Consider the following 144,179-nt stretch of genomic DNA (forward strand, 5'->3'; position numbering starts at 1 on the left):
TTTTCTCAACATCTTGTCCAAGGCTTCTGTGCTACCCTCATATTTGCTCCTCATTTTTAGTTCATCCTTACTCTTTTCAAGCTCCTTTATGAGCTTCACTATTTCTTCTTCCAGGTCTTGATGCTCCTTTTCCTTTTTCATCAAATCAGAGGATGTAACTTCACATAACCTCTTGGCTTCTTCCAACTGGAGTTTCAAGTCAGAAATCACTTGATTGGACTCATCCAAAGATTGCTTTAGGTGATCTTGTTCTTTTGCTACAACAAGATTGACTTTCTTGAGTTCTCTTCTTGTCTTACTTAACTCCTCTAAAGCACTTACGGACTCGCCCTTTAGATCCACTCTAGCTTCAATGCCTTCATCTTCCTCATCTTCCACAACCGGTTCATCTAGTTCCATAAAGAGATTAACTTCTCTTTCATCTTCATGGCAGTCATCTTCTGATGCACTCTCTTCATCTGTGGCATCATCCTCAATGGTGTATAGGCTACTCTGCTTTCGGTAGCTTCTTCTTTCTTTCTAGTAAACTTTCTTTTCTTTGTTTTTACTCGAAGATCTGCCAAAACTTCTTTGTTCATCTCCACTGGTTTCATTATAGGGATATTTTGTAGCAAAGTGTCCAACTTTACCATAGTTGAAGCATTTGAGTGGTAGCTTTGCTTTATACTTACCAGATCATCTCTTGAGCTTTTTGACAAAGTTTTCTACCTCTGCATCCGAGTCTTCACTGGATCCTTTATGAGCAACCTCTTCCTTGCCCTTTTTGATGGAGTTGAAGGCTGCCTCTTTTCTTGAAGATGCTTCATTAGTTGTCCTCATTTCATAGGCAGTTAAGGAGCCAAATAACTCATCCATTGTGAAGGTTTTCATATCTTTGGCTTCCTCTATGGTAGAAACCTCAATATCATACTTAGATGTGAGAGATCTAAGTACCTTTTTACAATAACTTCATCAACATTTTCTTCTCCAAGTCCTCTGATGGTGTTTACAGTTTCATCTACTTTGTGAAGGCAGTCTGCAATCTTTTCTTCATCTTTCATCTTCAAGCCTTCAAGCTGACCTCTTAGTGACTGCAACTTGGCCTCTTTGACTTTGGCATCTCCTTCAAATAATCTTTGCAATTTATCCCAAGTCTCCTTGGCAGATGCATAGTGCATGACCTTGATGAACTCATTATCTGTCAGGACACTTAGAATAACATTTTTAGCCTTTGCATTGTTCTCATAACCCTTAGCATCCAGATCAGTGGGAGGAACACTAGGGATAGTATACCCATTCTTGACAGACATCCACACATCAAAACCAAGAGAGGAAAGATAGGTCTCCATTCTTCTTCTCTAGAAGGCATAGTTAGATCCATCAAACATGGGGGCTTTTGAGGAGGAAGACTCATTTCTTGCCATTGTGTTCTTTGACCAGAATCTATCCAAGCTAGAGAAAGATTTGATCAACCGGGAACCTAGGCTCTGATACCAATTGTTGAACACAATGTACCACTGAGAGGGGGGTGAATTAGTGGTTCTTAAAATCTTTTCTCTTTAAACTAAGCTTTGTGTACCAGTTAACAACCTAAACACTAAGCAATCAAACCAGTAAGATATGAGAGGATATCAAAAGAGGCAAACACACAAATGCATAACCCACAACACTATATGTATGAGGAAAACCCTATATGGGAAAAACCTCAGTGAGAAATACTGTTGGAGTCTATTGCTCCAATCCAACCTCACAATGAAACAAGTTACAATGATTTAGGGCACCAACCCAAGGAGCACCAACCCCCATTGATTTTAGGGCACCAACCCAAGGAGCACCAACCCAAGGAGAACCAACCCCTGCACCAAGCACCAACTTGGTGTAATACAATGAAATATAATTTTAATGCAATGATAGCACCTAGTTGCAAATGAGTTCTACAACACCCGATCAACTGATGTCTGCCGGTTATCACCTTCCTCTGTTTCACCAGTCCTACTACCAGTTATCAGATTGCTCTCTGATATCTTACCGGTTACTGTTTGTTTCTCTTCTCTTTCTCAGAACCCCACCCTACACAGTATCACACTTGGATGCCTTCCTACCCATTCAATCTATACTGGTATGCTTGACTGTTAAGATTATAGCAATTACCGGTTACTCTGTCTCTGTCGGTTAGAACCTCTCATCGGTTCAGCCTGCTGACTCCACACTCTAACTCTCTGTCAAAGGAACTCTCAGACAGATAGTCTCTCTTCTTTCTCAAGCTCTCTTTTCTCTCACAATTCTCATTCAACATCACCATATTCAGTCTCGAGTTCACATATTTACATTTGAGGGTTCCAACCAAAAGAAACATTCAAACGGTGGCATGCTAGGGTTTTCCTCTACCAACTCAATTCGTATAAAATCTAATCGGATCTACTTTTCTGAAATGATCATCTGCATCATATCAATCAACACCACCATATCCTTACCTTCCAATGCATATTTTCTATTTTTAGGTGTCTGCAACATGCTTTTCGGCCTTTCTCTGTACATCACCGCCTTTTTCTGTACATCATCATTAATGCTTCAGGTGTTTCCTTTGACCAACGACCTCAAGGATCAGATTGTCCTACAGAATCAGATCAATCATCTTGCCTCTCTGTCTTCCTCGAGTTGCAACATCCTGCCATCGTTCCATGATTTGCGGGTTCTTCATTAATTCTGACCTGCTCGTCAAACTACCATGTCGATGAACACTTCACCAACCTCTGCGTGCTCGCCACCTTGTGTCTACTTGCCATCCTTGTCGACATCCACCTATGCTCAGACAACAAAGTCGGTTTGACATCCTTCATTAACCAAGACTTACTACCGGTTCAACTCACCTTACCGGTATAACCTAACTTCACCGATGGACCTTCATACCTACTAACATTTCCTTTGTCGGTGGATCAACTTGGCCTTCCATCAAACATGCTGGTCTATCCACTAAGTCCATTTACCGATTGCATTATACTTCTCTTTGTCTACCGGTGATCACATCCCTCTGTTCTTCTTTACTTCTTGCTTGCTTGCCGATGGTCCTGCTTTATTGGTAGATGTTGTTGTTGGTGTAAATAATTATTCATCTTGGATATTATTACACTTACTTAAGTTTACTTAGGAAATGCATTTCATAGTAGTTTGGGTATGAGACACTTGGGTGTTTGTGCCACATTGGGATAGTGTGTGTAGGAGAATTTCCACCTTTTATGGTGTTGATCTTGTTGTTACACTCCACATTCAGTGGATGATCCACCTCATGTGGACTATTATATTGTTTCTCCTACCTACCCACACCTATTTCCTACCTACCCTTGTTTCTTATTGAGCCACATGTCATGTTTGTGTGCTCACATATCCATATAGCCTTGCCTATATAAGCAGGCTCATATTCATTGTATGTAATGCTTAATGATCCAGTTGATCATATTTTTCATCTTGATAGAATACAGTTTATTTCTATCATCTATTTTGTTCTCTCTTATTTGTGCTTTCCACTACCTCTTGATCTTGGCAAAATCTCACAGTTGTCTTTCATGTGTACCGGTAACATACCTTTTCTGTCTACTTACACATTCCATCCTTCATACCGGTTGATATCATTACTTACTTCACCCATACCGGTCACCACTACTTACTCACTGGTGACCATTCCATACTGGTTGACATCAATGACAACATAATGCCAAAAAATTGATCTAGTTCATTTCTTCACATAGTTGCATACTTTTCTAAGCTTGTTTATGGGTTTGCCATATATTAGTGAAGTAGTTGAGGTAGACTATACCCTACTATGTATATAGGTTACCTAGGATTTTTTTTCATGTTTATTTTATTTTTTGATATATTTTGTCATTTGTTCCATTTTATTGTGTCAAAGTCTCTTCATATTTCCTATGTGGTGTGTTAAAATTCTAACTCTATAGCCCAAAGAATAAGGCACTTTCTTTTGCCAAAAATTATAGGTTCTTCTCGTGTCTTTTCGTAGAGCTAAATACATCCTTATTTTTTACCTCAAAATTTTTTAAACTTTTAACATTCATCAAAGGACATGTATCATTGAGTTGAATTCTTTGATGTCATGTTTTATTGGTACCCAAGTTGCATGTGAATTCTCTTTGTCACCTTTGCTTGATCAAGTTGAAAATATTAATTTCTATGTTGTCAAGTTTTGGTCATAAATATTCCCAGTCATTTCAAAGTGGTGTATTACTTATCAAGTCAAAGTCATCAATCATTGGTTAAATTTGTAAAAGAGGTTTGTAGTTAAGTCTAACATTCTCAAGTTGTTAGAACTTCCTCATCAACCTAATTTGTGAAGACAATTAAGCATTTCATTAAACTTCCGTGGTAGAAATACCCATGGTTTTAATATAGTTTGATAGATGTATTATCTTGGGGTACTTTTTGACATCTTTATTTCTCTCACAACATACAATTTTATAAAGTCACATAATGGATGAGAAAGTTAATAGTATGAATTTAAAGGGCTCTTCAATGCTCAAGCATGTTGGTTTCTAGATTATTTAAGTCTCATCACAATCACAATTAATCGAAAAGTTGAAAATTATAGTTTTTACACCGAGACATGAATTATAGCATGTTGTATAAGATTCCTCAAAAGTTTGACAATTGGTTTGTAGTGATATTTTATCTCTTTCTTGCCAATTTTGTATAAATGGAGTTACAAGATTTAAGTGAAATTTGTAGTTTATCTCTCATAACTTTTGTTTCTCACTTTTGAATTTATGCATGATCACAAGTTGATTCCAAAATGCGACTTCATCAAAATCAACAAAGATTAACTACATGATTGGCCAGTTGTCTATTAAGGATGGATATAAAGTCATGAGTGTTCATAATGAAATTTTAAAGTGCTCACATGAAGTTTTCAACTTAAGATCACAAGTTTATATGCACATTTTCAAGTTACAAAGGTGACAATATGTAAATTCATAGATTTACAAATAAAGACAATAAAGTAGAAACTTGAGGAAGTTTTAGAAAAATATAAAACTTTTGGCTCCTTGTTTCTGTGCTCCTAACTTCCACAAGACTTATGTGAAACGAACTCAAAAAAACCAAAGATACAATGAGTATACTTTTTCCCTATGTGTGGACATGTACAAAAACTCCCAACTTCCCTATAATCTCTACATTCTCACAAAGAACACAAAGCACTTCAGAATAAATATAATCCCTTAGAATGCCATGGCTACAAGGTGTTGAAACAAAATGATGGTCTCATGGATATCATTGTTGTAGGGATCATACAAAGTAGGTTTTGTTGATAGAGACTTCAAAAACCTTCAAGCAAACATAGTTGGCAAGGCATAGACACTCATTGAAGCATACTGGAAAGTGTTATGCTAGTTTGCAAACACAAACAAAATGGATATGTTCAAAAGACATTAAATCTTTCACGCAAATATAATTAGTAGGTGTAAAACTACATTCCAAAATTTACCAGCAACCTGTTGAAATGTGGCGACTGATCAGCAAAGTACTGTACACTCAGCACGTATCCTTGAATTTTTTTTTTTGCCGTTTTTGTTGATGAAAACTGACATTGTAATAAAACCCTAAAAAAGGCCGACTTTGTTTGTTGCCCTAAAAACGCATGTTATAAGTGGCTGGGATGCTCAAGGCATTGTAAGGTTGATGTATTGTTTTTGCTGGATAATAAGAAAGATTGGATGGTTGTGTATGGTGGACGTAACCCATTCTGGGTGAACCACGTTAAATCTCTATGTTATCTGTGTCCTGTTTTATTTTCTTTATCTTTTGTATTTAAATCTGCATATAATTGTTAGTTCATATTTGCTTCAGATCTGCTTGAAATCCTAACAATTGGTATCAGAGCGAGGTTTTCTGTAAATTGGCAGGACTTTCAGATTTGAGTGGGAGCAATGGAGGATTCCAAATTCAAGGTCGAAAAGTTTAACAGCTAGAATTATCAGTTATGGAAAATGCAGATGGAGGATTACCTGTATCAAAAGGATTTGTGGCGGCCATTGGAAGGAAAGGCAAAGAAACCGACCACAATATCAGATGAAGAGTGGGACATTTTAGATAGAAAGGCACTGGGATCCATTCGATTGTGCCTTGCGGCGTCTGTAGCATTCAATATAACAGAAGCAAAAACGACTGTAGATTTGATGGCAACATTGGCTAAGCTGTATGAGAAACCCTCGGCTTCGAATAAGGTATTTCTTATGAAGCGTTTGTTTAATTTGAAAATGAGTGAGGGAGGATCTGTAGCGGAGCACTTAAATGAATTTAATACAATTACCAGTCAATTGTCTTCGATAAAAATTACCTTTGCAGAAGAGGTTAGGGCTCTCTTGATTTTATGTTCTTTGCCAGAAAGCTGGAATAGCTTGGTTATGGCTGTAAGTAACTCTGTCTCTGGTAAAAATACTTTGGTATTTGATGATATTGTTGGTGTTATCCTAAGCGAGGAAATGCGAAGGAAAAGCACAGGTGAGACTCCAACATCATCGGGTAGTGTTTTGAATGTGGAGAACAGAGGAAGATCAAAGGAAAGAGGAAAAGGCCCTGGGAATGAGAAGTCACGAGGGAAGTCAAAGAAAGGACGCTCTCAATCTAGAGGAAAGAAAGATTGCTGGTACTGCGGAAAGCCTGGTCATCTAAAGAAAGATTGTTGGTCTCGGAAAAACAAAGAAGGAGACAAAAATGAAAATGACAGTAAGGAAGCTAATATTGCAAGTAATACTTTACAAGATGCTTTAATCTTATGTTTGGATAATGTTAATGATTCCTGGGTAATAGATTCTGGGGCTTCATTTCATGCTACACCCCATAGAAAATATTTTCTAGATTATGTTCAAGGTGATTTTGGACAGGTATATTTGGGTGATGATGAGCCCTGTCAAATTGTTGGAAAAGGAAAGATAAAGATCAAGTTGCAGAATGGTAATGACTGGTTTCTGCAGGAGGTAAGACATGTTCCTAATTTAAGAAGAAATTTAATTTCTGTAGGGCAACTAGGTAGTGAAGGTTGCATAGTTACCTTCTCAGACAGTATGTGGAAGGTCACTAAAGGATCATTAGTAGTAGCTAAAGGTGCGAAGGTAGGCACATTATATCTGTGTACTGGTAACACTTACTCTACCTTAGCTGCTACAGATAAAGTTACTGCAGGGACAACAACAATAAATGTTGCAAGAACAGATTCGATAATGTGGCACCATAGGCTTGGGCACATGAGTGAGAAAGGGATGAAAATACTTCACTCCAAAAATCTATTGCCAGGACTAAAGAAGATTGATTTAGAGTTCTGTGAGAACTCTGTTTATGGTAAACAGAAAAGAGTCAGATTTCTCAAGGTTGGGAAAGAGAAGAAGAGTGAGAAGTTAGAGCTTGTACATTCAGATGTATGGGGACCGGCTCAGGTATCATCTCTTGGTGGCTCTTGTTATTATGTTATTTTTATTGATGACTCAACCAGAAAAACATGGGTATATTTCCTAAAACAAAAATTAGATGTTTTTGAAACTTTTAAGAAATGGAAAGCTTTGGTTGAGAATGAGACAGGAAAAAAGTTGAAGTGTCTCAGATCGGATAATGGAGGTGAGTATTGCAGCAAAACATTTGAAGATTACTGTTCCTCAAATGGGATTCGAAAGCAGAAGACAGTTCCAGGAACTCCACAGGAAAATGGTGTGTTAGAGAGAATGAATAGGACCATCATGGAACGTGCGAGGAGCATGAGATTGCATGCTGGATTGCCCTTACTTTTTTGGGCAGATGCTGTACACACTGCTGTCTATTTGATAAATATAGGACCTTCAACCCCTTTGGATGGTGGTATTCCAGAGGAGGCATGGACTGGTAAAAAGGTAAATTATTCTTTTCTAAAAACTTTTGGTTGCGAAGCTTTTGTCCATGTTGATAAAGAAAACAAAACCAAGCTTGATGCTAAATCTCAGAAATGTACCTTCATTGGATATGGGATAGATGAATATGGCTATCGGTTATGGGATTTTGAAAATAAGAAAATAATTAGAAGTAGAGATGTTATATTCAATGAGAAGGTTATGTATAAAGAACAGATGCAGGAAAAGAAGCATGAACAGGACAAGCAAGAATATGTGGTGTTGGATGAGATTCCTCGAAAATGAAATGCCACAGGTACCTGATGCTCAGCAACAACAGATTGTCCCACAAACTCCTGCAAGTGTTAGACGTTCTACGAGGACAAGTAGACCCCCTGAAATATTTTCTCCTTCTTTGTATTCTATTTTGTTAACAGATTCTGGTGAACCAGAAGAATATGAAGAAGCAATGCAGGTGGATGCCAAACAACAGTGGCAGCTAGGCATGAAAGAGGGGATGGACTCCCTGATGAAAAATAAGACTTGGGACTTAGTTCCTTTACCTGCAGAAAAAGAGCCTTGCCTAACAAATGGGTTTATCGACTGAAGGAGGAGGAAGGAGGTCAGAAAAGATATAAGGCCAGACTTGTGGTAAAAGGTTTTGCACAGAAAAAGGGTATAGATTATGATGAAATATTTTCTCTAGTTGTAAAAATGACTTCAATTAGAACTGTACTTAGTCTTGTGGTTGCAGATGATTTACATCTTGAACAATTAGATGTCAAAACAACTTTTCTCCATGGAGGTTTGGAAAAGGAAATTTACATGTTGCAACCACAGGGATATGAGGTCAAAGGTAAGGAGAACTTGGTGTGCAGGTTGAAGAAAAGTTTGTATGGCCTAAAGCAAGCACCCCGACAATGGTATTTAAAATTTGATAGTTTCATGGCTGAACACGGTTATCATAGATGTCATTCTGATCATTGTGTATATTTTAAGAGATTTGATAATGGCAGTTATATTATCCTGTTGCTTTATGTTGATGACATGCTTGTTGCTGGGTCTAACATGCAACATATAAATGATCTTAAACAAAAATTAGCCAGGTCATTTGCTATGAAGGATTTGGGTGCAGCTAAGCAAATTCTTGGTATGAGGATTACACGGGACAGGAAAAATAGAACCTTGAATTTGTCCCAAAGTGAGTATATAAAGAAGGTGTTGAAAAGATTTAACATGCAAGATGCAAAAGCAGTTAGTACACCTTTGGCTAGTCATTTCAAATTGACTAAGGAGATGTACCCAAAGGCACAGGAAGAGGTTAATAAAATGTCTAACATCTCGTATTCATCAGCTGTTGGTAGTCTGATGTATGCAATGGTATGCACAAGGCCAGATATTGCAAATGCAGTGGGAGTTGTGAGCAGGTTTATGAGTAATCCGGGTATGGAACATTGGAACGCTGTGAAATGGATTCTTCGGTATTTGAAAGGAACTACTACGAAGGCATTATGTTTCAAAGGATCTAATGCTGCTCTAAGTGGATTTGTTGACTCTGATTTGGCGGGTGATATTGATTCACGGAGAAGTACTACAGGGTATGTTTTTACTATAGGGGGAACTGCAGTCAGTTGGATTTCTAGGCTGCAAAAGGTTGTTGCACTTTCAACCACTGAAGCTGAGTATGTTGCTGCTACAGAAGCCAGCAAGGAGATGATTTGGTTGCAATGTTTTCTGAAGGAATTGGGTCAGACACAAGAGGATAGCCCATTGTATACTGATAGCCAGAGTGCCATTCATCTTGCGAAGAACTCTGTTTTTCATTCAAGGACAAAGCACATTCAGCTCAGGTACCACTTCATCCGGACTATTTTGGAGGAGGGTCAGTTACGGCTTGAGAAGATTCACACAAGTGAGAATCCTGCCGATATGTTCACAAAGGTAGTTCCACAGGAGAAGCTGATTTCTTCATCAGTTTCTGTTGGTCTTCTTGATTGATAATTGTGGAATTTATACCAGTCAAGTCCTAGTGTTTTATCCAGCGGATGTTGCATGTACAGTGGTGTCGTGTAGTATTAGTCTCCAAGTGGGAGATTGTTGAAATGTGGCGACTGATCAGCAAAGTACTGTACACTCAGCACGTATCCTCAAAATTTTTTTTTTGCCGTTTTTGTTGATGAAAACCGACATTGTAATAAAACCCTAAAAAAGGCCGACTTTGTTTGTTGCCCTAAAAACGCATGTTATAAGCGGCTGGGATGCTCAAGGCATTGTAAGGTTGATGTATTGTTTTTGCTGGATAATAAGAAAGATTGGACGACTGTGTATGGTGGACGTAACCCATTCTGGGTGAACCACGTTAAATCTTTGTGTTATCTGTGTCCTGTTTTATTTTCTTTATCTTTTGTATTTAAATCTGCATATAATTGTTAGTTCATATTTGCTTCAGATTTGCTTGAAACCCTAACACAACCTCCCTAGCTACACCAAAATAGAACAAAGCATTTTATTACACCTGTGTAGGTATTTCCTTAAGACCCTGCTAGAATGAGTCTAGGATAGAAAATAAACAAAATGGATTCATTGAAGAGGCCTCCAATAAATTCTATTTGCAATGTCATATATGCCTATGCATATATTACAAGATACATTTAAAATAGTTTACACACACACATTTATGTATATATGTCTTATATATATACACATATACATACATACATACATACATATATATATATATATATATGTATGTATGTATGTATGTATGTATGTATATATACATATATATATATATATATATATATATATATATATATATATATATATATATATATATATATATATATATATATATATATATATATGTATGTATGTATGTATGTATATATATATATGTGTGTATATATATGTATGCATATATGTATATATATACATATACATATCTTAGGCATCAGGGTCCCTCAACTATCCCGAGAAGGTAATTGGATGCTCTCCCTCAACAAATCCATAATAATTGCTCTGTGATCGCTCATCAACGTAATATAGTTACACCTAGAGACCCTATAGAAGAGCCTCTCTTTCCTGGAGAAGAGAGTAAGAAAGAACCTAGGCTGTCGGCACCCTATCCATCTCCCGTGCTTTGAGCTTTGGCTTCGGGCATTTCATCAGGGTGAATGTGGAGCTCGGTCACTTCACCAGTCATATTCGCCATACTTTTGATCGAACCCCCCTTCAAATTATTGTAGGGTTAGGAAGGGGCCCCTCCATGCAGTCTAGCCCTACAATTTGGCTGGGCCCTACAATTCGGCTGGGGGGTCAACTTCACAGTCATATTCGCCAGACGAATGATCAACGTTAGGTAGGGTTAGGAAGGGAATTGCGTTGGGTCAGAATGATCTACAATATTATTTGGGGTATATATATATGTATGTGTATGTATATATGTATGTGTATGTATGTATGTGTGTATATATATATGTGTGAGATAGTTGAGCGATCCTATATATATATATGTATGTGTATGTATGTATGTATATATCTGTGTGTGTGTAATTATACATTGGAGTTTGAAATGCTCAATGCTTGAATGATGCTCAGGAACAAGGTGCAAATCCATACTCCACAACCTTCACTAACATCCTACGATCCATATTAAAATTGGAAAGTTTAAAACAAGGGTTCATATGTATGTAAAATTTGGAGGTACATATAGGGTTTTGAGTTTTTTGATAGGATGCCTCCAGTTGAGTTTTTTCATGAAATACACTGATTGATTGATATGCGATGAATATGGACTTGTTGACAAGGCTTTAGAAAGTTTAAGCAATGGTTATTTGCAGATGGAAACCATATTCCACAGTCTACACTAGAAACCTAGGACCTTTGCTTACACTCTCCAAGATTGATAACATGTAAATAGGGTATGCCATTCATCAAAACATACTAGAAAAGGGATTTTACAATAGATATGTGCAATGCAGATGTAGAGAAAGGGTACATGAACTATTTGACAAAATGTCTCATAAAAATTAGTAGAGAAAATTCTGCTAAATGTTCTAAAATGGGGACAAGAAGGGAACTGACAAATTTATTAGTGTTTGCGATCTCATAGGTAACAAGATGGATTGGTAGAAACTTTGATACTTCAAGAGCATTGCAAGTTCTTTCAAATCTTTCCACTCTTTCATTCCTAAATCACAAAACATAGTCTCGAAAATGATTTGTTGAAAAAGACTTGAAATTCCATCTAAAGGCAATCTTTTGTCTAATGACTTTGAGCCTTGCAATGTTCCAACTAAAATCATTCTTGATCTATACAATGAGGAAGCTCCAATGAAAATAAAAGATTTGGAAACTTAAAAACCTAAAAGTTGGTTAGATAATGAACTTGAGAAAATTGATGAAGAGGATTGAGATGATGAAGAACCGAAAATAAATATAATAGATCTAGAGGTTTGGACTCTCTAAAATGAAAATTATGGAATAGAAAAATGATTTATGTGAATTGTTTACAGTTTGAGTTTGTAGAAGAGGTAGACAATTCCTTGCTTGCAAAATTGTTTGTCAAAATGCTTTGGAGAGTAGCACACCAAGTACCATCACATATCAAATGTTTGACAAAATGCTATGACAACCATATCCCCCTCAAATTTACACAAAGTTAACATTTTATTATACATACTTTTCAAATATTTGTAAACTACAAGAAGGTAAATGTTTCCCTATAAAATAGGAATTTTATTTATAGATAACTAGTTATGCAATTGATATTTTTGGCCATTTTTCTAGCTACTTATGGGGATTGTTAAAGGGACTTTAAGAAGGGTGTTTTTAGATTTATTATCGATTCATCTTTTTCTTCCCAAATTGTAGGTTATTCTTACATCTAATATGTAACCTATATTCTTTGTTTTTCCTTGTATGGTGTGGCTACAAATCATCAAATTTCCCCTCTTTTGTTAATATTGCAAGTAGAAATTGAATTTTATTATATGTTCATTTTGCGCACTCTCTCCCCTTTTTGCATTCTTCATTAGTGTTGAGAAATATCTAATAGTTGTCTATATCTAATCTATTTGGGGTTTCTCTATTCTTTCCATTTATTATTCTTTTGTTCATTTTCCTTTTTGTGCTTTGTAGTTAAAACAATGAAAAATCTAAAACCCCCCATCTTATGAGGGAGCTACCCTTTTGAAACAAAAATTTCAGCACATAAAATTCATTTCCTTATAACAAACAAAAATAAAATAGGAAAATCTTTACCGACCCTAATCTCCTTACTGTGTCCTTATGTAGCATTCTAACATTGACTAGCAACATGGTAGACTTGAAATTTGTCCCCCAATGTGTTTGTAGCAATTGAACAAGAAACAAAAGATGAAACTCCAATGTACCTCTACCAAATATTTCACAAATTTTAAAACAACTACGATCAAATTTTATTTTTATCTGAAAAACAATTAAATATGACTTCTCTAACTAACGACCTTTCCTTTTTGTGCCAAGGGCTGCAATAAAAATTTGCCACTACTTCTATCTTTCTATGCCAATTACACTTGTGTCCTTATTCTCTCACAACTAACAACTAGCCAACCACACATCTTTATGCTTCTTTTCACATTCAACCAACACTACGTGTTATGCCGACATTTTTTGTAAAATTCTCCTCCCTGGTGCTTTGACACCAAATGAAGGTAACATATAATTACACAAAATTTTAATGATGATGTAGATGTCAATAACACACAAAAATGCAAAGATAATTTTGAGAGAACTAATCAACCAACTAATCTCTACAACTACCTTCTAACAAACAACTAACAAACTAACCATGTTCATTAAAATCAATTCCTTTCAAAGAGGCACCAAAATTGATGACATTGGACAACATTGGAGGTCCATTTGGAAGACAATAAAATAACTACGCCATCTCTACTTTTGTTTGTCATGGGATAGAAAAAGGCACAAGAAAAAGGCAAAAGGAATTTAATGTACAATAAAAAGCAAACCCAACAACTTGTTGCAGCATCAAACAATCCAATCTCTTAACTAAAATTGTGAAACATTCTAACCACAACCCATTTATCAAAAGCCTCTAATCCTCTAACATTCCAACCAAAACGATTCACACTTATTTAAAGCATGGTGGGAAGAGCTTAAGTACCTTGCACAATCTCTCAAAACAATTGGGAAGTTCCTCCTCATTCCTCTTCTTTATTGATCTTATAAATGAAGTGACAAAGTCACTAGACTTCCTTTTTCTGAACTCCTCAAGTTCAATTCTAGCAATAGTTGAGGAGTTCAAATTTGGGCATAACCCATCAAAAACCATAGGATACTCTCCCTTACAATCCTCTAGAGGCTTCCTCAATAGGTCTTGCTTTCAATATTTTAGAGCCACACCTTGAACTTGGTAGATCTTTAGATAAGAAACTAATAAGGCCTCCACATCTTTGGGAGGAGAGAACTTGGGAACCAAAAGGTTAAAGAGAAACTGAATTTCTATTACCTCCAATATAGGTCAAATCCAAACTAGAGGCAAACACACTAGCATCACCAAACACTACCTTCCCTTAGATATATCAGATTTCCACAGTGCATGATACTAATTGCAATCGACTTCTAGATTCAACTGTGTAAGAACTTTTGCATCAACATTTCAGGTCGCACTCCGTGAACCATCATTGGGATTTAACTGTTCTCTTTCATCCTAATGATGGTTCACAAAGTGTGACTCGAAAGAATGATGCAAAAGTTCTTATCCAGTTGAATCCAAAAGCTGATTGCAATCACTACTTTCCCTTGTTAGGAAGTAAGAGAGGATTAGTGGAAGATGGCCTTATTTTTCATGGACGAGGTCAAATCTTTCTTCACAAAAAGGAACTCACTATTTTACCTACTAGTAGGAATATTATCCACTTCCATCAAGCATTCTTCAAATTGTTGGAGTTGATAGTGGACCCACAACTCTCAGGAATCACCTGCAACATGTACCACATCTAGAGAGAAAAAGCCATTGATTGTGCTATGCAATGTTGAGAAGAGAATTGATCCAAAAACAAAATGATTGATCTATTGCATTGAATGAATTTGAATGATCGCAATGTGCAATAATGAATGCTTATAAAAGAAAAATAGAAAACCTTAGATGAGGATTAAGTAGTTGTGCCTGGAAGAGGTTGAATGTCTTGTTGCATTGAATCAATAGGGGTCATAGATGTGACAATACTAATCTAATCACAAAAAACAAAAAACAGAGATTGGGTCTTGATATGAGAAGGAACACAGGGACAATTCTCTAATCCATTGAAACATGCAAGACTTTTGATATACTCAAACTCCTCTAAAGTATCATCATTAAAGGATATACAATCTACATTATCAAAGGGAATGAGACAATTTGTAGCAAGATCCCATAAGAATGGAGAGATATCAGGGTCTCCATGGATCTCCCAAAGTTTAATCAAAGTGTGCAAGAACAAACAATGTCTGATATAACACATAGTTTCATGATCAACACTAGAAAAAACTAGTTCTACAACATACAAAAAGTTTTGAACCAAAAAACAGAAGTTAATGATCTAACTTTAACAAGCAAGAAATTTGATGAGACTTACGCAATTGAAAAGTATGTAGAACCAACTTTTCAATGATATCTCATCTTCCCAATTTCAACATTATGTCTAAGTTATGTCCAAAAAAAACAAAAACAAAACAAATAAAAACAAAAACTCACTCTTCTAGGGCACGATTGGAATGGTAGGTGCTTGCTAAGGGTACTATGCTGACGTTAACCGATAGGAAGCTAGCTCAATAATTCTCTTTGTTGAAATATTATGAGAAAAAATAAGAATATTGACGTCATCATTAATTGCCAAAATATTCTTGATCCATAGAATATTCCATGTGAATATTCACATATGGAATATTCTGCTTGTTGTTGATGGTAAAAGATTCATCGTCAGGCAGTTTGAATGCCACCGATATGCGAACTACTAGCAGGAAGTTTAACCCTATTGTGTGGCCGCTTGATGAGAGTGAACAGGGTACATCCTATACCCAAGTGCGTTATTTTTTGTTTGAAAAATTTAAATCTAAAAAAGTAATTAATTTTATTTTCTTTTGAAAAATCTCCATGCTAGATGACACAAGGATGTAGTTTAATGACGATAGGAGTACGACGCAGTATGGACATATTGATCCATACAGTTGTACAGATTTTGACATCTCAAATTTTGTCTCCTAAAAAAATTGTATTCTTTTTAATTGCTCCTGTTTCAATGTTCGGACATGCAATCTTAGGGTTCATTACTATTAAGATTCAATAGTGATACTCATTTAGTCCTAGGAAGAATCAATTTTTCCTCAAGGCTAGATATCTAAAATAGACAAGAGGTCATAGATCTAGAGTTCTAATACCATGTTGGAGTTGATGGTGAACCTCATAGTTCCTAATAATCATTTGCAACCAATACTTCTATCATAGAAAAAAAACCATTGATTGTATGTTATGCAACCTTTACAAGAGAATTAATCCAAATACAAGAAAAAAAGAAAACCCTAGAAGAGGATTAAATTAGATCACAAGTGTCCATCCTATGTTATAAGATAACATGACCTAAATATAGGAAAAACACCTCGGAGTATAGCTTAAGTGAATAAAGTAATAGGGGACCTAATTAATGATTGATTAATTAATTAGGTGATTACCTACTTACTCCAACATAAACTTTCTCCCTAGGGGGTAACAATGTCCACGATAGAAATTTCTTTGTTATTTTTTAGAATTGAGCAATCCTTCCTCAAATGGTTTTTGTGTTTATAGTGGAAGTGTGAGTTTAATCCTCCAAAACCCTTGAGTTTGCAATAAAAATTTTATCCTCAAAATAAAAATGGATAACATCAAGAATTTCAAACTCCAATTTAACAAAAATCAAAGCGTTCATATTCATATGATGGAGTACAATTCCTCCAATCAATTTAAAGGCATGAAGAAGAAAGCATAACAATGGATGAACATTCTACACCTTAATTCATGTAGGAGTAGAATTTACATCCATTTTTAAGACATAGGTCAAGAGACCAAGTAAAAATCCTAAAAATAGATTCATCCATGTTCTACAAAGGTCTAGCTAGTGCCATTCTTTACATATAATGGTTTTTGAAAACAACTAAAAAGAATTCTATGAATCATTTTACAAGAAGAAATACACATTCACTATTTCTACAAGGAAGCTAAGGTTGGAGAAACACTAAACTTTGAGAGGAGAATATGCAAATCTTTCAATTCTGATTTTAACTTTGCTAGAAAAATAATAAAATACATGTAAAACTGAAATAAGCTATATACCACAACATAATGATTTGCATAGAGTAAAACCTTTAAAAAAAAAACTCCCCCCTCAAAGTAGCTCAATATAATAATATAAAAAACTTCAATGGCTACAATTTACTTGCAAAACAAACCTTAATAGGAGTATTCACTAACATACAATACAGGAGAAATCTAACATCCCAATAGAGCTTTAGTATTTGCAAATTCAACTTTGAAACTACTATCCAATAGCCTCAATTTATAAGGCAAATACAATATAAAATAACACAAGGTATTGTAAATAAAATGCTAATGCTAATACTAATGACCAAAACTAGGTGTCAAAAATAGCTCATAAAAAGTGAAGCACAAATTCTCATGCCCCTCAAACATGTGGAACCTTTAGGAATAATATGTGAATTCTATTATACAAGGAATCTATTATAATTTACCATAGATGCTGATTATCACGTCCATAATAATCTCCCCTGTTTTTAATTCTTATGGTTATCATAAAATTTATCACAACATCCTTAAAAATAGCCCTCCCATATTGCACTACTAAAAGGGCATTTTTTTGACAATTAATAATTTATTTTTCAAGGTATTGAAATGCCAAATGATTATAGGGAATTGCCAAGATTGAGACACCTTCATTCCCAAAAATTTCATCCCCCAGCAAAGGTTATCCAATAGTAAAAAGAATCAAGATGGTAAGACAGCTTTATTCAAACAAGTAGGATTGCAACATGTCTCAGCCTATCTTTTCCCCTCTCAAATTTTCTTTGATATTAGAATTTGGCCAAATAATTAAGGTTTTTTTTTGGTAGAAGATGGTCACTCACCATTGAGTTGCCCACCATTTCATCCAACATTGCCCCATTCTTCTAGTTCAAACCTCCACATTACAGTAAAGACTGCTGACTTAGCAACCATTATGCCTTTAATTGCAAAGCATATTTGAAGACAAAACAGGCTTAATAGTTCGATTTATTTTAACATAGCTATATAACAAAATATGTATGAAACACAGATAACTAATTTTTAGAAGTAGTTTGAAAGTACATTTAAAACCAAACAAACAGTTACCGGTTTCAATAGAAGCAATCCATCAACGAGATTCTACCACTGGGAGTTCAATTCAATGATGAAGATGAAGTCAAAAAATATTATGTATAGAAAATCCACCACGTTTATATGCCAGGGTAAAAGTTGACGAATTTTGAAAGGATAAAATCTTTGTATCCATAAACTATATTAAATGAATTTCTAGGATTCTTTCTGAATTGTAGAATTAGATTTCAAAGGTTTAACCATTTGAGCAGATATAATTATGTATTTACATTAGATACAAGTCGATGTCTCTAACACCATAGTTGAATTTTGGGATTTAACAATACAAGAAAGGTCAACTCTTTTTATACGGATTTAAAATACATCATATATTACATCTTTCCGGTAGATTTTTCATCAATTCAGTGTCAGATCACATAGAACATTATAACACTACTACTTCGAATATTTAAAAATATGTGAAATTACTTTAAGACTCATCTTCCCATCAGAGAAATGATCCTAATTATATTACAGAAGATTGCTCGAGCATAAGGTCACAAGATACATAGGAAATCAACTGGTAACGAGTATCACCCTCTCTCTCAGAGACGAGCTTGAGCAGGAGTTACATGTGCAGATTACTTTTTCGACTGCAATGGATCATAAGATTAGATAAAATCTGACAGCACTATGATCAACTACAACTGTCTCCAGTTTGAGGACGTCTCTGGAAATGTAATGGTAGTTTATAGTATACTAGATCATACCTGCAATACTACAAATTACATCTTACCCTTAACTCTGAGTTTGAATTTTAGACCAAATCCAAATCTCTGTTTTCCTGTCTTTGAATATAGACAAGATGTTTCAGAAATTGCATTCTACATGAAAATATGAATTGGATATCTGCATGGCAAAAATTCTCTCTCAGTTGCAAAAAACTTGCCTTGCAATTCATTGCATTGCTGAGTCATGAAAATAACTGTCTAACCTTTACTAAGAATTAGATTCGATAAGAAATTCAAAATTCAAAATTCTCTGAGAACCATTATACATGTCCAAATAACCTAGAACATGTCAGCCCAGAAAGCAAGATACCTTGACCATCAGAACCAAAAGCAAAACACCATCCATATCTATTGTCATCAGACGTTTAGGGACTTATAATCCAGGAATTGCTCATATACAGTCCAATTTACACACTTGAAACTTTCACAAAAAGATTGTATTTGAGAGAATAATAATCTAATATTTATTACGTTCTACAGCAAGGAAATGGCCCATGTGACTCTAATACAATAATTACAGAGGAAAAAATAAAAAAAACATGATAAATATTGTTAAGAGGGGCCTTCGCTTATGAGACAAATGGGAATTCCACGACATCAATGAATTATGAAGGTTACATTCCAACTGTGGCCAGATTTGTCTTTGTTACATTCCTACCTGAATAATATTGAAACAAAGAGTTGAGGCAGGATATAAAATCTAATAGAGTTTGTTGGAATAAAAAACCCTGATATGGAGCAAAACCAAAGGATGCAGTGGTGGGTGTTTCTTTAAGTATCCAACAAAAAGTAAAACACAGAAAAACAGTGAACAAAAGGACTAAGTTGAGGAAGCTTGAAGTCACATTGCAATCATAAAGTTAGGATGCAGCCCAAGATGTTAAGTATGAAAGATGCTGCCAGGCAATGTAAGAACAGACTACTAGTGGATGATTAGACCTCAAAAAGGCCAACTTACAGGTAATAGCACGGGAAAGCTGTATTCTGTAATCAGGCATGTGGAATATGGCTATTGGAACAAATATGTCCATGCCCGTGTGTTTGGGTGGACTGCAAACCCATTTTTCATACATAAATTTATACCTAAAATAAAGTAACCTAAACTATGCAGCTTAATCCAGAAGCACGATCTTAAAAGTTAAAATAACCCAAATTTAACAACCAACCCAACAAATCCTAACCTCAATCCATCTTGTCCCTAAAACTCAAACAAATAATTTGAAACAAAACTTAACTCCTACTTGATTCTGTCATTTCATTGTTTCATGAATAAATGTCGAGAAGGGTTGTTTCAAGGTTGGAGAAATTTTAAAAATGTTGAAGAGTTTCTGTCAATTAAAGCCTCTAGGAGCCAACTTCAAGCCTTTGGGAGAAGGCACAGAATTCGAAGACCAATTATCTGAATTTTAGGGCTCGTTCAAAGGGAATGTTTTTTCAGAAAAATGGCTTAAAAATATTGAGTAGGAGATGCTCCAATTGGGGTGGATTTGGGTGATAGTGGGTTTAAACATGACACAAGGTCTCATCTTAGGATACATTCTAATGTAGTGGGAAATATATCTGCTGTTGAGAGGCACAAATGAACTTGCAAGGACAAAGGCTTCTAAAGCATATCAAGTCTCACTATATGAGAGACCAAATTATGGGGTTAAAGCCTGCACAGGACTAAATAAAAAATGCAAAAAAGGTCTTGACTAAAGCCAAAACTAAAATTACTAGGCTTCATTTTGGCACAGGAAGGAGATGAAAGAGATCATGCAATAGCTGATTGTCACGTCCCCACATCCACGGCTTCCACTGTGGATGAACATGAAGGAAAATAAATAATTAAATAACTAAAAGGCATTCAGGAGTACAGGATAGGCGATCTGTCAGGAGGTATGGGCCTCCATAGAAGTTTATAGAATGGGAATCAATGTGTAAGGGAGACAAAAAATTAATGGGCATGGTGCAAGTATTGTAGGAATGGTTGCATAGATAGCAGAGTATGGCATCCTTGCCATTTCGCCATCCAATACAACATCCCAAAGGTCAAATTAGTGCACAATATAGTCATTAAATCCTCCTCACAACCTCAGGAATGAGTCATTCTTTTTTGAGTTGGTTTTGAGGGCAGAGAGGGTGAGAGAGGGTAGAACGATAGGGAAGAAAGAGCTAGACAAAAGAGAGGATAAAGGGAAGTATATACCCAGATGGATCCGTTGAAAAATCTATAAAAACGTTAAGGCAGATGCAAACGGGAGGTGAGTACAGAGAAGAAGGATTGGTGGTGGAAGAAGGGTTGATCTTCTCATCTAAAGCAAGGTAGCTTGTACTCTGTCGTCTTCTGTCAGCGACTGAAAAGAGTTGGAGATTAGTTGCAGCTTGTGGATAGATGATGCCATTAAAGCATAAAGTAGAGAGGAAATTTACTGAATGTTGTAGTTGTAATTGCTTTGGTAGATTGGTATGCAGAATGTGGAAGCACAGTCAAAGCATGTGAATTGTTTGACAGAATGCCTAAAAGAATTGTGGTCCCATAGAATGCAATGATCGCTGTTTATGCACAAAACTGTATTTGATGAAAAGGCTTTAGAAACTTTCAAGAAAACGCAATGGGCAAGGAAGATGATGGCAAAAGAATGGTGCGGGAGAGGGAAGGAGGGCATGGTAAAGAGAGTGCATGGGAAAAGGAAAATTGAGCATTGCCATTGGAGTGAATTGCTTTGAAGATAGGTCAATATATCATGAAGAGATCTTGAAATAAGCAGTGTTCCACGGGCGTTGGGGACGGGGGGACCAAGGGTCTAAATTTGGGGACGGTGGCGGGGGGGGTGGTGGTGCTCATATACTTATACATATACATATAGTACTTGAAAAACTAGTTTTGAAAAGATGTATAACAGTATAACAGTATAAGAATTAGATTTCAAATTTTCAAATGAAACTATAGGAAATACCAAGATTACTTAGATTAGTAATACGTAACTAATTGCTAAAAGTAAATAAAATTTAACAAATGAAATTATCAAATTGGAGATTTCTCATTTCTATCATATGAATATCGAAAAAGGAAAACGAAAATATGAATATCTAATGCCATTGCAAAGTCTATAATAATAAAGATGATTACATGATTCATCATTACAATGAGTAGCCAAATACAAATACATGTAGCAATAGCATTACAAAAGAGACTAGAGTCAAATACAAAATGACAAAACTGAAAACTCAAAATGTAGCTAATGGAGGCCTCTAATCATCTGTGAACTCCTCCTCACTAGAACTGCTGGACTCCTGAGGATCAAGGTTCCTCAAGCTCACACCAACTAGCCTTGCATCTGAAGTGGTAGGATCATCCTCATCAATCTGTGAAGGCTCCTCTGGCTCTACATCCCATCGTGCCGCTGGACTCTCCTTGTACACAAGTGTCTTGCGGTCCATGAGACGCAAAGCACTGTGTATAGCCACAAGCTTCTCTGCTCTCTTAGAGGTAAGTTTGTTCCTCTTAAGAGAGTGGATGAAGCTATATGTAGACCAGTTCTTCTCAGTAGCTGAAGAACTGGAAACCTGGGATAGCAAACGGATGGCTAGAGTGGTGGTCAAAGATTTCGGGCCATGACAATTCCACCATAAAAGTGGGTCCTCCTGTGCCATGCTGTCTATATCCATCTTTGCCGCATCTGAATAACCTCTAAGAGTGGCAAACCTTCCCCACTCAGTGCGCATTGTGCCGACATCTCTGGAATCAAACATCTTCTCTATGCACCTAAAGAAACCTGCCTTCACCTCATCATCCTGAATCGGTGTCAGTCTACCCGGTCTAGCCTTGTACCACTTAGGATTCAAGGCAAAGGCAACCATATGCAAAGGAGTGTTTAACTTCTCCCATTTACGCTAAATGATAGGCTGGATTTGCTCATTGTAGAATGCTAAAGAGGGGTTCTTCACTCGCACAGCAGCCCTCATCTGGTCAAGCATAGAGTCAATGCACTCATACACCTCTCCATGGTTAGGTGCATCCCCATCCCCATATTTGATCACCTGGAATATTGGAGAAATGATAGAGACAATATATTTCGCATCAATCCAAAACACATCACTCTTCACTATCTCCTTCACCCTTCTCACCTGCTTTGTCTTGGCCTCAGCCCACCTATTCCACTCATTAGTCATAACCATGAGTTGCAATGCCTCTTGCAACTCAATCATTCTCTCCAAGAGAATGAAATAGGATGCATATCTAGTCTCAACTGGTTTCAAGAACTCCTTTTTCGCGAAGGTCTTGAAGAGTGCATGTGAAGTGTGGTGGTTGCAGATAAACATCTGCACATCTCTCGCATCGGTGACCACTCCTCTAATCCAGTCTATCTTCCCCATGTCCTTGAGTGCATTGTTCATGGCATGCACACAACATGGGGCCCACCAAATGTGTCTATAGGCTGCCTCAATGAGTCTCCTTGCTGCTCTACACACATGGGCTGCATCTGTCACTACTTGGACCACATTTTGTGGCCCAACCTCCTCAATAGCCTCCCTGAGGACCCGAAACTGGAAATCAGCATCTTTACGATGCCCTGTACAATCAATTGCTCTAAGGAAGTATGGGCCCTCTGCACATGTGACCATGACGTTGATGAGTGGACGATGGCTAATGTCTGTCCACCCATCCATAACTATGCTGCACCCCGATGCCACCCAACATGCCTTCATCTTCTCCATCAAAATATTGATCTTGGAATAGCATTTATCCAAGATCGAGGTCCTCATTTTCATCTCCCCTAGTGGCACATAAGATGGTCCTCCCTTGGCCACCATAGCCATCATCTCCCTATAATAAGGAGACCGTGTAACATGAAATGGAATGCCATTGGCAAAGAAGAACTTGCCAATGGATTCATCTATCTCATCTCTCAGTTGCACATTAAACATATCAGCACTGGGGTTGCTCTGTGGTGTCTGCAACTTACATTTCCCAGCCCTGGCGGCAGTAGAAGTGGAAGTGGATGGAGATCCAAACATCATTCCTCTCGTCTGCGAAGCATGAGAAGTATGTGGCACATTCTGGTTGCCCTGAAGTGCTGCCCTAGCAGACAAAGTAGTAGGCATTGAAATATTTGTGTCATCTGGAACCCCCCAAAGCTTGTTAAACTCAATTTTGTACTGTATATTTTTGGCTTCCTCCAAAAACTTACAATGTTTCACGCCTTTTCCTCTCCAAAACAGAAAGTGTGCATTCACCCTACTAATGCTACCGAACCATTCTGTGTCACAAATATTGCACTTCCACTTGCTTGTTCCCCCACTTGAATGTGATGTGCCTTGTACTGATATTCGTGAAGCAAACTGTTTTAGAGGAGACTTAGGATCAAAATGACCCCTAGCATGTGGTGCCAAGAACTCTGAAGGGCAACCTGTACTAGCTGGTGCACTTGCCATAGAACTAGATTGGGCTCCAGGATCAGCCCCATGGTCACCCCCCTCATTTTCAGGTTCATATTTTGAATCATTCTCACTATGAGAATGGATTTCCATGTCATCTTCACTCATGCTTTGGGAGCTCATTGTGAAATTGACACTGCATTTCACAAAATAACAATAAAATCAGCCTAGTTTAACAATATATTTTTAATTTTTTTTCCTATTCATCTCAAAATGAGATTTGATGTTGAATCTGTTAGTTCTGATACTTAATGTAAAGAGTTGATGCCAATAGCTAACAAGATGAGAGGGGGGGGGGGGGTGAATCATACAAACTTAAACTTCCATAAAATCAACAGATTCAACCTCGATAACTTATACTTTAGCAACTTAACCAAAAACTGCTAAAACATGCAAACTTATGAACACATAATCATAATAACACTCATAACACCAAATTTAACGTGGAAACCCAAATAGGGAAAAACCACTGTGGGATTTCGGACCCACTAAGAAATATACTCTTCTAGAGTATGCTCGGTTAAAAGCAAATCCTGTTAAAGATTACAAACACATTGCTAGATGTGACCTGGTTAAGGGATTTCCCTCAGATCTGTTAGGATCTTCACTTTGTTAGAAGTGACCTTGTTAAAGGATTTCAAACACTCACTTAGAATGTTACCTTGCTAGAGGGTTTACATATAAGACTGTTAAGTCCACTTGGTTAAGAGATTTTCTGTCACTTACAAAATAACAGTAATAAAAATCTATCTGCAACTTCACATCTAAAATGCTGAAGCAGATTCTTATTTGCTCAAAACAATCTAGTCATAGGACTTATCTTGTCCCTCTGCTAGGCTTTCTACTCTGTTATTCAAACAGGTCTTCAAGCTTTTGTGCTCGGTAATCACTATGTAGCATCCCTGTGCATACACTTGCCCGCATACATTGTTTATTAACAATTTCTTATTTATAAACAATTGCTAACCGCTAAATCTCCTTGATCACATTTCCCATGATCAATCTTAGCCATCAGATCTTCAAATTTGACCAGGTTCAATGTATCCTTCCGATCTGAAAACGTTTTACCTTACCTCGGGACTTGCATTCCTTTCTTGGAACTTGCATAAGGTTATTGCGGTTCAATCTGCGTTGTAGATCTTCTTGCCGATTTTCCTTTGCCATAGATCCTTAACAAACTTCATACACGGCATACCAATCATTTATACATCTCCAGCTAATCATTGTCCTTCATTAAATAATGCTTTTATCCATCCCATGCGCATTGTCATAATTCGGTTGCAACTCGGTAAATACTAAACTTTACTCGGTAGACATTTCGCCTTCATTAACCGATATCGATAACCTTAGGGTTTACCAACTAGGTTCATTGCTCAGTTGCATAGTATAGTATTAACTTTACAATCAACAACATATGTAGGATATCAAAACAATCTAAACATCATGATCTCATCATTGTCTAACTCGGTAATAGTTGCCCATTGAATAGCTTATTCCTCCCTTTATTCATCACATTCTTTCTGTGTCTTTTACCGACATCTTAATTCTCTTCTAATCAATCTTCTCAAGATATGGCAACATCATATTGAATCAGATAGTCAATTTCTTGACATCAATGACAAAATAATGTTATAAAGATAGTTATCATCCTTCTTCAGTTATATCAATAATCTTCAACAACCTTTTCAATATCCTTATTGAATATCAACAATCTTTCTTACTGTAATACCAACAAAATCTTGAGGGCAAAATTTGCCCTCAAGATTCAACATCAAATCTCATTTTGAGTCTTGAGATGCATAGGGAAAAAAAATCCAAAAATGACATAGAACAATGAAAATCAGAAAATAAAACAAAAAAAAAACAAGAAAAAGTTGAAAAACCCTACCTTGTGCTTGAAAAATCTCTCCAAAATGTAGAAGAATCTTCTTCTTCCTCTTCTTCTTGCTTCTTCTAGCTCCTATCACGCTTGCAATCAGCTTTTCTCACCCCTTCAATCAGTCTTCTTCAAGTTTTTCCTCCTCTTCAGCTTGCTGGAAAAAAAATCAGTGTTCCAAAATGAGAGTTAAATCTAAGAGAAACATGCTTTTGTGTTGTTTTGGAGGGTTGGGTGGGGCCCACGTCCAATTAGGGTTACCCCCTTAACCCCCCCAAAAGGCACATGTTTTTTAAAAAATGGCTTTTTTGGTTTGTTTAGGCGTCGGAACGCGGGAGACGCCTGGGCATCTCCCAAGGAGACACCCAGACGTCTCCACGGCGATTCGGTGGCGGTGGCGGGACGGCGGGGGACGTCGCGTCTCCGTCCCCCCGTCCCCGAGACGTCCCTAACGGGGGGACGCGTCCCCGTGGAACACTGAAAATAAGAGGGAAAGGGCCTGCAATAATTGGAGATTAACTATTATACTCACCAATTAAAGGAGATGAAGAGTGGAGTGGCTTCAAGGAATTATATGCTAGGAATGAAAGTGGAGGACATGAGTACCTGGGATATCTTGAAGGTTTTTGGTAGGTGTAAGATGGCTAGATTCTTATTGCAGAACTCTTTGGACTCTCCCAGGTAACCACTAATTATTAGAGTCCTATTTTGGACAAGAGGGCACTGTAATTTCTGGTGGTGTAGGTCTCCTCATAAAAAGGTCAGAAATTGTACTATGTATCTTTGCACTCTATTATTTCAGTCATCTTAGTAAAGCATCTTCAAGATTGATCTTTGACAATATATTTATGTTTGCAATATTTTGGTTACTTCAACATATGCTATGTTTTACCATCATTGTACTCTGTCTCTAAATGAGTAGCTTTCATTCTCTGTATGTTATGCAACAAGAGTTAATGAGATCATAGCACAATGGATACAAACCAATGCATATTAGAAAACCATTTAAACCTACTATAAACTTAGAATGTCTACAAATTGTTTGGCAAAATCCTCAACGAGAAAATAGAACAACCATTGCTTACAAGACTCAATGGGAAATTTCTATAGAACAACCTTTGGATACTTTACTGAAAATTAATATGGTTTATTTGATCTCAAATGAGTTCAGATCACATTTTCAGGCATAACTCAGATGGGAAAATAAAAAGAGAAGAAAGAATGGTCTTCAACATAACATAGTTTACTTGGTAGGCGTTGAAGTTGAGATCAGGAGGGAATTTATAAACTAATAATTTACTATAATCAATATTTATCTATTTGAATAACTTTATGTTTGAACAATAATGGAAATAAGATTAGTGGATAAGTTTAAATAATGAGTTTTCCAATATTTTGTCATTATAATAAGAACATGATAAAATTTGGTTGGCATCCGAGCATGTCAGCATTTGCAATATCGAGAAGTATTTGTTTGAAGTAAGAAAGTGTGATAGTTGGAGAGAGAATCTAGTACATATTTATATCTAGAAACCTTCATGATATTCCCCTACTTCAACAAGTTGATGTTGAAAAAAAAAAAATCTCCATTGTTAGGACTCTTAAGAGGGACGGTTGACAAGCCTTGTTGCTATTTGGCAAAAATGATATTACAACTATTAGTTTCTCTAGTAGGGGATAGGAGCTTAAAATTGTCTTAGGTTGGTTATGTGAGAAATAATGGTTGCATGAATATGTATTACCTTTGATATGACTTGGGTTTAATTTATTTACCCTCAGCTAAACGCTGGCATTATTCTAATTTAAACTATGCATTATTATAGCCATCATTTGATGTCTAATAAGAAAACTATGATGCATGAAAAATTAAACAAAGAGTTGACTATTATTAAATCTGCAACTATTGTTCATTAAACCTTATCTAGTAGCTTATAATTCCGAGATATGGTGAATATTGAGTAGTACCATATAATAAGTAAAATCATAAAGTAAAGAGCATTATAATTGTTGAGGGTACATCTTCATGTGATGACCTCACTTGGAGCCTTAAAGAGGCTTTCCAATATCGTTTTGTCGTGGCAATATTTGAATACCACTTTAAAGGGACAAACACTATTTACTAACATCCTATACTTAGATGGAATCAAGAATGTCTAACCACCTCATACCTAAGTATGCTTAATTAGATCAATAAGGGACCCAACCCAATCATATTGCATCTAAGGGTGTTGTTCGTTCTTGTGAACTAACCAATAAACCCAACATGGCCTTAAATTAGAGTAAAATTTTAAGACATGGTAATCTGTGATAACAAAATAGTGTCTTCACGTTATGTATCCACTACGACATAGTGTCTTAATTTGATGATTAACATGGTTGGTGCAAACAAAGATAAATTAGTGTTAAGCAATCGATCTAATCTTTGTGTCAAGGAGATGACCTATAGAGTATTTTGGGATGTTTATGTTGAACTAGGAATAAAATGGTGGAGAGATTTTTGTTGGTGTAAATAAATATTCATCATGGATATTATTACACTTTACTTAAGTTAACTTAGGATAATGCATCTTTTCGTAGTTTGGATATGAGACACTTAGGGAAGTGTGCACATAGGGATATAGCTTGTAGGAGAAATTCCACCTTTTGTGGTCTTATCTTGCTGTTACACTCCACATTCGGTGGGTCATCCACCTCTTGTGGAATATTATATTATTTCTCCTACCCAACCCTACTTTTTCTCACCTACCCTTGTTTCTCATTGAGCCACATGTCATGATTGTGTGCTCACATATCCATATGGCCTTGCCTATATAAGCAGGCCCATATTCATTGTATTGGTTAATCCAGTTGATCATTTGTATATTGATGAGAATATAGTTTGTTCTTGTCATTCTATTGTCTCTTTTTATGCTTTTCATTGTGCCCTTGATCTTGGCAAAATCTCACATGGTATTAGAGCTATTGGGGCTTCATTGATTGGTTTTGGGAGACATCTTGGAAGACTTCTATTTTTCGGATCTGAGGTACTGCGCGTTTTGGAGGCATCCTAGTGCGTTTTCGACCTCACCATTGCGTTCAAGAAGCCGTTTCCATAAAAATCGAGTACAAACTCAACCTATTTTGGCAAAAGTCGAATTTTGGGTGTGGAGAAATTTTTTGCCCAATTTGGGCGGCACGGTACAAAATTTTCGGATTTGAAAAAAAATAAAAATATTTCTATGCAATTTTTTTTTATTTGGGCTAATTTTTCATGCTCTTTGTAGTGGTGTGGTTATTTTCTGATTTTGGTGAACAGGTTTTTCAGAATTTTCGGATTCTCTCAGCTGTACCTATCCAATCCTCAATTTTGCAACTTCAAAGGCTTCGTTTGAGCTCATACGACCTCCTTTTCAGGTGCCGTTTTTTTTTAAAGTGCATATTTTTTCGTCTACTTTCATAATCTATGATCAGTTTTCAGAGATTGAGAGTGGATATTGTACTTTCAGATATTGGTCTTTTATGGTCTACTTGGTACTTGTAATTTGCTTGGATCTTATTTTAGATCTCTTGCATTATTAGTTTGAGTCTCCTTTGGCCTCATTGAGGCAGTTGTAAAGTTGAAATCAGAAATCCACTTTGCCATTTTTTGCAAGTGGCCCATTGTACACGCACTAAGTATAAAGTGCCAAATCATCATTTTTGTTAATGCATGGTAGCTTATGCAAGATAAGATCTTCCTAACCTTCCTTGTTCTGTTATTTATCTACATGCTTCATGTCTGATTTATATTGCATATGATTATCGGATTGTACAAACATTGCTTATCATTATGCTATCAGGCTAACAACCCGATAGCATATTAATGTCAATTGTTAATTGGCATTAATATGCTATCGGGGTATTAACCCAATAGCATATTAAATGCTATAAGTTATCGGGTTAAATTCGCCGATACATACTTGCTATCGGATTCATAAACATTGGCACCGATTCACATCTGTTATCGGGCTTAATTATATCGAGCATATTTGTTATCGGGTTTAATGAATAGACCGCTTCATTTGGCATTAACATTGGTTAACAAATGCACCGGTTGGATTATATTCATCGTGCACTTTGAATCATCGGTGTTTATATGAACCGATTCATTAAATTGATCAGTCATTATATTATGATATTACAATATGCTATCGGGGTTTTTGAACCGATAATCAGCATTGTGTTAATGGTATAACTGTAAAGGCACCGATCAATGGGTGCATTGATCGGTCATGACTAAAAGGCATGACTGGTCAATACACCAATTGACTGGTTGCCTAAATAATATATATGCCAATTGAATTCATTTGGAGAAGACATAGAAAATATTAAATGATCTCTCTCCTTCAGTCCTGCAGATAAAAATCAGAATTATTAGACATTGACATAATTCCTCATATCCATATATAGCATTCATAGTTCATAACTTGTTCTTTAATTAAAATTGAAATAACTTTACATGGTATCAGAGCCAAGGTAATCGAACCTAAGGCTATTCAATTTTGATAAAATTCAAGGACTAAGTTACAAACTACATCACATTTCCATAATGGCCAACGCTATCAGATTCGAAGATAGACTCGGAGGTAGCGAAGATTTTTCAGCTTGGAAGTTTAGAATCAGAAATGATTTTAAGAGAAAACAAAGTTGATTCATATGTCCAAACTGAAAGTGCACAACCAGAAGATGAAACCGAGAAATCCACATGGATCGAGGGAAATGATAAGGCTATTAAAATAATAGTGGATGGGGTAAGAAATAATATAATGCCCATCATTAGAAAGCAGGAGACAACTTATAAAATGTTCAAGGCACTTGAAAGGACATTTGAGATATCAAATGCAAGTCGTACTCTGGCATTAAAACGAGAGATCAACCATATCAGTATGAACAAAGGGGAGACAATTAACTCCTACTTCATGAGGATATCAAGCCTAAGAGATGACCTAGCTTCCCTTGGATACGACATCCAAAGCAAAGAGTTAACACTCAGTGCTCTAGATGGATTGCCTAGTGGATGGAACACATTCGTCCAAGGCATTAGTGCTAGGTCCAAATATCCTAAGTTTGAAAGACTAAGAGATGACTGTCTACAAGAAGAATCCCGATTGAACAAGGTAGGAATAAAACAGAAGAATATAGATGAAGACTTGCAAGTCCTAAATACAAACATCAATAAGAAGCACAAAAAGAAGCAATTCAGGAAAAGAAAAGCTAAACAAGGCAAGAACACTTCTAAGAAAGACCTATCACATGTTCAATGTTATAGGTGTGACAAATTCGGACACTATGTTGCAAACTGTCCGGAGAAAGGGAAGCAAGCCACATTTGCAAAAGTGAGGAAATCTAGAAGAGAAAATGACTCCGAGAACTATGTCCTCTACTCAGCACTTACAAGCCATGCTTCAAACAAATCTAACTCATGGGTGATCGACAGTGGTTCATCCAGACACATCATCGGCTTTAGAGAAATACTAGACTCCATGATAGAGAAAGATGATGAGGAAGTAACCATCGGAGACGATTCTTCAAATCCAGTCAGAGGAATTGGAACCTGCACCATCAAACTGAAGACATGCATGTCACTACGACTTGAAGAAGTACTATATGTTCCAGGCATCAAAAGAAATCTAATCTCCATATCAGCACTAGAAGATCAAGGATACAGAGTGACCTTCATGGAAAACAAGGTGTTGGCTTGGCCAAAGAGATCCTCCATCAAAGACGCTAAGGTCATTGGTCGAAGACAAGGCTATTTGTATGAGCTATGTACAGAGCCCAATCTAGCATTGATCCATGAAGCAACTAATGCAAATGAAGTATGGCACAGGAGATTTGGCCATCTGAATTATAGAGCTTTGTCAACCATGGGAAACCTTGTCACAGGTCTACCTAAGTTGAAGCAATATCATTCAGAGGCATGCAAAGGGTGTGCCTTAGGTAAAAATACCAAAAATGCATTTCAGAATAGTACTAGGAAAACTAGCAAAGTTTTGGAGTTAATTCATTCTGATGTATGTGGACCTATGTCCGTACCCTCGCTAGGGGGATTTTTGTACTATGCAATTTTTGTTGATGACTACTCTAGGAAGACGTGGATCTACTTTCTGAAATGTAAAGAATCAGAAGAGATCCTAAGTAGGTTTAAAGAGTTTAAAACATTAACAGAAAATCTCTTTGAAAACAAAATTAAAACCTTAAGAACTGACAATGGGGGGGAATACACATCAGGACTATTTAAAGACTTTTGTAAAAATTCTGGGATTAAGAGGGAGTTGACAATACCTTATAATCCACAACAAAATGGAGTAGTTGAAAGGAAAAATAGGACCATAGTAGAAGCTGCCAAAGTCATGATACTAGATCAAAATTTAAACTTGAACCTTTGGGCAGAAGCAACTAACACTGCTGTGTACATACAAAATAGATGTCCTCATTCACACCTTGAAGATAAAACTCCTGAGGAAGTCTTTACCAAGACAAAACCAGATATCAGCCATCTCAGGATATTTGGGTGTCCGGTCTATATTCATGTATCTAAAGAGAAAAGACTAAAACTAGAACCCTCTGGAAAAAGGGGAATACTTGTAGGATACAGTGAAACTTCTAAAGCCTACAGAATCTATGTACAAGGGCAGAGAAATATTGAACTCAGTAGGGATGTAATCTTTGAAGAAGATTTAGCCTTCAAAAGGGCCCAAAATACAATAGAACCTAAAATTCATAATCCTACTCCTAACCTAGAAGAAGAACCTACTCCTGAGCTTCAGAGGGAGTATCTTGAGGAAACTATAAGTGAAACACAAGACCCACCTATAGATAATCGCAAGAAAAGACCACTATGGGCCACCAAAACTATAGCAAAAGCTCAGAAGTTTGCTGCTCCTTCAGGAACCTTCAGGGAAAACAAGAGGCCTAATAAATTCATCAACTATGTTGCACTTATGAATGATCTCTCTAAAGCTGAACCTAACAATGTTTCAGATGCACTCAAACATCAAGTATGGATAGATGCCATGACTGAAGAATATCAGTCCATTATGAAGAATGATGTTTGGGAGATTGTTCCTAGGCCAACCAAGAAGTCTGTCGTGTCTTCTTAATGGTTGTTTAAAATCAAGCATGCTGTAGATGGCAGTATTGAAAAACACAAGGCTAGATTTGTAGCTAGAGGGTTCTCACAGAAGGAAGGAATAGATTACGAAGAAACATTTGCACCTGTTGCCAGGTACACATCAGTAAGAGCTGTCCTAGCCATTGCAGCAACAAAGGGGTGGAAGGTACATAAGATGGATGTTAAGACAACATTCCTAAATGGCGAGATCGTGGAAGAAGTCTACTTAGAGCAACCTGAAGGGTTTGAAATTCATGATGCAAAGTCTCATGTGTGTAGACTCAAGAAAGCTCTTTATGGGCTCAAACAGGCTCCCAGAGTTTGGTATGAAAGAATTGACACCTATCTCTCAAAGCTGGGTTTCTCTAAGAATGATGCAGATCCTAATCTCTACCTCAAAAGAAATAAAGGTGATATGTTAATATTAATTTTATATGTTGATGACTTATTAATTACAGGAGATGATCACCTAATAGATCAATGCAAGAAAGATCTATCCATAGAATTTGATATGAAAGACTTGGGGCTTCTTCATTACTTCCTAGGATTGGAAGTATGGCAGAATTTTGATAATATTGTACTGAACCAAGGGAAGTACACCTTGGACATATTGACAAGATTTGGAAAGCTAAACTACAGACCCATGACCTCTTCTATGGAAACCATAAACTTAAAGAAGTAGCAACAAAATCAAGACCTACTGACCCCACTCAATACAGGCAGATGATTGGGTCCCTGATGTATCTAGTAAATAGAAGGCCAGATATCTGCTATGCTGTTAATGCCTTAAGTCAGTTCATGTGTGAACCTAAGGAGATACACTTGGTTGCAGTAAAGCATATAATGAGATATCTACAGGGTACCCTAAAGCTTGGTCTTAAATATGAAAAGGTTGACATAGATCTACATGGATTTACACATTCAGATTGGGCTGGCAGTGTGACTGACAGAAAGAGCACTTCAGGGTGCTGCTTCAGTTTAGGGTCAGCCATGATATCCTGGATCAGTAGAAAACAATCTTCAGTAGCTCAGAGTTCCACAGAGGCTGAATATATTGCAGCTTCAATGGCTGCCTGAGAAGCAGTATGGCTAAGGAAATTGCTCGTGGGATTATTTGGAGAACCTATGAAACCTACAGTCATTCAGTGTGATAATCAAAGCTGTATAAAACTCTCTGTAAATCCAGTATTTCATGACAAGTCCAAACATATTGAGATTCCATATCACTATGTACGAGATATGGTTGACAGGAATGTGATAAAGTTAGAATATGTGTGTACAGGAGATCAGACTGCAGATATTCTGACCAAACCACTTTCCAAAGTGAAGGTTGATCACTTCAGAAAGGGTTTAGGTATGATAGAAAGGTAATCTGCTTTGTAATCTATACTTACATATATTTAAGATGTTTAAGGTGTAAACTTCTTTTTGGACTATCTCTTGGCTTCTTGCCACCTGTGTTCATATTTAAGAGGTGACGATCTCTCAGATACTGAACACTTGTATGTAGACATCATAAGGTGACGATCTTATGATAGTCAAACCAATAATCATGTTGGATCACTGGTAAGTCATGGATGTGCCATGACTATGTTGTGATACAACATTTGTACAAATGTTATTGCATTATCACAACTTGGATATGATGAGAACTTAAGCACTTCTCATATGGTTATCCTTGTATTGCGTGTTAGGCAATACTGATATCACATGTAGGTGATATCTCAGCCATTGATCATGTTGGATCTCTGGTAAGTCATGGATGTGCCATGACTATGTTGTGATAAACATTTATAAATGTTATTGCACTTATCACAACTTGGATATGATGTGAAACTAACCTTTCTCATAGACTTATCCTTAAGTATTGCGTATTAGGCAATACTGATATCATGTGTTAGGTGATATCTTGATGAAGCTTACAGATCACATGTTTTGGTGATTTCTCACATGGTCAGGTTGCCTTATCTTCCAAAGCTAAGAGGGAGTGTTAATGCATGGTAGCTTATGCAAAATTAAATTCTTCCTAACCTTCCTTGTTCTGTTATTTATCTACATGCTTCATGTCTGATTTATATTGCATATGATTATCGGATTGTACAAACATTGCTTATCATTATGCTATCGGGCTAACAACCCGATAGCATATTAATGTCAATTGTTAATTGGCATTAATATGCTATCGGGGTATTAACCCAATAGCATATTAAATGTTATAATTTATCGGGTTAAATTCGCCGATACATACTTGCTATCGGATGCATAAACATTGGCACCGATTCACATCTGTTATCGGGCTTAATTATATCGAGCATATTTGTTATCGGGTTTAATGAATAGACCGCTTCATTTGGCATTAACATTGGTTAACAAATGCACCGGTTGGATTATATTCATCGTGCACTTTGAATCATCGGTATTTATATGAACCGATTCATTAAATTGATCAGTCATTACATTATGATATTACAATATGCTATCGGGGTTTTTGAACCGATAATCAGCATTGTGTTAATGGTATAATTGTAAAGGCACCGATCAATGGGTGCATTGATCGGTCATGCCTAAAAGGCATGACCAGTCAATACACCAATTGACCGGTTGCCTAAATAATATATATGCCAATTGAATTCATTTGGAGAAGACATAGAATATATTAAATGATCTCTCTCCTTCAGACCTGCAGATAAAAATCAGAATTATTAGACATTGGCATAATTCCTCATATCCATATATAGCATTCATAGTTCATAACTTGTTCTTTAATTAAAATTGAAATAACTTTACAATTTTGGGGGGGGTTCTTTGATTGAGTGAATTTGGGGGGGTGTCTTGTGTGATTGTGCCTCTCTTTCCTTGTGCTCTTTCATTTTTGTTGCAACGAGTCCTCATAAATTTCCACCTTTAACTCCACATAATTATGCATCATGAAAAATTAAAGTATGGAGCAAATTAATAGAAAAAGGTCTCACGCATTACATAGATGGAACAATAGCAACACCACCTGATCCTAATGCTCAGTTAGAATGGCTCACTAAGAATTGCATGGCTCTTGGAACTTTGCGTAAGTATGTATCAGATGACCTCATTTTTCACATTGAGAAGTGTACTACAATCAAAGAGGCTTGGGATATGTTTTAGAAATTGTATGGTCAAGTTGATGAAATCAGAGGTTACAAGATTGACAATGAGCTCACCAACTTGGATCCCAAGAGTTTTGATACAATTCAAGATTATGTCACCAAAGCAAATGAGCTAAGAGCAAAGCTTAAGGATTGTGGAATTGACAAAAAGGATGCTCAGTTGATATTCAACTTGTTGGACAAGCTTGCACCAAAATATGCAACATTTGTTTCAAGCTTCCAAACTCATCGTTTGACAGTGGGGAGTTCCTACATTATGCCTTCATTTGATGCTTTCACAGAAATGTTGATATTGGAACAATCTAAGTTGTTGAACATGGGGCTTCTCAAGTCTTCAAAGTCCAAGGCTTTAGTGGCTAATCAAAAGAGTCAAGAGAGTCAAGGCAAAGATTCCAACAAGAAGAAGAAGCAATCTAAGTCAAAGCCACAGCAGGAAAAAGGACAATCATCCTCTCCATCACAAGGCGATTTTTCATCCTCTTCCAAGAAGGGGACTCCACCTAAAAAGGATAAACCAACTTGTGCTTATTGCAAGAAGTATGGTCATGATGAGCATCGATGCCACACCAAGCAAGTTGATGAGTTGACAAATCTTCTTAAGAAAAACAACATCAACTTGCCATCCGCCTATACAAAGAAGGATCCATCTCCTTCCTCTTCCTCACAGTCTAAGGGAAAAGGGCAAGCATTTGTGGCTACAACAGGTTCTTCATAGCAGTGGATAGTTGACTCGGGTGCCTCTTATCACATGGGTTCTACAAAAAGAGCAGTTTTCTTCATTGGAGCCATCTAAGGTACCTCACATTTACATAGGTGATGATACACAAGTTGAGGTTGAAGGGAAAGGTTCAGTTGACATGGATGATGGAACATTTGAGAATGTTCTCTATGTTCCTAACTTGTCTACCAACCTTCTCTCTATCTACCAAATCACTCACTATGGGAATGGGAAAAAGGTTGAGTTTACACCTGATTCAGTTGTGGTAAAGGAACTTGATGATGATGCCTTGGTAGCAGTGGGACAAGTCAATGACAACTCAAGGCTTTATTCATTCTCCCACTTTGTCCTATAGCAGAGCAGGTTGCAGACATATTCATCAAACCTTTCATCGAGAGTAAGTTCTAGCAATTGCGAGCTCTCTTGGGGGTGCGGGATGTCTCATTAGGGGGGGTCAGCTGACTTCTCCGTCCTCTCTTATGGGGGGACTTTTTCCTCTTTGAGGTTTTGTCCTTCTTCTTTGAGAGTCTTTTGTACATTCATCTCTCTTTTGGGGGGGAGTTTTTTCCCACTGGGTTTTCTCCCTTTCTCCGTTTGTGAGAGATTGCATTGCATAGTTTTGCTTGCATTTGCATTTTGTACATGGGTACCTATCATGGCCTAGTAGCCGGGACCCATCTTGCATTGTTGACATGAGTCTTCATTCCCCTAAGTTGCACTTAAGGGGGGGTGTTGGTGTAAATAAATATTCATCATGGATATTATTACACTTTACTTAAGTTAACTTAGGATAATGCATCTCTTCGTAGTTTGGATATGAGACACTTAGGGAAGTGTGCACATAGGGATATAGCTTGTAGGAGAAATTCCACCTTTTGTGGTCTTATCTTGCTGTTACACTCCACATTCGGTGGGTCATCCACCTCTTGTGGAATATTATATTATTTCTCCTACCTACCCCTACTTTTTCTCACCTACCCTTGTTTCTCATTGAGCCACATGTTATGGTTGTGTGCTCACATATCCATATGGCCTTGCCTATATAAGCGGACCCATATTCATTGTATTGGTTAATCCAGTTGATCATTTGTATATTCATGAGAATAAAGTTTGTTCTTGTCATTCTATTGTCTCTCTTTATGCTTTTCATTGTGCCCTTGATCTTGGCAAAATCTCGCAATTTTGATTTGAGATCTCAACATCCTTGTACGAAAGTTTCATTGTGTAGGTTTGTTAAATTGAAATAGGGTCAACTTTTCCTACATATTGTTAGGCATTGTTAATAGTTAACAATAAGTAAAAGGAGCCTTGTTTGGGTAACAATGAGTTAGATGGTTATGAAAACCTGATCATTGGTATTTAATACATAATGTGTTTTGAATAGCGAGTTGAATGAAGTGATGGGGTCAACTACCTTATAGTCAATTTGTTTATCTAATGAGTAGAGGCCATCTTATGTCGGATCTAAGTGATCCTATGTGGTTGTGAAATTTAACCCTATACCTTTAAGACCTAATGCATATACTCTTAGATCAGTCCTTTATGATCTACTTGTTTTGAATTAGGAACCTCTCTTCTAATTGTAGTGCTAAGCTACGTACAGGCGCTAACTTTTACGACAATGGATGGAGTCAAGACCCTACGAGGGCATAGGTAGAGGATTGTATTACTCTAACACATAGACTAGTCCTCTCTATCCGAGGTGATCACCGAAGAATAAATCCCATGGCCCACATAAGATTAGCTTATCCGCTCGAGATTGATAGTAGTCAAGGAGTGTATTATGCCAGTAGATTGTCAGTTGTACCACCTAGTTAGTGGATGGTTACCACCACTTGCATGTAGGCAAGGGATACCCTGCATTGATCTAGGGTATTGGGTAAATTCCGCCAAGAGCATGTAGGCTTGGGGGCCAGTTGCATGCCGGCGATGGATGTCCTTCTTGCTTAGTCGTTCGATGGACTGTAGGGAAGAGAATTTCTAATGAAGAATAGGTAGGTAATAATTGGACCAATATCATTGTATAGTTTTGGGCATATATTTATATGGAAGTGGTATACTTGACTTGTTAGAATGAGGATGTGCACTCAGTGTAGTATGGGATACATTGAATCCTAATGTCACTTGCTTGTTGGTGTAGAAGACTAGGCAAAAGTATGCATCCCACAGTGTAGTGTAGTGCACCGACATTCTTTTATCTGGGATGCACTATGGGCAATGGTAGTTAGCCATTATGGATATGTCAATTCCTCATTATGTAAATGCTAAACACTAGGTATGTGATGCCTATTGAAGCTAGCCACTATATACGAGAGGTGTATATTGAAGCTCATCCCTATGAATATGTGATGTATGCTAGAGCTAGTCACAATGTATATATGACATAAGCTAGAGCTAGTCATCGTGTGTGTGATATGTATGAGCTAGTCACCATGTGATTATGGGAAGTGTGCTCGAGTCACTCTCTATGGATTTGGGGAAATGTGAAAGGATACGACCCTTGAGTAATTGTGTATGTTGTACGTTACTTGAAGGCACTGAGTTGTTGCTATTATGACTGGGCTATTTTGGATAAATAGGCTTGGTTTGAAGAGAAATCAAAGATCTTATGTGAGAAGAGAGAATGAATTCTCTCTAAACTTAAAGGACGAACTACAAAACCTCTGACTTCCTTCGAAGGATAATGTAGGAAGGGTCACTAGGAATGAACCCTTAAGGCTTAGGTCTAGGTTTGATGTGGATCCTAACCTCAAGAGCTTACCACCTTCGAGTGCAAGCTTAAGTGGTGATGTAGGTTTGTCACTACTTAGGTAATTGAAGATATTAAGAAGATGACGCTTCTAAGATAAAACAAGAAGCTTGGTTGATTAAGTTGGTACTTGTGAAATTAAAAAAACAAAAAAAATTAGTAGCAACCAAAGGGCGGTTATTACACTCATGAATCCACCCCTTCTCTCTAGCAAAAAGAAACTTGCTAGTGCTAGTGCTTTTTTAATCACCTATAGACCTTCAAGCCCTAGGTCTACTCTACCACATCTGATGGAAGAGATTGCCCTCTTGGAAAGGTCTTTGAAAATGGAGTAAGAGAACACGTTGATGAGTAGATGACCATTATATATGCCAATGGGGCTTTTTCTTAACTTTGTGAGACTGCCATTACGTAAGAGGCACAAATGAAGGCCCAAAATGGTACAAACTTTGGTGAAAGAGTAAAGACAACATAATTGTCTAAGAATGAAAATGCTTTCTGACCTATTGGAGATGGGAAATAATATTATAATAAGCAAATAAGGGTCCCCTCATTTTTTATGGATGGAAAGATCGTTAAAATAGGTCCTTTGTCAATTATGTTTGATTGGGAGGGAAGGGAAAAGTTAAGTATACACAATTTATTGCCATAATAGAAGCAACTAAATTGGTAGGTATGCAGTCATCATGGATATCACTAAAAAATGTTAGTAGATTGTTGGTTAAGGCTGCATATAACCACATCGTTTAGTCACCTTGTGGAGTGAGTTCATTAGATCTTATGTTCATCAAAAACAGGTAAAGTTGAGTGGATTAGGAAAACCGAAAACCTAGTTAGAGGCCAACAACAACAAATGTTTGTAACAAATTCTGGCATGCACCACACCATATTTTGAATGTTACAAGATTGAATCTGTCCAAAGCAAGCTATCTCTCTTATTTATTTAACTTTTTAAATTTATTTCAATTTGTAACCTAATAAATTATTCTCTAACTTTTAATCAACATTTAGTTTTAAGTTTAAAAAAAGATTTTATGTTTTATTCTACATCATGTAGTTTATTGAGGGCATATTAGCTTCCCAAACAATAATCTAAAGGCACTTTGTGGAGCTAAAATCCACCTTGATGACATCATAATCAGTAACTATTGGTGGGGAAGTAGAGGCAAGTTTTGCTTTTGAGTCTTTACACATTATGTGATAATATTAGAAGTTTTGAAATTATACCCATAAGCTAAGTTACCAGGTTTGGCATCCGGAGCCCGGATGTGGGTCCAGATTTGTGCCAGGTCTAGGTGTGGGTTCGCTGCAGCAACAAAGGACTCTGCTGAACAATGATATTGTTCGAAGAATAATACTTCCAAAGAACTCCCAATGCATAAAGTTTGTAATAAAATATTCACCATTGATTCTTATTAGCCATGCACATATAGTTTACAATATCGTTGATTCTCCTTGCCACACACAGTACGACTATTTGTCCAGTCCACACCAACAAGAAGTTACAGCTTCTAATGAAAATTGAACAGCAGGAAATGAAATTCATTGTGCCTTGATCCTTTGTTCGTCTGAAATGAAGTGCTCTAAAAAGAGGAACATATTCTTTATAAAGTAAGAAATTAAAATTAAAATTTTGATATATCTTTCTTATAATATTATCAAATTTAACAATATTTTTTTATTTTTTTATAAATTTTAATTTAATAAGTATAAAATATTTATATTAATTTTAAATTTAATATAATATTGTTTTATTTTAATAAAGGATACATTTGACTATTTTATTTTGTAATATAATTTAAATTCATATATATATATATATGATTTTTATATTGCTTTGTACTAAGGAACCCAAAACCCATTTTCAAAATTTGCCCCAAGACACTAACCAGGTCCTTGAACCTGAACCTGAACTGGCAACTTAGCCTACAAGTTTTTCCCACTACCCCCAAAACTCAGAGAACCACTGTGTTTTTCCTAACCCAAAAGGAAATGATATTTTTAGCCATGTATATTAGCCAGATAATTATATTAATATAAAAAATTTATATAACACATTGTCACATACTATAACTGTAAAGCATAGAGCTTATGCAATAGAACCTAAATGAGCTTAAGATGCTCTAAAATTAGCACATTCATAATTGTTTATATGATTCAAATGATGTACAGTCAATAAACAGAATAATTCATAAAACTATTTTCATCTTTTATTCCAAGGGCCAATATTGGCTAGAGTGATCTGGCTACAATCCTAATCAGTCTTTAACCTTACTCAATTGAAAAAATTATCTGAAGGATGACAGCATCCTTTGGATTTCCAACGCAAACTCATAATGATAAAAAACAAACATAATGCTTGAAATTTCTCGTCATTGACTTGTTTTATAGATTGATCTTAGACCTTTTTATTTGCATATGTATAAACTAAATTTTTTATTTATAGTTTTGTGTGACTTTAAGTTCATATTCTAATAAATGCATCTCTAGATGTACCAAGAACCTTTTCAAATACACATTACCCTAAAGATTGGAATAAAGAAGCCCAAATGAGCAGTTACTGTTAATGCATTACTTAAGATCCTTCCACCCCTTTGTTGAGAGAGGGTCCTCAAATCCTCAACCTAAAGGTCGAGAGCATAAATTCCTTTCTTCAGGATTCAGAGCCAGAAGGCCCTCTCCCTTCAAGGTGTTATTATCATTTTATGTATATGTTAGACAACACCAGAATACCCCCAAAAGACGCTAGCATTCACAGATCATTTTTGATCTTGATGCTTAATTGACTGATCCTTTTCTAAAAGGTTTTAATATCATTGATTTATCAAACTAATTAATCAGATCAAAAAATGCAACCACAGAAAACGTTAAAAAATAGAAAGCATCATACAAATTGTACTCAGTTTTAGTTGCAAAATGAAGGACTTTCAAGTTATAGAACTAAAATCATACCTATTATGTTGAATAAAGGTCATGGTCCCTTTCTCACTTTCCTAACCAATCGAGTCTGGTTTGCTTTCACCCTTGGTTGTGATGTGTCTCTTACTTTTGCCTGAGACAAAAACTCCAAAGTAAGAGATAAAATGAATGATAAATGATCATAGAAGATAAATGATTTGCATGCAACAACACAACTGCCATGATACTCATGCAAACTAGTCATCATGGTATAAATCTCTAATTAAGGCCACGAGTATGCTCCCATCACCTGCATATTTACCATAAAATTACACTACCCAAATCATCTTGAATGCTATGTTTACAAATTCATGTTTTCCATGATATTATTCAAAATATTTTCTTATTCACTGTGATGTTCCCATCTAGACAATCAAACATGATAATGCCCACTCTAAAATAGAATTTAATAATAAATAATAATACAATTAAAATATTAAAATAAATATATATAATCAAATAAATGTTTAGACTGAACTAAACTGTTGGTAACAGAAGCCACTATTATTAATTATTAATTTATTGATAAACACTATTAATAATATTAATCATTAATGACAAAGATTAATAATAATTGTTAATTCAGTAATAACAGTAATCACAGATAATAATTATTTTATTAGCGAATGTATTCTGTTCTTGTGCGTAATTCCTGTATTATTCGCGCTGAGTGCAAACTGCCTTTTTCCTTGAGTCACGTCTTTCCCAGGCGTTGTTTGTATGGAAGAAGATGTGACTCAGAAAGAAAGCCACGTCTCCTTTTGAGAGTTGCGACAAGATAGGTTTCCATTTCAGCTCAAATTGGATTCAGTTAGGGCCGTTCTACCAAGATCTACCGTCCGATGAAGTCTTGTTTTCACGCCCACACCAGCCATAATAGCATGCCACGAGTCCTTTACATGTTTATATAGCTTTTTGCACGGAGGGACAAGGATTCATATTGCATATTATGATATAAAACTATAATCAGTGAAGTTCATATAAGACGATAAAAATAGATCAGAACAGAACGAATACTTTTAACAATTCCAAAAACAAGGAGTGTTCGACACTTAGGAAGGAAAAAAATCTCCAAACTGAGGAATCTCTATATTCCCTTCGAATTGCCCAGTGTAAGGGATTGATCGTGAGGCAATATATTGGTTGCAGAAGAATACGTCTTGAATCAGAGAAGCCACCACTGTACTGCAAGTATTTTTCAAGAATAGCATTAACTTCTTCAATCACATTAATAGCATTTCAGATTATCATTGTCGACCCACCAAAGCATACAAGACAGCTTCGCAAGTCTTGTGTTGTGGGCTTGAGATGCAATAGAGTTGACATTCTCTCCTCAACTTCACAAGATGGCAAGTGCTTATGGAAATGAGGCCTTGATGGGAAAATGGCTCTCAGCAAACCCATCCCGTCTCTTTCTCCCAAAGTCTAACATGCTTATATTATTTATGATGTGGTTGCTTAAGCCTTCAAGGGGAGATGCATATATGTATATTCCCATATATTGTTCAAATGTGATTGCAATCGATTGTTTTAGTGAATGCTTCCCCACTTCAACTAGAATAACCAAAAGGGGACATTACATTCACATAGGAAATATCAAATCTATTTTTATATTACTCAGTGCAGTTCATAAGTAAAATTCTAAAAATCAAGAGAAGACTCAGATGTTAAAATAGCGAACTTGTTTGAGGTTAGTGAAAAAATGAATAAGAACCCACTAGCAAATTAAGTCCTATGTTCTAACCATAGTCCAAACAATTGGACATTCAATCAATAAGCTTTCCAAGTATAAATAAGACACCATGATTTATTGGAATGCTTGTTTGGATTTTGGAGCGTGACTTCTTTTGCCCATCCTAATTTTGTGAATATATGTAATATATTCTTAAAAATGTCATTAGGAGTAGAAATTATAAAATCATTGAGATATATTTATTAAATTCATTTTAATAAAACTAAATTTTTAGTTTGGATATGAATAAAACAGTTTTGCATGTTTTTGTTTTCAACACTATTGTTGCAAGTTTTTTGTTGCCTAATGCATTTGTTTTGTAGGTTCTCAATTTGAGCGCATCATCACCTTGCTCTAAGAACATTTTTCCTTCCTCTACACTATTCCTTTTGGATTCCCTGATGTTATTTCCTTTTAGAACTTTCATTCCTGTACTTTAGCAAGCATATTCATGTAGTGTCATAAGCCTGCTAAAGTGGGGGCTGAATGTAAAGAGTTTGACTCCTACTGTGTTTTAGGTTCATTTCATCAATTATCTTAACCTTCTTTCCCCCATGGTGCCAAGGCCTTCTTCCCACAGTCATTTTTGTCAATCTAATGTTATAGCTGTTTTAACCTTGTGTTTCATCTTTTCCAAAGACAAAACTGTTCGAACACTAATACTAATGTCCTGTGATAATTTCTTGTTCAATGGTCATTTCTAAGTGTTTTGCCACCTGCAACTTGCCCAGGTTGATGATAACCACTCAAGAAAGATCTGAACAGCTTTGCAGCCCCTTCATCTCCCTCATATTCCTCATTTGGAATCTTGTCTTTCATTCACACACACAATCTCTCTCTCTCTCTCTCTCAAGCTATCTACAAAATTCTCTACAGCTTCCAATAGCTCTTGTTTGGCATTGGTTCCTCCATGTGATCACACTAGCCCAATACAACAATCTTATTGAAGGTCTTATGGCATTTGACAACATCCTTGTCCCCTTTGGCTTCATCAAACTTATAGAAGTGACATTGTTTGTCTTTGCTCTTACCTTCTCTACTCTCTTATTGTTATTGTAGCATTCTTTTTTTAGTGCCCTTAGAACCTTGGGATATTCACATCCTTGTTATCACGCTCATTCTAGTTTACATTGTTTGCATTGTCATCGCTCTATTAATTCCTAGACATGCTTAGGATAGGAGCATACAAATTATTGATCAGTTTCTGCATTTCTTGAGTTTGGAATATCAAATCATTTGTAGCAATTTTAGCCTTTGAGGGTACCAACACTTAGCCGAATTTTCCCTAATCTTTCTTGAATGGATTTGCTTCTTGCTTGAGGAATTTCCTTGACACTTAGCCAAACCTTCAAATTTTCCTCCAAGGTATCAACACTAAGGCGAATTTCTTCTTGGTTTTAACTTTCTTGCTTTTATTCACCTTATCATTTTTCTTTCAATACTTAGGCGGTTTTCATGTTGATTTCAACCTTTTTGCTTTAATTTTTAACTTGTTTTAATCCACCTATACTTAGCCAAATTTCTCATTCTCTTCAACTTGGGCGGACTTTGCACTTGGATAGGATTTTTCATACCAAAACACTTAGCTAAATCTTCTCTTCCTCACCTTGGGTGGACTTGATGTTGACTTAGATAGAAACTTCAACCTTCCTGAGGCGGACTTGGTCATGAGATAAGGAATTTTCATGTTTTGCCTAGAGCAGACTTCACTTGGCTAAGAAATTCTTCAATCATGGCTAGGGTGGACTTAATATGTGGTCGAGGAACTTTTTCATGTGTCAAGGCGGACTTGCATGTTGATCAAGGAACTTTTTCATGTGTCAAGGCAGACTTGCATGCTGATCAAGAAACTTTCCTTACACCTTGGGCGGACTTCATTTGAGATTGGAAATCTTCTTCTTTACTAGGCAATCTTCATGATTTGAACAAGGAACTTCTTGATCCAAGCTCCTGACTTAGGCATTTTTCTTGTGATCTTCAATTAGCTTTTTAGAAAATTTCCTTTGGATTCTAAAGCTATTTCATACTTGGTTTGTCTTGGATGAATTCTCCTGACTTGACTCTTTTACTAGCTTGATGACCACCTATGACCCCGAAAAAGCAAAAAAAATAAATTCTATTTTTAGAAAAAGAAACTTTCTATTTAAAAAAAAGCAACTTGAAAAAGCAGGTTCCCAGATTGGCCCAAAATGACAAACACAACTTTCTAAATTTAGCAAAAAGCTAAAAAGAAAATTTCCTAAAAAATAGGAAGTTATCAGAATTTTACTCCTTCGACCTATCTGAGCACATCCGTAGCATCAAAACTTCCATTTGACCACTTTTCCTCATTAATTTCAATGAATCCTCCAAATTTCAAAAAACTTGACTCATTTGCAGAGGCGAGAAATCAAAGACAAAACCCTAAGACGCCAAAACACTACCTTAAAAAGCAAAAACAAGGGGGTCCCCATTTGCAATGGGGCGATGTGTGAATACGTCACAACAGACACCCAAATTCTTTTTGATCATCCAATTTTTAGATATTCTCTTTCTTCATTTTGAGTTTGATTTCAATCTTGCATTTGAGGGCACAACCTTGGTTGTAGTTCTGCGATTGGGGGGGATGAAAACCTTCTTAGCTCTTATTTCTGGGTTTGAGAATGAAAACCCTCATAACCACCTAGGGTATCCTCACACATAGGTTGCACTGGAGAAAATTTGGGAAAGTTAAGGTGAATCTCCAGCAATTTGGAAGTTTGATTGGCAAGCAAATATTGTCAAGGAGGTTTCATTGTTACATTTTCAGATCTACCCACATCTTGTTGGAGGATTTTTTCTTATTTGTGGAGTGCTTGCATTTGAGGATAATTATGTACCATCTAAGGGGACTTTTGGAGAGATGTACAGAGATGTACATTATTAATTCCCCTTTTTGGTGAAACAACTAGCACTTTCTAGGTTCATATTTTTGGCACCAGCATAAGGAGGGTTTGACACACTGTAATCTGTTGTTCTGCACTTGTTCACAGCTGCTTGATTGCTGTCCTTGCAACCACCACAAACTAGCCTTCATCACAGTTCGCTACTGTACATTTTTGGAGGTTATTGCTGCACTTTCCATATCTGATTGCAGCCCTACAACAATACCAATGATTTTCTAGCGTTTCCAGACTATCTCAGCAGTCGATTCAAGGTCATTTCCAACTAGGCAACCAACCTATACTTCAGATCTGATATTTGTTTTCCCCTTGCACTCATCCACATTTCATTAAGGAGGGGCAATTGAGGATTGCAGCTGTAAAGGAAGATTGAAAGCATTTGTGTACTAATTGCAGCCACCACACAAAGTTGCTACAAGTTGGGCGGAGTCTTTGATACATAGCATCATCAGCAAGCTGCTATAGGTCTAGAAGGCAGGGATTATACAGACTTGGGTCACAGACACCTCACTATCTGAAGCACATTATTATACAAAAACAAGTGCCACACCACTTACTGAAGTTATAACTTTAGATTCACACCAAAGATACTGCTGTTGTTGGTAATTTCATTTCTGTAATATGACCTTTGGATGATATATGAATTCAAGGGTTTCTATTATATTGATTCTGCTGTCCAGAAGTGTTATTTTGTACCGGCAATATTATGTCAGTTTTGCAGATCTTCAAAAAATACCAAAAAAATAGGGTTATATCAGCATTTAGTTTCATTGGAGTTCGTCATTTCTTGGTCCTTATATCCAGCAATAAAAAAAGTACAAAAATCTGAAAATACAAAAAAATTATATTGGGGATATTACAAAGAAACACAATTCCATCAGAATACAACTCTGTTTATGACCCAGATCAGCTGACTATGAGAGAATTTGTATGGTACTAGATATTGATCAACCTTTGCCAAAATTCTTAACCTCAATGATGGAGTTCCTAAAAGAATCCAGCCCATTGATTACAAAAGCATCCCCTTCCAATGTAGAAATTGTTTTAAGTATGATCGCCTAGCATGAGAATTGCCAATGGTTAATCAAACAAAGCAACAAGCCTGAATAGATAAAACAAAAAAAGGTGACTTCCAAAAGCCAAAAAAAGCACAAGACAAGACCAAATTGGTAAAAATTTGGGAGCCTAACATGTAGGAATCAAAAACTGGTGAATAGGCTATACAAGATGGAAAATAATTACAAGGAACGTTCAAAAAATTATATTGGGGATATCACACAGAAATCCAATTCTATTGGAATACAACTTAGTTTATGACCCAAATCAGCTAACTATGAGAGAATTTGTACGGTACTAGATCTTGATCAACCTTTGCCAAAATTCTTAACATCAATGACGGAGTTCCTGAAAGAATCCAACCCATCGATTACAAAGGCATCCCCTTCCAATGTAGAGATTGTTGTGAGTATGATCACCTAGCACGAGAATTGCCAACGGTCAATCAAAGAAAGAAACAAGCCTGAATAGATAAAACAAAAAAGAAGAGGTGACTTCCAAAAGCCAAAAAAAGCACATGTCAAGACCAAATGGTTAATCATTGGGGAAGCTGGCATGCAGAAATCAAAGAATCATGAAAAGGCTGTGCAAGATGGAAAAGACTTACAAGGAAGGAACATTGAATTTGTGGTGGCTAACAAAGAAATGAGGAATATAACATAATGCATTATACTAAAATATGAACATCAAGGTCAATAAGATTCAAGGCAATAAAGAAGAAATGATGAACACTTTGGTAGTTGTTATTGGGGGAAAATGAGCAACACATCCAAGGTTCAAATTTTGTGGTTGGGAAAGTAAAACCCAACTTAAGATTAGGAATAGAACACCAATGAAATTTAACAGGGGAAAGAGCAGCACTCAAGAATAAATACAAAAGAACACTATGGTTGAGTCATCCTATCTCAAATAAGTCCTGAAGATATTTTGAGAAAGCATAATATCAAAAAACCTTGCTTTGGAATGACTGGAGTGGAAGACAGAGAAGTGTAATTTGGGATGTATTTAAGAAGCAAATGAAACTTTGTAAATGTAGTACATTGCAAAAAAATCTAATAAAAGCTCAAAACTAGCTTTGTAAATGACAAGAAAAGCAAAATCAAACAAAAAATCAAATGCAAATTAAAATCACAATACTTTTGTAAAGAAATAACTTGCATAAGAATATAATGTGAAATATGTTGCAAATAACCAACAATTAGCCACTTTGAGGGGGCTACCTCCAATAGTCCTTGATAAAAACAATATACACAATGTGATGATCATAAACTAACCACTGCCTCCTATATATATACCATATTTATGCCATGAATGTCATCCAAGCCAGCCTAACTACCTATATAAGACTATATAAATGATCATATAACTTAATTGAGGCTTAGACAAGTCACAAGTCAACTACACATGTCCCCATACGCAGTAAAGGTTAAGGGCATAGCATACCCCTGCCCTTAACATGAACATTGTCCCTGGCAATGTACACAAACTCTAGATGCTTCTGAAGGAATTCTTCATGTCCCCATGTCATATCCTCATCTACAACCTCTTCCACTTGATCAATTACTTTGTAATCATCCCCATCTACAACCTTCTGGACATGTATGAAGGACTCCCTCAAGTTCCAAAATGATTCTGTCTCCTTATCAAACTCTTGAAACTCTGTCTATGTTGGAATTCTACACTGATCAACTTGCTTTTATTTTATTTTGAGTCTTTTTCTTGTTCTTCTAGAGACTAAAGAGTGCCTCTTGATGGTGTTGCATGTGTTTTTCCACTGCTCTAACCTTTTGGTATCTCTCCAAATAGTGATAGTGCATGGAAAGATAATGCATGGTTTTAGTTTAAATTGTTTTGACTCTTGAGTACTTGGAAGAGTTCATTGCTTGAATAAAGTTTTCTAACTATGGTATATATTTCTTGATGTAATTGTGGTACATAGTATATTAATATTATGTTAAGCTTATTAAAACAATTATACAGTTTACTCTTAAATGTTGCATGTCTTGGAAAACATAAAATTCAAGCACAATATAGATGCTTAGTTTGGTTAGTCTCTTTAAAGAAAGTATATTTTTACAATAATCTCTTATTAAACAGGAAGGTGAAGATTAGCCCATAAGTTTTTCTTAAATAACATTTAAGGCTGCAATGAAAATTACTTGAACTAAATAACCACGAGTTGTCTTCTTTTCCCCTTCCATGCTGACTTTATGGTGTGGAGCTGTGGCTAAATTTGTGTTTTCTTTCTCAAAAGCAGCAGATCCCTGGCATTGGAATTGCGGCATGCCTACATTAGTAATCTCCTGCAAAGGTCTTCTAGATCCCTGCCAGAAACCACAGAATACAGTATCCAAAAATCTCATCATTGATATAGCAGCTTCGAAGTTCTGATATGGAATAATACCATGACTGACACCAGATCTGTCTAGTTGCATGTATCTTAGTGCAGATAATTTTTGGGAAAGCATGGGCAATGAAAATTAAAAAAAATCAGCCACAACCTAGAAAATTATTCAATTTTTTAAACTCAAAGTAAGCAACCCCAACTTGCATACAAAAATTATCTCATACATCTAACCTTGATTGATTGTCCGTGTTGGATTTTCGCAGTTAAGGTCATTACTTCCAATTTTGCTGAGGTCCTTTCTTTTTTATTCATTGTATTTGATGCTTCAAATGTACCAAATGATCCAACATTCAGCTTTGTCTTTCCATTCCCAGTAGGAGATACAATGCAATATCCAGTTTGCTTTCTTACACGGATTGTTTTCATCTCATTGTTGGCCTTTTGCAATTTTCTATTACATGATGTTTTCCTGTTATTGTCTGGCAAAGATTCAGTCCCACACTGAATGGTAGAGGCTCCTGCATCTGTTGATTTCTGCTCATCTTTAAATTCAACTCTTACTGCTGGAAGAGCTCCATGGCTTCTTTTCAGATTACGTGATTTAAGTGCTGCTAGAAGACCAGTTGTTCTAGGCATTGTGGCTTTAAGCTCAGCAATTATTGATGGTTCAGTTTGTTTATGTATGTTGTTTAATACATGTGCGCAATCATTTAATTCATTCTTGCTGCTTGTAGACCCTGAACTGGAGAAATTTGTGCTGGAGTCACTATTAGGCTTAGATAAGCGAGGATTTGGGTGCAAGTTTCCCTCATCTTTTGACATACATGATGTATTTTCTCCGAGATGCCTGTGATTTAGATATAAGAACAATTATAATAAGGAAACATGGATTTGACACAGATGTTATATTGCTGAACTGGAGAGCAAATCTCACCTTAGTTTGCAGTTGAATGGACTCTTTGAATCTGGTAATTTAAAAGGAACGCTCCTCCCCTTTTTCATTGGCTGAGCTGGGTTCTCATGTGTCCTAACCCTTGATTTGGTAACCGAGTGCACATCAGTAGGAGACAAATAGACTGAATTTGACACCTTGCCTTTCACTTTGAAACCCAATGAAGAAGAAGAAACAAGGTCTTGAAAAGAATGTTGATGAAACCTGAGAATAAACACCAGCATTATGCTTACTATAAACCAAATAGAATTACTGAAAGAAATTGCAATGCAGTAACTAAATCATCCCTTATCAGCAAACAGCTACATTGTAATGTCCCCTTTTGGGATTTACCTTAATTTAGTCCTGAAACAACAATTCTAACTTAAAGGGAGAATTGTAATACATTTATAAATATAATTTCATTGATTCTAAAGACATTTTACTATAATATTTAAATCATAATGCTAAGAATAATTTTGGAAGATGGAACTTATCTTGATAACTTTCTCTGACTTATGCTGATCATAAATCCCCCATAAACTGATTACCATCTCCTCACAAACTGCTATAGAACTCTTACAATCTCCTCATAAGTCTTTCTTAAAACTCTTCACTATCTCCTCCTATATTAGATATTGGTTGCCATATACTCAGAAATTTCTCATTGCACATAACCTATTCATACCCATCATAATCTTATTATATAACCTTTTAAAAGAATGAATAGAAACATCTAATGATGATGTCCTTTCTTGGGGGTTGCCACCCAAGATGCACAACGATTTGTAAAATCTTTGAATAGTTTTCAAAATATAATCACTGCATTTCCAAGGTATTAATTGCTACATAAAGCAATTCCCTTCCTTTTAGATATATGTAAATTATCAATTATTGATTAATCTGATCCTTTTTCTGACTGCTGCATTTGATATAATCAAACCTTTTATCTTGCCGCCTTTAGTTATATATTGATTAATGTCTCAGATTTCTTTATTGATATCATCACTGATTCCCTTCCATTCATACCACCAAGAACAATGATGTTACTGCCTGTGACTTAATAACGGTTCTGTTCTAACCCTTTGCTATCCCTGATATGACAATGTCGATTATACTAAAAGTGACTTTTCAAAGGATTATAGCCATTTCTGATGATGCAGTGTTAATATGCTGTAACTGTAAGTCATCTCTGTCGGCCACTTAAGTTGTTTCAGAAATGGTTTTAGAAGTGTGCAAAGTTTGGACTATGTCTGGTTACCATCTTCAGATGTATGCCATTGTCTCTACACCAACAGAGCACTGCTATTCCAGAGCGTATCAAATATGGATAAATAAATATTAAAAATCAGAGAATGATTCCATGATCCCCTTAACTTGATGTTTGATACTCCACTTATATCTTTTGTATTGAATGGTTGTGTCTCTCCTTGAAACGGAACACATCCTTATTCTTTCTTAATTGCACTTCTTCATGAACGATTGTTATTAGCTTGTTTTACATTCTTTATTGCTATCCTTAATAGGATTTGGTAATCACTCCTCTATAACTTATTAATTGCTATCTTTAAACTAAGGAAGTTAATCACTATCATTTATCTTAACTTGAGTGCTTCTTTTGCATATAATTGCAGGTCTTTGTATTAACTATTCATTGCTATACTTCATGATATATTTGTTGCTCTTCTAATGAAATCGTTGTTCAAGAAGATCACCGTCTTTGCATACAGAAACCACTATTTGTTTAATCATTGTCTGAAGTAAGATGAGAATTGATTAATATATAATTTATTGATCGACTAATGCTGATCGCTGTCCATCATGATCACAACATACTGACTATTGGTCACTGTTTTGACAAATCGCTAACTCAGAAGTCTTTATTGAATAATCGCTGCCTTCATGATTAAATCCGATACTCATTACCAATCACTCTTGCTGAATATCACTGTCTATTGTTGAGGGGACAATTTCTGACACCAGCAGTCCACTTAGTATTTGATTAAATAATTAACTTTTTATTTGAATGATATTCTATTATATATTGTTTTTATTGAATATATGTTTCCTGAATTTATTTATTATTATATTTGTTTCTAATTACATTGTTATGATAATGAATGTTTACATATTAATTTATTATTGATCAATTACAGTTACACACTGTTATTGATCAAACGTTTAAATATCACCATCTTATTAATATGTAATATTTATTTATAATATTTTCAAATATAAGAATAATTAATAAATATTAATTAAATAATAATATTTAATAAATAAATAAATATTTAATGATTCCAAGTAATCATTTGTTAATAATTATTATGTTAATTAATAATAATTACTTCATTTAGGTTATATATAATGATCAAGGAGGGGACATGACATACATTATCCCTTTCCTAAAGGAACTTGTGAATGGATCGTCCTAAACTTTTCACAACCTAATTGTTACAAAATGGAATGGGATTGTAGCTATTCAAAGTCTCAAATCAATAACAAATGGTCATTTTCAAAACATCGGACCTAAGCTACCAGGTTCATGTACCAAGGGCATACAACAAGTATAGGTTTCAATATGGTACATATTTAGGTATGCACAAATTCGCCTGAGACTGTGGATGCTGCCACAATACATACCAGATTCATACAGGCCATAACTAGGTGTCCATGCCCAGCACAAAAAAATATTTTTTAGATGAAAAAAGCATAACATGAAGAGTCAACTCTAAAACAACCCTAAAAGTGACTACCTAAGAACACTAACAACATACCTTGAATCAAAGAGGAGCATATTGTAAATTGGTTGCATCTCCTACCTAATCTAAGTCAGAAGTGAGAAGATACAATTCGGGATCTTATCATAAATTACCCCAAGGTTTGCATTCATGTTGTTGTGCATGATGAAGATAGAAGATAGAAGATTCTGCAATGCTCTTTCGCAAGACTTGTTTCACTTGACAGGCATGCAATCTAAACTCTATGGACAGTACAACATTAGACTTGAGCATCCAAGTTTGCAATTGCTTAAGGACAACCGATTCTGGGAAGGGCAGGCTATCATGTCCCCTTTTCGAAATTAGAGACATGAAGAAGGCCTCTAGCCTATCTTCATTTCCTATGGGCTAAGGAATAAAGCAAGGGGAATGATTAATAATATTATTTTAAGTTGGGCTCAATAATTTCTATTTTAAAAGGGCAACTTAATAGTATTATTATAATTAAATTTAAAAATATATCTTTTAACACTTTATATTAAAAAGGTATTTTAAAGACTTTTAAAGTAAAATTTTATCATGGGCCTAATTTGGAAAACTATTTAAAAGGGGCACTTGATTCATTGAGGATCATCTTGTCTTCATTTTGTAATTCAACATTTGAGCTCCATGTTCAATTTCACAAAAACCCTCGGTTGTTTGAAGATCTTCAAGGACGAAAACTTTCTTGGATTTCAAACATCCATTTACCACCATATAAAATTCTATCAAAATGCTTCCAAGGTTAAGGGTTTTAAATTCAAAAGATTGGCATATCATCATGCTAGAGTATCAATGGATTCATCTTGGCTAAGATTTCTGAAGTTCTAATGGACTCATCATATTCTAGAAGATCCACCCGTTGCTCTCAAATTTCAAAGGTCACTTGTGTGTAAATTTCTATTTTTAGCGACTATTGTATCCGAGAGTGACTATTCTCAATGTTCTATTTCTAGGCAATGGATGAAAGTAAATTTTCCAATTTAAAGAAAAATGTTTTGGACCTTTTTAAGTCCTGTTGTGACCATTTCACACATCGCCCCATTGCAAATGGGGACCCCTGCTTTTTGCTTTCTAGGGTTTGTTTTCTAGGTCTTTTAGGGTTTTGTCTGTTAGCCTTTAGCTTTCGAGTGTCGCCAAGGGGATCACCTGGATAGCAGGTTCTGCTTGAGTTAGGTCAAGTTGGTAAGTGATGAAGTCTGGAATGTCCTGATCTTGAAATTTGGCTAAGTCTGGAATGTCCTGATCCTGAAATTTGACTAAGTCTGGAAAACTGAAAATCCTCCAAAAACTAGATTTTGCAATATAACTCCTGGAGGTCTGAAACCACTCTCAAACATCCTGAAAGTATATATGGAATATAACTTAAAGTATAAATTTCTTATACTTAAATGTTATATTCCATAAAATTATCCTGACAGAGAGTTCAAAAGGTCAAATTTCGCTCCTGACCCTTCCTGAGGGTCCAAAGCGAATTTCGCTCTTGACCCTCTCAAGAGGTCCAAAGCGAATCTCGCCCCTGACCCTTCCAGAGGGTCCAAGGCGAAAATCAACCTAGGACTCATTTCTTGCCTTATTTGACCAAATTTTGACTTGCAAAGCATTTTGTTTGGACTTTGGAATTGATTGAAAACCTTGAAGAAAATGATGAATTTTGGCCAAGATTAGGAATTTCGCTCTTGACCCTTCCTGAGGGTCCAGAGCGAAATTCATTATAAACTTCATTTGCCACCTTGTTCCTGGCCTTGAAAGTGATCTTACCTCGCCCTGTGAAGTGGTTTGAAACTAAGAGATTGAGCAGTTTAGCCTAGATTGTGAATTTTGCTCCTGACCCTTGCTGAGGGTCCAGAGCGAAAATCTTATTTGAGCCTATTTGTCACTAATTTTGGCTAAATTTTTATGTGCAGGGTCTCTTGGAGTGAAGGTTGAACATCATTCAAAGGTTTGGAAGCGTGCAAAATGATGAATTCTGGACAAGGAAGGCAATTTCGCTCCTGACCCTTGCTGAGGGTCCAGGGCGAAAATCTTAGTAGAGGACATTTCTTGCCTTGTTTGGTCAAATTAAGGTGATTTTGAGTTTGAAAAAGGAAAAACCAAGCCTAGAAAAGGAAATTCGCTCCTGACCCTTGCTGAAGGTCCAGGGCAAAAATCCTAAAACCTACCTTTTCCTCCAAAATTTGAGCAAGGCCAAGCTTAGACATGGGTGTGAAATGACATTTGAATTGCCTTGAAGTTGGGTTGGATGGTTAAAAGTGCAAATTTTGATGCCCAAAGGCAAAATTCGCTCCTGACCCTTGGAGAGGGTCCAGGGCGAAAAATTCAAATCCTCCTATTTTCCTTGCATTTCAAGATTGGATTTTGGTTTTTATGACTTGGATGGGAGAAGGACGTGATGTTTTATGCCATGGAAGTGATTTGAAGATGAAAGAATTTGAAAATTGGCCTAAAACCTAAAATTCGCTCTTGACCCTTGCTGAGGGTCCAGGGCAAAAATTTGAAAAACCTCCACTTTGCCCTGCAGAAACAAAACAAGCTTGAATGAGTGGATGAGGAAGGACATTACCTAGTGATGAATGAAGTTTCCACGAAAAATGATGATGGATTGAGCCTAAATTTGCAAAAATCGCTCCTGACCCTTGCTGAGGGTCCAGGGTGAAAAACTTGGAAAGAGGATTTTCTTGCTTAGTTGGGAGACATAAACATGATCTTGCCTGGTGAAGAAGTTTTTTTGATAAGGAAATGAGGATTTTTAGTCAAAGTTGCAAAAATAGCTCCTGACCCTTGCTGAGGGTCCAGGGCGAAAAACACCAAAATCACACTTTTTCTCCTAAGATGGATAGAACTAAGACTGGGATTCAGTAAGAGGACCTATTTGAGATGCCTTGAAGAAATTTTGAGCTTTGAAAAATGTCAATTTTGAGCTAGGGAAGAAAAATCGCTCTTGACCCTTGGAGAGGGTCTAGGGCGAAATCACTAGCAAGCTTCATTGAGACCTTGATCAAAAATTGATATTTTCCAGTTTGCACTAAATCACCAAAATTGCTAAATTTGAGACATTTGGAAAATTAAAATTCGCATTAATTTAAAAGCATTTTGCATTTAATAAATTAATTTTAAGCCTTGAAATAATTAAAAAATCCACCTTGGAGGCACTAAAATTAATTTTTAAAATTAAAAATACAAATTGAGCGCTCAAGCACATTATTGGCTTTTGCAAGCAAGTCGGCCTCCTTTTTAATGGATTATTATCTTATTTTATTATTAAAAAAACTAGGTCGGCCTCATGGAAAGAAGGTGAGCGCTCTATATAATAGGGGGGCATTGTTTCAAGTTCAAATCATTCATTCATCCCTTCTAAAGTGCGAAATTGAGGAGCAATTTGAGGAGCGAAATCCAGAAGATTGAAGGCGAAATTTTGCTGAGTGTGGAGACTAAGGAGGGTGAAATTCTTTTGAAGACTAATGGAGGCGTAATTCATCCAAGAGAGGGCTATGATTTAAACTTTGCCTAGCAAAATCCATTTTTCTTGCATCATTTTCAAAAGGTCTTAGAGTTAAGTACTCAAGAGGAGGTATGGCGAAACTATCCTAATATCCTTGTTCAAGACTTGATTTTTGGGCACTTTTTTTAGAAAAGTCTAAGTGTTGATTAATTAATTAGGAAATGATAACTCTAGATTTATCATGAAGTTTCCTAATTAATATCTTAAATCTTCCTTTTGATGCTCAGGGACTAATTTTGAAATGTTGTGTAGGTATCAAGATGGCGACTCCTAAGGCCGGAGGATCTACAAGTCGGCAGGGTCTCATCAAAGAAGATCCGGTCCAGGACAAAGATGATCTCCTCCAGCTCGATATCATCAAAGAAGATCAAGCAAGGATAAGGGCGACCTCCTCCAGTCTAGCATCGACAAGGACGGCCTTCTTCAGTCAAGCATCATCAGGAATAACTTCTTCCAATCCAGCATTCCAAGGCGAGGTACATCAATCATCCTGCACATCAAAGACAAAAGAAGTTAGAGCAAGGGTTCGTTGAAGAAGCAGATAGTTTCAGAAGAGTTAATTAAAGCTAGCTTCTCAGCAACATCAAATTGGCATCAACCAAGTGTCAGACGAGGTGGCATCCTAGTCATCGCTCCTCCAGTCAGATTGGTCCACCTCAGCATGTCTAGATTCAATGTACCTAACTCATGGGAGGTGGCACAAACTTCAATGTACCTACCCCAGCTATCCATTGGTCGAATATTCCAGAGAAGACATGTGTCCAATTAATACAATTATTTCATTGGTTAGAATTGAGTTTGTTGTAACAAACCCTAATTAGGGTTTTCATTGTAGAATCTTGGCCATTGATCTCAAATTGATCTTAGCCATTGAATTGTATTAAGGGCACTATATAAGCCCCGGCTCTTCATTTGTAAAGGCTAATAGAGAGTAGGGAGTGAATAGTTAGAATAGTGAATTAGTCAGTTAATAGTATAGCAATTAGAGTAGAGTAGAGAGAGAAGGCAAAGATTGTTGCCAAGATGTTGTTGTAAAAGACTTGTAAAACTTCATTGAAGAAATGGTGAAATTTATGGGTCGATTCAACAATTTGCATGGTCTCTATACTTCTCATATTTGATTTCATGTTATTAGATGAGTGGAAGAAATGTGTTTGATTGATGGTGAAATTCGTATATCCATACTACTAGCAGTTTGTTGATTGCAGACTTGCCTTGTGTAGTCAACTGGAATCATTCAGCTTAAGCTTAACTTCAATTGTCGCTTCTTCATTGATATGCATCAGCCTGATGGTGTCTATGCCTATAGTGATGATTTGAACATCATAAAGCTTTCCTTCGAAGATCGCACTAACCTTGTGGAGATGGTCCTGGGATGTCAAAACAAGACTTAGTTAGAATTTCATCAAAGATCATTCATTGCTCCTACATTCTTAGTGTCAGAATTAGATCCTTTCCTCGCCCTCGTCTTTTTTTCCCTTTTTTCAAATCTAAGCCAGTAAAATCTTGTGTTCCAGCAATATTTAAAGCAAATCAGACGTTTAGGTCGACAAGTGTAAGTCCCCTTGTGATTCCAGCAAATCACATCATACCACAGAGAGCTTATCCACACGTAGAGATCCTCCAACGAAGAACCTTGAAGTCATCCTGATTGATCCTTTCGCAATATCTTCAGCATTCAAAGACTTTATTCAAGAGAGGATAAGGTACCCTTTAGGTATTTTATTTTGTGTTTGGCTGTGTACAAAATACACGTCAACAAGTCCCTAAAAGCTAACCTTTGTATGCCTGAAAATAAGTGCCTTGAGCACATAAATTCTAAATGATAGTTGAAGACCTGAAGTTGGGGCTTATGCTACAAAAAGTATTATTCAATTGAAGAGAAAATGAAATTTATGTTATAATTTCTACTTGTCTAAATTGTAGCTTTGAATGCAACTTAGTTATTTATTTCATGAAATTGTGTGACGTTCAATTTGTTTAATCTTCTCTAGTTGATGTGGATCTGCTGATCTCTACTTTGGCTAGTTAGTAAGCATTCATCATTCATTTATTTTGTATGGTTGCAAGTCTTTGATGTAAAGAAACCTCATTTGTGAAATAAGTAACTTCAGGTCTGGTTGAACCTTCGAGATCAAAAAGATAGGTCAAGTTTACTTTTCAATCATTTCTTTTCATGCAAAAATGTAAAATTCCCTATTAGGACTGATAAATATATTGCTCAGGACGCCTAAAGTGTTTCATTCAAATTAACAATTTGCCTAAGATGAAATGCATCGCTTCTCTCTTTCAGAAGTACCCTCATAGAGTTTAGCGTATTGACTAGGGAGCAAATAGTTTTTGATATTCCAGAATGAACTTTTTAATATTTTAGTCTATCAATGAATAACATACAATTGAGGAATTTGGGTGCACCTGCTAATTGCTGTGGCTGTTTGCGCTACTCTCGTGACTGCTAATTACTCGAACAACCTGCATATATCCTCTGTGAACTCTCGGAATCTATAGATGTCTCTCTGAAGAATACAAGGTGCAATCTGGTTCCACGGCATCCATTTTATGCTTCAACTCTCCATCATGACTCCTGCCATATATTTCCCGTGACTCGTGTTGCTCCGTGTACACAATGCTTTCAAAGTTGATTAGTTTATCCAGGATACATCTGGTATTATTAACTTAACCCGAATAAGGGAACTATCGAACAGGTCACACCCGATATTGGGTATGCTGGAAAAGAACGGGTCTTTCACTGTCTTGAATGAAGAGGACGCGTTGGCAACCTCTCTGCGTGTCCTTCCTCCATCATCCGCCTCACTGGTTTGTTTGATAGCGAACTTACTTATCTATAGCTTGTGCCTGATATCTTTAATGAATTTCTGCGTGGCAAGATGCTCTTATGTTCGGGTTTCTGGCAATGGCAACACTGTTCTGTCTCGTGTTCCCTCTTACGGAATATTTGCTAAAATGCACCAGATTGATTACAAGCTTCTCGTAATGTTTCAAAATTCCAATAGGCCAATCGTGAATTGACGAAAGGAATAGTTATGTATCTTTGATGTCCTGCAGACTATCAAATTGCTTTCTCCAAGACAAGTTCTATCCGTCCCTATCCCGTTTCCTCTCGGATGTCCATTTTTATTGATAAAAGTCAGCTTGAAAATTCCCGTAATAGTTAATAATAGTTAGGATTAACTATCGTGAATATTAATTATTTTATATAAGCAAAATGAAGACTTGATATAAAGTAATTAATATCTTTATGCGTTGACACTTAGTTATTATTTCCTAGGGGACATGACAGTCTCCCCTGCCTCATGTTGCTTGCCTTCAAGCAACTCCAAAACTCTTTCATTTTCCCAGGTAGCATCATCCTGAGACAAATTTTTCCATTTGATGAGATATTCCCTAATAGTCCTGTTTCGCAATTGCCTTTCACGTGTTTCCAGAATGGCTTTTGGTATCATCACGAGTTTTCCTTCATCATTCAAGGGAGGTAAGTCTTCGGAAATTGATACCTGCTGTCCCAAAGCTTTCTTGAGACAAGATACATGAAATACATTGTGTATCTTGCTTTCTACTGGTAAATCGAGTTCATATGCAACTGTACCGACCTTCCATACTACCTGGTAGGGACCATAAAACCGAGGCTTTAATTTTTCAGAACCACTACGTTTGAGAGAAGATTGCCGATAAGGTTGCAACCGGAGAAATACCAAATCTCCCACCTCGAAATGGCGTTCAACTTGTTTTTTATCCGCATATATTTTCTGTTGATTCTGAGCACATTGCAGATTCTCCTTAAGAGCTGTCAAAATGTCTTGGCTTTCTTGAAGCCAATCACGAGTTCTAGGGACATTATTCTGTTCAAAAGCAAGGTCGAGAAACGAGAGTACATCATAGCCATATAACGCTTTGAAAGGAGACATACCAATTGACATATGAAAAGTAGTATTATAACAATATTCACCCAGATATAACCAACGGACCCAAGCTTTCTGATGACCGGCTACATAATTACGAAGATAACCTTCAATCCACTTATTCACGATTTTTGTTTGTCCATCAGTTTGCGGATGATAACTGGTGCTATGATTCAACTCTGTACCTGTCAACCTGAAAAGTTCCCCCAAAAATATGCTCAAAAATCTGCTATCTCTATCACTGATGATAGTCTTTGGTAGACCATGTAATCGGAACACCTCTCTGAAGAATAACTCTGCAACCTGGACTGCTGTAAATTCTGTTGGGATAGGAAAAAAGTGTGCAAATTTAGTTAATCTATCAACCACCACAAATATACAATCTTTACCTTGGGATTTCTGTAAACCTGTGATGAAATCCATGGATATACTTGCCCATTTTTGATCTGGTATAGGTAGTGGCTGTAATAAACCGGTAGGATATGTTTGTTCTGCTTTATTTTGCTGGCAGGTGGTGCATTCCTTGACATTGCATAGGACATCGTTTTTTAAGCCTTTCCAAGTGAACCTTTCTCTTACCTAACGATACGTTTTGAAGTATCCTGGATGCCCTACTAGAGGAATGTCATGCATAGATTGAAGGATTTTTCCCTTTAACTTCGATCCTGTAGTTAAATAAATCCTGTCCTTGTAATAGATAACATCATTAACAATTTTATATTTATCATCCTGTATATTACCATCTAGCAAATCACAAGCAAAAGAATCCTTTGAATACTTGACCAACAATAAAGATTTCCAATCGGCTGTTACAACAGATAGAACATTGATTTCAGGCCTTCTAGATAAAGCATTGGCAACCACATTATTTTTACCTTTTACATATTCAATCTCAAAGTCATAAGCTTGAATTTTACTAATCCATTTCTGCTGCCTGTCATTCAAATCTTTTTGTTCCAAGAAATATCTCAGACTGTTATGGTCCGTTTTCACCACAAATCTGCTACCAACCAAATACTGTCTAAATTTTGTCAATGCATGCATGATAGCCAACATTTTTTTATCATACATGGAATATAATTTCTCAAGTTTATTAAGTTTCTTGCTTTCATAAACTATAGGATGTTTGTTTTGCATTAAAACTACCGCTATTCCATCGCCGGAAGCATCACATTCCAACACAAAAGGCTGATTCAAATCAAGAAGAGCAAGTACTGGGCAAGAACTCATTACCTTTTTGAGTTTCTCAAATACCTGTTGAGCTTCCTTAGTCCATCTGAATGCCCCCTTTTTGGTAAGATCTGTCAAGGGTGCCCCAAGTTGTGAAAAACCTTTGACAAATCTCCCGTAATAACTGCATAAGCCAAAGACTCCCCTTAACTCTGTAAGGTTTCGTGGTGGTGGCCACTCCAAAATGGTTCTCATCTTCTCTTGATGGACCTGTACCCCTGTTGCACTGATCATATGCCCTAAATACAATATTTCAGTCAATCCAAATTCACATTTAGATGCCTTCGAATACAATGATTGTGATTCCATAATTCCAAGAATTGTGTCAATATGTTTCAAATGCTCCTCCCACGTTTTGCTATAAATCAATATATCATCAAAGCATACTAACAAAAATTTCCTTAACTATTTGTTAAAAATATGATTCATACAGGACTGAAATGTTGCCGAAGCATTTGTTAGACCAAACGGCATAACCAAGAATTCATAATGACCATAATGACAACGAAAAGCAGTTTTATGAATGTCTTGTTCCCTTAATTTAATCTGGTGATACCCTGACCTCAAATCAATTTTAGAAAAATAAACGGCTCCATGCAATTCATCGATTCAAGGAATTGGATACTTGTTTTTGATTGTTTTCTTGTTAAGAGCTCTGTAATCAATACACATTCGGAGAGTTCCATCCTTCTTTTTTACCAATACTACAGATGAAGCAAAAGGACTAGAACTAGGTCTGATATGTCCCATGTCCAATAATTCCTTAATGGCCTTTTCTATTTCATCCCTGAATGCTTTAGGGTGTCTATAAGCGGTGGTAATTACTGGTTTAGCTCCTTCTTCTAATTCAATAGTATGTTCAAAACCTCTATCAGGTGGGACTCCTGGGGGAATATCATTAAAAACCAAATAATGTGAATCTAATATTGTTAACAAATCAGCTTGATAAGATTTAGATTCAAATCCTGATACCTTGTTGGAGATTAAACACTGTGTTGACCAAGCCACATCTCCATGTCTGAAAATAGCTTCCATTCTTTTCGCACTGACGATCCGGGGACCACTATTAGACATACCTCGAAGGACGACCTTCTTATCATCAATTTTAAAAGAGAATTCCATTCTTTTAAAGCTCTGTGTATATTCATCTAATGTTTCCATCCACTGTATGCCCAAGACAACATTAGTGTCGGCCAAATCAATCACATAGAAATCATCAGTAACCATGTAATTGCCAAGAGTAATATTCAATTTAGGGACTTTATGAGTGCTAGACAAATTAGTTCCACCTGCTACTCTAACATCAAATCCATCATGTTTTTCAATACGCAAACCACGTTTTTCCACAAGTGTTGCATCTATAAAATTATGTGTAGAACCACTATCAAGCATAACAATTACCCGTTGTCCATTCACAACTCCCCTAACTCTGAAAATATTATAGTGTGGGGTTCCTGACATGGACGCTATTAATCCTTCTCTTTGTTTGGTACCTGTTTCTGATTCTGTGTTCGATGGTGTTCGTTCTATGTTAGGATTAACATTCTCTTCATCCTCACTGTCAGACATAACCTCAATATAATGAATTTTCCCCTTCCCTAAACATCTGTGTCCAGGCTGCCATGCTTCCCTACAACTGAAACATAATTTTTTCCTTCTGAGCTCTTCTCTTTCCTCTTTATCTAACCTGGTTTTAGGGAAATCATCTTTGTTGAAGGGTTGTTTATCTTTTTCCGGTTTAAGAGGTGGTCCTTTGTTAAAATTTTTCCCTTTAGAAGATGGTTCCAATTCTCTGGCCCTTTTGATAGCTATTTGTAAAGTAGGGGGGTTTAAGGATTTAACCCACCCTTTGAGGGAATCAGACAATCCATCTATAAATATCACAAACTTGTGCCTTTCAGAGATTTCAGTGACTAAGACTGCGAATTTTTCAAATTCAGAAATATACTGTTCAACGGGTCCAGTTTGCTTAAGTTGAGTTAGATCTTTAAGGTGTAATTCAGGATCCTTAGAGTCAAACCTATCAATAAGTTTTTCAGTAAACTCAACATAAGTGCCTATCAAATTATGACCTAAGGTTATTTGTCCGTGATGCCACCATTCATGTGCTACACCGTCAAGATGTAATGCAACATATTTAATTGCCTCTTCTTCCAACATAGGATTTAATTGAAAGTATGTATCTAATTTTTGCACCCAAGCCCGAGCAGTTGTCTTACCTGAACCATCAAAATAAGGAATGGACATTTTTCCAATTTTTCTTTGTAATTCACTGTTATTTCCCCGCTGTCCTCTTGGCCTATGTTTCATTCTAACATCTAAGTATTCTCTAAATGTCATTGTTGATCGGAATTCTTCACCGGAATCTAACCAATCCTGATGTATTTCTGCCTGTATTTCTCTTATTGTGAGTTCATTTTCTGGTGGCTGGTTTCTAGCAGTAAATGTGGGCATAAATGGTCTAGCTGTTCCTGTTCTTGTTGGCTGATTATTAACTGACTGTTCATCTCTACCCCCATTATTTCCCTCATTATTTTGATGTTGGTTATTCTGCCTTCCATTATTCTGATGCTGATTTATATTATTGGCCATAAACTGGGTCATCAAATTAGTCATTCTGTTAACATTATCTTGCATATCTTGCTGACTTCTGATTAATGCAGCCAATAGATCCCTATTGTTATCTGGGTCTCCCATGTTAGTTTCAAAGATAATTTCTTCGTCAGTTTCTGTGTGGCTATTCTCAATTTCAAACGGAATAAACGTACCACTCTGTGCTAAAGGAGAGTTTGTAAATCTGTTTTGACGGGCCCTAGTACTTCGGAAATTATAATTTCCTTGGTGCATACTCAGCTGTGCATTAAATTGTTTTGAAAGTTTGCATTAAATTTTCCGAAAGATACCTTACAGGCTAGCAGGATTTAGAGCTCTGATACCACTGTAAAATTCCCTAATAGGACTAATAAATATATTGCTCAGGACGCCTAAAGTGTTTGATTCAAATTAACAATTTGCCTAAGATGAAATGCATCGCTTCTCTCTTTCAGAAGTACCCTCATAGAGTTTAGCGTATTGACTAGGGAGTGAGCAAATAGTTTTTGACATTCCAGAATGAACTTTTTAATATTTTAGTCTGTCAATGAATAACATACAATTGAGGAATTCGGGTGCACCTACTAATTGTTGTGGCTGTTTGCGCTACTCCCGTGACTGCTGATTACTCGGACAACCTGCATATATCCTCTATGAACTCTCGGAATCTGTAGATGTCTCTCTTACGAATACAAGGTGCAATCTGGTTCCATGGCATCCATTTTACGCTTCAACTCTCCATCATGACTCCCGCCATATATTTCCCATGACTCGTGTTGCTCCGTGTACACAATGCTTTTAAAGTTTATTAGTTTATCCAGGATACATCTGGTATTATTAACTTAACGCGAATAAGGGAACTATCGAACAGGTCACACCCGGTAGCGGGTTTGCTGGAAAAGAACGAGTCTTTCACCGTCTTGAATGAAGAGGACACGTTGGCAACCTCTCTGCGTGTCCTTCCTCCATCATCCGCCTCACTAGTTTGTTTGATAGCGAACTTACTTATCTATAGCTTGTGCCCGATATCTTTAATGAATTTCCACGTGGCAAGATGCTCTTATGTTCGGGTTTCTGGCAATGGCAGCATTGTTCTGTCTCGTGTTCCCTCTTACCGAATATCTGCTAAAATGCACCAGATTGATTACAAGCTACCCGTAATGTTTCAAAATTCCAATAGGCCAATCGTGAATTGACGAAAGGAATAGTTATGTATCTTTGATGTCCTGCAGACTATCAAATTGCTTTCTCCAAGACAAGTTCTATCCGTCCCTATCCCGTTTCCTCTCGGATGTCCATTTTTATTGAGAAAAGTCAGTTTGAAAATTCCCGTAGGAATTCCCGTAATAGTTAATAATAGTTAGGATTAACTATCGTGAATATTAATTATTTTATATACGCAAAATGAAGACTTGATATAAAGTAATTAATATCTTTATGCATTGACACTTAGTTATTATTTCCTAGGGGACATGACAAGAAACCCCAAAGATAATCTTGTATTGTGTGCATTGTTGTAAACTTGTTCATAGATTTAGGTATAGGAATAGTTTTTTGATCTCAATTAACTTCCCCTGCTAATTTGAAGAGAAGTTTTTACCTGATGTGCTGTTCCATTTTGTGTTGTCTCACAAGAGACAAATTAAAACAATAACAGCAATTTGTCCACTTCCTCCTGCTGTTTAAAAGAATATTGCTCCTCAATAATGCTTATCCAATGCTTGGAAAACTACCCTCCAAACTGTTGTTCACTGCACTTTATCATTTGAAAGTCTGCCCTTCTAAATTCCGACTTTCTGCCCTGCTAATCTGGAAGTCTGCTGGTCTACTATTCAACCTGCTCCTCAAATGATGGTCTTCTGATTTTTGATGTGAGTGAGAAAAGAATGACCAACCTTTTCAGCTATTTATACATAACAGTGCTATATTCAATGCTGGTAGGTCCTAAATCAAACCTTACAAGGCTAGGTCAACCCTGATTTGAAAAAGCCTGTTTTACATGAAAAAAAATCAGTCGTATAGCATTGAAGAAGCTCACTTCTTAAGCCTTAGCTTTGATGAGATCTCCTTTGATCACTGTTATAGGGAATGCAATATGTTGGCTGACTATCTTGACAGCATTGGGATTGATTGACTCCCTATTGCTGTGAAGCATGGCAACCTTCTGGAAGATAGGGATATGTTGGATCTGATTAAGGAGGATTCCATTCCTTTCAAAGACACAATGGATTATCATTGCTTTAAGTTGAAGGCAGATTCGCAGGAAAAAGTTTTAATTAGAAATGACTCCACTGATGTGAAGCTCCTTTTTCATCATATGCAACCAACAGTGATATATGTGAGATGTCATTTAAGTCAGCCTCCGATATCCTCTCATCCCTGCTTTCAATTTGTTGTTTCTTTTGTTGCAGGGTTCAATTAGGCGGCAATTTTTCCTTTCTGTTGTTCTACCATTACAGGTTTACGCTGGAAGGTTTATTTTCTTCCCTTTGCAAATATGAAATGTGGGTATAAGGCTTAGGATTTTCCTTACAATGGTGCAGTTTCAAAGTGTTGCTATTGGAAAACTTTTTGCATCTAGGATGTTGCAACCCTTGATTTAGTATAAGATATTTTGAGTGAAAATGGACCGTGCAACTCAGGGGTGGTGCAAACCAATGCCTCATTATGAAGGATTTTATCTACAAGCTTGGTGCCAAGGTTTCCAATGTAGTGGTGAAAGAGTCGATTCTCAGTCAAATCCTTCCAAATTACAACATTTTCCTTTTAGGAGAAAAGTTGGAGGATGATCTCTTCAAATTGGAAAAATTTGTGGATTGTCTTCAACAATCTGAGGATTTAATAAATTTGTAGCATATCTCTCACTCCCTGTCCAAGAAATATGCAGATCTGACACTGTATTGCCAAAACTTTGCTTTATATGTGGATAATCTTCATGTTTCAATTCATAAGGGAGGTTTGGAAATTTCTAGTTTGTATAAATTACCAACCAATTCAAAGACTGGTATCTCTTGAGCAACACATAGATCCTTCATGGACCCCAATATATACTGGCAGCTAAAGATGAGTCAACCCTAGGTCCCTCTTGCTGATTTGGTTGAAAAGTTGGGGATCTGTTTTGTTTTAGCTGTCTATGGTTGTTTCCTTGGACCTAGTCTAACGGCTACAATTTTGTGCATTAGAGCTAGTTTATGCCTTTTTGGCTTATCCTGCTTTATCCATTCCTCATTCTACTGATACTTCTTATCTCTTGGATAGGGACCCTATAGAACTCTCATAACCTTTCAATAACAAAAGAATTATAATTGAACTCTAGAACAAGATATCCACCTGCTGCATCTCGTTTATTTTGCTTTGACCCCTAGGTAGTATAGCATGAAGATACTTTCTTTACCCAAGAGGGTGCCGCCATATATAGATGTTGAATTTAGTGATAAGTACACAACATTCACTAGACTCTTCCTAATCCAGATATAGAGGAGATAGTTGTCGATATTAGGATGTTTGTAGCTTCAACAGGCCACAGTCTTAGAGCTCTTCAAGACGAGTACAAGAAGGATGCTTGTACATGGTTCTACCTCCAAGGCCAAGGGTCTATTTATTTGTAACCTCTTGATATCAAAATTCTATCATGTGTATGTACTTTTTTTTTTTACTTCTTTTGCAACCTTTACTATTATAATTTTTTAATTTTAAAATTATAAAAAATGTTATTTTATATTGATTTCGTATCAAATCTCAATAGGCTGCAAGTTGCTCCTGAATTGAGTGGTCCTTTATCCACTAAATTTAAGTACAACTAATAAGCAGTTAAAAAGGCAGAGGAGTTGGTGTATGTGCATTCCAACCCGCATGTTACCTCACAAGCAAGTCAAGTACAAGGAGATGGCAACAAGGCATTGGGATGTAGCACCAAAACATCCGGACTTGGATGCTTCTAGTGTACAAATTTCCTTAGTCCCTATTGAAACTGCCAATAGGACATGCATAGTGCAGCTATTGGGAATGTCATTAGCGCTGCTTGTAATTCTAATGAATCAATTGATGGTCTCAATGTAAATCAATATGATGGTTGGTATAGAGTTTCCATATGCAGTTGCGTGTTTGACCACTAACTATTGCTATATTTTGAACATATATAAACTGTTTTGATTTATCTTTAACATTTGACATTGAACTATCAATTTACAGGTTGTGTTTTGAATGTTTTGAATTCCATTTTGTGTATTTTGCAGCAATTATGGCTAGTTTCTTATAGTTTTATTATTTTTATATGTATTTGGTACGGCCATCCTAGGCCATACCAACCCTTGGAAATAAAATCAATGAGCCACCATACACTAGCATAGGACTGATCTGCAAATGAACAAATGACCACAATGTTCATTTGCAGTCCAGAGATTAGAAAATCGCCTTAAACTCGCCAAACTCGCCGAGTCCGAGCCCGAGACATGCTCGCTGAGTCTCTCGAGCTCGGCCGAGTCTGGTGAGCAAATTCATCAGACTCGCTGAGTTTGGCATAAACTCGCCAAACTCGGCGAGTCCCGAGCCTCAAACTCGGCCGGCGTTTAGCTTAAAGAAAGACCAAAAAAAAAACATTTTAAATAGATTTTTCAAGTCCGTTTTTTTTTTTTTATTATCTCCTACCCCTAAAAGTGAACTTCATTTCATTCACTTGCAAAAATAGGAGGAGTAAAGTGAGTTGGGAAGAAAAACAAGGGTGCATAGAAGAAAAACCAGCAAGGAGGAAGCTCAAGTTTTCTTCAATTTATCACATTGGGGCTGCATTGTGTTTGGATTTGGTGCATCAAGAGTTGGATAGGAAGAGTTTCCAACTCATTTCAAGCTTGTTGTAAGAGGTAAGATTGTTTTTTTTAAGATTTTTTGTTTCTTGTATGCAAAAATTCCATTTTCTATTCATTTATTTTGAAAGTTTTACATTTTCTTCCAAAATCTTTTGTATGTTTGAATGTAGTATGTAGTTGTACTATGTAGGGTTGTATGCAGAGTTTGTAAATTTTTTTTTTTTCAAAAGTAGGGTTTGACAAACCCTACAATTTTATTTTTTTAAAATTTACAAACCCTACCTTAGTTTTTTTGAATGTATGTATTAATTTCATTTTGTATTTGTAATGTTTTATTGCAGCAAACTTCCCTTTCTTATTTGCCTCAACTTCAAGTTTCACAAAACTATCCTACAATGTCTATTTCAGCTTATAGACCCCCCATTAGAAAGGACCCTGCTTGGAAATATCACGAGGATTTTCCAGGGCAAGGAAAGGGACAAACAAAATGTACATTTTGCAAAACAATATTCCATGGAGGTATATATAGACTGAAATACAATATTTCTGGTGTGTGTGGACATGATGCCGAACCATGCCTAAAAGCACTCCCTGAGGCCGTACGTGATAGTTATGTAATGGTTGAGGAAATTGAAAAGAAAAAGAAGCAAAAGGAGGATCGAGCAGCCATTGGGAGAGAGGCAACTTTAGGAAGAGGGACACAGTTAGGTTGTGTTGGAGGACCTTCTTCCTTACCTCCATATCGTCCCACTCAGTTTGCTACTGCTGGTGTTGGTGCTTCCGCTTCTACTTCTGTAAGTGGCAGTGCCACTGCCACTTCTCATGTTCCTAGCACTAGTAGTTGTAGTGGGAGTGTTAACATTGGACCTAGGATTCGTAAATCTAGGTTGGATACCTTCTTTGTGCCTCGCACTAATCCTGAGTCCCAAAAGTCGCTTGAGAGCATGGATTGGAACAAGGAGGTCCATGATGCCGCTAAAATGGCAGTTGGCAGGTTTTGGGTCTATGACAGTGTTCCATTCTTTACAGCCAGGTGAATTTTTTATGTTTGATTGTTTTAATTTTTATACTTTGATTCTTCGTTTTATTTTTTCTCATACATACTACATAGTAAATACTTTTCTTTTTTTTTATCAGTAAAGGCAGAGCCGAGATTTATATTAATTTGAATTAACTACAGTAGCTTCTTGGCTGAGAGACATAGCATAAAAAACCTATTCTCAGCGATCCCAACAAAAAATGGTTTCCAAAACAGACAAGAAACCATTATCCTTATGATTTATCCACTTTTTTTAACAAAACCATCAAAATTATGCAGTCTTAAGAAAATAGAACTAAAACGTTTATATGGCAGATTCCCAACTGCTTAGAAAACAGAGAGTTTAAACATAGAAAGAAACCAAAATAAGCTATATACGATTTTGGATTAAGTATCGAGGAGAAAAATTTTCACAGCAACGAAAAGAAAGCCTAGCTTGCACTGGGAGGATCAGGTTGGGGCAGATCAATTCTTGCTCTTCCTCGACCTTTGCCTGCTGGATGACCCCGGCCACGACCAACGACCCAACGGCCTCTACTTGAACCACCCTTGCAATTATGGTCAGCTTGGGGCTCTACGTCTACAGCTTTCATAGGCAGGATTCCGTTGAGCCTTGCAAATTGGAAGAGGTCCTCCTATTTTCCTTGAACCTCCGGATTTTCTCCTAAAAACCGCCATTTGAGATAGCTCAAACCAACTCCAGCAAAGACTCTGTGTCTGTCCAAATCTTTCCCTTTCAAATCCAGTAGAAAAGGGTAGTATTTGATGAGATCTCCATGAGCGTTGAAGAGAATCCGGTCGCTTGGCCGAGGTGCCCCAGAGTCGTGGAGGGCCTTATTCAATATTTCTTGGAATTCTTGAAGAATTTCCTCAGGAAAAAGCTCCTTGGTGAGGCTCCATACAGCTTGCTTGGGTAGTTTTTGGTCCAACAGAGAAGCCACAAATCTAGAAGAGATGCAAGTGTTGTCTCGCGGGTACTCTTCCCTGTTCAGATGGGCGCTACCCAGAATCATCTTTACTGCTAGGAGAACTGGAGGGTCCACGTGAATGAGGAGACGCTTCAGTCTCAAGTCCGTGATCTTTCTGAAAGAGACCTGACGAGTGGAGGCGTTGAGGGAAAAGGGAGTGTTTGCACCAAAGCATGAGGAGGGCCTTGGGTAGACACTCATAATGAATCCAAACGGAGCCTCAGTTGACATGGTGATCAGAGAAAAACGGACGAGAAAAGAAAACCAGAGTGAATTATGCAAATTTTTGCAGGAAAGAAATGAAGGCAGTGTGTAGAAAACGCTTCGGTAGGATAATCGGGCGCACGTCTCAACACCTAATAATGAGGAACGGATGAGCATTAATAACTCTAGCGAAGGTGGCGGAGAATAATTGTCCTGAGCAAGCCAAATCTCCCAAACGCAGATAAAAAGAGAAACCTGCGGACAGCTCATGCGTAGGGTACAGAATGACGGCGGAAGCCAGCTAGAGCTTCGAGAAGCGCAGATAGAAGAGGGCTTAGATAGGTCTAGGCGAAGGGTTGGCAAAAGCTAAACCGGACCCACCATAAACCCCAGGTTTAAGTGAAAGCTTGAATTCAAAAATAAAATAGCCGTTGACCCAAACCCGTCAAAGGAGTGCGGGAAAAAATAATACAAAAAACTAAAATCTGCACTCCTCAATTAGGATGATAGAGAGAATCCCCAAAACTCTAAAAGGACGAAACCTGTTGGATGATCTGATCTTCTTTACCACTAATCTGATTACTCTAATCCCACCAATGGTTGAAAGTTCCTTGAGCTGCTATTTTTGATAAGGCATCTGCCACTGCATTCGCTTCCTTGTAGATATGTTTGGCTTCATAATGCTCAATTCTGGTCAAATTTTCTAAAGTTGCTTGAAGTCTCCAGTTTGGAGTTTTTTTTTTCCTTATTGCATTTATTGCTATCTCCGAGTCTCCTTCCACTGAAACATTTCTTAAGCCATGGTCGATGCAGTCCATCAAACCAAGTTGCAGAGCAGTGAATTCTGCTATATTATTGGTGTCTGGTGGAATTGGCTTTGCCATTTTCCCTATGATTGCTCCCGATTGATCTCTGATTACGTAACCTATTCCAGAGGGACCTGGGTTGCCTCCGGATGCCCCATCAAAGTTTAATTTTCCCCAATCCGGCTTTGGGGGGGACCAGGTTGCATCTTTTCTAGCATTGATTTTTTGACCAGAGGATGGAGGAATTCTGATTCCTTGCCACTTTAGCCTGATATTTTCATCCCATGAAGAAAAGACTTTGGACTGATCCAAAGAAAACGCTATTCTGCAGTTGACTGAGTCCACTATTGCCAATTCAATTGAGTTTAGAATTGATTCCTGCCTCCTAGCTTTGCCTTCAAATAGCCTACGATTCCTTTCTTTCCAGATCTCCCAGACTAAGCTTGATGGGGACACTTCCATAATTTGACTCAGAGTGGTCTCCTTAAGAGGAAGGGCCAACTCTAGAATAGAGACTTGATGTCATTCGACAGGGCTATAAACAAACCCAACTTAGCACAGAGCCATCTCCAGCATTTAGAAGCAAAGGGGCAATTCAAAAGGAGGTGATCCACTGTCTCTGATTGGGCTTTACACAAAATACATCTTGATGGTCCTTTGTAGCCCATTCTTGTAAACTTATCCGCAGTTAGATGTTTTTTTTGAAAGGCTAGCCATGCAAAGATGCCCGCTTTTGGGATGACTTTGGGGCTCCAAAACAGCTTCAGAGGGATGTCTTGCTTGTTCTGATTTGCAAGGCTGACTAGAATTCTATATCCATCTTTTGAATTATACTGCCCTGTTTTGGATGGCGCCCAAATCAGAGAGTCTTCCCCTCTTCTGGGACTGATATTTCTTGCTTCTAATTGTTCTAGGAGTTGATCTAGATTCTCCCTTGGAATTGGCAGGCCCTCCATTGATTTCCATCTCCAACTTTGGGAATTCGACATGTCAACCATTTCCAAGTAGTGTGTAACTCAAGAGCCCCAATGTTGTTTAAACCAGTATTCTGCAACAGGAATATTAATTGAATTTGCCAGAGGTGGATAGCCACCCCAAGAGTCCTCCCAGAATAGACTAGATGAACCATCATGAATATCCCAAGAAATCGAATCTGAAACCAGATTTCTATAGGAGATGATAAAATTCCAGGTTTTGGACCCCTTGGGAAAATTGCCTGATCTGAAGATGTTGAGATGGTCCTGGGCTGGTAGATACTTTGTTGCCAACATTCTAACCCATGTTGCATTGGGATTTTTTATGAACTTCCATACTAATTTAGCCCCTAGGGCTATGTTTTGCAATTTAAGATCTTTGATGCCTAGGCCACCCATTGGTTTGGGCTTGATAATTTTGTCCCAAGCTATTAAAGCAATTTTATGCTTCTCCTCAGTATTTTGCCAGAAGAAATTTCTCATCTTCTTAATTATGAAAGAATTAGCACTAGATGTTAAGGATAATATGGATAAGAGATAAATAGGAAGGGTCGAAATAACTGCTTGGATCATCACTAGCCTTCCCGCCCAAGAGAGCCACTTGCCCTTCCAGGAATTTGCATTTTGTTCAACTTTTAATTTTAAAGGATCCCATAATTTAGAATTCCTTAGACCTCGGTCTATTGGAATGCCCAAGTGAATACAAGGGAGACATCCTTCTCTGCAATTTAGAATTCTGAGAATTTTGGTCTGTAATAGGATTGGAGTAGTGAAAAAATAGACTTTAGTTTTGTCCTTGTTTCTAAATTGGCCTGAAGCCCTTCCACACATTTCTAGTATCTGATTAAGATGGGAGGCTTCCTTAACATTTGCTGCCCCCAAGAGAAGGTTATCATCTACAAACAGCTGGTGTGTGACTACAAAATCTTTTGTTACTTTGATTCCCTCTAACAGATTATTAGTATAACTAGCTTTGATTGCCCTTCCCAAGGCCTCCCCCATTATGATGTAGAGGAAAGGAGATAAAGGATCTCCTTGTCTGATACCCCTTGAAGAGGAAAAGAAGCTCACTGGCTTTCCATTAATCAAAATTGAAAATTTAGGCGTTGATATGCATTCAAATACCCAGTTGATCCATTGATTATCAAAGCCAAATGCTTGCATAATTTTGTAGAGAAAGCGCCGATCTACACTATCATAAGCTTTTGTTATGTCTAATTTTATTATCATACCTGGCTTGTTTGTGTTTTGAAGAGTGTGGATTGCTTCTTGCGCTATAATCACCCCATCAAGGATTGCGTGACCAGGGACAAATCTTGTCTGTTCTTCTAAAATGATGCTGTCCATGAGAGGCTTTCTGTTAGTCATCACTTTTGAGAGAATTTTATAGACTATGTTGCATAGGGAAATGGGCCTATAATCTACAAGATTTTCTGCCTTCTCCTTCTTTGGAATGAGCACTATGAAGGTGTTGTTTACTTCTTTGAGAATATTCTTGGATCTTCTTGAGCACTCTAGAGCATCTAAAAGGTCTTGACCTAAGATATGCCAACATTTCTTGAAGAAGTCCGCAGGAAAGCCATTCGGGCCAGGAGCCTTACTAGAGGGGAGTTGGTTTAGAGCTTGGAATACTTCTTCCAACTTTATTCTCTCATTTAGCATCTGATTTTGTTCATCTGATATGATCTTGGGGATCCCTGCTAGAAGCTTTTTTTGTTCCAGCAGTTGAGATCCTTCATTGTTGTTTAAAAGATTAGAATAAAAGGAGATAATCTCTTTCTTAATTTCCTTCGGATCCTCTGAGATTTGGTTATGCTTAATTTGCAATTTTGATATCCAATTCTTGCTTCTTCTGAGTTTTGTTACGTTATGGAAGAACTTGGTGTTTTTATCCCCCATTCTGAGCCAGTTCTCTCTAGACTTTTGCTTCCAGAATATTTCTTCTTTAGAAAGAATGTCTTCATACTCCAATAAGAGGGTCCTTTCCTACTGGAAAGATTCTTGATCCATTCCCACCGAGATGATCCTATCATTAAGAGCTGCTAATCTCTCTTCTAGTGATCTTTTTGTTGAGAATATGTTTTTGAAGTGCTGAGAATTCCATTGGAGCAGTTTCTGCTTAACTAATTTTAGCTTTGCAATGAAGCAGAAGAGTTTTGATCCCTCAAAAGATCCTTCCTTCCACCAATTTTCTATCAATGTAAGAAAATTTTGGTCTTTCATCCACATATTTTCGAACCTGAATGGAGTCCTGGATGAACCCTGGGTGCCTTGCAAAGAGAGCAAAATGATCTGAGCCTGAACAAGGACATTGCACGAGGGAGTGAAAGGAAAGAGCCTCAAGTCCCCTTGCCAGAAAAATCTGTCTAATTTTTCTGCTATGTTACCGAATCCTTTTCTTTTGTTTGTCCATGTGAAGGTGTCTCCTGAATCTATTTCCAAAAGACCATTCCTTTCAATCCAATCATTGAAGTCCTGCTGAGAACCCCCTAAGCGAGTGATTTCTCCCCTTTTATCTGAAGCACTCCTGATAGCATTAAAATCTCCCCCAATGAAGACTTGTTTCTCAGTTAAAGTGGACAAGACTCCATCTAAAGAAGACCATGTAAGTCGCTTTTTATGTGGGGAAACTGGGCCATAGGTATTAATAATAAAGAAAGAAGTGTTTGATTGAAGATGAGTGATTTTGGCAAGAAGCCAATTCCTGCTAGATGCAATACCTTTAGCTTTGATTTGAGAAGGCTTCCAAATTATCATTAATCCTCCAAAAGCTCCTTCTGATGCTACTGTCAATTGAAGAGAAGCTTGGAATAGAGAGGTAATTCCACTTCCGAAGGCTACTGCTTGCTTGTCCTCCAATTTAGTTTCTTGCAATAGGATTAAGTCTGCATTGACCAAAAGAATCCTTCTTTTGATCACCCTCTGTTTGTTAGGGGCATTGAGGCCCCTAACATTCCATGATAGGATTTTCATTGTTGTTCAGGAAGGGGGTTCCCCTTCCCTACTTTCCATAGATCCGATAGTTTAGATTGATTCTCTGCTGCTCCATCCCGGGATCTAGCTTCTATGAATGATTTTCGGCCCTTCTTGGGAGGGGAGGAACCAAAATCTGACTTCTCCAGACCCTCATGAATCTGATGAAGCCCTAGTTTCCTTTTTTCCCTAATCTGGGAATAAAGAACTGCAAGGGGAGTGTCTAATATTGAATCCTAGTCTTCCTCTCCTATCATGAGACTTTGCAGAAGATTCTGAGCATTCTGTTCACTAGTCAAATCCAGACTATTAGACCCTAATGGCGGGGAGAAAAGAAAGGAAAGGGAATTTCCGCCGAGAGGTTAAAATGTTGGTTGGAAAGGGGAGGATTTGAAGGAGAAATCTCCCTCTCTGATAAGTATGGCTTAATATTCTCCTCCAGATCAGCTTTAAGATCTTCTTCAATAACTTCCTCTTCCTGTAAGATTTTTGATAGATGAACATTTTTGCTTTTACTGGGTTTTGTTGCCTAAAGAGATCCCCTAAGATTCTTACGCTTAAAGTTGTTCTTTCTTTTGGATGCCTTAGCTGGAGGTTGAGAAAATATATTGAAAGCCCCTCTGCTCAAGGAAGGAGTTTATTTTTGCCCAAACAAACTCCTGACGGCCTTTTGGGATTGAGGCTTAGCAATTGGTGATAAAATGAGAGGTGGTCGATTCAAAGGAGAGGGCAGGGAACCCTGAGGAATCTGAGGAGGGGTCGAATGGTTCAGGCCTACTGATTTATCTCTTAGACACAGACTTGAACTAGGAGAGTGAAGGAGATGAAAGTCTGGATCGGCAGTTGAGGTAGGAGAAACTGAAGCTCTGACTTGGGGCTGCCGAGAAACCATCTTAACTGCCTGGGTTGAGACTAAAACAGCTGGGTCCGCTGGGTCCGGAACGATTACCCGATCCAAGGCCCTCTTCTGAAAGTCTGGGTTGGCAATGATTGGCACTGAATGCTCTTGAGGAAGGTTGAGGGCTCCCATGGAAGCTGCCAGAGAACTGTTATTAACTATTTGGTTCCTAAGCAAACATTTACCAGGAACTCCGTTACCCAATCTTATCACTTTCTGTTTCCATCTACCCAGTTCCGAAATGATTTCAAGTTCACTGTAAAAACCTTTCATGAGATCAATCTCAACATAAATGTTTGCTATGTCCCCTTTAAGGCCTTCGAGGAAGTCCGCTTCAATCCCCACCAGGTAGCCAAGAGCGTCGCCGATCTTCAAGAGTGACTCCAGGCACCAAAACTCAAATAGAAGGCCTACTAAAGACAACCAAATAGGAGTTTTCTCAAATCTGTGATGCACCGGATCAAAGCCTGGTTTCCAGTCAAGGAAGTGAAAGGTGGATCCTTGGAAGAACAGAGGACTGCCTTTTGTGATTGCTTTCTTCAAAGACGCGTCCACACATTCTAAGAAAAAGAAGTCATTTTGCATACGTCTTACTGAAATGAGGTCTAGGAAGGAAGATTTCCACCAGTCAAGAATATCTTTGCTTGACCCTCCAGTGCCACACCATTTCGCAAAGAAAGCATTTTCCTTGAGGTGGTCAATCGTGGGATTCAAAGAATCGGAAGGAAGCACAAACAGTTTGCTTCCCATAGACTTCCTATTCCATTTCTGGTCCTTACGCTCAAATTTAGGCATGGCCCACGGGGGAAAAGATTTTCTGGAACCCGTGGCACGTGGACCCCTGTAGGGCAACCTAGATGCAGATAGAGGGCAGCCTTGCAAACTTTGACGATGGGGCTGTGTTGTGACCATTTCACACATCGCCCCATTAGAATGGGGACCCCCTCTTTTTCTTAGGTTTTGCTTTCCCTTAGTTAGGTTTTCTCTGCTTGCTAGGTTTTCTGAGTGAGTGAGTGGTCGCCTGGGCTGGGTAGATTAGGGTTTCTCTCCAAGAGCTCGTCCTAGGGTTTCTTTCAAAGCTGAGTAAAGTCTGGATTTGGGAAGTCAGATATTGTCTACCTTGAACCCTAGGGTTGTCGCAGAGGAGTTTTACCTTTTAGGGGAATGAAGATGGATAGATTGGGTGAAAGAGATGGTAGGTCTCAAGTCAGGGTGGGTCAGGAGTTTTGGTTTTCTTGTCAGAATCTTGTTTTCCTCCAGGTCAGAGCCTATTAAGCAGAGTCGGTGGCCAAGGGGAGATTCAGGAGGTGATTTCGGGGACTGATGAGCAAATTTACTTGATGATGATTGAAGGAGTTTTGAAAAGTTATATCCAAGGCAAGGAAAGGAGGCTTAAGGTGTAAAATGAGCCAAAACCATGATTTTCGCTCCTGACCCTTCCAAAGGGTCCAAGGTGAAATTCATATTTCCTCTGCTCTGCTCCTTGTCTTGACCAAGTTCGAAACTTCTACTGCATGGTGTCGGAGACTGGAATGTATTTTTGCCTTAGGAAGAATGTTTGAAGCATGGAAGTTATCCTAGAAGAGGAAATTCGCTCCTAACCCTTCCAAAGGGTCCAGAGCGAAATCCTCATTTGACCCTCAATTTTGGCCTACGACATGAAGAATGAAGATTTCTGAGCCAAGTGGATGGCAAGAAGGCATAAGGGTGACAAGAAGAAGTGAATTTAACCAAGTTTGAGGGTGAATTGAGTAGGAAAGAGGTGTGAAATCAACCCAAAACAAGAATTTCGCTCTTGACCCTTCCAAAGGGTCCAGAGCGAAATTCCATGAAGACACCACCTTTTTGGTTTGCTCAAGAAGTCTTGTGGTGAAGCTTTTTGATATGTCTTGCTTAGAAGGTGGTTGAAAGCATGAAAAGATGAAGATTTTGACCTAAGGCATGGATTTTGCTCCTGACCCTTCCAAAGGGTCCAGAGCGAAAATCCACTTTTCTCCACTTTGCTCTTTGATCTAACTAAAATTGTTGACTTTTAAGGCATAATTGAGAAGTTTGATGCATGTTTGCCTTGGAGAAGAAGTTTTAGACCTTGGGATGATGAAAATCAACTTGGGAGGAGAATTTCGCTCCTGACCCTTCCAAAGGGTCAAGAGCGAAATCCTCCATTTTGCCTTCTTTTGGCCTTAAAGACCTAGTTTGACCTTGCCTGGAGCCAGTTGGATGGTGGATTGTCTTGATTGCGATAGGAGGATGTTGAATTGATCAAGTTTGGAGGAGAATGAGATGAAAGAAAGTGAGAAACTAGCCAAAAAGTGAGGATTTCGCTCCTGACCCTTCCAAAGGGTCCAGAGCGAAAATTCTTGAAGACCTCAATTTCTTCCTTGTCTAGGCCAAATTCTTAGTTTCTAAGGCATGTATGGAAGTGTTTGACATGTTCTAGCCTTAGGGAGTGACTTGAGGTGGAGGAGATGAAGGATTTTAGCTTAAAAGAAGAATTTCGCTCCTGACCCTTCCAAAGGGTCCATAGCGAAATTCTTGAAAACACTCATTTTCCCCTTAGCCAAAGTCAAGACCAAGATGGAGATGCAAGGAGAGTGGTCTATGTTTGCTCCCAAAACAAGATTGAAGTTTGAAAAATGAACAATCAAGCCCAAATCATGATTTTCGCTCCTAACCCTTCCAAAGGGTCCAGAGCGAAAATCTACCTAGACCTCATTCCCTTCCTTGTTTGACCAAATTTTAATATCCAAGGCATGTTGAAAGGAAGAATGGACATGTTTTTTGCCTTTGGGAATGTTTGAGCGCTGAAGAGTGAGGATTTTGTCCACTAATGGAACAGAGCGAAATTTCCCATAAACCTCATTTCCTTCTTTGTTTGGACCTACATTCTAGTATTGAAGTGATAAGATGTGAGAATGTGAAGGATTTTGGCCTAGAAGGTGAATTTCGCTCCTGACCCTTCCAAAGGGTCCAGAGCGAAATTCCTTGCAAACCTATTCTTTTAACCTTACTTGGGCTCAAAACTTTGTTCCTTGGGTGAAAAACGATGAAATTTTATCTTGTAAGGAAGAATGAGATTGAAAAGATGAAGAATCAAGTGAAGAATGAGAAATTCGCTCCTGACCCTTCCAAAGGGTCCAGAGCGAATTTTCTCAAAACCACTCTTTTCTCTTAACTTTGTGCTAGATCATGTGTGGGCTAAGGTAAATTCAAGAAGGAGAGGTCCTTAGGAATGACTTCAAGTTGCTAAGAAATCATTGAAATTGAAAGAATTGAGCTAAACTAAGATTTTCGCTCCTGACCCTTCCAAAGGGTCCAGAGCGAAAATTCTACAATCACCTACTTTCCTTGCAAGACAAGTCTAACTTTGGGTTTTTATAGCTTGGATGAGTGAGGAGAAGTGTTTTCTTGCCTTCTGAGGTTGATTCAAGTTGAAAGGATGGAGGAAGAAGCCTAAAACAAGATTTTCGCTCCTGACCCTTCCAAAGGATCCAGAGCGAAAACCCTAAAAACCATCTTTTTCTCCAAAATTTGAGTGAAGTCGAGCCTAGACTAGGGTGAGAGAAGCTCTTTGGATTGCCTTTGAAAGATTTTTGCTCACTAAAAGTGTGAATTTTGAGCTACACCAAGAATTTTGCTCCTGACCCTTCCAAAGGGTCCAGAGCGAAATTCTGGATAGGTCCTGTCCTTGGCTAGGTTTTTGAGCGAATTTTCCTTTTTAAGCCTTGTGAGGATCAAACAAATGTTGCCAAATTGAGAAGTGGATTCAAGATGAGGGAGTCTAGGTGAGTTGAAGTGAAGAAAATGAAATTGAGTGTGGATAAGCAAGCAAAAGGTGAATTTTGCTCTTGACCCTTCCAAAGGGTCCAGAGCGAAATTCTTCAAACCCACTATTTCCTCTTTGTGTCAAGTCAGGATTTTGATTCCTAGAGTGTAGTTGAGATTGGAGTGAGGTTATTTAAGCCTTGCAAGATGAGTTGAAGTGAAGGAGATTGAAAATTAAGCCTAAAAGGTGAATTTCGCTCCTAACCCTTCCAAAGGGTCTAGAGCGAAATTCACAAAATGTCATGTTCTCCTCCAGGATGGTGTTGAGCCAAGTTAGTGATCAAGGTGAATGGACCTTAGAGATTTCCTTAGAAGGGATTGTCAATGAAACAAAGGTGAGTTTTGACCTAAAGAAGGAATTTCGCTCCTGACCCTTCCAAGGGGTCCAAAGCAAAATTCTCATCATCACCTAATTTGCCCATGGTGGAAGCTAAAAATTTGGATCCCTAGGCTTTGTTAAACTAAAGCTAGCATATGCTCACCTTTAAGAGGAATTTGGTGAATTTCGCTCCTGACCCTTCCAAAGGGTCCAGAGCGAAATTCACAAAATGTCATGTTCTCCTCCAGGATGGTGTTGAGCCAAGTTAGTGATCAAGGTGAATGGACCTTAGAGATTGCCTTAGAAGAGATTGTCAATGAAACAAAGGTGAGTTTTGACCTAAAAAAGGAATTTCACTCCTGACCCTTCCAAGGGGTCCAAAGCGAAATTCTCATCATCACCTAATTTGCCCATGGTGGAAGCTAAAAATTTGGATCCTGTTGTGCGAATCGCACACCCATCCCCGTCTTGGACAGGGACCCCCAGTTTGTGCCTTTCTGTCCTGATCCTGAAATTTGGCTAAGTCTGGAATTCCCTGATCCTGAAATTTGGCTAACTCTGAAAACTGAGGAAACCTCCAAAAACTAGAATTTGCAATATAACTCCTCGAGGTCTGAAACCACTCTCAAACATCCTGAAAGTATATATGGAATATAACTTAAAGTATAAGAAAGGAGAAAGACATATGGAAATTGTCACTTATACTTACACCCATTTTCGGACCCTAGCTCCAAAATGAAAGGGAAAAGGAAATCGCGAAATGTTTAAAACACGCCCCAGGTCCGAAGTTTAAAACGCAAAACGCCTCCGCCCCTCGAAATCGCTTAAAACCTTATTTTCGGACGCCAGGTCCGAGGTTTTTCAAAAGGGCGAAATGTTTAAAAAAAAAAAAAAAAGAAGGACGCACTAGGTCCGAAAGTCCGAAAAGGCACTTAGGTCTATTTTCGGACCCCCGAAGAAAAGTTTAAAGTGCGAAATCTTTTAAAAGCGCCTCCAGTTCCGAAAGCGCGAAAGTCCATTTTTGGACCCTTGGGGAGAAACTAAAAAACGTGAAGAGCTGCAAAGTGGCCCTTGGGTCCGAATTTGCCTTTAAAATTTGCAAAATATATGTAAGCTCCGAAATTTGCAAAAGGATGGCAAGGTCCGAAATTCGCCTTAAGTCCTCAGACTTCGGACCCATGAGCCAAAAGTGAAAGGTTTTGAAAATTCAAAAGTTCAAATGCTCCAAATTTGCAAAAACGCCAAAGGGTCCGAAATTTTTTGCAAATTTCAAAAGGTGCCCTCTGTTCTCCGAAATTTACCAGAAAAGCATGAGAGTTAGAGTTTTAAAATTTGCAGAAGTTCTCCAAACCTCCAGAATCGCGCCATAAACCCATTTAAAACGTCCAAGACTCCAAAGGTAAAATACGCAGAAATAAAAAACCAAGGATCAGATTTCACAATCGAAGAGAAAGAGAAGCATTTTCAAGATACATCCCGCAAAGAGCTTCTCAAGCCAGACGTCGTAACTAAATTTAATGTTTGTTAAAATTAAATTATTTAATTTTTTCAAATTAATTTAATGAAATGAAGTTGGTTGATCGCAGGACGTCATCGAAGAACCAGGAGAAAGACCTGAAAATGCAAATCAAGGAAGGATCGCAATTCAAGGCCAGGCGCTGAAGATTGGAAAAGAAAGATACAGGAGCGCAAGAGCAACCGAGCATTGGGAACCGTGCCGTTGAACAAAGATGAAGTCCACCGGCGAAATTGGAGGCAAAGGGCAAAAGAACACTCTGAATGCTGCAAGTTTATGCATTCTCAGAAGGCACACAGTTGGATTTAAATCCAAAAATTCAGTCTTAAAGCTGAAACTACTTTATTGTAAACTGCCTATGGGTCCCGTGCAAGATATTTTTGTGGATAACTATTCCCAACCACCAAGAAGATTGGATAGACCTGAATTAAAGCCAAATAGTGGCAGGTAGTTGAGATAGTTGCTAGTTGGATAACTGAGAATTAATTCAGCATTGGTCAAGGCTGTCAGCTTCTGGAAGACAGATCAGGACCCTTGGATGCAGTCCATCCTGGCCTTCAGTTCAAAATTGTAATATCTATAAAAGGCAGAGGCCTTTCTTTTGTAAAGGGTTAGATTGTTAGAGAGAGAGATTGTTAGATAGGGAGATGGTTAGATAGTTAGATTTTAGAGTTAGAATAGGTTAGATCTTAGCAGTAGCATAGAGATGCTGCAGAAATTGTTGTAATAGGCAGATGAGATCAATATATCAACATTGATTTGGTGTTTATTGTCTTGTTTTCATCCTGTTTGCATGGTTTCCTTCAGCATTTTAGATAGATCTTTATGTTTTGGGTGTGCAGGTATTTGATAGATTCGGGCTCATACCACTGAGGATATGCTGATTGTATATCCTTTTGTGTGGTTAACTTGAGCCTTCGATTGTGCTTAGTTCAATTGCAGGTGTCCGTCCGAGCTGCGCCAGAATTGGGTGCTTAGCCGTGCGTCTCCAATCTGAAAATCTTCCAAGTTCCTTTGAAGATTGCACCGTTCCTGCAAGGTTGTGAGCCATTCTGGCCAAGCAGGAATTGGTTATGTTGAATCTGTCTACCCGCATACCCGTGTTGTTAAGTTTTAGATCTCCTCACCCTTTCCTTTTGTTCTTTATTGCGTAATTCGAGAATCACAACAGACTAGCTTGTTGCCAGTTAAACGTAAGTCCCCCTTGTGTTTCCAGCATAAACACATCAAGCCACTGAGAGATCCCGCAGTCAAGACCTGACAAAAGAAACCTTGAGGTAGTCTCCTTTGATCAAACTTAGGAAACAGCATTAGAGACTTCCTTATCTCAAGAGAAAGTAGGATAATCAGTCGGCTATTCTATTCTGCGTTGGCCGTATGAAGTTTGCAGCAGTGCGATTTCAGACACGTCAACAGATCCCTAGGCTTTGTTAAACTAAAGCTAGCATATGCTCACCTTTAAGAGGAATTTGGAGTAAAAAATGAGGCAATTGAGGCAAAATCAGGGAATCGCTCCCGACCCTTCCAAAGGGTCCAGGGCGAAATCCTTGGGGATGCCTATTATTCACCTTGTTTGGGCTAGGCAAAGACATGATGACAAGAGCATGAAGGGGTGAAAAGTCAAGATCATGAAGATGTTGATTAATGGAGTGAAAATAACTAAGTGAGATAGTCAAACAAGCCTCCTTGGGGTAATCTAAACCTCTCTCATACCATGGACATTCTAGTGTCTAAGAAAAACATCTTCTAGATTTACCTTGTCTCTTCAAATAATTCACATGTGAATCTCTTCAAGGCACATTTTTCCTATTTCAAATCACTCACTAAGCCTTATCCTTGATTAAATAAAGCAAATATACCTTGATTAAGCAATTCCTAAGATTGGCAAAATCAACCTAAAATCAACCTTTAGGCTTTGAAATTATCTTAAAAATCAAATAATCCACATTTTGGAGATCAACACATTTTTTTGTATTTTATCATCAAGTCGGCCAGCTTGCAGGGGGTTTTTATTTTATTTATTTATGCATTTGTCAAGTCGGCCTATTGGGCAAATAATGTGAGTGCCCTATAAAGGAGAGGTGTGTTTTGTGAGATCATTTATCATTTATTCATTCTCTCCTATGCGAATTAGAAGAGCAGATTTGGAGGTGCGAAATTGAGCAGATTGAAGGCGAATTTCCAGATTTTGAAGGCAAACTTCTTGCTGGAAGCTGATTGAAGGTTAAGTCATCAAAAGGAAGGACCTGAAAAGTGATCGAAGACCTCTTATCCAGCAAATTCTCATTTTCCTTTATCCATTTTTTTTTCAAGGTTGATAGCTAAAATCAAGGAGGAGGTATGTATAATCAGATTTTGAAGGCATATTGAAGATTAGATTTGATTTTCTATATTAATCCTTTGTAAGATTAAGTCTTGCATAATCTGATTTAATTTATAAGTAATATCAATTTGGAAATTCATAATTCTAAGGATTTATCACATTGTTTTCAAATTGTAATCTATCATTTCCTTGAAAGGTCTCAAATCTACTATTTTAAGATATCATGCTCAAACCTAACTTACGTGTTTCTTATAGGTATCAAATGACGACCCCCAAAGCCAATGGATCCACTACCCGGCAGGCTCTCATCAAGGAGGATCATAAGAACGATGATTTGGAAACCAGGATCGTGTCCAACTGGAGCAATATCGGAGACACCAATCTAGGAAACTTCAATGTGAAGAAGTTTCGGGAAGCGCCCTACATCGGCAAGTCGTCGCCTGTTGCCAAGAGGATAATTGAGAGTGGCATCATCAAAGCCGCAAGTTTCCCTCCTGCAGTCAAATGTCACGAGTTGATGATCGAATGTGCCCGGCACTATGATTCACATTCAAGGACGATCGTAGCCGAGGATGGAACTGTCTTAGCCTACCTTTCAGAGGAAGCTATAAGTGAAGCTTTTCATCTCTTGGAGCAAAGAGACATGATCTACAAAAGTTTGGAAGGAGCTAGGTCTATCTACGAGGATGATCCTGATTCCTGTCTGAACTTCATCAACAAGAATTGGTTACTCGAGAGTAGACCTCGCTTGAACAAGATTCCCAATACACCGCAGAGAATTGATTTCCAAGAAGAATTCAAGGACTTGATAACCACTCAATCGGGTTACTGGTGCCTCTCAAGCCGCCTTCTTCGACAAATGGATGTTCTTCTTCATACAAGTGATTGTCCAAGGAAAAGGAAAGCTCGATTGGGCTAGAATCATCAGTAATAACCTAGACGCGTAGTTGAGGAGGCTAGCCCCTACCAAGTCATTTCACGAGTTCATATGTTATATATTCCTTAGTCAGAAGTTTTGAGTATGCAGGGCTACCACACAGAGGAGTTGTTGGGAGAGGACTCGGAGAAATAAGAATTTGTGATTCTTATGTCAACTACATCATCCGCCAAGGAATGAATACAAGCTAATCAATGACACCTTCACGATGTATATCACCAGGACATTGCAAGGAGGGATTCATCACCGATTGTCTCCGGAGGCACAAGAACTTGTGAAGAAGCATGGTGCATGGTTCATTCAGTTTCCAAAATTCACCTATATCAGGGTCCATGGATGCACTACACCTCCCTACATGTTGCCAAGGTATCCTACAGATAGGATAATATTACTTGAGGTGACCAGACAATTGGCAGTCTGTGCTAGAGCATCAAGACATAAGCATGGAAATGGAATCCCTGTACCCATTCTACTAGGGAATTCAATTGAAGTATGTCCTAATTCTCAAGCCGCGGAGGATGCAGAGAAGGAGTTATCTCTATATTCATTCACATCCTTTGCCTCAAGGGAGAATTTTGACCCTCATGGTCACATGGAAGAGACAATTGGGAGGAAGCACAAACATAAGTTTCAAGTAGAAGACTTATGGATGAATATTCAGGATGATATAGAGGTGAAAAGAAAGATGCATTCCAGATTACCCTTGGATCTCATTAGGAAATGTAAGGTTTATAGAGTAGCCGATCAAGCCTAGGACAGTGGTAGATATCTCCAATCTTCCTATGAGAAGGAGGATAAAGAAGTGAAGATAGATTGGAACGAGCCCAAAGTTGCAGACTTAAGAGCCTTGATGGATCCCGTTTTAACTTGCACTCGCAGATGGGTGGACCTACAACATCAAAAGTTGAAAGAGCAGAATGTATCTATGACATTCACCCTGGAAACAAGAATGAAAGAAGGAGAAGCAAGTGTGAGTGAGAATGCTTCTCATTCCAAGGGATCGAAGAGAAAGGAAGGACTTGAGAAGAGAGAACCTTCCAAGAAGAAGCAAAAAGTAAATCTTGATCGTCCACCGAGTACATCTTCTAGGCATGAAAAAGAAACAAGCCAAAGAGAAGATCAAAGACAGATAGTGTATGAGATTGATGAGTCTATAGAATCCATGGTGCAGAATGATAAACTAGGCAAAGTGTTGTCCTCATTTTTGTTTTCAAAAATGAAGGACCATTACATGAAATTTTTGTGAAAAAATGAAAAAAATTACTGTGGCACACTTCCCGAGGCAGAATTTCGACTAATCCTTGGACTGACTTAATCCTCAATCCATCCTCGAACTACGTTTCGAATTTCATCAAATTCTGGGTTCGTTTGCTATGTCTTTCCTTCAATTTCAGGTTTTAAAATCCCGACTGCAGGTGGAGAATTTTCTTCAAACTGCAAGTTTTAATGATAGTCATTGTTTTGGTCTTTGTAGGGGAATTTTTGACTTATTACATGTGCACTTTTATTTAAAAGATGTTACTTGTAATTTGTTTTAAATTTCCCCTTTGTTGTTTTTATCTTTTTATTGTTTTTTGGTCATTTTTAGTTAAAATAGGGATTTTTTGGCTCAACTGCAAGTAAACTTGCAGTTTGGTCAAAAAACCCCTACTTTAATGGTTTTCACATGTAATAGGGATTTTAAATCCCCATTACATATGTGCAAGTAAACTTGCAGTTTGGTCAAAAAACCCCTACTTTAATGGTTTTTGCATGTAATAGGGATTTTAAATCCCCATTACATATGTGCAAGTAAACTTGCGGTTTGGTCAAAAAACCCCTACTTTAATGGTTTTTGCATGTAATAGGGATTTTAAATCCCCATTACATATGTGCAAGCAAGTATAACTTGTTGTAGGGATTTTATTTCCCATTTACAAGTATTTAAAACTTGCAGTTTGCTCCAAAAAACCCGATTTTGCCTTGTAAGTGAAAAAGTGACAATTTAAAACTTGCACTTTGGTCCAAAAAACCCGATTTTGCTCATAAAGTGCATTTTTGACATTTTAAACTTGCTATTTGGCCAAAAAATCCCGATTTTGCCTAACATGTTGAAAAAGTGAAATTTTAAACTGGTCATATCCTCCAAAAAACCCGATTTTCATTGTGTCATACATTTTAAACTTGCTATTTGTTCCAAAAAACCCGAATTGCAAGGAAAAACATGTTTTTTGAAGATTTTTAGCAAATTTTTGTGGAGATTTTTTGGGAGATAGAAGGCATTTTGGATTCCTTCCTATTTCCATGCATTTTTAGACACCTTTCACGCCACATGGAGGTTAAGTTTGCTGGTTTTTAGGTCTATAACAGCAAACACGTTTTTGCTAAAAAACCACGTTTTTCTTCATTAAAAATGCCACGAATCAGCAATGTTATGAATCGTTTTGGCTTGGTATGCTAAGGTATTGAGGTTAGAAAGAGTCTTGGCCATTTTCCATGCCATTTCTCATGCATTTGCTGCCACGTTTTTCAGTTTTGGGCATTTTTTCAAAAACGTGGCTAGGGTTTTGGAATACGGTTAGTTTCTTTTTAAAAGATATTCTTCTTTATTTCAAAGATTGATCATCTTTTGGAGAGGCATTTTCAGATTGGAGCAAGGTAAGTTTTATTTTCTTCTTGTTTCATTTTTCTTGTTTTCTTGTTTTTCCTTTCTAGTTGTAAATTTGTAAATGGTTGGTTCTTCCCCAAAAATCGGTTTTTTGTGAGAGAGATTTTCCCTTTTGTAAAGCAATTTTAGAATTGCATTGTTCTTCCCCATTTTCCCTCTTTACTTGTATTCGGGATTTTAAAATCCCGATTACAAGTTGGATGAAAATCATTGTTCTTCCCTTACGGATAAAAGATTTAACCATCTTTTGTTGAAATTCCAAGTTGCAAAGATGAGAAATACCCATCCTTTCAAAATGGGGTTTTTTTTTTTTTGAAATCCGGGTTGCAAGTTGAAAGTTCTTCCCATTTTTGCATTGGCAAAGTTCCAAGTGATCTTCTTGAAATTCATTTTTACCTATCCGCTTCCAATTCCCTCATCCGTACATACCATTTCATCCACTCATTTCACACCTTCATTCATTTTCCCCATTTAAAGTCTACTTGCAGTCAGCCATCCAGAACCCGAAATTGGTCCAAAATGCACTCAAAAAACCTTGAAAATGAGTTTTAAAGGTCCAATTACAAGTGCAAACTTGTAGTTACCCATTACACATATGAAGTTGCATGTTTGTTCCCACATTTGCAAGTTAATGCTCTTGTTTTCCCCACACATGTAATGCAACTTCCAAAACCCGAAATTCACTGGTGAGCTCGTTTTTGCATCAATTTCTCTCTTCCCTTGTCAGTCTGGTTTGCACACACGATCTACCAAATCAATGGATTAAGGCATGGGCCTTATTTTGCAAACAAATTTCAAGAATGAAGGATGATACAAAAAAGAAATACAACAACAATTCATGGTTGAGAGCATAAAATGCTTTCAAGACAAAGATGGTCATAACATGAAAAGAGGAAGGCATCCCGTTCCCTCTTGAAAAGCTAGTATTACCCCAAGCAAGAAGACAAGGATGCAAGTTCCCGTTCCAGTTCAAGATGTCTTTACCAATCTAGAATACTTCAAGTTCTAGCATCTTGAAGCGACATAAAGATCATCACAGACAAAGGATGATTCAGTTAGAGTCATGTCTTTAGACACATGGAATAGTTTTAGTTATGCATTTGTAATTTCGTTTTGACAAGTTACATGTAAAAATATTTTTTGTAAAATGCAAGTTACATATTACTTGCACTTTTGTAATTACATGTAAGACAACTACAAGTTGTGTCCGATTAGGACTGTAGTTGTGTAGTATCCCTTGCTTATGTATGGAAGAATTGATGATTTTGATTCAAGGAATATTGTCCAACAAGTTACATACAATCTACAACTAAGCACTTTACTGATTTGCAAAGTATATAGGAAACATATATCAATTTAACTACCAAGGGAACAACTCAATTTTTCATCAATACTAGAATTGACATTATGTCAAATAGATGTCATACATGCTTCAGAAATATGGGAGTTTGAAGTATACAACTGTTGCAATTAATTTCTGATCACTATTTCAGACTTTCTAATGATAGACAATGACATTCATTGATACATGAACAAAGATGTAAGTTTGCAACTGATCTCTAAATCGAACCCTGACAAGATAGTATTCCAATTAAGCACACCTGAATTGGCTGAGTACCAATTCCGAAGAGCAACCCTTCAGAGGATCTTTCACCCCTCAGTTATGCAATCACTTGGGAGGTATCGTTCCCAATGATTCAGCTGAATACTTGTAGACCTTCAAGCTCCACAAATGCTCAAGTAGATGCACTAGAGAAAAATAAACTTGGATGCCAAATGAGAGACCCATGGGGTCTATTTATACACATAATAGAATCTTCTAGAAGCCTCTTAGTCTTTCTAGAAGTATCCATAACTTTCTAGAAGTATCCATAATAGAATCTTCTAGAAGCCTCTTAGTCTTTCTAGAAGTATCCATGACTTTTCTAGAAGTATCCATAATAGAATCTTCTAGAAGCCTCATTGCACTTTTTAGATAAAAAGTTACTTCATAAAATAAAAAGTGCACCTCAATTTAAAAATATAACATCTTGGCCCCAAATAATAAAATATAATGTCTCCAAGAGCATAATGAGCCATCCATTCACCAAATAAACGCCAAAATGACTCTCTCACCACAACCATCTGCCTACGAGAGTCTGGAATAGGCAAACCCACGTAAAGTGTCATGTCATACTAAAGAGGGGACATGACAAGTTGGAATAAGTCTTAGTTAGTTGGAGTAACTCTTAGTTAGTTAATGAAGTCTCAGTTAGTTATTGAATGAGTCTTGGTGGTTGAGAGAATCTCTCAAGTTAGTTAGGATCCTCCCACCTTTTTCTCAAGGCTCCTCTTCTATAAATACTGGAAGAGTCTATTGTAATATTTATCTTTTGGAAAGCAAGCAAAAACTCTGCCAAATTTACAGCAAGAAGTCTTTGAGCTTATGTATGTGGATTGAAAGGTTTTGGAAGAATAATAAAGAAGGATTACTCAAGTTTTGAGTCTTTGAGCTACATGTTTGAGTTTGAATCTTTTTATTTCTTCTATGCAAAGTGTTTCTAAAGGAGCTTAGTCCAATCTGATTTGAAGTCTTTGAGCTGCAAGTAGAGAAGATTAATTAAAATAGGAAATCTCTAGAAGGAGCAGCAAGTCTTTGAGCTTGCGTCTATTCTTGAGGAAAAATTATTGTTTGATAAGAAATAGCAGCAAGTCTTTGAGCTTGCATTAGTTCTTGTCTTTGTGTTAAAAGAATAAATTATTCCAGTCTTTGAGCTGTTGTCTTTTATTCATTGTAAAATTTAGTATAGCAAAGGGTAGATATAACTTCCAATAGTCAAGTCTTTGAGCTTGATATTGCTGTCTCGTCCCGAAGGAAGTGACAGAAGTCTTTGCGCTTTCAGGAAACTTCATTTCCTTTCTCTTATTTCACTTTAAAATGGTTACTGTTGTTATTCAATCGCTATCATTTTCCGTGAAGAGAAAAGGATATTGTCTTTCTTGAAAAAAGAAGAAAGATTGCTGTCCCATGCCATTTTACTTTCCAAGTTGTAGTTAGATAGGGGGAGCCTTCCCTTAATTAGGAGAGTTTTTACTCGTGTGCTGTGGTTGAAACCACAATTTTGTATATTTCTCCAAGTGTACAAAATTTTCAACCAACACAAAGGACAAACACCTCGGCATTCATCAAGTCAATCTCTCCAGGTTGGGGCTAATGAACAACAAGAAGGAAGGAATGATGATGAAGCAACATCCCCCTTCAGAGAAGATAGACCTTTGCCTAAGGAAATACAAGTGAGGGAAAGAAAGTCTTCTATTCCAAATTGGCTAAAAGAAAGACTGACAAAGGTAGTTGTGGTTGAGGAGGAAGAACAAGTATTCAATTTGGAAAGTCTCATAGGAAACTCCCATGAAGAGATAGAAAAGAAGAAGGCCACAAAGATGTCAAAGGTAATTAGAGATGAAGCAGGATCCAGAAAGGTACAAATAGCTACACCAGTCGTGGACAAGTATGAAGATGAGATTCTAGCAGAGGAATATGATCTAGAGACATTTGATCTTGGTCCACTTACCTCTGAGCAAGCCATGGAAGAAGCAATTGATTCAGTGAGAGCACTTAATGACAAACTCAAAGAAGAAATGGAAAAGAATAAGAAGCTAGAAAGAGAGGTTAGTGCTTGGAGAAATTAATTTAGTCATCTTAGTCAGCCATTGAGACGACAAGATCCAACAATATCACCTTTGCATGCACTTCCTCCCGAATAGGTAAATGAGGCAGAAAAGATGAACTTAGCCCAACTCATGAGTTCTTGGATTGATGAATCTTACAAGGTAGCCATTGAATTTGCAACAAGGATGATGAAGACAGTCCATCGGGCTATCCAGGTTCTTGAGGTCATTCATAATCTATTGATAACTGTGGATGCATTTGCTCACACTAGAGATGTTGTCATCCCCGTCTTGGTCTTGCAAGTGATAAGAAGGACACCGAGACAGATTCTAGTACAAGAGAAGATAATGGATGGAGAAGCCCCTAACCTTCTACAGTGGTCAACTTTGCTCCAGATGAAGGAAGTTCTTTTCGAAGACATCAATACCAGATGCAGCCGAGTTGAAGACACCATCCACCCTATTCAAGACAAGGTGTTTGATATATTGTGTACGATCCTTGACAGAAGGATTGAGATCGAGACAGATGTGGATGTCCAAGAGTTGGAAGACAAGATCAAGATCATTTTTTGCAAGGAAGAGAACATGGTCACAGAGGAGCAGCGAGGTCAGATGTATGCTACTATGTTCCTGATTGATAAAACAAAAGAGCTAGAGCCTGGATGGGAGAAGACTCTTCTCATGCTTTTGATCAAGTCCTCCACTTGGAAGAACGAATGAAGAACCTTCATGAGATTCCCATTGCTGAGATTGAGGGGATTACGTCCAAATTCATTGAATATGCTAGAAAAGAGCATAGGAAAGGGAACAAAGTTCTAGATGAAAAGTTGTTACAAAATGATGTGGCAACTTTATTCCCATTGGGCTATGTTCCCTCGTTATTTGTGCCAATTCTTATTGGCTATGGATTGATAATGTTTATCTAAATGGGGACTTTTTTGTAACAAACCCTAATTAGGGTTTAGGTGTCAAAATCTCAGCCGTTGATCTTCTTTTGATCTAGGCCGTTCATTGTATTTGAGAGTGCTATATAAGCCCTCACTCATTTCATTTTAAAGAGTTAGAGAGAGTTAGAATTTAAAAAGAGAAATAAGTTTAATATTGTCAGCAACAGAGAAATAAGTAGTGAAGAGAGAAAGTTGAACAATTGTTTTATTTGGCTATGAGATCAATGAAATATTGAAGTTATGGTGTTTTATTGCAATCCTTGTGGCTATTTTCATGGCTGTTCATCTTCTTGAATTACTCTTAGTAGAGATAGCATTTAAGTTTTAAGATTGAAGGACGAATGTTGTGCTTGATCTTTGGAAAAACTCAGAATCCAAACCACTAGCTCCTTACTGATTGTAAGAACGCCCTATGTGGTCAACTGGAAACATTGAGATTGTTTAAGAGTTCAATCATTGTTGGAGGCATTGATATGTATCTTACTGATAGTATCTATCCCCTTGGTGATTTGAAAATCATTGAATCCCCTTAGAAGATCGCACCAATTCCAGTGGAGTTGTAATCCTTTGGCAATATTGAAATTGGTAGAGTTTTATCAAGACCAGTCCTCGTTGAGTCGTTCTTTAGGATTAGTTTAAGTATCACCTCCTTAAAACCTTTATCTTTTGATCTTTTTGAAACATCAGTTAGTATTAGGAGAATCCTGTTTCCTCATTTGAAAAGTAGTTGCACGAACAAGCTTTCCTTGAAAGTACGTAAGGCCCCTTGTAAAACAGCAAACACAACGACCACTGGTGCTTATCCACGAGTGGAGATCCTACATAACAGAACCTTGAAGTTTCTCCGATTGATCCTTTTGCGATATCTTCAGCATTCGGGAACTTTACTCAAGAGAGGATAAGATACCTCTGGGTATTTTATTCTGTGTTTGGTCGTGTACAAAAGACACATCAACAGGCTGCTGCTTGAGAGGAGCAGAACTCAGAATCCTGGTTGCAATAGGGATGCAGTTTGAGCCAGTCGCTACTTTCTTTGCCCAAGAGTCTAAGTTTTGATGCTTCGTTGGTGCATTTGGCCAAGATTTCTGATATTTTGCTTGCTAAACAGAGCTTTGAAATGGGGGGCTTCCTCAAAAGTTAGAATTCTTCTAATAGCTCGGAAAACTCTTGAGAGCATGACGACTAGCCTGATTTTGAGTCCGCAACGGATTTCGAATCCTTTGGTTGCTCTGAAAATTAGATCTCGGGTCCTGGTGTAGAGGGAGAAAACCGCGAGCAGTCCAACGCTGGTTTCTCATGGCTCCTCCTACAACATCAAAAATTATTGTTACAAAGACAGAATAGAAGGTTTATTTAAGAGTTAACCAAAGTAGTATTTTTACTACATAGTACATACTTAACTTATCTCATTTAATTTATTTGTGACAGGTCTCCTTATTGGCAAGAAATGGTTGATGCCCTTACCATATGCGGGGCGAGGTTCAAAGCCCCTTTTGAGTCTGATTTGAGGGGACCCATTTTGACTCAATTGGTGAATGATGTGAAGAAGGAATTAGGTGAACAACGCCAGATATGGAGCACTAAAAGTTGCACCATCATGACTGATGGTTGGATGGATAGGAGAAATAGAACTCTCCTTAATTTTCTTGTTTCTTCCGCAGGTGATTGATTAATTTTAGTTTCATTTAGTCTTTAATTTTTTATTTTTTATTTAATGATTTATTGAATGATCATTGATCTTGCTTTATTTTTTTATTTCTGGGGGCACCGTTTTCATCAAGACCATTGAGGCCTCCGCCCATTGCAAGAATGCCACCTACCTATGTGAGCAGATAGAGGAGGTGATTGATGAGGTGGGTGAGGAGAACGTGGTACAGGTGGTGACCAACAATGCAGCAAATTATGTTGCTGCATGTAAACTTTTGATTACAAACTAATTTTGTTTGCAAATTAATTACTATTTTGTAACTTCATTAATTACAATGCAACAAATTATGTTGCTGGAGGTAGACTATAGATGGGTGACTATTGATGGAGAGGCACCCATCTATAGTTTGGACTCCATGTGCTGCCCATTACATTAACCTCATGTTGGAGGATATTGGAAAACTCCCATGGGTCAAGAGATGTGTAGAAAGGGCGAGAAATGTGTGCAAATTTGTATATAATCATTCATGGGCGAGATATTGGCTCTTAAGAGACAATACACAGAGCAGAAGGAGTTAGCTCGTCCAAGAATCACAAGATTTGCCACAAACTTCATCACATTGCAGTCCATGCTTCACTGTAAGTCGGCCGTGAGACGTATGATTGTTGGTGAGGAGTGGTCTTCCTCATCCTATGCTGCCACCCCTGTAGAGAAAGATATGGCAGACTACATTTTTTATAAGTGAGACTTTTGGGTCCCTTGTGATGAGATAGTGAAGGTAAATTTTTTATAAATTCTACAATTTAACTTTTTGTTTTATAACTTATTCATCATATTCTCTTATTTGCTCATTTTTCTAAATTACACAATATTTTCAATTTTGCAGTTTGTTAAGCCCTTGGTGGTTTTGTTGCGAGTTGCGGATGGAGAAAAGCCCGCAATGGGCTACATATATGAGGGCATTGGATAGGGCAAAGGAGGGCATCAAATCCGTCTATGAAGACAAGTATGGTCCCATTTGGGAGATCATTGATAGGAGATGGCATCATCAACTTCATAGGCCCATCCATGCAGCCGCCTATTATCTGAATTCGGCATTCCATTTTATCCCTTCTTTCAAGGCTGATGTGGAGGTCCTTAATGGGCTATACTCGATCATGGAGAAGATGGCACCTGTTGGTACTATTCATACAGAGCTTATTTGAGAGCTACAGTTGTTCTCAAATGCACAAGGGGAGACCTTCTCTCGTCCTATCGCCAAAGAAAGTAGGACAACTATGATGCCAGGTAAAAATGAATTGTAAGGCTTAATTTTAGTTTTATTGTATATTGTTTTTGATTAATTAAAAACAGGTTTTAAGGGACCCGAAACCCAGATACATAAGAAAGATATTCAATATAGCAACAAAATACTACAACAGCAAAACACCAGCAAAAAGAGCAGCAACAAAGGAAAGGACAGCAAAAGGCCAGCAAGAAATTGGCCCCAAGCCCAGCAAAAAACAAAAATTAGAAATTCTTCATGGTTTCTTCTAAATGAGTTTATGAGTGAGACTTATTTTATTTATTTTTCTCATTTCAAACTCAGATAATTGGTGGAGCTTTTTTGGCCCAATGACATCAAATATTCAGAAGTTGGCCATTCACATCTAGTTGTGAGCGCAATTGGAGTATGTTTGAGCACATACACTCCAAGAGGCGCAATAGATTATCTGTGAAGAAGATGAATGATCTCGTCTTTGTTCACTACAACCTCCGCTTAAGAATGAGAAACAATGCATTAGCTGACATCTCTCCTATCATTCTGGATGAGGTTGATCCTGATGCGGAGTGGGCCACTGAGACAGATCCTGCGGCTGTCTTTAGTGATGATGACACTGATTGGATCAACCAGGTAGATATAGAGGCTGAGGTTGTAGCCATGGCAGAGGAGGAGCAGAGAGCACAAGCAGAGACAGGAGATTCAGAGGCAGATACTGATAGTGACACAGATGTTCCTGATGTTGGTGAGCATGGCATGGTGTCACAGGGAGCGGCTATGGCTGTCGAATCATCCAGGACCTACCTTAGGCTTGTAGTTGTATTTACCTTTGGTATTTGTGTGGAACATTTGATGATGATCATATGATGACATGGATTTTTTATTCCATGAGTTTTGTAATATTGTATACATTTGACAATATTTATATATCTATGTTTGTTATTTTCTGCAGCTACAATTTGCATTTATGCTTATGTGATTGATGTATACTTGTGTATGTAATCAAATGAGCCAAGTTCGATGATGTTATTGTGTCTTTAAGGTGTATTCAATAAAGGGTGCACGAAACAAGTTTTAAATCTTTTAAAATCTCTAAATTTCTTGAGTTTTTCACTTTCCCGAGTCCAACCAAGTCTGACTCCGAGTCCTGAGTCCTAGTCTGAGTCGGCCTTGCCGAGTCCGAGCCGAGTCCAAGTCCTGTTTCATTTGCACATCAGCCCAATGCTATGAAGAACAAACATCCATACTTAATCTAAGACACAAAGATATTTTATTAGGATTTAACTTGACAGTTTTTTAAGTCAACTTGACTCATATTTCATGAGAAGTGGTTAACAAGAACCAATCTCACATGAGAATGGATGATCCACTTGCACTCATTGCATCTAGGTGATTCTCATGTGGATGAAGCATCAAGACTTCCCAGAAACTAACCCATCCTAGTACTACTCGGACTCAAGTGCTTTACCTCAAGAGCTAAATGGGATTGATCTTGGGAGGAACTCCATGGGTAAGCACGCTTGAGAAAAAGTAATGCTAAGATGGGTAATCTCCCAAGAAGTCCCAATGCCTCACCCGTATGAGCATCATCTAGCTACAAGAAGTGCTAAGTGAATCATCATTGCTCATGAGATATGGGTTTTTGTGAACTGCTACTTAGAAATATGAGTCAAATAAATTGTCTCAAAAATTAAAAAGTTAAATCCCAATAAAACATCACATAATTTGACACACTACCAAAAACCACCTACTTACTTTAAGAAACTATGAAACCCCTCCATTTCCTGAGAATGGATCATAAATAATTTAGGACCTAAAGCATGGTACAATTAAGATCGAACATAATCAATCCAAAAACTTCTTTGAAAATGAACAGAAACTGCTAAAACTTAAAGTATTTACGTCTCCTCTGTTAATTTTAGCTATTATTTGACAGAAAAAACTACATAGGGAAAAGCTTAAGGGTTAGGCAGAGTAGGATCTTACAAATGCTCAGTGTGGAACCACGTGTCATCCCTGGGAACCAAATTTTTTATCACAAAAGAAATAATTAGGGCTTATTTTCTGAAGAAATAGAAAACTTATATAAAGCGATTGCATACTTTAGGAAATAACGAGGACCTATCCAAGAGTTGAAACTTTTTACCTGTCGTGAGCATTAAGGTTTCCCTCCAGAGCCAAATCTGTCCAGTGCGGGGCATCTATTTCTTCCTGCAATCATTCACAGTGTAAAATATACAGAACACCAGTAAGGTGCTTTGAGGGTAATTTTTTTGGCCGATAGACAAATAATTTACAAATTTTCAAACTAGATCCATCAAAGTTGAAAATGTTAAAAACTTTTAAAATGTATGTTACAATCTTTTACCTTTGTCCTTTCTTTACAAACCTTCTGTATAAAGTGCAAGCAGTTGTCCATAGAGATGAGCTTAATGCTAAAGAGAGACGAGTAATCAAAGTTTAACAAAATACTGCATCCAACCCTTGGTGCAGCATGCCCAATATAAACAATAACAAGCGCAGTCACATATGAATTTAACAGAGGAGATATTCTTCACTCTTGGAATCTACACTAAGCACTTCAATGAGCCACAAATTCAGGAATTAAAAATATTGAAAATTTATGATTAAAAAACATAACCCCCATCTTTTATATCCCTGAACTCCACACATGCAAGATAATCTTGGTCTCAGATACCAGGGGCGAGGGATATCTCCTCTATCAAAGTCATCCATCACTGCAGCTCACAGTCTGTTGGGGCCAGTCCAAGTTTCTTTGACAGAACAGATATCTCTAGACTGGCATCTAAGCCAAATTTTGCCCAATGTTGGGATTCATATATATAGATGGAACAGGAAGGTCTAGTTTACTCTCAAGCTTAACGATGAGATCAAAACCCCGTACAAAATTTGAACACTACAGAAAGTAAATGTAAAAAGAAAATCACTGACGGATGCCACAATCTGGTCCTGAAATACCGAATTGGTATCTGGCTTGGTCTTGACCTAAATGACAGCCACTACATCTACCCTGAAATTAGCAGTTGTTTCTCTTGTATTTAAGAGTTACTTAAATTGTACAATCTTCAGAAAATTTACCGGTAAATTCTGTTATTCTATCTTGTATTACCCTAAAATGAACATCCTACTTATTTTTCAAAAGCAAAAATCGCCATTCTATTCTATACTTCTAAGAAAATCAACGCTAAATGTTTTCCATGAAATACGTTGAAACAATTCTGTCAACAGCATGTAAAAATCTTTAAAATGGAAATTCAAGATTTCTTGTAATTGCTCAGAAATGAGTGCAAATTACCAGAAATTCATCCCAAAAATCGGGTGCTGTAAGGTCTGGCTTGCGAACAAATTGCAGTGGTTTAATAGCTCCAGCCGCCATTTTTGCAAACAAGAAATTCCTACATCGCCCAATTCATTTTTGTTTAGCTAAATTATAACGCAGAATTTCTCATGTATTTTTCACCCGTTTGGTGCCCGCTGCCGAGGATGATACTAGACACAAGTTTTTGAATTTTGAATTTTGAATATACGTAGAAAAACTATGTAGTCGGGAATTTTAAATTCTTCATTCCTGTACTTGAATACGTGGGGCTCATGGGTCAATGGCGTACATTAATTTGAATTAGCTTGTTAATGAGATTGTAGTGGTATAAAAGAAAATAGAAATGCTTTACCCATACCATTTTATATATATATATATGGAGAAATACATAAAATTTGTTTAATTTAATTTTAAAGAAAATAAAATAAAGTAAATTTGTGTTATTAGGTGCATTATGACAACAAATAGTGAAGTGAAAGTGTGAATCTTTAATAAAAACTCTTATCTTCTATTTTAAATTTGAAAAAGTATCAAAGTATTAAAATTTTAAACATAATATTTAATAATAAATATAAATATAAAAGTTAAAATGAATCATTTCTTTTGTTTTTGTTGTTCATATGGACTTTCTTTTTTAAGTCATTTTTTGTTTTTGTTTTAATAATGCATTGATCTATTGCAATAGTATTCTTACTTTGGTAGGAACTAATAATATACCTATTAACAAGTGATATATTTTTGTACAAGTTTGATTCGTGATTATATTTTTTTAATCTTTCTTTCACTCTCATTGTAGTTATCTCTAAATATTTTCTATTTATTTATATGTATCTCATCCTCGATCACACATATTCTCATTCATTTATTCTCACTTTGAGATTACCACCTTAGTCTTTTAGTCCATTTCCTTATAACTCAAAATTGACATAAGTTAATCTTAAACAACACGAGAATGATCCTTAATTGCAATACCCCAAATTCAAAATGTAACTTTCTCACCCCTTTCTACTAGTCATTATGAGCTATTTTAACACAATTTTATGTGATATTTTATTATATCACAATATTTCAAGACATTCAATGTGCACTTAATTTAATAGAGGATAATCATAAGAAAATTTAAGCATATTATTAGAGAAATTATTTTTGAAGTTGTTGGTTAACAAGTTTGTCTTTCCAAAATAATAAATAAATTAACTCTATTTCACCCAAGTATGAAGACAAATTGCTAACAAATAGTTGGCTAAACTATTGATTAGTTTCCCTCTCAATTTTAAAAAGGTACAACTCCCTTTTTATGATCAAATATTTTGTTTTTTGAATATTTAAAGAGGGGTACTTTTAACAAGAAAGTAGTAAAGGCAATAAACTTTTGCACATAGTCATGTTACAAATGTGATAAATGAACTTGAAACTAATAAACAAATTTGGAAATATTAACTTCAAATGCACCGGTTGGTGAAACATTTGAAAATAATCAAGACTAGCATTCAACACAAAGATTGAAATAGTAAAGATGAATAAATCACTTTAAATTTTATCAAAATTTATTGAACCCTAGACAAAGATGAATGCCACTTAAACAAATATTTTATCCACAAAGAAATGACAATATTCACATTTCATTCAAACTCATAGATTTAAGATGAACATTAAAGTAAACATTCAATTGTTAGTTGGACAAAAGTAAAAAGATTTCTCTAGATAACAACAAAATTTTATTGATCCTATATCCAATTGTGTCTCACTCTTGAACTACAATGCAATGGAGATCAAAATTATGGACACTTCAATAACTTCCTTTAATTACATATTTATAAAGTCTCCTTGTGTAATTGCCCAAAAGTCTTTCAAACTGAATCTTTAAAAAGAATCATTTAAATAAATTTTAAAATACATTTAGCTCTAGAAAATTTTATAAAGTGACTTTAATCCACATTGGCTCCATCTACTTGATTTTGTTTTTATGCCCTCAACCGAGCTTTGTAATCATTTAGAGTTTGTGTCACTGCAATGATTCCTTCACACTAAGGAATGAGAATGTTGTGAGCTCTAAATTTCCATGACACCTTGTTTGCACTCAAAACATCAACTCTAGTAGAAAAATATGTTGGATTGACCTCATAATAAGATAATGTTGAATCTACTCTTGCCAGCTTCACTAAGTTTTCTTTGTTAAAAGCAATATCATCTGAGAATGCATCGCTAGTGTTGTTTTGGATGGAAATGGGGTTCAAAGGTTAGCTTATGTAAATAACCTATTTCATAGACATTGCATTGAAAGGAGAATGAACTCATTATATTGAACCTCAATTCTAATAGGAAGAGGGTTGAATACTAATTGGATTAGATAATTCCTTTTGATTGATTTGAAAATGTAATTGAAAGGATGTAATTTGAATGTTAGGTCTAGGGCTAAATGATGTGAAATTGATAGTAATCGACATATACATGAAATCTCAAATTAGATATGAAGTCGTAGATGCAAATACAAAACAAGGATGTGGAGAGGAACCTTTAATTGAAGCCGAGACACCTGGATGCACAAGACCAAGAGTGTTTGTGTGTCCTAGTCCTCTCTAGGCATCCTGGTCCTCTTGGGGCATCTCGGTCCTCCTAGGGTGTCAAGGTCCAGAACTAGGTTCATTTTGGTGACCTAATCCTTCACTTTTCACTTCTGCAAAGTCTGGATTTGGTTGTCTCTTTCTGCTGAATGCCTCCTGATATTTTTGTATCCATCAAATACCTATAGTTGCACACAAGAGGAGAAAAATGGTGTTGGGTGGTTTATATGGGTTTGCCTAGGTTAAACCTGGGTTTGGAAATAACCCTTGAATTGAATTAGAAATGTTTGAATTGAAATAAATGAGTAAATTGACTATACCTTCAATTGATGATGCAACATCTTTAAGATAAGTCCTCCATGTGTTAATGCAATAACATGATAAGTCACATAAAATTCATCATGAAATCATAATTGAAACATAATTGAAGATACCTTGATGTAGCTTGCTACTCCTTGAATCAAATCTACTCTTAAAGTGTTGCTCTTGAATGAAATTTGTAGATGCAAGAATGTGATAATGATGTGATGATGAAATGAATTGATAGCCTAGATGCCTTATATATGGATTTCAAAATAAAATCACCTTTCAGCTAACTTAGAATTATCATATTTTTGTGTGGGTCTAGAATTGAATAGGATAGGACTGTCTTATTATCCTCCCATAATTCAAGGAAAAGTACCTGATAATTGTTGTCTCAATTTTTGAAAATTCAAAAATTTGACAACCCTTACCAAATCTTGGTTTAAATGTCATTTTTGTCTCCAAGGAACATTTTATGAGGTGCAAAACTCATATTTGATAGGTTCAAATCATCAAGGGGTGTCTTTGCCATTGTTATCCAAGTTTTGGCCTTCATTTTGGCTATTTTCTGTGCAATTTCTGGTTTTAGAGCAGTTGGTGCAAGTAGGAGATTTTTATACAAAATTTGCGATTTTAAGGCTCTAGAGCAGGCTTTTCAAGGTGAAAAGTCTACATTTCTTGATGATAAATCAATCACGGGTTTATCTTCCATCTCTATGAAATTTTTGGTTACTTTTGGCCTTCATTTTGGCCATTTTCTGTGCAATTTCGGGTTTTAGAGCAGTCACTACAAGTTGGGGAACTTTCCGATGTCATTGAAAGTAAATATATTTACTTGTAATCGATCTTCTGAAACTCAATTACAAGTGGGCTCATTGTTTAGAATGTCAAGTTACAAGTCAAGTGGGGGTCTTTTTGAGGTGATTGCAAGTAATTGAAATTACAAGTCTTTCAACTTGTATTTGCCTCCAAGAAACCTGAAATTGGCTTTAAGTCAAAAAGTAACTTGTAAAGTGACTTCCGAAACCCAAAATTGGCTCAAGTCATATTTGAAACTTGTAAAGTGACTTCCAAAACCCGAGATTAGCTTTAAGTCATATTTGAAACTTGTAAAGTGATTTTAAAATCCCTAATACAAGTTATTTGTAAAAAGCAACTTGTAATAAGTAAAAAATAACCTAATTTGCTTCAAGTAAAGGATTACAAGTCATTGTAACTTGTAATGGGTCATGAAAAACCTGAAATACTTGCAATGAGGAATTACAACTTATTTTAAACTTGTAAAGTCTTTCAAAACCTGAAATCAGTTTTGCAATTGATTTTTACTTGCTCTTGCTCATTCAAACCCCTATTGGGGAGATTTTTGGCATGAAGAACACTTGGCAAGGTCTGCAACTTTATTGAAACCCCATTTTTTCTCTACCTTTGCCATATTTTTGCAAATTTTATTGTGGTTTTTGACTTCTTTCCTTGACCACGTAAAGACTTGGTGCTTGTTTCATTATCATTGTTTGATCTTTCAAGCGTGGATAGGTATGAAGGTTTTCTTTATTACTTTCATTAATGATTGTTTAATGTTTCTTTACTTGCTCATTGCATCTAGGGTTTTGAAAAAATGTTTTCCCCACAATATTGCAAGCTTATACCCAATCAAAATGCTTACTTGCAATCGGGTCTTCAAGACCCGATTACAAGTGGAAGTGTAAAAGTGTTTCCCTACATTGTACTTGCAATCAGCCTTCCAAAACCCGAAATTGGTCCAAAATGCACTCAAAAACACTTGAAAATAAGTCTCTAGAATCCAATTACAATTGCAAACTTGTATTTTCCCATTACACATATGAAGTTGCATGTTCATTCTCCACAATTGCAAGTCAATGCTCTTTTTTTTCCACACATGTAATGCAGTCCTCAAAACCCGAAATTCCCTTGTGAGCCCATTTTTACATCAGTTTATCCCTTCCCTTGTTAGTCTTGTTTGCACACATGACCTACCAAACCAACAAATAAAGGCATGGGCCATATTTTTCCAGCAAATTCCAAGATTGGAAGATGATAAAAAGAAAGAACAACGACGTGATGGAGCCATACAAGGAGATGGATAAGTGATATGGATGAATGAGAGCATATAATGCTTTCAAGATAGAGATAGGCTTCTTACCTCAACCGTGCAAAGCACTTCCAATCCTGAACACTTCAAGTTCTAGCATCCTGAAGCAACATGAAGATCATCACAGACAAAGGTTGATGTAGTTAGAGTCGTATCTTCAGACACATAAAATAGTTTCAATTATGCATTTGTAATTTTGTTTTGACAAGTTACATGTAAAAACAAGTTTTGTAATTGAAGGTGTCACTTTTACTTGCATTTTTGTAAAATGTAATTACATGTTTTAAGCAACTACAAGTTGAGTTAAATTAGGACTGTAGTTGGAGTAAGTCATGGTGGTTGAGAGAATTTATCAAGTTAGTTGGGATCCTCCCACTTTTTTTCTCAAGGCTCCTCTCCTATAAAAACTTGAGGGGGTGTATTGTAATCGATATCTTTTTTGGAAAGCAAGTAAATTCTGCAAAAAATTGTACTCATAGACTTCGAGCTTTATAGTTGTAAATTGTTCTCTTTTGAGTAATATAAAGGAGTGTGGGATTTCAGACTTTGTGTTGAAATTGTACTTTTTTCCCATTGTGTTCTCGTGTCATTTTGGAGCATTGCTTTGTGCTTACTTGAAGATTGTAGAAGGTTGTTAAGAAGAGCTTCCCCCCAAATACTTGCATACTTTGTGTTGCAGATATTGAAGGTGGAATTAGTTTAGTTTGTGATTTGAAGTTGAGAAGTGTTGCAAGACTTTGTGCTTGTAGTAATCCCCATTTGAAGTGGTTTCTAAAGTGCATCATATTTGCGGACTTTGTGCTGCTATACATTGTACTTTGTTCTTAAGTTATCATTATAAAAGGGTAGATAGGATTTCAGATATTCAAAAATTTGTTCTTGTTATTGTTTTCCCATCCCTGAGGAGCTGATGAAAGTCTTTGTGCTTTCAAGAAACTTCATTTCCTCTCTCGGTTGCTTTAAAAGTTGCTCTTATTATTTCTTTGCAACTGTCATTACTTTTCTGTGAAGAGAAAATAATATAGTATTCCCCGAAAGAAGAGGAAAGATTGTTATCCTATCCATATTAGATTAAATTAGTAAGTAGATAGGGGGAGCCTTCCCTAAATTAGGAGAGTATTAAACTCACACACCGTGGCTAAAACCACAATTTTGCACATCCCTCAAGTGTACAAAATTTTCAACCAACAATAATTTCAACCTAACTATTTAGGGATGCAAGATAATAGGGTTCTAATGTCGATAATAAGTTTGTATGAAAATATATAGTATTTGAATGGGGGAAACATGTCTTGAGATTTGAAATGGGGTAGGATGTACGATAAATCAAGATAATAAAAGATAAAAGGGCACATCTAGAATTAAGGACCCAAATAATAAAGTGTAAGAAGTGAAATAAGAATCATAATATTGAATTAAATACTAATTTAAATTAATAAAGGTCCTATAATGGATAGAGGAATGTGAAATACTAACACGAGTGCTAGGAGAGTGTGAAATTTGATACCCTAATTAAAGGTGTACAATTTACGACACTACATGTGTTTTGAAATTCAACTTTTAGTTCATCTACAATGGCATCTTTTATGAACAATTATTCTTCTTAATTTGATAACCAATATCTTTGAATTCTTATATAATTTCTACTATCATGTGATTGCATTCTATGAGTAGCTTGCTTTGTTCCTTGATATTTTGTTTTAGGGAGGCATCTTTCCATTTTACACTTTCCCCGCATTATGCATTTGGTATCATTGACATTAGGAACAATATTTTCTATTGCAACTTTGTCCACGCCCATGTCAACAATTTCTTTGAATTCTTGTTTTATCTGTAGTCACAAGGCATCTTCTTGCTTTGCATTAGCTATATATACATTGACACCATTCCTTGCTATAATCAAATTATCATATACCCTTCTCATCTTCTCACTGAAGGGAGTCCCCTTAGATTTCAAGTCTTTGATCCATTCTTGTGTGGTGCTTCCTAAATGGCTATCTCTTTCAACTTTTCTTACTATTATTTCTATGCTTCTCAGTTTGGATCAAAGTATATGCTTTAGATGAACTGATAGGTTAAGAAAATGGATTGACCAATAATTTCAAGGAATTGGTAAGCATTTCTATTGTTTTATTCTATTTCTCTTTGTCTTGTTTGTCATTTTCTATTATTCTTGTTAACTTAGTTGCAGTCACTCGGAAATTATGAACATCTCCATCCCTACTTTTAGGTCCTAAGTTCACCCTAGTCATGTTGAAATCAACAGTAGTAGCCTAACTGAGTTCTTTTTAGATGTGTGATTTATACAAACAAGTTTTGGGAGTTATCATCTTCTATCAGCCTAGAAGTAGTCTCCAAATTCTTAGGCTTTGGGGACACTTGTAGTAGTTGTCCCACAATGTTATAGACATGCAAATTCATAGGTACAATTTTCCACTTCTTAGAAAATGTATTTTCTAACCAAGATGGAGAAGAGGTGGAACCAAAAGTTGTTAAAAAATAATTACCTAAGTAAATTGAAGAGACCTCTTTAGAGGGGTAGTCTTTGTTATAGGGGAGTCTTATCTTTGATTTTTCTCAAATTCTTGTAAAAGTGGAATAATTTATTTCTATTACTCCAATTTCTTGTTCTTGGTCACTTGTTTACTCCTCCCACTTATCTTTTTCAGTTCCCTTCTCTTTTCCTTTCTCTGAGTCTTTCTCTACCAACTCATATGCTCCTATGTCCTTTAGTGATCCATCCCTAAAGGTTTTCTCTAGAGATTTCTTCTTCTTCGGTGGTTTATCTCCACTGCACTTCCTCCTAGAGTAGCATTTTATTGCATGCGAGTAGGCATTGTGGAAGAAGAGGTTCCCACTCAACTTGGATTAGCTTGTCCTCTTGTCTGTTGTCCACTCTTGGCATATACCTTAGAGGGTTATTCCTTCTTATCTAACCAAATTTGTGTTCTTTTTTTTAGAACCACAATAGTCCTTGACTGAAGGTCTTCATGATCTTATAGGTTCTAGTCTATTGGGATTATTGATTGCATTTGGATATGTGAAGTGTAGATAGGATCCACCAAGTCTGACTCATCATCTTCTACACCCTAAATATACCAACCTAACCTAAATGTTACAATTTTCCCTAAGCTCATTCTCATATAGCTTTTCTTTATCACTTCATAATCATCTAGTTAGTCTAGCTAATAATCCTCCATGTGTGGCATATGATGAAATGTAGGGCCAAGGTGTGAGTTATTCTTCACAAAATCCTTACTGACAAAAGGAAACTTGTAATGATCATAGGTGGAAATTGTGTATTTGATCAAGTCCCTTTCAATATTAGGGGCATCTGATTGTGATTTATATATGTAATGTCCAAAGCTAATACAGAATGAGATCCATACTTTCTTCCTTTCAACACACCTCTTATTTGCCTTTGAGACTTGTCTACAAGTCTCAATAGGAATGAATTTAGCTTCATCATATTTTGGCAATTTGTGGGGAATCCCATCAAAACCTTCTACATTGATGGAGGTGAATCTTTGGAACTTTATTAAGTGACTACCACAGTGATTTATCAATTGGATGGCCTTAAGAGTTGGGTTTTGGCCCAGATCCCCTTGAAGTTCTCTAACTAATCTCATTGAAAATACATCATTTACTCTTTTGAATTTAGAGTATGTATTCTCCAACTACAACTAAGATAGTAATTGTAAAACTGAATATGATCATCATAATCCTCAACACATTTGATCCCGGGTGTAGTGCCTCTCCCTAAGTCATCTAGCTTTTTTTTTACAACAATAGATCTCTTTGTTATAACTTAGTCTACTTAATGTTGATTTGATGGTATTTTATGATGTAAGTTAACCCTAATTCGTGATGTGAGATCGATTATGATATTGCTTGACTGTTTGCGAGTGTCTTCTACTGTCTTTGTGATAGGGACGATGTCACATCACTCATTGCGAGTAGGATGTGCCATTGCGATTCTCTATCACTTGCATGTATTATATATCGTATATGTTGTATCGTGGCTTTATGGATGCTGGATTTGCAACTACCAGACATCGACTCCACCTGGCTTCACAGTTCTGAGCGTGTCTTATCCCAATGGCAAGTTGATCGGAGATGACATGAATTAAACCCATTCTACATTCTAGGTTTAAGTTGGTCACCTTTGTCAGTTGGCTTATTGGTATGAGTTGTTGTTTAGCATCAATGATCTCTTGAGTTGCCTTTTGTTATCTTGCATGGTGTATTGTGTTTATTATTTGATTTAATTATTATTAATCAATTATTTAATTAAGTTATATGGTTTTATAATGTTAAATAAAATTATTAGATCTATATAGTTTATAATAAATTAAATATCTATAGTTGGTAATAAAAAGATAAATAATTGAGAAAGAGTAATATTGGATAAATGATTTTATATCATTAGATAATGATTATCCATTATTTTGTATTAAGTATCATAGAATCACAAAGCTCATTTTTTGCTCATTCGAGCATCCACGTTACAAACTTATTACAAATACCAGCTCCTTTCGAGCAAACTTATTATAAATACTAGCTCCTTTTGAGCACCAAACTAGAAACAACAATTGGAAGACCAAGGGTCACAACTTAGAAATCCACTTTAAACAACAATGGAAGACCAAGAGTCACAACTTAGAATTCTACACGAAGGTGTCCCTCATGGGAGTTGAACTTGGGTCTCCACATGGAGAACTCAATGCTTTAACCAACTAAGCTCAACCCCTTGGACATTATTCATTATTTAATTAATTGCTTTAGAATTAATATTATCATTTAGTAAGAAAAACCTTTATTATTAATTAGAATATTTATTTATATAAATAGCCTTTGATTTATTCTCGTGGCTTTAATTTATTATAGCCTTGGTTTGTTTATTTATCTATTGAGGTTTATATTTAATAGGTGATTTTATATTATTGATTAAGTATTTATTGATTTATGATCATTGGATAAATATTGTCTATTAATTTGAGTATTTGTCTGTACACCTTTGGCTATTTTGTTGATGGGCTTTTATAGTTAATTGTGCCCATGAGTATTATTATTATTCTTTTTACACTTTGGGATAATTAATATATTCTTTCTACTTACCCTCTCGTTCTATTGGTTGAATTATTGGGTAAGTTAATTAAATAATATCTTATTATTTTTACTTTGATTTTTGAGATGGGTTGATTAAATATTATTCTACCTACCCTTTCGTGTGATTGGTTGAGTTTTGGGTAAGTAAATTTACTATTATTTTATTCATTTTTACCTTGGAGTTTGATATGGGTTGGTAAGGAATATTATTTTGCCTATTATTTTTATTGGCCGACATATTCTATGGTTTGGTTGGGTTTTCTATTTAATTGCTTTCCTGTGATTTCAGGAGGGTTGGCTTCATAAGTATTTTCTGCAATTTTGGATTTGGATTGCTTGGAGGGATTTGGATTGTAGCTTCTTGGATTGTCTTCAACAAATTCATCCTTTCATTTTCAACTTTTACCAGGTCGGAGGATCTCTTACATTTGTATTTTCAGATTTGAAAAGATTGTCTTCTTTGTGTATTCTCGGGAGATTTGGGGAAAATAATTTATTAGTATACTTTTGTATAGTTGGCTTATAAAATATTTCCTTACATAAAATTTAACCTATGATTTAACTTTAGGAAATGGGAAAAATAATTTGGGGATATGGTTGTTGTCATGTATATATGGCTTTGTATTTTTTTCTGTGATGGAGTCTTTCTCTTTTCTCTCAATTATTGATTGAAATGTGTTTAGTTGTGGTTTTGATGGAGTATTGTCTTGTTTTGGGTTCTCTATGGGTTATAAGAGTCTTTTGGTAACTCCATTTTTGTGACGTTTGGATATTTGTAGTGTAGTTTTGGAATGGGGAATTCTTCCTGATTATTCTATGTTATTTTGATTTGTTTACGTCTTTCTTTTGGTATTGGTTGAGCGTCACTTTTCAGTCTAATTTCGAGACTTAGATCTTTTTCTCTGATTTTTAATTTGAAGTCATAACTTAGCCTTTTTCGGTAGTTTTTCCTTTATGTGTCATATGCACTAAAACAGTAATCATATGCACTACTTAAATTGTCATATGTGCTAAACTATTTTCCATATGCGTTAAACTGTAGATCATATTCGCTGAAACAGATGTTGAATGCGCTATAACAATTATTGTATGCATTGAAGAAATAGTTATATGTGTTATTCTACTTATCATATGCACTGAAGAAATAGTTATATGCGCTATTCTACTTATCATATGCGCTATTATGTGTTGTATGTATTATTTCGCCTTCTGAAGTTTGCAGTTTGATCTTTTGTATTCTTAGTTTGTTTAGGGGGTTTTCCCAGAGGCTGTGTTGTGTTTCTGAGTGCTCTTGATTGTCCGGAGTAGAGATTTAATATAATAATTGATTATTCGTTTGGTTGCAAGATGTATAATACCTTGTTATGATGATGGTTCTTTGCTTTATGAGATTTATGTAACCATGTTGGATTGTGTTATTGGCTCAATGTGTATTTATGATGTTCTATCTTGGTTAGTCGGATTTTGGTTTATGAGCTTTATTGTTTGAGTAGGGGGAGTGGGCTTCCATGAGTCTGTCGAGGTCACGAGGAATACACTTCTAGGATTATTGAGTAAGAGAGTCGGGGTCTAGACTGATTAGATATCTCATTGGAGGTTTTCCATTAAAATTGATAAGTGATAACATAATAATTAATCTTAGGTAGAGTAACTCATCTAAACAAGATAATAAATGTGTTGAGTGGTGCCTATCTCATGGATCAGATACCGGAGTGAGGTAGAGGATCTGGTAACCAGGTAAACCAAACTCCTTGATTTTCTCAAAGGTTGAAACGGTTCCGCATGTATATCCTATGTGGTAGCATGTGATGATACTCTTTCCCTACATGTTGATCTTTGTTCTTTATGTCTTGATGTTGAGTTGCCTTTGGGGGCTCTCTTGGTTGTTTGGTATGTTTCTCCTTGGTTGAGTTAGAGTTGTTTCCTCTTTGGTTGATAGGTGTCAACTTAGATCTATAGTGTGTGTGGGATCTTGTGTCATCTCGTAACACGAGGGGTGGTTCCTTTGGTTCCACATGGCCAGGTGGTTGGTGCCTTTCTTCCATTGGGATGTTCTTCGTTGGATGCTCTCTTATGTGTGGATGTGGATTCTATCATTACAGCTCGTGGATGGATACTTGTAGCAGTTTATTGTAATATGATTCATTTGACATATGTTTTGGTATTATCCTTGATGTAACTGTATTTAGAGGGTTATACTCATAGATGTAAAATACTCTGTATTTATGTATCTAGTAGATGTTATTAGGAGAACTTAAAAGATGTATCATGTGTATCTTGAGATTGTTTAATAACGAGATTAGTGGATATTGAATCTATGGATGGGTACTTAGTGCTATGCGTGTGATGATGCAATTAGTTCATATTTCTATGGTTTAATAATGTGGTAATTGGTATTGAAATGGTTAATTGATGTTAAAGAAAATAATGGTTAGGATTAGGAACATTTGGTATTGGCGCTTAAAATGAACCTTATAGGATGGTTGAGTATTCATAAAAGGATGCAATCATTCTAGGATTAAGTAATCAATCATATATGATTATGTGAAAGGAATTAATGATAGTAAGTTAGATTACACATGGATTACGGAAGTTAAATGATATCATAATTAAGAATTATTAAGGGTTTAGTTAAGTAGTGGAATTGATTTACCCTAGGGAAGTTAGATGGCTATTGATGTATTGTATTTCATTTCCGCTTGTGTAACACGATTGGTGAATATATTCGTGATGAGTAGTTGTGTATCAAGTTAATGAATGTTGAAAGCATATGAGTAGTTGATTATAAATGTTGCATTAGTTTATATGATGTTTTAAAAAAAATGTTCTCTCTATTTTTGTATGTTAGTTAGTGTGTTTCTCTAGGGTATTTTGGCAGGCATTACATCGGGCCATGGTTTGGTGCAAGATAATGCATAGAAAACATAAGAGGACATATAGAAAAAAAATTTAAGGGCAATTTTAGAAATCATAGAGTGAAGCCTATCCAAGTATTATTGTATTGCACAAAGAAAAACATCCATTCTTCAAAATCATGGGCATTCATCTTACCCCTGAACCTATGCAACAAGATTGTTCTGTGAAATCTTTCATTTGAAATGAGACTTATGCAAGGTTTTAGGCAATTGAGACTTACCTTTATTTAGCATTGTAAACCATTCCTTGACAACTGGATTTCCATAGTTTCCTTTCTCTCACTGAAATGCCCTTGTCAGGTTGCAAAATCAAAATCTATATTTTCTTCTCTTTCAGACAGCCTCAAATAACCGCTAATTGTAGTCATGTCTAGAGTAATCAATAGCTTATCATCATTTGTTCTAATCTATCTGGTTTCTTGATTATAGTGGTTGATACACTCTATTACCAAATTTGTACATTGTGCTACAATTAGGAATGCAACAACTTTGAGGAAGTTTCTCTCTGCTAGTCCCTGTGTGATAGGATGCTTGTTCAAATGGTCTACCCTCTCCCAAAACTTTGCTAGGTTTATATGCCCTAGGCTCCCTGTGTCCCCTATTTTTGAGTAGTGTATTCTCCAGTTTAGGCAAGTGCCCATAGCCTAAGTATTTATATTTCATTTTTGTTGTTTTAGCTTCAAAATCACTACCTTTCAATCGAGGGAAAAATTTGGTAGAGTAATGCCTATTTCTTTGGTTTTAATTTGAGAATTTTTGGAAAATTGGTTGATATAGCAACGAGACTAGCTATTGAGAGATTGGGAATGAACACTTACTATTTTATATGATTCTTAGATAGTTCGATGAAGAAATGTTCTAGCTCACCCATAAATTCTCACTTTAAACTTCTTTGTGCTCTCCAAAACCCTTAATTTTTGTGTGTAATTGCCTTTGGAATGAACAACTGGAGTGCTTTTCTTTTATTATACACTCACATTTACTCTACAAACCTTGGCTCTAAAAACCATTAATGTAAGGTAGCTTGGTGCTGATTTTGAAATTTGCTTTTGGAAACAAGCATCGAGCTTTGGTTAGGTTATTGAAACCCTGCGGGAGTTCAATAGAGATTTTGAGACCTCTATTTACTTTCATTTCCATTTTTTGGTCTTTTTCTTCATTACATTTTTGTTTTCTTTTTTTTCAGTGAACGTTAGAAACTTTTCCAAAGTTTTGAGTTATGTGTCATCTTTTGACGGAGTTGTCACAACCCATCAAACTTTTGTCTTTGAGCACCTTTCTTTATTTTGACTTTCTTTTTCTTTTTCCTTCTTCATTTCCTTTTTTAAGATTTTTTTGAGTTTTAGGTCTTATGTTAGAGCCTAATAAGGTTGTGTGAAACCTTGTAAACCCTTGAAATTAGTTTCAAAACCCCATGACTTCTCTGTCTTTAGAAGAAAACTTGTCCTTTGTATCTTTTAAAAATTGTCCTTCTAAGAGAGAAAGTTTTTGGACAACTACCAGGTTGTGAAAATCCTAGTGGCTCCTGGAAAGGTTTTGAAAATCAACACTTAAGGAAAGAAAGACTATTTTAAAATTTTAATAATTTGAAGATTAAACAACTCATCAGATCCATAATGGGTTTCAAAAACCCCGATGATGGTTTCAAAACCAACTTAATAGACTAAAAACCAAGGAGTTAAACTTTTTTTAAAAAAATTCTAGAGACATAACCTCATTGGGACTATGACAAGCAGTGAGAACCCCACCGAAATCTGACGATAGTTTTGAAAACATGACCAAAGTTTGACAAAGAATAAAATGACTAAGTGTTAGAAGATTTCAAGGGGATTTTAGGAAAAAATTATATTATTAGATGACTTCCTAGACCCTAAGACATTGATTTGGTCATTTAAATGAACTAAATGATGGTTTTGAAAAATAATTGTTAAAACCATGTCAACAATTGGCTTAAATTGAGGACCAAGATTGCTAAGGATGCAACAAGGACCTAGAATCTCTAGTTTAGACAACATTGGGCAACAAAGTCTAGAGCTAAAAATGAGTGGAATAGACACTTGAAGAGACCAAGGCACGCACCAAAAATGAGACTCAAACCAAAAATGAGACACAAAAACTCCTAAACTACTAAAGTAAAAGAACGAGGGATACCTATTTTAGATTTAGTACAACTTTAGGTCTTGCCTATCGTATGGAAGTGACAAGACAATGCCATCTAGATATACCAACTTGAATGCATTGTTCCCACACACTTTACTAATCTTGAAGGGACCCTTCCACAAAGAATCAAACTTCTTGTGAGCATCGTTGGGTTCCTTCCTCTTATCCCATAGTAATACCATGTCTCCTTTCATGAAATGTTTGGGTCTGGCTCTCTTGTCAAAGATTTTATTAACCCTTACTTAATGAAGTGTGATTCTATCCATCGTATCATCCCTTTTTTTCTCAATCTTGGTGAGATATGCAACTCTTTTCTCTAAAGAATCCCGAAATTGTTGATTTTCAACAAAATTCTACAATTTTGAGGTTGACAATTCTAATGGAAAAGGAAGAGTTGAACCAACACCTTATACCAATTCAAAGGGTGACATTCCAATTGCCCTCTTAGGTGTGATCCTATTTGCCCAAAGAGCCTCATACAAGTTTTTATTCCAATTCCCCTAACTCTCATCCACAAGCTTCTTCATGATTGGTACTAGATTTTTATTACTAGATTAAACTGTGTCATTACCTTGGGGGTAATAATCATATGAACGTTCTAGTGAAATCCCATACTCGCAAAAAATGGAGAACTTCAGAAGATAAAAAAATTGTAGCATTGGTTGTCACCAATTTCAATGGGACTCCAAAGTGTACTAGAATGTTCTCCTTAATGAAATTGCAAACTAATTCTTAAGTAGTATTCTTGACAAGTATAGCTTCCTCCCACTAGTTAAAATAATTTATTTCTACTAATATATGTGTGTGAAAAGCACTCAAATTTGGGTTGATTGGTCCCACAAAATCAAATCCCCATTGTTGGAAAGGCTCCTCAATTACCACTACCTTGAGAGGAAGTGTTGCTAACTAAGGCCTACATGCAAATTGCTTACATTTTTCACATCTGGATACCTAGTGATATGCATATTTCAACATACTAGGGCAGTAGTAGCATTGCCTAATAATTTTAAAGGCAATTACAATGGATGAAAAATATCCATCAGAAGCATCATTATGAAAGACCTCTAAAAGTTTTTGTTTTTTATCGTTATCTACACACCTCAAGAAGGTTCTATTTAATGCCCTTTTTTAGAGAGTATAATTTAGATGACATTCCTAGATACTTTCAACTTTATATTTCTCTTTCCTCTTAGTAACAAATATGGAGGGAATTCACCATATGTGAGCTAATATGCAACATTTAAAAATCACGAGTCTAGTGGATCGATTTAAAAATATTCTTATGATGGGTACATAATGAAGACAAAATAATAATGCAAGATAAATGATGAAATCTATGTAATTACACCAAGAGGCATATAGAGTGATAGGAAGCAATCCATGTACATTTTTATATCCTTATTTTAAATTGACGTTCATTACACTGAGAGGTGTCTACAGTGAGAGAAAGCAATTTGTGTACATTTTTGTTGGGAAAATGGTGTTATACACCTTGCATAATAATATTTCATTGTTGTATTATTTTATTATTGTGTGAGGTGGACATGGAATTATATTGTAATATCATATTATATTGTTGCACCTAGGAGCACCTAGATGGACATGCAACATGTAGAGATTCTCTTGGAATATTCTTGTAACCACTTGATGAGTTGTACTGACACATTGGCATTATTATATTGTATGTATTTAATATTGGGGAATTTAATTGTGATGAAGTACCCAATATTAAATGTGGGTCAAGGGTAGGTAGGAAAAATATTATATTTTATTGTCACATGGTTTTGGGCACATGGTTTGATGTAATACCACTTGGTGGTTTTGTGGAAGCTTGTGTTTATAAAAGCAACCACAAGGGTAGTTGTTTAGGTTGGTCAGTTAGTTAGGTTAGCATTTGTGAAGGAAGGAAGCATGGCATGGGACGTGTGGATTCATGCTTGGTCACATGGAGTGCTTGGTTATGGTTGGGTTTTCGAAGGCTTTCCATAGTTGTATTGTAATGGATGCATTGCTAATAATACATGGTGGATGATGCTTTTGGAGGCTCGGTTTTTCCCTCATGAGGGTTTTCCCAGGATATATCTTGTGTCACTTTTTCATGGGTATGTTGTCTATTCTTTGCATGTGGATTCTATGTGTTGATTTGATTAAGATATAAATTGGGTTATGTGGAAATTGTCATAAAGTTGGCTGCAAGTTTCCTTACAAGTGGTATCAGAGCTATAAGGTTTTATGGTGTTATAACCCTAGGTTGAATCCATGAATGCATGAAATAATGTAAGATAAGACAAGATATGAAGGTTTGTTGCAGGTTGTGGGTTGTAGATTTGTGTGCATTTGTTGCAGATCTGGTGTTATAAAAATTTGTTTCAAAATAGGTTTCCATTGATTTGCATTTTGGGGGTTTTGGCGATGGAGTTTCAGATTTGGCCTCGTGGGACAAAACAGGCCCCATGGTTGTGATCAGGGAGGCCGGGAGACGAATTTTGATATATAACTTGCCCTATTTTGATGACAAAGGAATGAATTTGAATTTTTTTAGACGATACGGTCGTATCACCTGCACAGTTGTCAGAAAAATATATTAAAATTTTATCCCTACATATTAACCCATTGGCTTTTGTTTAATAAAATAAATAAATTGAAAAATTATTTTTCTTTGAAAAAAAAGCCGAAAAAAAAAATTGATGGGAGGGGGTTTGCGGACCCCTTGACCCATGGTATCGTGGGTACCTGCAGATCTGACCTACATGCCTGTTGGCTATAGACCCCAGGTCGTGGTACTCAGTACCACTGACATCGGTGGTACCAATGGGAGTAAAATATTTCAAATTTTTTGCAAGCAAGTTCTATATTTGGAGAGATGAGGATGATCTTGGAAAGTTTGATAGTAGTATATTCTTGGGTTATTCAACAAAGAGCAAAGCATATCGATGTTTCAACAAAAGATTGAATAAGATTGTTGAAAGTCATTGGTGGTACTGGTGGGCATTGTCTCATCCGATACCTCCTGGTGCTGCAGACACTGAGCTACGACAGCCCCATGGGGTGTGGGCTGGGCCCCCCCAATAAATTTTTTAACAAACAATTTTTATTTATTTTTAAATCCGCCTTTTAAAATAAATGAATTTTTTTTATATTTTAAAAATTTCCGCCAATTTTTTATATGCCCGTTTTGATATGTGGTCGGGTTTGGGACCCAAATATTTTATTATTAAAAATTGAAAATTATTTCTGGGGCATTTTGGAGAAATTAATTTTTTGGAGTCCATATATTTGCAAATATAGTCTAATAGGCTCGTTTTATTCTGTGGAGCATAACTCAGTCATATGATATCAGATTTTTGACTTCTTATAGTCATTGGAAAGGTGGTTGAACAAACTTCATGTTTTTATCAACAGTTTTTCCAGATTTTTCTATTTTGACAGTGAAATGTTAGCTAGAAGTGACAGTTACCTTTATAGCTTTGAGAGGTCATAACCTGAACATATGAAGTTGGATTTTGGACTTCGAATAGTCGGCAAAAAGCCCTTGGAGAGATATACAGTTTGGTTTAGGTTTGGAGCAGATTTAACATGATTAATATGTTGATATTTTGACTTGAGTTGTTTATGGTTCCTTTTGACTATGGTGGCATTATGAGTTTATGGCATGCTACATATTGGAGATTTTCTTTTGATGTCATTGTATACTCAGTGTTGTATCTCATATTGCTCTTATGATGACATGGATATCAGTTTGGTTTGGGTATGTATGTTGCATTGGTTGGTCTACAAGTTGTGCAATTTTGTGAGTTGTCTTTACTTACAGGGTTGCACCTATGACTTGGATATGGGTTGTCTATGCCCATAAATCTTTCATTGTTTATGCACATTCATATTTGGTGGCTTGTCTTAGTCATTGGTTCGTTGATTTGTTGTCATATTGAGGAGGAGAGATGTTGTTACCAGGTACAGTCATGATGGGGGACCTACATGGTTGACTTTGTGATGCTGACAGGTTGGACACATTGAGTTAGATGCTTATTTCATGGATGTGATCATGATGCCATGGTTGTTCGTTGTGTTTAGGGACTTTGGAATGCCATGGTTGGATTTGCAGGTGCTTTGATTGATGATTATTTGATTTGGATTCCTAATTGGTTATGGCACTGTATCTTCTTGGTTGAGGATCATGGTTACTTTGACTTTTGGGAGCTAATGATGCATTATTTTAGTTCTTTGATTGTCAGATGGCTTTGGTTGATTCTCATGTTAGAGGATGGTTTTATCATGATGTCATGGATAGCTTGGATACACTTTTAGTGGGAACTTTTGACAGTGATGATGTGGCAGTGTAGGATTTGATCCTGATTGTTTGTTGGTGGTCTTGCATCTTCTTGGCTTGGAGTTCATGGTTTACTTGATGATATTGGCATTTCAGTTGTATGTGTGTAGACTTGGATGATATTTGTAGACACATAAATATGTCCACTAAATTAAATAAATATTTAATATTTATTTGATACACTAATATTCCTCTATTAATTAAATTCACATTTAATTCATTCATTCAATCCCCATTCTACTATTTAAATTAAAAATCTGTATCTATAACCCAATTATTAAATAAATCTAATTTATTTAATTTCCCTCATTCCTCTCATTTAAATAAATTAACATTTATTTAAAAACACAAATCAAATTCTCCTTTTAAATAAATCAATATTTATTTAAAATCCCATCCCACTTGCATTTTCCTACAAATGCAAGTTGCACCTATTTGGTTGAAATAAAGTAACTTTATTTTAATTAAAATCTTTTTTCCTCCACTTACATTTTCTTACTTCTCCCACTTGCCTCCTAAACCCCTTCTAGATTCTTCTAATCCATTCCAATTTAGCCTAATTCATCTCCTAATTATTGTCACATTCCTAAGCAAAGAGAAGTCACTTCTCAAAGCCTCCAAAGTCTTTGAAATGTATTAAAGGCCTTATGTCCTCAACAAGTTAACCCTCAATGTCTTCCAAACCATTTAAGGCTTTTACATAACCATTAATGGTTAACTAAACCCTCTTGCATGGTTAGAGGCTTTCCCTCTAACTCAACCCTCATTTAACTCATGGGTCTCTTCAAGCATCCATTGCTTTGACCATGGTTATCCCCATTAACTCTTACACAAGAGTTATCCATTAGATAAAAACATTACCCTTGGGTAAAAGCTTTATCCACTAACTCAAACCTAACCAAAGCCTCCTAGGGTAATCATCATGTCATCTCAAGCATTTAATGCTTCTTCCCTCTCCTCTCAAGTCATCTCATGTTGACACTTGCCATCATGGGATTGGGTTGAAAGCCATCACATGAATCACAAATCCATCAATCCTAGCCCTTCACAAGCCCACTCAATCTTGGCCATTCAATCAACATTTTTCCCTATAAAAGGACCTCATTTCTTAAAGAAAGGAGGAAGCATTTTGCATTGTTATTATAGTAAGATTCACATAGACATTAATTAGGAGCTTTCTCATAGCAAATCATTTACACTTGCATAAGAATTTATTTTTTATTTTTACAACCATCTTGAATCTTCATATGACATCCATGGATAGTGCTAAAAGCTGAGAGTTACACTCATGTGGGACTTGGAGAGGAGAGGAACAAGGGAGAAAAATCTATGAGCCTCTTTGGGAGTATCTTGGGGAGTCTTCTTTCTCTCTTTCGTTTATGTATTCTCTTTATTGTTTGCTATATATCTCTCTTGGTATGCATCTTAAGGTTTTTGAGTTCATTTGTATTTAGTTTTGGTTGGAACTAATCTACTAACGTTTGAACTTGTGTTTGTGCCTTGTGCCCCTTTTGTCTTGCATCATTTGGTGAACCCGACGTGAATCGAACACGCAACCTTCTGATAATTTTTTTTGCGATTTTCCAGAATTTTCACGCACAGGTTGTGCTTTAGCGCTTTTGTTTCACGGTTTAGCGCCTTTGTCTAACAATTTTGGTGCTTTCACTAGGGTTTTAGCACTTTTTCACATTAATCATCGCCTTTGCACTGATATGGCACTTTTTTTGTCTCTGTCTGTCAGTTTTAATTATGTCTAAAAAAATTAGTATAGCTCTTTTGTTAATATTATAGCGCTTTTGTTAATAGTGTTGCGCTTTTGTTAATACTTTGGCGGTGTTGTCCGAATTAGCGCTTAGGTTTTCTCACAGAGTAGCATTTTTGTTCCAGAGAGTTCAAAATTATAACTGAAAAACTAAAGTTAGGCTTGTGGAATCCCACATAGGGTTTTGGATTTTACTAACTTCTTTATTTGCATATTTTTAACAATTTCTTGCAGGTGGGAGGAGTTAAATTTAGGATTTTGATTTCTTTTTAGCTTCTTTTCAAAAATTGGTTAAAAAGAATTCATATTTCCTCTTTTTTTGGTAAAAAGAACCTCACAATTTAGTTTTGGTGCTTTAAAACAAATCAAAACTTGTCTTTTGGGCTTAAAAAGAACATCACTTGCAAAGCTAAAATTTACAACAACTTTAACATTTCTTTTTTTTTGCAAGTTAGGTTCACACTTCAAAATTTGGGCTATAAAAAGAACAATCAACTTGTCCAATTACTTACAAAGCAATTTACTTTCAAGCAAATGTGCTTTCATTTCGTTGACCAGGATTTATATTCCTTGTTAAACAAACAAATTGCTTTATGGGATAAAAAGAACACCATATCTGTTGGAGCAACATCTCCAAATAGCAAATAGATCACATTACAATAAAAAGGTTAAAAATAACAAGTGTCTTTTGTGTTTGGTATGCTTGTGCAAATCTGTAGAGTGGTCCCAATTCTAACACACACTATCCTCTCCCTTGGCTCTCGTGGTCCTAGGTGCAAGAGAAAAGTGTTAGTAATGCTCTAAATTTTCTATTTTAAAGAGAGGCCTTCCAAGAGACACATCTCTCTTGGGATGACCTTGCACAGTAAATCTTTTGAGCTGCTATAGAAATCAGGTGAGAGCGAAAGTTGTAGCCTTGGGTGTAGTTGTTCCTATAGTGTAACTTGCTGAAAGGACATATGGGCCCCACCGTGAGTTACAAGGCTCTTAAGTGAGTCACTGCATAATGAACTTACGTCCAAAGACATCGAACATTACTAGACACTTCTTATTTTAGAAGCCCACCCGTTCTATTGATTCAGGATATTTGTGAAAAGTTCAGTGCAAGAGCATAGATGGTTTTGCTCCCAAGATACTCACCATACATATTTCCTTGAGTAGAAACAGGGCTTTTTGAAAGGCTACTTGTAGCTTGATGAAAGTGGTCAATCCCCCATCATAGGGTTCACCTATCTGTTATGCTCACACAAGACTTAGTAAATCACATCCTTACCTACCACGATGGGATACATAAGGTATGTAGTACCAAAGTTGAAGAAATATCAAGTTGTGGGCTTAAAATATCGCAACTGGCCATTACCTTAGGGATAAAAAGTGTTTGAGTTGTCTTCATCTTGTTTCAGACCAGTAATAATTTGGGCTGACATTAGGCCTAGGAACATACATACATTTATAAGGGTAAAAAATTTCATGATTGGGTTGATTTAGACCCACACCTGTTGTGTCTTTATTGAAAGGGGCAAAACTATGTGCTTGTGTGCTTGATGTATTTTCTTGTCAAAGGATTAAAACAATCGAAACAAAGTATCCATCCAACAAATCTACATAAGATTGCTCATTTTGTATGACCATCACTCATATCTAAAGAAAAAGAAGTCTTCATCAAAAGACTAAGTTAAAGAAAAGACAACTTGGTTCAAGGGCTCTTATCAAGAAAAAGAAATTTCTCTATATCAATAGAAAACTCTTTCTCTCACATAGAATATTCTTGTGTCATATGTGATTGTACCTTCAAGGCAAATCCAACGAATTTGATAAAGATCCTTTGAGCAATAGAGCTTTGACTCAGTATAGAGCTTTTGCTTATCGAAAGAACAAAGGGGGCAAGATCAATCTCCCTTTCTTTCCTAAAATTTGTATCACATACAACGAAATTTGAGAGGAACCACCAATCCCTATAAGAGAGGAAGAAGTAGAAACCCCCTTCATAACGAAAGAGTTTTATTGAGACACATATCCTATCCACTTGCACATCCAAACATCACAAATTCACTCAACTCTCAACACAAAGAGGTCTTGTCCTTAGTCCTTTCAGATATTTCTTAGACAAACCAACAAATCACTTTTAGGGTGTCTCTACATCTAGGATCAATCATCCTAAGAGACATTTCTACATATCTAGATAGGTTAAAACTAGTTTATGAGTGCATCCTCTCATTACTAGGTAGCTTGGATTATAACACATCTCGAACCTTGCTATACCTCGTCACATCAAATTATTGAAAAACACAAAAGCAATTCACAAAGAACTCTATTGACATCCAACCTTCAGTATTAGAGATCTATCTCCCACCAAACATTTCAAAAAACTTGTCTTCCATCAACCATTTCATCACGCCCTCACTATTTCAGAATCTTGGAAGACCACCTCATAGTCATTTTCACAACATCAACTTTTAAAACATGGCTCAAATAAGAGCAATGAAAAATCGACAACCAGAAATTGAAGAGGAAGACAACAACATCAACGAATTTCATGAGGCCTTTGGAGGAGGCACTAATGATAAAGATCCCATCACTCCAACTCTAGAAGAATTAGAAACAACACAACATAATACAAAAGTCAACATACTCTTTGATGAAATTATTTGAAACAATGCCAATGCTCATTTCTTGAGACTCGCTCAAGAGGGTGCCAAGCTTCCCTCCAATTTTGATACAACACAATTACGACAAACATCCAAGCAACATAGCCATCATGATGGTGGAGGAGGTAGAGACTACTTCCACTATGACCCTAATCATCAAGGGAATCCTCCACCTCCTCCTCCTTTAGAAATAGACATGTTGAGGCAACAAGTAGAAAATATCGTCCAACAATTGAACAATGGTGTGAAGACAAATCGATTCTCACTTAACGACATTTTCCCATATCCATTTGATAAGAACATGCTTATGCCACTTTTTCCACGAGGATTCAAAATACCTAAATTTGAAAAATATAGAGGCAAAGGGGATCCTAGGGACCATGTGCGAGAATTTCACTCCGCTTGCTTAGAGGTGGCATATGAGGACACATATCTGATGCACCTCTTTCCTCAAAGTTTGGGAGGCACAACCAAACAATGGTTTTCATGAATGTCGGGTGGTATTAGAACATTTGAAGAACTGGTCCAAAAATTTATTTCTCATTACGCACACAACATAGAATGTGACGTCACCATGGAAAATTTGTGCAACATAAAACAAAAACCAGGGGAGTTGTTCTCAACTTTCCTACAACGGTGGAGACAACTATCTAGCAGACACTCCCTTCATCTACCTGAGCAAGAATTAGTGGAAATTTTCATTTCCAACTTAAATGATGAAATGGAATTTCATTTGGATATGAAGGGCACAAAATCCTTTGAAGAAATGATAACTCAATGACTCAAATGTGAAAGGTCCCTCATTAAAAAGGGACTTATCAAAATTTATAATGAACACAAAGATGGTCCTCATCCACTCTATAATAGCGACAAACCAAAATTTTGGAACAAAAATAAGAATGTTGTCAATGATGGGATAGTGGACGCAAGAACAATGAAAATTGCACAACCTGTGGTTAGGTTTGCAGGACAAAATCCCCCTCCTAACAACAACACCAACAATAATCCACAAAATCAAGGTCTCAATACACAACAAGAGGAACCAAAACAAAAGCATCAAAACTACAAGCCAAAACGCACATATACACCCTTAGGGGAACCTATTGAAATAATCTTAACGCTAATTGATATCCTCCAATCTTGTGACCCTACCAAAAACATCCAATTATGAGCCTCAAGTCAAGCCTCCATGGTGGCGAGATCACGAACATTGTGAAATTCACTAAGGAAGAGGGCATAAGTCAAGCAATTGCCATTGGCTAAAAGATCTTGTTCAGGATCTTATCGATAAAGGAGAAATCAAAATTGAGGGACATGACCCAAAAACATCCAATGATGATCACTTAATGTTCAAGAATCCACTTCCATCACATGATGAAAGGGGTCTTTCCACCTCAGGGAGAAACACAAATTCTACAACCAATTACACACAAGCCGCATACAATTATACTATGAATCACCTTTTTGATGCAGATGAACAAGTTGCAACTCTTACCATAAAAGATCAAAATCCTACATGCAACGTTGTTACGCATCGTAGAAAGATTACTATTTGAGGGGCACCATCAGGAATGACACCCCTCCCCAAACAATATAATCTTGTAGAACAATTGGATAAGATGCCAACCCTCATCTCCATATTAGAGATTTTACACTTATCCCCCTCACATAAAACAATCTTGGACCAAACTCTCCAAGAAGCGTCTGTCCTCGCCAACCTCAACATAGATCAGTTTCAAGCCATGGTTGGTAGTCTAAAATCATCACCATGTCTCACTTTTACTAAAAGTGACAACACATCCTTCCAACAACCCCATAATGCCTCCCTCCATATTGAAGGGTTCGTAAACCAACATAGAATCAAGCGAGTCTTGATTAACAATGCAGCCGACTTAAACATATGCACCTTGCAGTTAGTCACAACATTGGGTTATGCAAGAGAATCAATGGATTCCAACAAGAAGATAACCATCAAAGCATATGATGATGCAGAATGTTCTTCCAGAGGAGTTGTTACATTCCCCATCAGGTTTGGGCCAGTGGTGATTCCAAGTTCTAGAACTTCCTTTGCAATACAATCTCTTGTTAGGGAGACCTTTGATACATGCCATGCAATCTGTCCCATCCACCTATCACCAATGTATCAAGTTTCCACATAATGGGGTAGAAATTACAATCCTCGGTGATGCTAATCCATTGGCATATTGTAATAATATTCACCATCAGCCAGAAATCACCGTACCTAGCAACAGGGAAGCTATCGCTTCCTCATCGTATGTTAATCCAACCTCTCTTTCCATCTTAACAACCCCTACACCAAAATAGGAGAAATTAAAAATGAAAATGGCCGAGGAAGGTCCCGGTGAATATAATCTTAGCCAACTCTTTTGTGTTGGGCATTTACTCACATCCCCTAAGACTCATCGCAAACTCCAAGGTTTACTTCAATCACCGTTGGCCAAAAGAACTTACACTTTGGCACAATTCACCCCTGATAAAAGTAAAGATGAGGAATTCATGGATGAAGACTTGGTAGAATGGATCTACATAGACCCTCTCAACAAAGAAAGTCTAAAGGCTAAGCTCCCCACTGACAAATATGGCAAAGGCTTCACTATAATGCAAAGAATGGGCTATGATGGCCATAGTGATTTGGGACCTTGAAAGCAAGGACGACAAGAGACCTTACAACTTGAGTTGAAACTAAGAGATAAAAATGGACTCGATTTTCAAAGAGAATTTGTTCCTAAGCTTCGATTCAAAGGAAAAGCCAGCAAATCCGTGTATCAGCCAATTACTCTAAGGATACAATCCTTGACTATATCTGAAACACCAGAAACCCCACCTCCAATAGTACATAAGCCAGTAACTAATGCACTATTCAATTCAAATGATATCCCAGTTTGGTACAGTAATCGGATGCTAAAGAGTGATTTTGAGATAGACTCACATGAGTGGGAATGGGATTCAATGCATTTAAATACTTCAGACGAGGAGGAAGCATCACCTCCACCACCTCGTAAGGTTATACTAGTTTATGAAGAAGCATGGATTAAAACTTTTTGGGATCCTAAGCTAGAAGAAACTTCCACATGCCCTACGTCAAATCCTACGCCCGAATCTGACAAGGAGAGTACCATCGATGAACTTCACGCCTCCATATTAACCCTCAGTGATGCCTCCTACAAACTCAACTTAATTGATGAAGTAATGCCTATCATTCATCCTGAACTCATTGAATGGAACCATCCAAATCCCCCATGCCTTGACCATTTCCAAAATGATGAGGCACTCATAGAATTTCTAGAATTACGGGATAACATACCAAGTGGAGATCATAAAGCTGGGTTTGCCATTGAACTTAACAATGCAACATACTTTGGGGCCAATGCCAAACTTTTCAGCTGCAAAAATATTACAATAAAGCATGGATCTTCTAGTGAAAACCACACAGTGGCTCTTTTTGATCCCAAAAGAGTAAAAACAAAGAGCGTATCCAAAGTTGAAAACCTCTCTGAGGCACTTGAGGATGAAAGGTTTGACATCCTCCCCTTTAGTACAAATTAGGAGAGATCAACCACCCTGATAGAAGAAATAAAAGAATTCAATATGGGGACCCCTGAAACTCCTCACAAAAGACAGTTGGCATCTTTATTAACTCCTGAAGAAGAGCCAAAATTTGTGGAATTCTTCCAAAAGTGCCAAATCAACTTTGCATGGTCTTATGCAGATATGCTCGACTTAGATCTAGATTTGGTCATGCATCACCTAGCTGTAGCAGAAGGAGATAAACCTATCAAACAAAAGTTCAAAAAGATGCACCCACAGATTGTCGTTCTTGTCAAGGCTGAACTTAAAAAGCTCTTGGATGTTGGTTTAATCAGACCAACTGATTATGCAGAGTGGGTCTCCAATATTGTACCTATTGGTAAACCTAATGGGGGCATCCGTATCTGTACGGATTTCAGAGATTTAAATAAAGCATGTCCTAAAGATGACTTTCCCTTACCAAACATTGACATGATTGTCGATCTAACAACAGGTCATGCGATGCTTTCTCTTATGGATGGCTTTTTAGGATACAACCAGAAGATCAACACAAAATTGCTTTCACATGTCCATGGGGAACATACTATTGGAATGTAATGCCATTTGGTCTAAAGAATGCAGGGGCAACATATCAAAGAGCCATGACTACCATCTTCCACGACATGATGCACACAATAATGGAAGATTATGTGGATGATTTACTAGCTAAATCATTAAGAAGAGAGGGTCATCTTGTAGTACTAGATAAAATCTTCAACAGATTGGAACAATACCACGTCTGTCTCAATCCAAAAAATAGTGTCTTTGGAGTAACTTCCGGGAAGCTTTTAGGATACATTGTCTCAAGTAAAGGCATTGAGGTAGATCTTGCAAAATTCAAAGCAATCATGGACATGCCACCTCCAAAGAATATCAGTCAGTTGAGGACATTACAAGGGCGACTACAATCCATTTGACAGTTCATTGCATAATTGTCTGATAAATGTCATCCCTTCACCCATCTGTTACATAAAAAATATCCGCTTTCAATGGGATGCAAAATGCCAACAAGCATTCCAAATGCTTAAAGACTACCTAATGAATACACCATTGTTGATTCCACCAGATCCAAGTAGACCTCTAATGTTATACATTTCAGCTACAACCACGACATTAGGAGTATTGCTTGCACAACATAATGCAGAAGGAAAAGAATGTGTTGTCTTCTACATCTCTCGAACAATGGTAGGCTATGAACTCAATTACACACCTATTGAGCGAGCTTGCCTAGCAGTTATCTTGGAAGCCACCAAATTAAGGCACTACATGTTAACGCACAAAGTACAACTTATTGCCAAGATAGATCCACTCAAGTACCTACTCAGCAAGGCAACATTGACAGGCTACTTGGCTAAATGGGTTATGATTCTGAGTGAGTTTGATATTGAGTATGTGGACCACAAAGCTATCAAGGGAAAATTTATTGTAGATCATTTGGCTGATGCACCACTCAAAGGCGACCATCCTCTAATTTCCAACTTTTCAGATGAGGAAATTTTCATGATCACAACTACACAACCTTGGAAGGTATATTTTGATGGTTCATACACCAGACATGGCTTAGGGGTAGGTATTCTTTTTATCACACCTCAAGGTGATAGTATCCCAAAGTCATACAAACTCACTTTCCCATGCACAAATAATATAGTAGAATATGATGCCTTGATCACAGGACTCAGATTAGCCATACAATGGAATGTAAAAGAGCTACAAGTATATGGAGATTCCCTGTTGGTCATCTAACAAGTAACTGATGAATACCAAACAAAGGAGGATAAGGTCATGTCGTACAAAAGGATGGTGAATAGTTTCAAAGAATCATTTACAACTATCACATTTGAGCAAATACCAAGAGATTAGAATCAAGCTTCCAATGCAATGGCTACAATCACATCTCTCCTGTATCTTCTAGAAAATGCGACACACTATGAGTTCTTGGTGGAACAGCTTTGGATCCCCGCTTATGATATCCCTGAATCTGAAATGATATGTCGCCTTATCGGTTCTGACTCCCCATAGTACGGTGAGTTTTTCACTTACCTATGTGACCACACACTTCCCCCTAACCAATCAAACAACCAATGAAAAACCTTTATCCGCCAAACCGCTAGATACACCATCATGGCCGAAACCCTATATAGACGAAGTCTTGATGGTACTCTCCTTCAATGTTTGGAACAAGATGAGATAACAAAAGCCTTGGAAGAGGTACATGAAGGAATTTGTGTGGCTCACTCAAGCGGTCCTTCACTATAAAAGAAATCATGCGAGCCGGATACTATTGGCCCTCCATGGAGAAGGACTCCTACTATTTTGTCAGAAAGTGCAAAAAGTGCCAAGTTCATGGAGATCTTATACATGCCCCAGCACAGGAATTGCAACCTATCACAACACCATGGCCCTTTTGTCAATGGGGACTTGACCTTGTGGGTAAAATCCATCCATCTTCATCCAACAGTCATAAATTTATCATTACCACAACAGAGTACTTCACCAAGTGGATCGAAGTCGTTCCACTCACCCAAGTCATCGACAAGTAAATCACCTCATTCATCCTCAATTACATCATCTGTCGGTATGGTGTACCCATGTCCATTATCACAGATAACAGGCTCCCTTTCAAAAATCAAGATGTCTGTGAACTTTGTGAGAAATTTCATATCCAACATTGTTTTTCCACCCCATATTACCCACAAGGAAATGGTCAAGTAGAAGCATCCAATAAGAATATATTGAGGATCCTCAAAAAGACAATCAATGATGTTGGTCGTGATTGGCACATTTGTTTGAATCCAGCACTATGGGCATATCAAAGTAGCATTTGAACCCCTACAGGCGCAACCCCCTACTCACTGGTTTATGGAGAAGAAGTCATCTTGCCTATTGAGGTTGAATTAACATCTCTATGGGTCTCCTTGCATAATATAATAAATGATAAAGAATACCAAGTCTCGCGTCTTTAGGACTTGGAACTGCTTGATGAAAAGCGACAAGTTGCCTACAACCACCTAAAAGCCTATCAACAGCGCATGAGCAGAAGCTAGAATCATATGGTCAAACCTCGTACATTTGAAGTAGGAGATCTTGTTCTCAAGGAGAATCCTCGCAATCAACCAAAAAGATAACATCGGGGAAAATTTGAATCCAATTGGCTGGGTCTATATGTCATCACTGTCGTCTTCGAGTCTGGGGCATATCAGTTAGCAACTTCAGAAGGAGAACCACTAGCAGATCCGGTCAACAACATGCATCTCAAAAGGTTTCATACATAAGTTGTGCAGAGCATCAGGTTCCTCCAATATTAGAAAATACCAAAAACATTCAGAAAAAAGTCTTGAACAAAATACAAAAATACAAAAATCAAGAAAATAGTAAAGAAAAATCATTCATCCAAATAGTGAATACCACTTCGGTGGCTCCTTGGGTAAGTACGGTGGTGAAAACCTGGTAAACATGCACCATTCATAAAGGCTATGGCTCCATTATCTTTCAAACTTGTTGCGATCACATCCATTGCATCCATTCATCCATCATTTATACCATGGCTTGTTATTGGTCTGCAATCAGGGTTATTACTTCATGTGTCTCACGTCACACTTTCATAGCAACAACTAACTGGGGGCAATGTTTTTAAACCTACTGATGGGAGTAGATTCTCCATGCTTGTGATACATTGAGTTTCTCATTCAAAAATGTCTTGAAATAATACCAAAAATATTCATAAAATCTTAGAAAATCCCAAAAATATTTGCAAAATGTCCTAAAAAATACCAAAAACATTTACAACATTCAAAAAATAAAAAAAACATGACAAAAACATCAAAATCAATCAAAAACATTGCAAAGTATATTATTCCTTGTACATACACATCGCAAAAGACACCAAACAACATTTTGAGCTACTGAAATGATGACCACCTATCAAATCAACCAACCAATACAAACATCTACACACGACTGTATTCACAAGGATGCATCCTTCCCCACAAATAAGACATGGTAACATTTTCTTTGACAAGAAAATTCTATTTGGCTGATAAGCACTTGGTCGATTATTTATTTATTTATTTATATCGGGTTCCTATGCTACTCTAGGATATCCACAAGTGATTAGAGTAGCTGGGATGGTTCCTAATATCTTTTTCTTTGTTTGTTTGTTGTCTGTGGATTGTTTCAATGAAGTTCTGGGGCATATACTAATGGTGTCTACGTGGGAAGTTCACTAAGCTACATGATCCTATGCAAAAATATAGTCATGGATCACTATGGCTTACTGACTACAACGTATACCTCGACCATTTGTACATGAACCAAAATGGAGGGGAACTTTCCTTGTCTACGATGTTTACTTACAGGTGAAACACTCAACCTTGGTTTCTAATACCTTAGCCAGGATTGAGACCACCATGCTCGATGATGAAAATTAAGCATTGTGAATAAGTCATGGATCACCATTTCATCTCATCTGTATATATTGCATTCCGTTGCATTTCATCCATCCATAAATCCATATCACTGCATATCATTCATACATAGTCATGACAATGGATACTCTCTATTTTTCTCCTCTTACATAGGAATGGGTCTTAGGTCCTCCATACCTTCTATCTAACATTAAATCCCCCCCTCACCCCCCCCATCTCGCTCATCAACATCACATACCCTACATCGTGTCCCATCAACCCAATCAAACCACCTTCATCACTGTCCATCTCTAACAGGAGGGGCTGCATTTCCCATCCTAGGTCATCCTATAAGAAAATCAAGTTACTCTGTCTACACAGGTACATCGACTCACACACACCTAGACTATCAACAGATACTTTTTGATCAAGTATCTTCGGGTCTCAACAAGTAATCAATTATGACAATCCTAGACTATCAACAAATACTTTTTGCTCAAGTATCTCTAGGTCTCAACAGGTAATCAATTATGGCAATCCTAGACTACAATAGGCATTTACATCAATTGCCTAGTCTCAATAGGTATGCTAAGTCCAACAAACACCACAAACAACCTACAACACACACACTATCACTTGATCAATCAATCAAACACATTCAAAACAGACAATTACATCAATTGTCTAAGTCTCAACGAGTATTTTGCTTCAGATACCTTGACTTCATCGGGCAATTACATCAATTGTCTAAGTCTCATCAGGTCATTTTGACTCACTTACTCAGACTTTATCCTATCCAAGTGAACAACTGACATTAACTGTCACTCTTTGATTCAATTGGGGCAATTCAACCGATTGTACCATATTGTCCAACCAATTTTGATCAATTGTACAGTATCAATCAAAAGCACAAACACTACATTTGCACCGTGACCCCCATGTACTTTTGAGGCTTTCCATTTCTCCGTATTCACTCCATCTTCTCCCATTCTTTCGCTATTATTTCTAATTTCTTCTATTCTCCCTCCCCCCAACTTCTTTCTCTTTTTCGAAAGATCGCCTGATTTTTCAAAAAAAATCGGCCCATCTCTCGAGGGGGCATACCACTCACCAAATTAACATTTTTGGGGCATATTTCTCATACCTATCTTTCTTTCTTTGAAATGACGCGATAAACCGCACCGTCTCAAAGAGGGGCAAATGTATACACATAAATATGTCCACTAAATTAAATAAATATTTAATATTTATTTGATACACTAATATTCCTCTATTAATTATGTAGTCACATAAATCTGTCCACTTAATTAAATGAATACTTAATATTTATTTGATTATTTGACCATCAATTAATGAATTAATTAAATTAATATTTAATTAATTCATCTTAACCCTCTTCTCCTATTAATTAAATAAATTATTCAATTTATTTGATTTAATTCACTTAACCAAATTCAGACCATTAATTAAATAAATAAATCATATTTGTTTAATTAAATCTTCTCTCACATTTAAATAAATTAATATTTATTTAAATCCCCAAAAATCCCACTTCTCACATTTAAATAAATTAACATTTATTTAAATCACCTTTATCCTCTACCCACTTGTATTTTCCTACAAATGCAAGTTGCACAATTATTTTAAATAAATAATTTATTTAAATCACCTTTATCCTCCACCCACTTGTATTTTCCTACAAAAGCAAGTTGTACAACTATTTTAAATAAATTATTTATTTAAAATCCTATTTATCCTCACCCACTTGAAACCTTTAATGGTTTCCCTTAAAGTATTCAAACTTGATGGCTTCCTTCTATAGTCTTCTTAAGACTTTAATGGTTTTCCTCAAAGTCTTCAAGCCTTTAATGGTTTCCCTCAAAGTCTTCAAGCATTTTAATGCTTTATCTTCTTTTTTTCATTTAAATAAATTAATATTTATTTGAATATTTATCCAAATGCAAATTACACCATTTAATTGAAATAAATGATTTTATTTTAATTGAAAATACCAAAATTTCTCCCGCTTGCATTTTCCTACAAAATCCACTTGCATGCCTAAACCCCTTCTAGAATTTTCTAATCACTTCTAAATAACCTAACCCCTTCTCTAAACTTTGTCACATTCCTAAGCAAAAGGGAAGTCATTTCTCAAACCCTCAAAGTCTTTGATAACCATTGAAGGCTTTCAACCTTCAACCACTGAATGGCTCAAAGTCTTTGATAACCATTAAAGGCTTTCAACCTTCAACCACTAAATGGCTCAAAGTCTTTGATAACCATTGAAGGCTTTCAACCTTCAACCACTTAATCCCCAAAGTCTCCAATAACCATTAATGGTTACCTCAAACCCTCCCACATGGTTAAAACATTTGTTTTGACTCAACCTCTACCCAACCCAAAGGTCTCATCAGGCCATTAATGCTTTGACCATGATTATCTCTTAAACATTTGCACAAAGGTTTATCCTTGGATTAACTCTTAATCCAGTGGGTAATCTTAATTTGGACTTGACCCTTAGCCTCTAGATAACCATGAGGTCTTCTCAGGCCTTTAATGCCTCCAACCTCTTCTCTCAACCCAATCCTATGTTGACACTTGTCACCATTTTATTGGTGCCAATTGTGCACATGGATCCCCAACTTTCAAACTTGGCCCTTGATTAAACCATTCAATCTTAACCCTTCATTTCCCCATTTCTTCTATAAATAGAACCCTTCTCCTCAACCAAAAAAAGGAAGCATTAGAGTATTGTTGTTATACTGGCATTAGCATAGAGCTTTCTCATAGCATCACTATCTACACTTGCATAGCATTTGCTTATCATATTCAACCATCTTGAATCTCCATATGGCATCCATGGCTAGTGCTAAAAGCTGAGAGCTACACTCATTTGGGACTTGGAGATGGAGAGGAACAAGGGAGGAGCAACTATGAGCATCTTGATTAGCTATTTTATTCTATGTTTATATGCTTTCTATTTCATGCTTAATATCTCTCTTGATATGCCTATTTAGGATAATCTTTTGTTGCTAACACTAACGTTTGTTTCATGTGCTCTTGTGTGTGTTGCCATCAAATAGATTTTCTAATCCTTTTTTGCAGAGCATCATTTGGGGAACCCGACGTGAATCCAAACACCAAAAAGATCAACTTTTTTTTTAACCAATAACATGTTTGAATGTTGAAAATGTCACACAGGTTGCGTTTTTGACACTGTTTTGCTGCGTTTGACATTATTTTGGCGCTATTCACCCTATTTCAGTGCTTTTGCCTTCTCTTGTCTTTCCCTTTCTTTTAGTGCGTTTGTGTTAAATAGCGCCTCTGTTCAAACGCAGACTAGCGCTCTTGTAACAGAACGTTGTACAAATCACCTTGTAACCAAAAAAAAAAAAAATTAGGCTTGTAGAAGCCCACCAAATAGGCGGATTTTACTAATTATTTTTCTCTTTTGTGCAGATTTAAATTAGATTAAAAAGTAGATTTATATTTCTTACTAACTTGTTTTTGAAGTTGGTTTTAAAAAAATGAATTCACTTTTTATTTTGGTTTAAAATTAACTTCACATTTCAAATTTGGGCTTTTAAAAAAAGAATCACACATTTGTTTGGGGCTCTTAAAAAGAATTTCATTGTTCCAAGGTAAAAAGAACCACAAACTTATACAAAACAACTTTATTTCTTGCAAGTTAGGAAACAAACTTCGTTTTGGTGCTTAAAATCAACAAAACAAAATTTATTTTCTTGCATCAACTTAAAAGAAATTTACAATCAACACTTTGTTTTGGGGGCAATCTAAAAAGAACAAGCCATTTTTCCTTCAAGCTCAAAAACAATTTTACTTCAAGCAAGACGTGTTTTCAATTCAGTTGACTAGGATTTCAAAGTTCCTAGTTTACAAAATATTTTGCCTTTGAAGTTAAAAAAAAACACCATGACTGTTGGAGCAACATCTCCAAATAGTTAGATCACATTGCAATGACAGATTAAAAAGAACAAGTGTTTTTCGTGCTTGGCACACTTGTGCAAAGAGTTGGTCGAGTGGTCCTACTTCTAACACACACTATCCTCTCCCTTGGCTTTCGTGGTCCTAGGTGCAAGAGAAAAGTGTTAGTAACACTCAAAATTTTATCTTTTTAAGAGAGGCCTGCCAAGGGATCGATACTCTTGGGAACGACCTCGAGCGGTAAATCCTTCGAGCCGCTATAGAAATCAGGTGAGAGCGAAAGCTGTAGCCTTGGGTATAGTTGTTCCTACAGTGTAACTGGCCGAAAGGACAAATGGGCCCCACCACCAGTTACAAGGCTCTTAAGTGAGTCACTGCAGAATGAACTTATGTCCAAAAACATCGAACATGACTAAACGCCTTTAAGTAGTAGCCCACCTGTTCTATTGATTGAGGATATTTGTGATATAATTTAGTGCAAGAGCATAGATGGTTTTGCTCCCAAGATACTCACCATACATATTTCCTTGAGTAGAAACATAGCTTTTTGAAAAGTCACTTGTGGCTTGATAAAAGTGGTGACTCCCCCATCATAGGGATCATCTATTTGTTATGCTCGTGCAAGACTTAGTATATCACATCCTTACCTGCCATGGCAGGATTCATAAGGCATGTAGTACCAAAGTCGAAGAAATATCAAGATGTGGGCTAAATTTATCACAACTGGCCATTTGACCTTAGGGATAAAAAGTGTTTGAAGTGTGTTCGTTTTAAAGACCAAGTACAAATTGAGCTGACTTCAGGCTTTGTAAATACACCTTAAAATACATATAAAGGAAGGGTCATATACAAGTCCAAAGATTGGGTTGATCTAGACCCATACTCATTTGTGCCTTTTAGGCAACATTCTTGTGTTTGTGTGCTTGCTTTGTTTTTCTTGTCAAAGAAAAATCAGAAAATCACTTCCCAAAAACAAAGTATTCATCCAACCAAACATCTGTCAAAACAACCAAAAACATCAAAAACAAAGTGCAAACAACAAAAGAGTCAAAATTTTTATGACCATTCTTCACATCTTGCGAAAGAAGAAGCGTCATCAAAATATCAACTTGAAAAGAAGACAATTAAGCTCAAAGGCTTTGATCAAACGAAGGAAATTCTTCTATATCAATAGACAAATCTTTGTCTCCCATAGAGTTTTCTTGCGTCACATGTGTCTCTATCTTCAAGGCAAAACAAACGAATTTGATTCCGAATCATTGAACCGCAGAGCTTTTATGCAATATAGAGCTCTGAGTTATCACAAAAACCAAGGAGGAAAGATTAATCCCAACTTCTTCCCAAACGTCTGTATCACATACAACACAGCTCGAGAAATACCACCAACACCTGAAAGGGAAGAGATAGAGTTTTTCCCATTTGTAACACAAAGTTTTTATTGAAGTTGAAAACATTTTCATCCATCATCTCACTCATACATCATCACTTCATCATCAATCTGTCCCAACTCTCAAAACATTAAGAGGTTCTTGTCCCAAGTTCTCTTTTAGATATTGCTTGAAATCAAACACATCACATCACTTTTTAGATTGTTTCTACATCTAGGATAAGCTCATCCTAAGAGACACATCTACGCAGGTTAAAACTAGTTCATGAGTGAATCCTCTCATTACTAGGTAGTTAAATCTGTAACACATCTCAGATTTCTCTACACCTTATCACATCCAACCTTATCAAAACAAGCAAGCAATTCAAAGAAGGAATTTTGGTTACATCCACCTTAACAGTGCTAGAGATCCACGTGCAACACAATTCACCAACCATCAATCTCTCATTTCAACAAAAACTCATCATCATTTTCACACAACTTCAACAAAAAGCTTATAAACAAAATGGCCCAAACCCGATCACAGTCCAGGCAACGAGAAATAGAAAGGGAAGAAGAAGAAGAGGAAAATCTCAATGAATTTCAAGAAGCACTTGGAGGAAATGCAGATGACGAAAACCCAAGTACTCCCACTCCTGCAACAATAGAAAGGGCTCAGCATAACCCTCTCTTTAACAGACTTTTTGACGAAATACTCAGGAGCAATGCAGATGCTCACTTCTTAAGACTCGCTCAAGAAGGAGCAAAACTCCCCTCTGACTTTGATCTTGCCCAATTAAGACAAGCATCAGAAAGACAAAGTCGCCATGAAGAGGAAAGAGGTAGAGATCCCATCAGATATAACATTCCTCGAGGTAACCCACCACCTCCTCCTCCAAATGAAATGGAGATGTTGCGGCAACAAGTCGAGAATCTCGCCCAACAGCTTCATAGTGGTGTCAAGACTAACCAATTCTCACTCAATGACATCTGTCCCTATCCTTTTGATAGGAATCTTTACATGCCACCATTTCCACGAGGATTCGAAACACCCAAATTTGAAAAATATAGAGGAAAGGGGGATCCCCATGATCATGTCCGAGAATTTCATTCCGCTTGTCTCAAAGTAGCATATGAAGACACATACCTAATGCGCCTTTTTCCCCAAAGCTTGGGAGGAACAACCACATCATGGTTTTCCTGACTACCAGGTGGCATTAGAACATTTGAGGAACTTATCCAAAAATTCCTCACTCATTACTCTCATAACATTGAACGTGACATCACCATGGCTGATCTGTGCAACAACAAACAAAAACCAGGTGAACTATTCTCAGTATTCCTGCAACGATGGCGCCAAATGTCTAGCAGACGTTCTCTTCAGTTACCTGAACGAGAACTAGTGGAAATATTCATTTCCAACTTAAACGAAGAAATGGAATTTCACCTGGATGTCAAAGACACAGACTCTTTTAATGATATGATCACCAAGGGTTTAAAATGTGAACGGGCACTCATCAAGAAAGGACTCATCAAAATCTTTAATGAACCAAAAGATGGTCCTCGCCCGCGCTTCAATAGTGATAAACCAAGCTTCTGGAATAAAAACAAGAATATCGTCAACGATGGGGTTGTGGATGCCCGGACTATCCAAAACGCACAACTTGTGGTTCGGTTTGCAGGACAAAATCCTCCACCTCAAAACAACACAAATGTTCCTTCTAATCAAGGTCGCATCACATCTCACGATGAACCTAGACCTCGTCAGGAAAAACATAAACGCACATACACTCCCTTAGGGGAACCCATTGAAACAGTATTGCGACAACTCATTTCTCAAAATTTGGTCACTCTACCTAAACTATCAAACTATGAGCCTCAGGTCAAACCGGCATGGTGGAGAGATACTGAACACTGTGAATTCCATCAAGGAAGAGGGCACAAGACAAGTAATTGTCACCGATTGAAAGATCTCATTCAGGATCTTATTGATCGAGGAGAAATTGAAATTGAAGGACATGACCCAAAAACAACAAATAATGATCATTTGATGTTCAAAAATCCACTTCCATCACAAGATCAAAGGGATCCTTCCACTTCCAGATGAGGCACTGATACCACTGATTATACGCAGGCTGCGTATAATTACACTGTAAATCATCTGTATGATGCCAATGAACAAGTTGCAACCATAACCTTCAAAAATCCCAACTCAAATTGTAATGTTGTTACACGTCATGGCAAAGTTACCATCAAGGCAGCTCCACAAGGCACCACCTCCATCCCAAAGCAGTACAATCTTGTGGAACAATTAGACAAAACCCCTGCACTTATATCCATTTTAGAGCTTTTGCGTCTATCGCCATCTCATAAAACTATCTTGGATCAAGCACTCCAAGAAGCGTCAGTCCCTGCAAATCTAAATACGGACCAATTTCAAGCCATGGTTGGAAGTCTAAAGTCATCACCTTGTCTCACTTTTTCTGAAAGTGACAACTCTTCCTTCCAACAACCACATAATGCCTCACTCCACATCGAAGGATTTATTAACCAGCATAGGATCAAGCGAGTCTTGATCAATAATGGAGCAGGCCTGAATATTTGCACACTGCAGTTGGTCACAGCATTGGGATATGCGGTCGAATCAGTGGATCCTCGTCAGAAGATCACAATCAAAGCCTATGACGATGCGGAGCGTTCATCCAAAGGAGCTGTGGTACTACCAATCCGAGTGGGCCCCGTGGTAAAGCACATCATTTGTCAGGTTCTGGACCTTCCTCTGCCATACAATCTATTGTTAGGAAGACCTTGGATACATGCCATGCAAGCCGTTCCATCTACCTACCATCAATGTATCAAGTTCCCACATAACGGTGTAGAGATCACAATTCTGGGTGACGCAAATCCCTTTGCATATTGCCATAATATCAACCATCAACCAGAGATTACCGTTCCTAATAATAGAGAAGCCATTTCCTCCACATCATATATAAGTCCCGCCTCTCTTGCCCATTCAAACACCATTATACCCAAGCAAGAAAAGCTTAAGATGAAGATAGCAGAGGAAGGTCCTGGGGAATACAACTTGAGTCAACTCTTTTGTGTGGGACAAATGCCCACTTCTCCTAGAACTCATGGTAAACCACATCAGGTACTCCAGCAACCACTAAACATACCAGCATGTGCTTTGACACCTTTCGTTCTTGGAAAGAGTCAAGAGGAAGAAACACAAGATGAGGACCTGGCGGAATGGATCTATAAAGATCCCATCACCACTGATATACCACGAGTTACACTTCCTATGGACCAGTATGGAAAAGGTCTCCTCATTATGCAAAGAATGGGGTATGATGGTTAGAGTGCTTTGGGATATTGCAAACAAGGACGACATGAACCTCTACTGCCGGAATTCAAGCCCAAAGGAAATACAGGCCTCGGCTTTGAAAAAGAGATCTTCCCTAAATTAAAATTCAAAGGGAAACCCAGCAAACCCTTTTGTCAGCCTACGGCCAAAAGGCCACCTTTCATAATCAAAGCAGCATCAAGCACCATCACAACTGCCCCATCGAGGCTCAGAATCCCAACACAACCATCTACAATACCAATCATCCCACCAATCAAACCAGTAATCCCATTCGCAACAACCATTACATCCATAGTACCATTAGCAGCAGCAACTGTATCAGAACCTGCAGTAGCATCTATGGTACCAGCAGTTCCCGCAGAAGCCGCTGAGTCAACACTGCCGATACTTCCTATGCCAGATTCTTTTATCCCCATCAAACTTCCTATAGCACTAATCACTACAAAGGTACATCAACCAATCACACCTGCAGTGTTTAACTCAAAAGACATCCCAATATGGTATAGCAATTGGATGCTGGAAAGTGATTCAGAGACTGACTCACATGAATGGGAATTTGATTCGGTACAACTTAATACTTCAGATGAGGAAGATGCATCACTACCTCTGCCATGCAAAGATATCCCTGTTTATGGAGAAGCACAGATAAAGACCACTTGGGTTCCCGAACTGGAAACATCTTCCACAAACCCTACGTTTCATCCTACGCCTGATTCTGACAGGGAGAGTACCATTAACGACCTTCACCATAATGTCTTAACCCTCACTGATACATCTAACACACTTAACCTAATCGATGAAGTAATGCCCATTATCCACCCTAAACTCATCGAATGGAACCAACCAAATTCCCCATGTCTTGACTTCTTCCAAAATGATGAGGCTATCATTGACTTTTTGGAATTAAGGGATAACCTACCAAGCGGGGATCACAAAGCTGGATTCGCCATTGAACTTAATAGCGCAGCATACTTCGGGGTGGATGCCAAACCTTTCAGCTGCAAAAATATAACACTAAAACATGGATCTTCCAGTGAAAACCACACTGTGGCACTGTTTGATCCGACAAAAGTAAAAAGAAAGAGTGTATCCAATGGTGAAAACCTCTCTGAGGTGCCTGAGGATGAAGGGTTTGACATTCTCCCTGATAATACACAACAGGAACGATCAACAATTCTCATCGAGGAAACCAAAGAGTACAATGTGGGGACTCCTGAAAATCCTCATATCATACATCTAGCATCTCTTCTCACTCCAGAGGAACAACGTAAATTTATAGAGTTCTTCCAGAAGCGTCAGATCAACTTCACATGGTCATATGCAGACATGCCTGGGCTTGATCCTGATTTAGTCATGCATCACCTCACCGTCGCAGAAGGAGCCAAACCTGTCAAGCAGAAGCTTCGTAAGATGCATCCCCAGATTGCAGTGCTAATCAAAACAGAACTCAAGAAACTCCTAGATGTTGGTTTCATTAGACCAATTGATTATGCAGAATGGATCTCCAATATTGTGCCAGTTGGCAAACCAAAAGGGGACATCCGCATTTGTACTGACTTCAGAGATCTAAATAAGGCCTGTCCTAAGGATGACTTCCCCCTACCAAATATCGACATCATAGTGGATCTAACAGCAGGACATGCCATGCTTTCACTCATGGATGGCTTTTCAAGATACAATCAGATAAAGATTGCACCAGAAGATCAACATAAGACAACCTTCACATGTCCATGGGGCACATATTGCTGGAATATAATGCCCTTCGGTCTCAAAAATGCAGGAGCAACCTATCAAAGAGCAATGACCACCATCTTCCATGACATGATGCATACTATGATGGAAAATTATGTGGATGACTTACTAGCAAAATCACTCACCAGAGAAGGGCATCTCCACATCTTAGATAAAATCTATGATAGACTGGAACAATACCATGTTCGACTCAACCCAAAGAAATGTGTCTTTGGAGTAACCTCCGGGAAACTTCTAGGATACATTGTCTCAAGCAAAGGTATTGAGGTCGATCCAGCAAAGGTTAAGGCAATCATGGACATGCCACCTCCAAAGAATATTAGTCAGCTAAGGACCCTACAAGAACGACTTCAATCCATCCGAAGATTCATTGCACAATTGGCTGATAAGTGTCACCCATTTACACATCTGCTACACAAGAACATCCGCTTTCAGTGGGATGCCCGATGCCAGCAAGCATTTCAGACGCTTAAAGACTATCTCATGAATCCACCATTGTTGATGCCACCAGATCCAAGTAGACCATTGTTACTCTATATCTCGGCAACAAGTACAACATTAGGTGTATTACTGGCACAACATAATGCAGAAGGCAAAGAGTGTGCTGTATACTACATCTCTCGCACACTAGTTGGCTATGAACTCAATTACACACCTATTGAGCGAGCTTGCCTAGCAGTGATCTTAGTAGCCACAAAATTGAGGCACTATCTATTGACACACAAGGTACAACTCATTGCAAAGATTGATCCACTCAAGTATTTACTCAGCAAAGCAGCATTAACAGGTCGCTTGGC

At 37.0% G+C, this 144,179-nt stretch overlaps 1 protein-coding gene across 2 annotated transcripts; it reads right to left on the bottom strand.

The window, feature by feature from the left end:
• Positions 1-18,506: 18,506 nt before the first annotated feature.
• Positions 18,507-101,329, bottom strand: LOC131079051 (uncharacterized). Of its 2 annotated transcripts, XM_058016933.2 has the most exons (9): positions 101,043-101,329; positions 100,095-100,161; positions 99,873-99,937; positions 99,713-99,742; positions 51,989-52,210; positions 51,286-51,901; positions 50,867-51,031; positions 42,993-43,092; positions 18,507-19,119 (listed from the first exon to the last, which is right to left on the bottom strand). In XM_058016933.2, the coding sequence occupies exons 1-8, from the start codon at positions 101,051-101,053 to the stop codon at positions 43,012-43,014; spliced, it is 1,257 nt and encodes a 418-aa protein (XP_057872916.1). In that variant the 5' UTR covers positions 101,054-101,329; the 3' UTR covers positions 18,507-19,119; positions 42,993-43,011. The 2 variants fall into 2 exon arrangements, with proteins under 2 accessions (XP_057872916.1, XP_057872914.1); XM_058016931.2 differs by lacking the exon at positions 100,095-100,161 and having other exon boundaries at positions 18,509-19,119; positions 101,043-101,327.
• Between the last annotated feature and the right edge of the window lie 42,850 nt (positions 101,330-144,179).

The sequence above is a fragment of the Cryptomeria japonica genome, chromosome 4 (genome assembly GCF_030272615.1).
Source record: "Cryptomeria japonica chromosome 4, Sugi_1.0, whole genome shotgun sequence".
Taxonomy (NCBI): Eukaryota; Viridiplantae; Streptophyta; class Pinopsida; order Cupressales; family Cupressaceae; genus Cryptomeria; species Cryptomeria japonica.

What these genes read in the sequence shown, in the direction of transcription:
- LOC131079051 (XM_058016931.2), bottom strand. Translation starts at nt 101,123, where the DNA reads ATGGCGGCTGGAGCTATTAAACCACTGCAATTTGTTCGCAAGCCAGAC. An exon ending in ATTTTTGGGATGAATTTCTG is followed by an intron (nt 99,938 to 101,042) that starts GTAATTTGCACT and finishes GAATGATTGCAG; the next exon opens with GAAGAAATAGATGCCCCGCA. An exon ending in CCATTCAACTGCAAACTAAG is followed by an intron (nt 51,902 to 51,988) that starts GTGAGATTTGCT and finishes TCTAAATCACAG; the next exon opens with GCATCTCGGAGAAAATACAT.